The sequence below is a fragment of the Scatophagus argus genome, chromosome 13 (assembly GCF_020382885.2).
Source record: "Scatophagus argus isolate fScaArg1 chromosome 13, fScaArg1.pri, whole genome shotgun sequence".
Lineage (NCBI taxonomy): Eukaryota > Metazoa > Chordata > Actinopteri > Scatophagidae > Scatophagus > Scatophagus argus.
In genome coordinates, this window is record NC_058505.1 from 15,375,525 (window position 1) to 15,497,579 (window position 122,055).

Consider the following 122,055-nt stretch of genomic DNA (forward strand, 5'->3'; position numbering starts at 1 on the left):
TTCATTTCTGCATGTTGATAGCCTACATTTATTTTTTTTTTTAGCTGTGAGCAGTGAGACAACACTGGTGCCAGACTGGTGAGTCTTATCAAACAGGATGTGACATGGAGGCCAAATGGCTGGCTGCCGGAGCTCCATTGTGCCACACACTGACAGCTGACTGATGCACATCCTCAGTGACAATACAACCGCCCCAAAATGGATTAGACTCTCATAATCAGAAGCTTATCATCATTATGAGAATGATGCTAGTTCACTGAGCCAAATGAAGAGGAAGCATTCCCACACTTAAACAGTCAGGATGTCAGAGTAAAACTTAAATGACCAAACAAGCTGTTGTGTTTCAGTTTCTCTGCTACAGTCCAGTGTGTTTGTACGCTTACAACAAAATTAAGGGAATACTTCAACATTTTGAGAAATATGCACACTCACTTTCATCCTAATGGTTAGATGAGAAGATGCTCTTATATGTCTGCTCCATGTGCAACAGGAGCTAGCAGAAAGCTAACATCTAGCTTAGCATAAAGACTGGACACAGGAGGATACAGCTAACCTGACTCTGTCCAGACTCATAAGATGAAAAGACTCAATGAAGCTACTCAAACCATAAATAACCATAAAAAGTCATTTTGGAAAAAAAAAAAAAAAAAACCCAAAAAACCCAAATTGTATTATATGCTGATTAGAGATCTTAAGAGGTGCTCATACAGAATTTGTTATCTTTGGACAGAGCCAGGCTAGCTGTTTCCTCCTATTTACAGACTTAGTGATAAATTAACTAACCATCTGCTGGCTGTAGTTTATTGAATGAGCTCCTCATTAATTCTAAGCAAGAACACTAAAATATGTTACACCCAAATATTTCAGATCTATCAGATTTTTAAGTTGGAGCAGGAAAATGAATGATGAGTTTCAGTTTTCCATAAATTTGTCAGTGAAAATCTAGCATAGAAAGCAGTCAAGTACCAAAATACTACCTGGTTAGATTTGAAATTTGGTTTACTTATTTTTAAAGTTCTTGATTTAAAATGAAAATCTTGTAAATTTTAAACTAAACTTTATTTAAACAAAGAGGGTGGGATGAGATGAGGGCTCGTTTTTAGATGATACATGAGATTTTCCTTTTTAAATGCAAAGCAGCTTGGTATGAGTATTCAAATTCAGGTGTACTGGCAATATTATCACAGCTCTTCAAACCATAACCAGCACTATTAGAAACCACACTGCTGTCAGACAGAAACATGACTGCAGGAGGTTTGTCCACCCTCACTGTTATCTCGCTACTTGTTACAGAAACGTTCCACAGTTAAGACACCATAACTGGTTTGGACACGGAGGGACAACAAAGGCACACATGATACTGAGAGGCAACTGTGGGGGTCAGCTAACCATCAAACCCAAGCATCCATAAAACCAGACCAGGTTCTCCAAGGACAGACACAAATGTCTCTAACCTTATGTTGTCATATAAACGGTAACTAGGATACCGACTCCCACGCCTTTACTATGAAGGTTCAGTTTAATAAGGGAAAGGTCAAAACCACGGAGCTGCAGTTTGGTGATTGTGGAGTGCTGTGGGAGGAGATAACAATGACCTTTCATCAATGTCAGCCATAAATGGCTGTTTTGTGCTCAGTCAAACTGTACAGCCCCTCCTGGTGAAACAGCACTGAGACAACTCCTCTGCTCCGTGAAGTCCATACAAACTCCACTGAAAGAGTGGAGTCTTTGCTTTGGATGATATACCACAGATCTCTGCTTAACCGTTGCGGAGGAGTTGGCCTCTTGACTGCAGGGCATTGTGAAATTTTCATCTGATTTTCAAGTCAAACAAAAGATACAATCTGAGAGCTGTGTGCCCCCAGTATCAGTACCAGTATCATGAAAAGACAAGCAGACTTATGGATTCTTTTCCATGGAGCCTAAGTCAGACTAGCCCTTTTGGGGATTTGGGTTGTCAGATAATGATTGCACAGCTGGTACAGAAATATATTTGTCTCTTTAAGTGCTATAAAGGAAGCTGTGAGCACAGATAACCTGTATTGTCCACCACCTTGATCCCCAGGACAAAAACATCTGAGACAGTTAAATGTTACTTTCAAACTAAATTAGATGACATATTGTAGGAATTATGGCAGTAGATGGAGCATGAGGAGTCTAGATGGTGAGCAATAAGGCATGTAAACAGGAAATCAAACAATCGTGCTTGAACCTGATGCGATTCTGCTCTGTTGCATTAATTCAGCGGCTCAACCCAGTGAACCAACATCCTGATGTTACAGTAAGCAAACAAGGATCTTGCTGCTTTAATCATAGCAGTCCCATCACTGTACAGTGCATCACCCATGTGGTACACTTGACAAACACTCCTTGCAAATGCATTGCCAGCTGTGGTTACGCTGCGTGCCAGGCAGCCTTTTTACCCCCCACAGTACACCAATGTGGTTTTCACGAATGCAGCTGTTCTGAGTGGTTTGCCCAAACCACGCAAATAATTTTTGCTATCAAATCCTCACATTAAACTGGCAGTTTTTCCAAATTAACTGGAAGAGTCAGGATTCTGTGGTGTTGCAACACGTATGCAGATCCATTTCAAGTAAAAGTCCTGCAGTTGAAATTGCATTTAAACGAATAATTTGACAACTTTTGACAAGCTGTAGACTGTACATATTTTTTTTACACTTTTATGCATATTGAACACATATTTGAACACTGCCAAGTTTCTGTATTTTTGTACCTTTATTTCAAGTTATCTGTGCACTATTTTCTAAAAAGCAGTGCAAAGTCCCAAACATTATGCTTTAAAACGGGCTTAAAGAGCTTTGAGAGCATCTTCTAGGGGTGCCTGTTGGACAGACCCAATATAAAAAAATGATCTGTCTGAACTGATCATCTGATCATCAACTGCTTCCTTTTGCACAAAAATACATGTGTGTGTGTGTGTGTATGATGCAGGTTGCTGTGGAGACACACGCACTGAGGAAGTTCCACGGAGGAAGTAAAGCACAGCTAAATGGCACACAGTTTACTGCTGACTGAACCACATTCTCAAAGTGAAAAGTTTAATATTCCAAACCCAGCAAAAGGAGCCTAAAAAGGCTTAAAAACAAAGATGATTAGCCACAGCAGCTTGGATAGTGTTCATTTTAGACATCCCACCTCTGCTACATGAGAGCGTAGGACATGCAAGTTGGTTTGCTGACAGAAATGACTGCAATCACCAGTGTCAACACGCACACACAAACAGCTGTTAACCCTCTATTGCTAGGAAACGCACACACGCAAACGAGAAGCCAATAGCTATTGAGGCCTGTATCGAGAAAATACAAATAGTAACAGCCCCCCTCGTATGTAGGCAGGAAAGCGTTCGCTGTGACATTTACAGCATTCAGCCCGTCTAGTGATGATCTGCCTTCCAACCCAAACACCTTACATGATCTGCAAGAAGTGATTAAAGGTCTGGGCCGGACTTGATGATGATGATGATGACTGGTGAATAAGTAAAAATTGTTTTTGTTGTGCAATAGTCAAATGTGATGTAAGAAATATTTTAAGCACTAATCTTGAGAGATTTCAAATGTTCAAACTGGGTTATTTCATTACGTTGAAAGACCTTTGTTAGAAGGATCACAGAAAAACTCATCCTAAAACATTTCTTATGCTCTGGTTATGTAAACCACATGAGTGTGCCAAATCCAATTTAACAGCTTGAGTCTGTATCGGATTCAGCATGACCCCCCTTCTATGGTCCTGAGCCAAAAATTCTTGGTTTCTTGCACAGGAAGCTGCCAGTTGTTCTGGTAACACGACCCCACAGTCACCAGCAGCATGGGAACATCTGAACAGATGTTAGTGAAAGCAGGACTTCATATTTCTCTGAAGAGCAACTAAGACTCACAGTAACAGACATACAAAGCATATCATATGCAAGGAAAGGTCTTATATCACAATATATATAAAAAAAACATCTTTTATTCACTTAGCTTATTTAAACTTGTGTAAAAAATATAAATATAAATATCAGTTAAGAAAGGGTACAACATGAAATGCTACATGCTACAAACACAGTGGATCACTTACAGGTTTAAGGTGGTGGTGATCTAAAACTGATCATTTTTCTTTTTCCTGAAAGACAATGTTTCAGTTTGATTTCAATAACACACACCAAACGGACTTAGAGGCGTGCGAAGGAACGGAGGACTTGATTACACGTACACCGGCACACGAGGACGGCACCATGGCAAACAACTCTTCTCCTCTCTGTGATCTTCTTGGCATCGCTGCTTCATGTCTCCTTAATGTTCCTCTAAAAATGGAAAAAGAAATATAGATTGGTGTCACAGAAATGCTAGAATCCCTACTGATTTCTACATTAAAGGCAATGAAATCTATTTTCTCTGTCAGCTGGGGTCCAACATGAACTCAACATCCACTCAAGTCAGAAGTCCGTCTGACACTGGTTTCATCTGAGTGGGTCTAATTTCTGAGTGGCTCTATTACTTTAATCTTTATTACTTTTAGTCATGAATATTTAATGTTACAAGGAATACTTGGGAACAAAATGTTTTTATGAGCTTAAAATTTATCTGATAAAACAATATCTAGTGAGTGATCTTTTTCCTGAAATCAGACAGCTCAGGACAAGGACTGAAACTTGGATCTGAAGTCCATTTAATGCTAAAAGTTGACAGAATGGAAACAAATCAGAGGCTGAACAAATATTGGAGTGATTCAGTCAAAGGTAAAAAATAAATATTCTTTAAATCATGCATCAGATTAAGTAAACTGGCTAACTGATTAACTTACTAATCATTACATATATTACAAAGGTGGGATTGTTACCTGGAGTGGGAATCTGCATGTAGTCTCAGACAGCCCGGAGCTCCACAAAGAAGGATCCTCCTGCATGGCTAACGTCTGGTTAACAAACTTCAGCATCCCTGTGAGCGAACTCATATCCACCTCCTCCTCCTGACCCACCAGAGTGCACACTGACTCCCTCCGAGAGTCACTCGTCTGCTCATCGTCTCCCTCCTGCATCACGGCAGCTTTCTTGCTGAGGTTTCTGTCATCTTGTTCGTCCACCATGTAAGTAAGGGGGTTGAAGGAGAGGTCAGAGGTGGCTGTGGTCTCCATGGCACTGAGGCCCTGCCAGCTGTGGTCCACTGTGTCTGGGAAAGAGGAGATGGAGATGGAGGGGGAGGTGGACTCCCAAGCCTGTTTGCTCAAGGCTTCCCTAAGTGTGGCCTTTAGGGTCAGAGGGAGAGCCAAGGAAGAATCAATGCTGCTGCTCTGCAGCCAGTCGTACATCGGGTGGCTCTCGGTTTGGTTAGACAGATGAGAGGCAGAGGGTGGCTGAAGGTATGTGTGAGCAGGAGGGGATGAACAACTTAGTGTGCGTGTTGGGGATACGAGACCAGTCAAGGGAGCGTGCTTAGAAGAGGGGACAGCTGTCTGAAGATTTTGGGGGGATGCAGGAGGGGGGTGAGTGGAGGAGGGTCGCTCAGGGGAATGTGTGAGTTGGTGCAGAGCAGGGAGAGAGAGCGCGTGATTGTATAGATTCTGGCGGTCAGCAGCTCGCTCAAGACTCGAGATCCTGGCTTGGAGACGGGTCACCTCAGACTCCTGCGAGAAGAAAGGAACGCTTTGGTAAAATGAAATGAAATGAAACTCACTGACACACCTCCGTAATGCAACCTTCCTGACATTTACGCCCATAAAAAAAAATTCTACCTTGATGAGCAGAGACTCGTTGGAGGTCTCCATGGACTTCTCAGAGGCCTGGACCTGAGCCTGGAGTCGGGAAGCCTGGACTCTGGCTTGATTTAACTGGGCACTGAGCTGCTCCATCTGCAAAAGGAGGTGACTGTTCTGGGCTTTGGTCTGCTCATACAGAATCCTGCTTTGCTCCAGCTGGGCTTTACTCTCAAGGAGCAGGGTCTGAGCCTGGTCCCTCTGTGTTTGGAGGTGAACAACCTGGTTCTGAGTGCAGTCCAGCTCCGTCTTAGTCTGGTCCAGCTGGGTTTTGGTCTGATCGCAGTGGGCCTTGGCCTGCTCGAGTTGGGCCTGGCACTGCTGAAGTTTAACGGTGAGCTGCTCTTGGGAGGAGCGCATAGTGGAGGAGATCTGCTCAGAGACTTTGAGGAGCTGGCCCCGAGTCTGCTGCAGGGACTCTAGCTGAAGAGGGAGGGGAAAACAGACAACAGATTGGGCTGGTGTGGATTTTACAAACTGATATGCATCAAAATATCTTTTGATGTAATCAGCTAAGCTCAAAGGTAAGTAGGAGGACAAACAACTAAACAAATAGCATAACTATCAGCAGGAATTATGACAAGACCAGACTTGTGAGAGTTAGATAAGGTAAAAAGAAGAGAAACTCGTGAAAACTGATGGGAAAAATAAGGAACTCACATACTGATGTTGATGTGTAAAGGAGAAAAAAAGGGAAAAGAAATCAGACACAAATGTGCACAAAGAGGGAACTATGAACCGTGGGACCGTGAAGGCCGGTCCAAACCGCACACCCACACAACCTTTTTGACATAGATGCTGAGACACAAACAGAAATCATGCTGATCATACTCATCAAAGGGTGCTATTGCAATAATAGTATGATCTTATCAAATTACAAGCTTATCACAAACATCATAAATTGTATCTAAGGCTGAGCTGAGGCCTTTCATAATGACTGAAACCTGCACTATAGCACCACAGTACCCCTCTCACCAGTCACTTTGATAAGATTTTCCAGTTAAAAATCTACTTTAATGACTAAAGTAAACTTTAAACTTGGCTTGTTTAGCTGTGCTTATCCTAACAGAGTGGTTTAATGCATAAGAAGGAGGAAGATAACAGCAGTCACAGCCTCAGTAACTGCTGTACCTCCTTGCTGTGCTGTTCCCTCTCCAGCTCCAGCTCCTGCTCTAAGGAGGCAACGGTGCTCTGCAGCCCAGCCTCCAACTGCAGCCAGCATGCCTCCTTCAGTGCCAGCTGCTCCTCCACGCCACACAGCCGGACCTCCTGCAAAGACAAACACACAGAAACTCAGCGGAAAGAGATGTGTTTCAAACAAAGTCAACATATTTCTACAGAATAAAATGCCATTATCTCCAAACAAGTCGTATTACATTACATCAGATAGATTTTGGAGTTTAAGGTAAAAAAACTGACTTTACCTTCTCTTTGGCTTGCATCTTGGTGGCGTCCAGCTCTCTGGTCAAAGCTTCACGCTGACGCTGAGTTTCTTCAAGGTCTTGCAGCAAAGTCTGAAGTTTCTGCTGAGATGAACGCAGCTGCTTGCCAAGCTCCTGGGAATCCTAATAACCCAAACACAAATACACGCACATAAATTTATGATCTACATCATAACATGTCTTTTCAATTTCAGAATTCATTTATTTATTGTATGAATTTGAATCATCTCTTGATAGCCACAGTTTGATGTGATGAATTGAAGTGGATTCTCAGGAGTGCTTACGACACCAGAGTGATAATAATTTTATAATAAACAAGTGAAAATAAACTCAAGTATTAATGATATTACATGAGATTACTTAAAGTTATATTATTTATAGTTGTATTAAGTTACAACACAAAATACATGCAAAAATGTATACACAGTTTGTTTAATCAGAGCTTATCTGTGCCGCTGACAGTGTCTGACTAACAATTCATGTTACGTGTTCCTCAGATCTCATATTACAGATGAGAGTAATCACAGGCCATATTTACAAAAGACCAAACAAATACTCCAAAATAAAGCACTGTAATTTATAATTATCATATGTTTGAAAACTGTGCATGTTCATTTAGGGATGGTTGTGTCATGAAAGATATTTACCTTGTCATTTATTTTAATTTGATAACTTCATAGATTTTTTTTTATTTTATTTTTTATTCATGAACAGAAATCAATATAAGCCATTTTTCAAAACGACAAACTGTGCAATGATAATGCAAAGGATGTAAACATTTAAGACTAAACTTTATCCTGCTGTTTTTTCCCATCAGTGGATCATTTCCTCACATGTTTTGACCTCTCACTCTGTGGCTGATCCTAACCTTCACGTTTCTGTCCGTGAGCTCCTTCTGTGCGTCTCTCAGCTCTCGCTCTCTGGCATCCAGGCTCTGCTGCAGAGACTCCACCTTCCTCGCCATCTCCTGCTTGTGCTCTCTGATGGCCACTTCCAGCTGGCCCAGCTGAGGACGTCGGGGACAGACGGAGGAAAGGAAAAAAAGAGAATTAAAAACATTTTTAAAAAAAGGAGTGACAGCAACAAACCGCAAATTGAATGAAATACACAGAAAAATATGTGTGTTTGTGTTGTACCAGAGTTGCTCTCTGTTGGAGCTCCCCCTGTCTTTCCTTCAGTGCATTGTCCATGTCTAAGACCTCATGAGTTCTCTCCTCCAATTCCCTTTGAGTTTCACTGTGAACACACAAGCACACGCACGCACACACACACACACACACACACACACACAGACTTTTATTGACTTGTTTAATCAAATGAAAAAAGGAAGCAAGAGTAACTTGAGGAAATAAATCTTCTAGTGTCACCTGATAGGCAGACATAATTGCGTGTGATTCTTGCAGGGCCAAATACAGGGAACTTTTATTGTATTACAGGGGTTTATTGGTGAATATTTTTAGGATGACCTTAAGTTTGAGTACATAAAACAGGCTTTAGGGTGTATGACTCCTTTCAGTGCTTTTTTGTGTGTAAAGGGTCCCATGACTGTACCCTAGATCATGACAACTATTAATAAAACAGTTACGTTCTTTCGGGTGTTTTCTGTGCCAAGCATGTGCACGTCCCTGCCACTGCTGGGATCATTGTGCTCTGAAAGACAGCAATGCCAAGAAAGGAAATCTAACAGGGACTGCAGGAGTGACTAATAGCTAACAAACTTACTACTAACAAAATTATGTGGATGAGTGTATGTCCAGCTAAGTGCTGGATGGACAATAGCTGCACACGGTGAGCGACACAACGCATGTGATTTTACTGTGTCAGCAGTCTGCTTTAAATATAAAAATATGACATCACAAAGCAGAGCATGTGTGTAAATAAGTCACAACAAATCACACGACTTCCACCTTGATTGATAAGGAAAATAACTAAAAAACAACCATCCATAACATCACAGCAGCAAAGAATTCAGTAAAAATTTACACCATCTCATGAAAGAAACACAACATTATGTAGAGGGCATACAGTTGAAGTGGGAGACACTGAGTGAGACCCTGGAACAATAACAGGCCCCATGACTGTGTGTGTGTGTGTGTGTGTGTGTGATACACATATACAATGTGGATATTGTTTCAAACACGGATGAGTCCGATTCAGCAGAGGACCTTATTTGAGCCACAGCAAATGGACGTGGTCTCCGTCTGGGGCTTGTCCCTCGTCCCTGCGTGCAGAAGGATATTTCACATGAGGGTGTATCCTCACCTCAGCCGGACAGTCAGTTTTTCCACCGAGGCCTGTCGCTCATCTGAGATTGTTTGGGTTCTTTGCAGAACATCCCTGAGTTCCTGCAGTTGCTCCAGAGTGTCAGCCAACTCTTCCCGCACCAGCTGAAGCTGTCCCTCCAGGACCTGGACCCGCTGATCACAATTGTGCTTGTCGGCCTCACAGCGATGGAGTTTCTCCTCCAGATCCACCACTGGGAGGGGCAATATGGAAAAGGAAGCAAAAAGTTAAAAGAATGAGAGCGAGTAAAGGAGTACAAAGAGAGACTGAATAAGCAAAACATGAATAAATGAATAAGTAAAAGAACAGAGATTGGGTAACATACCCTGGTCGGTCTTGCTGTTGAGCTGGCTCTTTGTGTACTGCAAGCTTTCCTCCATGCGGCTGATCTGAGAAGTCTTGACGGTGACATCCCTCCTTAGACGCTGCAGCTCTGACTCTTTGGACATCAGCTCCCCTCGACACTTTGTCATCTCTGATGTTAGATGGCTGCATTAAGACACAAGGAGAAAAACACAAAGAACAATGATAAGTACGTTGCTGTACATATGTATATGTACAGGTCACTGCAGAAAAAATATCATGGAAAAACACACTGTGTTTGCATTATTCTTCACCAAGTGTCTGGGTACATCTGGGGACATGCAATGTGTCCATTTCCTCACCTCAAAGTGAGCACGGCTCCCATTGCAGACCAAGAGAGAAGGAAATCCCTCCGGAGCTGTTAGCGTGGCCAAACTAAGCTAGACAACGGTGCCTTTTGCACATTTAAACAAGCAAGTAAGCTTTTGCTTTGGAGCTTTTAAAATGTCGCAAAAATAAAACTAACCAGCATCCCTGTGGAAAGAAATGACTCCAAACACATCTGGCATCCATCACCCATCCTCAAACAAGTATGATCTCCATTTATATGCACAAAATCAGGAGTCATGGGAGGAGGGGATGGGAGGTAAGGGGAGGGCTGCATCACGCCTACAGACAAATGGGATGCGGTGGAATCATAAGACTGTGTTACAAAGTGCTGAGGCATTTGATTGCTTTTGCTGCAGGCTCAGAAGGACCGCATACCTCTGGGCCTGTCTGTCAGAAAACAGACACTATCAAAAGCCCCACATAATGTGGATTAAATAGTTGCAACAGTGAACTACAGAGAACTACACTTATTACTACAAGTTTGGGGAAAATATTGCATTATTATCAACAAAAGAACTACTGGGAAAGTTTGAACAATTACAATTTCAAAATATTCCGCACTGAATGTAGTATTATAAATCATTCTGCTGTCAGCCTGATGAAACGGTTACTAATCATTTAATCAATTTTGGAAAAACTGCCACACTCACAAGTAACTCTGTCTGAAAATATTCTGTGTCTTGTCTAATGTGAGTGTCCCTGTGAGAACAGGTGTTCTTACCTGACAGACTCAGAAAGTCGTGTGTTCTGCCGGTTCATCTCCTGCAGGTCCTTGTCTTTCTGCTGAGCATCTTGCTCTCTATTCCTGATCTCATCCTGCAGAGAGGCTCGGGCTCGCTCCAGCTGCTGCTCCAGACCGGACACCTACGGTCAGACACAACATCATCATCTTTATTTTCCTCACAAACGAAAATAAACAAGACATCCATTTCATGTGTATTTTTCTGACCTGTCGGGAAAAATCATTAAAAAGAACATCTTGACAGTCTACCCCACCGGCAATCTGATCAGACCTTTCTTTACAGAGAGGCTCCATTACGTTACTTTTCCTGCTTGCTGAATGAGACCATTGTCCTCTGTTTGTTGTGAAGGGCAGAAAGTACAACCAACTCCTAAAATACTGAACTATCACAAGCTCAGTCTGCTCTTTCCCTCAAGCAGTGATACAATAACTTTGTGTTGGGTGTATCAGTAAGCTTGCATACCTGCATGTTATGTGCTTAGTTTAGCTAATAAGAAGCTAATCGAGCCTTTTCCCCTCCATTTTAGTTTCTGAAAGTGAGACACTTACTAATCTTGGAAGAATAAAATGTGGTAATGGTTACACAGATGCTGCAATGTAACATTAGGAAGGACTAAACTCCATCACTGAGTAGATGGACTGTGACCTGGACAAGGAAATGAGAACAATCCTCATATGGTTCTCCTGTCACCCTCTAAAATAGTGAACAGGGTAACTAAACTGACCAAACATTAATTATCTTAAATCAGTGTGACAGCAAATATTTAAAAAAAACTTTTTATTGCCAAATAAAACCTAGTAAAACTGACTTCAATGCCAGGTAAACATCTTTGACAAAGCTTGTCCCAAAGCTTCTGGAAATGCATCAGACTAATCAAATAATTACAAAACAAGAGAGACATGTCTGTTGAAAGGAAACAAAAAATGATAATGCAAACACTGGGATTGAGCCAAAAACTCTTTGGGTTATGTTTGACATGATAGAGACTCGGTGAGACCTACTGTAGCTGTAGATAATGCTGAATGATAGGTGTTTTCTAAACAATTCATGATAAAGCTAACCACATACCCTCTAATACATAACTCACTGTCAAAGGGAGTGTGTTTCACTGCTGGTCAACATGTAGCATAGTGTGAACAATATCAACACAGAGAACAATTGGTGCCATTAACAAACTCACCAGCTCTCCAAATCAAGTGGAGCCGGCAACAGGGCCCCAGGTTCAGCGTGAAGGAATTTAGTCTGTGGTAACCAATCACCAATCACCGATGTACAATGTAGACAGAAATTATGGTGTCCTTAAGGTGACACTGTTACCATGCCAAGGCCTTGTGGTGTATATCATTTCTTTAGTGATAAATACAGTTATATTTGTATGCGGATGTACAGTTTAACCTGGGGTCTGACTCACCTGTGTCTGCAGCTGACTCTGACTCTCCTCCAGCTCAGAGATGTGAGCAGTGCCCTCAGTCAGCATGGTCTGCTGCTGCTGGAGGGAAAGCTGCAGCTGCAGGTTTTGCTCGTTGGAGCTCTGACAAGCCAGACTGGCGCCACGGAGCTTCTCCTGCAGAGAGGACACCTGAGGAGGGAGGAGCAGGGAAGAAGATAAGCCTGAATAGAAAAGAAGGAGGAAATCAAAAACAGAAGTGTGTCCAAATTCTCTTCCAAACTGAGATGGCAGCGTTGCACGATAACGCTGTACCTTGTCATTCTTCATCTGCAGCTCACTCTCATAGTTCTTCTTCACCTCCTCCATCTGCTGCAGATATAAGTTCAGCTCCTCTCTGCACGCTAACAGAGACGACTGCAGTTCACACACCTGATGCATAAACAGAAGTCATGACAGTAATTAGAGGATATGGTGGAATTTGGCCAGATGTTTTTGTACCGTTAAAGCATCTGTATTTAATGATGGCAACAGGTCTTTGTACAAACCTTGTTGGCAGACTGAGCTGCCTGCTCCTTAAAACTCTGCAACAACTCCTCACTGTGTCTTAGTTCAACCTGCTTCTGCTGAAATCAAATCAAAACCATCAGTCTGTACCTGGGTTGAACATATCTGCTGTACTTTTAACTTAAGTCTGAAATGGTTCCTGTGAAAGTGAAAAGAAGCATAATGATAGTAGAGTCCTACATGTGCTGACCTGTGTGAGTTGGTCTACAGAGCTCTGCAGCAGGAGAGCCTCTTTCTGAGCCTCGTCCCGCTCCCTCTGGAGCGAACTCAACTCCTGCTCCATCTCCAACACCCGAGACTGAGCCTGCTCCACAGACAACTGCAACTGGAGAGGAGAGAAAATGGTATTAATTATGACAAGTATTACCACTTTTGCCGTTTTAAACATATTAAATTAAAAAAAGTTCATAATAATTTATTTTTATAACATCCTGGAGCACAAATTCTTTCCAGCTCCTTGTAAGACAATTTTTAAGTTCAAGTTAACTTGACATGACTTAGTTTGTAGCACAGAACAGGCAGGTGTGGCAGGAGAGTGGAGAGAAAGTGAGCAAAATAAAGATCTAGTTGGACATCACCATTTCTATTCTGTGCTGTTGTTCCGTGAATTGTTGAGACTGAGACTTTTTACACTTCTCCAAAGACTGCTGGTACTCTCTTTGCTTTTTTGTAATCATTGACTGATAATGCTGAACGGCGCCAGTTTTCTCCTGTTATTCAAAAAGAAAAACAAAAAAATAAAGTAAGTTTTTATAAGTAGTGTAAATTTGTGATACTGCAAGCAACAGCTAACAAACAGAGAATACATTCAGAATGTACAATTTGGGAGCTTTGTCAGAAAGATTGTGACTCATAACCAAAACTCAAAGCTCCTCATGTCTGGCAGTAGCTTGATGATGTCATCAGTGTAAAAATAAGAAACACAACTAAAACTTGACAGTGTGTGTGTGTGTGTGTGTGTGTGTATGTGTGCTGTACCAGCAGCTGATTCTCTAGCTCAGTGTTCGTCAGTGCAGCCTGACTGTAGGCTGAGGTTTTCTCCTGTAACTGTTTCTCCAGCGATGCCACACGTGCACTTTTCCTTTTCAACTGAAGTGCAACAGAGACATATAGATAAAAAAGCATACTGTAAGTGTAATCTGTATCTGTAAATTAATAATTATCTCTAGAGCTTGGAAAAACTGAACGGATTGCATTTTATAAAAATCCAAGTATGTGTCATCAATTTAGCTGAAAAAACACACCTATGACCATAAAACTAATATATAAAATATTAATACTCTGCCCAAAAAATCTGATTTTCATTTGAGTTAAACACAAAGGCTTAATCTACACTATATAGACAAAAGTATCCAGACACACTTCTCTATGAGGCTGTTGTTCAGGGGTTGGTCTCAGCCCTTCACATCCAGTGAAGGGAAATCTTAATGTTTCAGCACACCAAGACCAATGTGAACAATGCTATACTTCCAACTTTGTGGCAACAGTTTGGGGAAGGTCCTTTACTATTCCAGCATGACTGTGTCCCAGGGCACAAATCAAAGTCCATAAAGACATGTTGGATGAGTTTGGTGTGGAAGAACTTGACTGGTCCACATAGAGTCCTGACCTCAATCCCATCCAACACCTTTGGGATGAACTGGAACAGAGATTGTGAGCCAGGCCTTTTGGTCCAACATCAGTGCCTGAACTCACAAATGCTCTACTGCATGAATGGACAAAAAAGCTGTCTGTGTATTCAGAACGTGATGTCATTAAAGTCCCTATTGGCGTGATGGTCAGGTGTCCCAGTACTTTTGTCTATATAGTGTATTTTAACCAGAAAATGTGCAAAAATCAGGAGAGAAGACCAGAGAAGATCAGAAGAGTGACCTCTTTCTCTGTCTCTGTGGTTTGGCTGACTTTGTCCAGCAGCTCTGTGTGGAGGCTCTGGTAGTGAGAGGCTCTCTGGGCCATGGAGCTCTGCAGGGAGGAGATCTCCTCCTGGGCTCTGCTCAGACGCTCCTGAAGCCGCTCAACCAGACTGCTTTGTTTGGTCCGCTCAGCCTCCACTAACTGCAGCACACGCAGTAGTTGCTGGTAGCCTTCGCCTGCAAACATTAAGTGACAGGGGGGGAAAAAGGACAGAAATGCCTCTTTTCACAAATTATTCATATATAATAGCCTATTGGACTGAGACAGCTATGCACATATCTGAAGCGCAAATCTCATTCCAACTACAGGATGTTTTAGTAATCCAACAATGGAAAGGAAATTATAGGAAACTCCTCCAATGTATAAAATCAAATTAAACTTAAATGTTAAAAAGACACAAGTTTACACCTCTGTTACTAGGCATACATAACACAGGATGTAATCAAGTATCCAGTTTACCTGGTTTTGGCTTTCGTAGGTGTGCAGTTCCTGAGTAGTCCACAGGGGGCAACATGCAGGGCCTGACACACAGTGGCCCCACAGCACCCTGAGATTAAAAAATAACATATGACAACAGTAAACATGTGATTCCTTTTATAAGATTAGTGATAAAGATGGCACAATGTTTTAGTTAAAGTCGTACCAAAACCATGTTTGGGTAAATAAACAGAAGTGTGATGATGTAACAATCCCTCAGGTCGAACATTGTGGGAGATTGAAAAAAAGCATGTGACATGGGAGCACAAATGACAGTGTGACAACGTGTATATATATTCCTCTCCACCTCTCGTAGATGTAGCAGGGACAGTATGGCCTCCATGCTGGCCAGCTCCCCCTGGCTCTGCTGAGCCTCTCTGTGGCTCTGGGCCAACCTCTGCTCCTGACTTTGGGCCAGAATCCGCAGGTCTTCCAGCTCCTTGCGCAGAAGGGCCAGCTCCCTGCACTCTGCTCCCTGTTCTTTAAGCTGCTGTTCCAGTTGTAAGACCTTTTGTTCACTCTGTTCCAAATGAGCTTTGAGGCCAGCAGCCGCAGACATGGCCTGCTTTGCCTCCTCCTTCAGCTGGCTGTGAGGCAGATGAGAAGGAAGATCGGGCATAAAAATGTGTTAACCAGCAATTTAAAGATATTTCTTTAGAAGGATTTGATTTGTGATGATACATCAGAAACGCTCCAATTTAATTTCTGTTTCTCCATACAAATATTAACAATGAAATGAGACAAATGAGACAAGTGCATACCTGATCGTCTGGCTCTGTTCAGCCTTTTCTCTCTGCAGCACAGTGTACTTCATTTCCAACTCCTCTTTTTCTCTGTCACACTCAATAAGACTCTCTTTTAACTTGCTCTCACTCTCCATCACCTTAAAAACACAATTTTGAGAGCAATTTTAGCATCAACATGCAACTCAGAAGAAGTTGTTAAAAAATAGCTTTATACTAATATAAAGACATAATACAAATGAATTAAATTTACCCTGTTAAGTTTAATGGAAATGGTAGCCTTATAATCTTTGAAGGCGTCTTTGAGTTTCTCTGCATTTTGAAGAGCCTGGTTCCTTTGTTGCTCAGCCCTGTAAAAGATGAAGTAAGTACGACAACAATAACTTCATCATGTCACAAAGATAAATTACACATAGTATAAATGTTTCAACTTGAGGCACAAGTCAGTTTCTTAATTTAGTTCAGTCAAAACTATGATACGTAACAAATGCAATTATAAGACTGAAGACACTGTAGCAGACCAATTTCACATGGAGTTCATGCGGTTACCCAAAATGCTAGATGAACTCCAATGAACTGTAAAGGGTACTCTGAAATAGTGTGTGGAAGCCAAGCCCAGATAAAGGCATCACCGTTTGCCCAGTGCTGACTTGGTGTCCAGCTCTTCTTTGAGCGCGCTCAGTTCCTCAGTGAGAGTCGTCACCACAATGTCACTGTGAGCTGCTGCTTCCTGGCTGCACTCTGCCCTCAGCTGTGCAGCCCTGGAAGACACAAACCGGTACACTTTGTTGGAATATTAATGCTGTGTTCAACTAAAGTTTAGTGTAACAATTTCACAAAAAGGGCAAAAGGCAAATCAGGGGAAGCCACAATGAAGCCTGCCTCAGTAAGTCTACTGACAACGGGAGCAAGAGTTCGTAATTAAAGTTAATTGCATAATCTTCACACCAATCCAAGAGCCAATCTATAAATAGGCATGCAATTAGAGTTATATAAATATTGACATCTGTATGTTACTTGCTTTAGTTCATCTGCTTGAGCCTCCAGCTCTGCTTGAAGCTGGCGAATCTGCTCTCTCGTGACCGCCACATTGTTTCTAACACCAAGTCTGGGACCCCTGGGGTCAACCTAGGAGAAGAAAAGACAGCATATGCATTCAAATACAGTTTTATTAGTTTATATCCCAGAATTTATATATTTATTATTATCTTACTGTTAGTGGCTTGAACACAGAAACAAAGATTACTGCCTTCACATTATACCCATTTGCAGCACACAAAGATGAAGCACCTTTATTTACACAAATTATCTGCGTTGGGGTGACTGTCATACCTGTGAGTTGATGGCGTGCAATTCATACTGCATAGCATCAAGGTCACTGATGAGCTGCTCATCTTGCACGGTCAGACGAGCGTTCTCCTGACGCACACAGCCTGCCTTCTTCCGTGAACAAACAGACTGCATCTCTACCGACCTGGCCTTGACTGAGGCTGACTGAACAGGAGGGCAGAACACACATGCGGATGAGAGGTGTGTTTATGGTGTTCTATTGTTTACCTTTTAGTCATGATGTTAACCTGGTTCTGTTTAAGACCAAACATTTGGATTAAATGTTATCTATAATACATTTACAGCTTACTGTAAAATGGAACAGCTTTGGAAGCCTGACAATGTGATTTACCTTCCTCTAACAAACACACTGTAAACCACTTTTACATCCTTTAAAGCTGACTTCAACAATAACACCTCATCTATTGCTGCTGATGTAATTAGCCTATGTAGATACATTATGTGATTAATTACCTGTGGAGGTGCTTTGTGTCAACACAAAGTGATAATTAATTTCTCCACTGATGTTTTTGGGAGATGAAACGGGTATCTTTTCTCTACACATGCACAAATAACAGTATGCAGCATGGAACAAGGTGTTGCAAAGTATATCGGACTGGTTGTCTCTGGACTTTTTTCATGCAAGACAGACAGAGAGACACACACACACACACAATCTTGACTCTCACCCTAGAGATGGAGGAGGGAGGGCTAAAACTACCCGCGACAGCCTGTCTCTCAGAGGTCCTACCGAGAGGCCTCTCCTGACAACAGCCTGACTGGGAGTAACATCAGGTATCTGCAGGTCTTGTACACTCATGCGATCAGGTCTCTTCTGCTCATACACGACCTTGTCATCATGTCTGTCTGTCTGTCTGACTGTACAGAGTGTCCATTACAAAATCAGTGAAGAAGAAATCAAGGGAAGGGGCACGAAGGTTCACATAGAGCATTTTACTAATAATATCCTCAATGCTTTACGCTGCATTAACTGTTACAAGAAGCGATGTCTCAGCTATCAACAGCTTCAACAGTTCAGACTGCGTGTTAATGTCATGCAGTTAGCTCACCTAAGCTTCTGTGAGACACTTTGCAGGCTGAGATCCTTCAGTCGGAGCAGATTCCTCAAATTGACCACATCTTCGGTTAAACTCGTTCGTTCTCAAAGATTAGACTAATGATGAGTTAGTTAACGTTACATGTTAACTTCAGCTGGTCAATATTTTGACCTGCTGAACAAACATTAACTCGCCAACATACCGTTCAGTTTTAAAGACGCGACTATAGCAGGGCATCACAATCTAGCTAACTCACCAAACGTAAACAAAGATGCTCGTTTTAACAACAGGTGGCTAGCTAGTTAACGTTAACATTATCGTTGTTTTAGAGGACAGGATACCAAACGACTGGACAGACAACGTATACGTTTTGAATTAAATATTCCTTAAGTCTTCCTGGCGCAACGAAAGAATAAAAATGTAGCTTTGGGTCTTGTATTTATACAAAACTTTCCGGGTTACCCAATGCAGATGAAGAAGGCAATGTTGGCAAGAAAAATTTGTAACTTTAGTCTCCGCCCACAGCCTAATAACGCGTTCTGTGATTGGACAAGTCGAAGCCGTCTGTGAAGTGATTGGTGTTGAGCGGTATCAGTGACAGTAACCGCGGAGAGTGGCGCGTGCATTGGAACTGCCAAACATACAGCGTGGCTGTGACTGAGGCTCCAGAACAGACACTATAGGCAGCAGTTTAACATGGAAAACGCAAGACAGCATTTCAAAATATCAGCTTTTATTTATCCTTTAACTAAACAAGTTCAGAAGTAACACGTCAACCTATATAATGATGTATAAAAAATGTAATAAAAAAAGAATCTCAAGCAGACGTTATGTGTATGTTCTTTGGCTAGAGAAGCCTGCTGGAAGCCAGTGGCAGCAATATGTGGGCTGACACACTGGCTGAACAGAGGAGAAAAGTTTCAGATGCATTGATTACATCTGCAGAATGAAGAGGTATCTGTCAAAAAAGGTCTGTCCACTTGAACGATAACAGAAACATCTCCAAAAAAAAAAAAAAAAAAGACAGCCACACTAACTGAATATCTACCTCTTGCAATGACATACAGCATTCGTTTTCCAGTGACTGTTTTCCAATTCAGTTCAGACAAGCAAGTGTAGCAGTACAAACAAGCTGCAATAGTTTTCCTTCTTTAAAAAAATATACATGCATACAACGTAATGTTCCAAATGGAGCACCTGATATAACAATACTGACCAACACAACTGAGTGAATAACTTATATCAAGACCTCCTGACAAGCTGCAAATGGCCTATACAATGCAGTGATGTTTTTGGGCACATCCTGAGTGCGTAAACTACAATGCGATCTTGACTGTAAAAGCAAAAATCTAAGTCTTTTTTTTTTTTTCTCCACCCGTCACAAAAAAATTTGACAACTGAGTCAAATCATCACAATAATAATGCTGAAGCTCCACTTTGTCAAGCCACACAGTCCAATTATATGGCTGAAAAACATCTTTAACCAGGACTAACTTGCATAGGCAGCACAGAAATTGGAACAATTCTGAACTCTAGGTATGAGAACTTTAATATACAACATTCATCTTATACAGCATTTTATTTTTCTTGAATAACTATTAGACAAAGTAAAAACTAAATAGGTCCTTAAGATTTAAGAGTTAACAGTCATTTAGTCAATTTCAAATCAAAACGTTTTAAAAAGGTTACGAGTAGTCCTCTTGAGTTTGGGTTACAGATCATTTATATGCGGAAATTACTCTTGATTTGGGGATGTAACTTTTCAAAATCTCAATTTAAATTTAAAGAGTTATGACCAACATTAAGTATTTGAAGAAGTTTACCATCGATGAAAATGCTGCCATGTGTGAGGTGAAAAGCTCAAACTATCTGTTGGTAATAAGATGACAGCCTAACAGACATAATTTGATATGTGCAATCAACAATTAACAAGAAGAGAAGAAAATCAGGAAAAATCTGCTCTGTGGAACAGAAAAAGGCATGAGAAAGTACAAGTGGAAAATGTAATAATAAATGTAGTATAATTTTATATAAAATAAACATTTGCAGCAGCACGTCTCTTTTGTTTTGGGTTCCTCCCGAACTGCTCACAAGTGAGCACACTTTCCAAAAAAACGACTGAAGGATATGTTTGCCCAAGGCAACAAGAGGTACTGGGATGAGAGAACCAGGGGCTATTATTTACCAAATATGGTAAGAGAATAAATGGGAACCAAATACATGTAATTATTCACTGCATAATTACGGTAGTGAAATTAATGATTTTTTTTTTTCAAACAAAACCTTCCCTCCTTCTCTTATCCTCCATTCACTGTTTAATGCCTGTCCAACTACAATCTGTCAAAAAACTTACACTTTCATACTCAACTGGTCTGGAAATAAAGAGCATATCACTGGATTAAAAATCAAGCACAATAAAGATTAACTGAAAGCCTACAGGTGCAGTGCACTGACCAATTATTTGCCCCTGAATAAATGGGGAATCTGTAAACATTCAAAGCAGACGCTGAAAGTTAAAAGAAAAAACAGAAATAAGGTGTGATAACATGACCATGCCTGGTCTATTGGTGAAATGTAATCTTTAAAATGCATGAGGAAGAGACATGTTTTATTGTACTACAATCACCCTGGACAGCACCGAACCAGTAGGCTTTACAGTAAGCTTAACAGGAAAAACATGTCCCTGTCTAAACTAAACAAGCATACATCAATTAATGCTCTCAATACAGGTTGTGTACACAATGTCTTCAGGCACAGCCATAAACCTCTTATCGGTGCTGGTATGAAGTTAGAAGGGCTGACCACAACAAGTCTAGGAGGCAGTGACTCCTTCCCACTCCACCAGGTACTGCACCTTGCCGTCGAGGGTGACCCGTCGTGCCAGTACTTTGTACTTTTCCCCACAAGCCAGTCGCCCTGCAGCTCCGAAATAGCTGCTGATGGAGCTCTTGAGGTGGGACAGCTGGCTGTTGGGGTCCATGCCGTGAACGATGTCTGAGGAGTGAAGCCCTGTGAGTGGACTCAGCACCTCTGATACTGAGGGGTTTGGGTCTGCATGGCTGGGAGGTGGGATCTCTGGGTTGGGGGTCTGCAGGGCCCGTCGTGGCCGCCCACGTTTCCTTTTCAAAGGCGGAGAGGAAACAGGCATGACACAGGCTGTGGTGCGTGTCTTGCTGGAGCTACAGAGGCTGTGGAGTGTTTGATAGGAAAACAGAAAGTCAAACAACTGATTCATTCTAACAAAGTAAACGGGGAATAACAGTCGTGCTAGTGGCTTTTGACATTGTACTTTGTACTTAGGTAGAGCAGTGCTTTGAGCAGAAATGCTAACTTCAGCACAACATTTGCTGAAGCTGAGAAGAATGCCAATAGTTCTGCAGGTATGTAATATTTAAGTACCGGCCCAACTGAAATTATAGCTTGATGGAAGCAGCAGCAGTTTCTACAATTCATCTTAAGGGGGATGGGAATGTCTCTACTAGGTTTGATGTCAATCCATCCAATAATTTTAGACATCTCCCTCAAAATCACAAATGTTAACCTCATGGGAGCACCACAAAAAAAAAATTGTCGGGAGATCATGCATCATCTGGAACCATGAATGTCTGTACGATATGCCCAACCAGTGGCTGTTGAGATGTTCCAGTCTGGACCAAAGTGGTGGACCAACATGGCAACACCGCCATCCGCAAAGTCACACGTCTCAAAGTGAAAACAGGATAACTGCTGCAGTTGCATATCGGGCATACCTGGACTGTCTTGAAATGCTAGTTGAGGTAGTTTCTGTGGTGCTCAGGGCTCCTATGGATTCCACATCTGAGGACAGCAGAGACCTGTCACTCCTGGCGTTGTGTGGAAGGAAAAAATGAAAAAGAGATAGGAGGAGTTGAAACAATTAGTCAATTCACTGATCAATCAATGAGAGAAAATGAATGTGAAAAATTTGATAATTAACTAATCACTGGGGATTTTGTGCTTTTCTCTGTTGTATCAAAGGGCATTGAAAATCTTGAGACTGTTTTAGCCTGTACCAAACAAGTACTGAAGAAGTTACCATTGGCTTACAATTTTTTCAACTCAATAGTTGTAGTAGTAGCAGCTCTGACAGTACGGTAGATTCTCCATAGAGGAACAGTCATGGTTGTTCAGGAACAGAAGTTCTGCAAAACAACTGCTCACTTACTTGGTAGAGGTTAAGTGATCCAATGTGTGGGACTCTAGTGGCAGCGGCTTTCTTATTTCCTGTCAAAGATCAGAATAAAATGTTAGCATTTCTCAATGAGTTTCCTTTTAATCGGTTTTGCAATATCCTCAGCAAAAGTTAGCGTGTGTGAGCTCAAGACTGTACAGAATAATGAAAACCTACACACCCCTCTCAACAACTATGTAAACTCCAGCTCCCACCCACTGAGATAGACACATGAATGCATGTACACACCTGGGATAAGAGTTCACTGGAGCGTTGTCGTTTGGCCAGAGTCTCCAGAGAACGTGTTACTTGCTTCCTTTTTTTCTTCTTCTTCTTCTTTTTCTTCTTGTCTGTGCCATTGGTTAATGCACTGCAAGGTCTAGAGCAACAATAAGAACATTTCACAACAATGTTCACAAGTGATGACCACAGCATATTAATAACACTGTAACTGTTAAGCAGGAACACTTTATGAAACTATGACCTGGAATCCAAAGTTAGGATGCTGTGCAAAACATAAAAACAGAATGCAATCACTTGCCGACTTACTGACAGCAGTTTTGCCAAGTGTCACCAAGCACATGTAGTAATCACAGAATTTTAAGTACTGTAGTCATACATCATTTAATTCGATTATATAAAACGATGTTTCACATGAAACGAGTGGTGAACCTCACCCCATACTTGTCTAAATACAAAAATGACAGGATGTTTCAAACTGTAAAATTAGCTCTTTCTGTAGATCCGTTACTTTGACAACATAGCCTGTTTTAGTCAGAGTCCAAAACGTCTTAGAGAAGGCTCTGCTGTAAAAAGTGCAATTTAAATAAAGACAATTCATTCTTGTGCCCTTCCTTCCTTCTGTCCCAACTGTCCAAAATTCAGAATTAATGAGATAAAACATTAAGTATATTGCCTGTTTGATGATGTTTTTACACTCATTGCTGAAAGTGTAAATTGTCTCTGCTCAGCGAAAATCTAATTTTAAAAAGGCAGGCTTGCTGACAATCCTGGTCCAGTATTCAACATACACAATGTGATGTGGAAACTTGAAGCCTCCAGTGCACAATGAAAATGAATTTAGCAATGAAATAGGAGACATCTTATGTCCAGCTAAGAGAACAAATGAGAACTATCTGCAAGTAATATACTCTGTATTTTTAATGAAGGAGAATTAACAGGCATTATTTTAAAGATTTTCGTGTGATAACTATACCGTTTCTCTGAAAAAAAAACATGTCGGACTTAAATTAGAGATTTTATGCCTTAACACAAGTATGGAGGTAATCTTAAATTTCAGAACTTCAAATCTGACTTTCACATCTTACCTCATGCCAGTTAGGGCTTTAGTGGGCTTGCATCCCTTAATGGTGATCTCGTGTGAAGCCCTTTCCATCATTTTGCTGGTTGGTTCATCAGAGTTGGGAGGAGCAGGAGGGAAACGGATCCTCAGCCCAAACAAGTGCTTCTTTTTCTTAACCTCCTTCCCCGACATGAACCTGAAAGAGAAAGGAGCAGAGAGTGTAGAAGTAGTGAGTGCATAAACTGGGACAAATTAGAGGTTCAGGAAAAAACAGTGTTGAACGCAAAGGAATAACTTACATGCTGCTGTTGTTGTTTAAGGCCTCCAGAACACTTTCATATCGCTCCGATCTCGGAGTGTTGGTGAGCTACAGACACGGGGGAGGGGAGCAACCAAACAGAAAAGACGGGGAGAAAGAAAAGAAAGGGGTGCATAATATCAACACCATATGGTTTCAAAAACTTTCAAACAACTTAGCAGCCAGAGATCAATTAAAAATAATTAACCCTCCAGGACAGACTAATGTGGTTTTAAGGTCTCCACTCTACTTGAGATGCATTGGTGCACTGAGCAGCTACACACTAAGGGAACTGCTAATGTGTAACAGGCTGCCAGTTCCTAACATCCTGTGCCAAATCCAAAACACACAAATATTAGACAACATAAATATAATACGGATCCTTATGTTCGGCAGAAACTTTACATAGAACACAAAACAGTGCGTGTCCAGAATTAACCACTGACGTATTACAAATGAAAGTTAGTGCACAGTCAAAAGTAAGCCGGTAAGTAGCGTCCTTACCTCCCCCAGCTGCAGAAGCTCCCAGTTATCATTGATGTAAGTCATCAGGTGCATCTCAGAGTCAAAGTACTTTTTCTTGTGGATCACACTCAGGTTATACAGGCTCAGGTGTGCGACATCCATCCTGAAATATTTTAGAAAAGCTGTGTTCTCTTTACTTAGTCTCGTTATCATAGAATATCATAAAAAGAAAGACAAGTAAGCTCAGAAAAGGCCTGAACTTTCATTATAGGTCTGTAGCACCTTGTATAAATGGGGACATTACTTTGAAAAGAACAGGAAACATTCAGTTTGTACTTTAACATCTTGTTTTAAAAGTAAAGCCATTTGTATCAAAGTACAATTTTCATCTTGAGAATCACTTACCATCTGAGGGGTAGCCGTCTGAGGTACTCTGGTCCACCATTGCAAACAGAACAAATAAACAGGTAAAACCTAAAGTTAAACAAGCACAAAATCACATTAGCTTCTTCTTTTAGTGGCAATAAGACATATCTTAAGTCCTAATGCTTTCTAGTGGTTTCTGTAAGTAAATTAACAGATGTCACAGAAGGATATCTATGTACTGTCGCTCCTGGTAGCTTTGGTTTAACACACTTCGCACACTAAGCTAATAACAGTGGTTTAACTGTTTACTGGATGGTTAAGGTGTCCAAACTAATTTATTAGACCCTTGCCGACTAATGAGATGTCATCTCTAAAGTCATGGCATGATTGTGTACAAGTATGAAGTGTACACATAGTGCTATTTGTACCTATCTCCGTAGAGCAGGGGCATCTGTAAGCAATGGAGACAGGCCTCATGGAACCACTGCTGACATCTGTTACACTGCAGCATCTTCAGGAACCAGCTACAAAGAAAAAGAAAGAGTTGTTTGTTGTATCAGGATATGTGACACGACATTTTTTTTTCATGTAGGAAACTGTTTACCCAGATTATTTAGTGTGCCCTGTAAAGTATGGGTGAATATGTTACTCACTCTCCTGGCCCTCCACAGTAGCAGTAGCACTGCTGGATGTTAGTCTTGTGGCCCTGGTCCCACACCAGTTCATTCAGAGCGTACGGGAAGGACACGTGCAGCTCCATGTGCTGCTGCTGCTGCTCCTGCTGCAGAAAGCCTTTAGCAGAAGCTGCCCTCCTGTGTGCAGCCCCCCTCTGTAAACCACACAGGCAAAAAGCATGTTTATGTTCATGTTCCACGGATTATTTCTTCTTTGCATTTAAAGCAGAGAAAATAGTTCCTTTTGTCATGTAAATATACCCTCATCAAAACAAAAGCTGTACCTTAGGCATAGAAGTGAGCTCACACTCTGAGCAGAGCCACTTGTCATCCGAGTCAATAACAGCGGCATCGATGATGGGAGAGTGACACAGCTGATGGTAGCCTAAAAGACAATGAGCACGTTTACATGCAAAAATAATAATCATTTGAATGTTAATATGATCCTGAAGATAGCTTAGCCCATTCAAATGACAAGGTTATTTGTTTTGGGGAGCTCTGATGTATACCCTAATGGTTAATACTCACAAAAAAAGAGAGAGAATACTCAAATCATTTTCAAGAACATTTGACTTTCTCTTAGTTTCCATGACTAGAAAATTGTTCATCTGTTCTACAGGGTTTCCAGGTCTCCAGTTCCTTCCATTTAAATAAAAGGTACCTTGTCCACACTTATCACAGATAACAATCTCATTGGGCTCCTCTGAGGTTTCATCCTGGCATATGGAGCACACAATGTCATCGTCCTCATCATCCTCATCATCTTCATCTCCTGAAATGGACAAGAGAAGTCAGGGAAATGACAGCTTATTCACCAGCAGCTGTTATTCAGCCAAGTTGTGAAAGAGTAGCGACCAGTCAAGCACTTCAAATTGTGTTTTAAGTCATCTACCAAAAGACAACAATAGGGACTATTTCTTTGTGTGGAAGCAGAAACCATTCACCAGGAGGTCTTTGGATTTCCTGATTAGTTTGGACACATTTTCTTTAAAAAAAAGAAAAAAAAAAGTCTTTCTTAAAATTTTTTAAAGAATATTAAAACAAATTTCCATCAAGTCTCATTGAACTGTGGTAGCAGCAGAAATGAACAGACTGGAGTCAAAGTGTAAAATTCAACCACTAGAGATGAACAGAAAACAAAGCTTCTAACTGCATTTCACTGAAACACTGTGTACATACAGCTGGGGAGCAACACGTGGATCAGCTAAATTTAGAATTAGTCAAGATTAAAAAATAAATATACAAATAAATGGTGGATATTTGTTACATTTTAATCCACCATAAATCATATTTAATTTTATTAAAAAGCAACTCTAGCTCAAACTTGTATTTTGTATCTTCTCTGTCTATCTCCCCTATGCTCATCACATGTAGGCTGTGCATCGGTGCTGAACTGATGACAGACACGGTGGACAGTTAACTGTTTGCAACATGAGCAGGGAGATAAGTAAGGCAGGCGTTGGTGGAGAACACAATGCAATACACAAATCCAAGCAAAACCACTATTAAAATGTACACAATCTAAAAGGACAGATGCGGCCAGGCAAATAAATAACATATCTTTCGGATGACCCGCAAATGATCAAGGATTGCATTTTTTTATTCCACAGTAAGATCCAAATATTTAACAAAAATGTAAAGCTTGAAACTGAAAGAACTTACCTGTCTGAATATCCTTCCAGAGAACCCAAGACTTTGACCGATCCTCAAAAACAACAAAGCATCGCTGCTTGTCCCGATCTATCTGAAGGAGGAAGCGAAAATACATTTATGTATTCCTAAACACCTCAATAAAATACAAGATACAGGTTGTTGTTGAAGACAACAATTAACGAAAGGGGACAGAAGTCCAATAAGGGATCAGATCAAGTGTCACATCAAACTTGTCTTGTTATAAAAGGTTTACTTTATATCTTTATGCATCCTATAATCAAAACTGTGCAATTTAAGTATAGTTAACATCAAGTGAAATGAGTTTAAAAACATAAAATGTTTAAAACTACATTGGGATTCCACTGGGTCAAATCCTCATGTCAGAAATCCTAACAGGCACTCACAACTCAAAACTCAGTGACAGTGTGGAAAGGAGTGTTTCCCTACACTAACCTTGGTGATTGTCCCCAAATAGAACAAGCCATCTGACCACCGGGCCAAGACGTCCTGTCCCTCTGTAAACCTGTCAGACATACTGTCTTCTCCATACTCTCCCCTAGCAGAAAGGCTCGTGGGGGACAAGGACACAGCCTGCTGCTGCTGAGAGTGAGCTCTGTGGTGGACAGAGATGTGATCCACAACCCCTGAGTCTCTGAGAAACAGAGAGGAGGTAACCAGGAGAAAAGGAAGGGGTGGGAGAGGGAGGGAGATGTGATTACAACAGGGAATTCAGTCATTTATACAAATATTGATGGAGCAATGTATAATAATGATACTGAGAGCCAAGATACAACTGTAGACACATTATTTTTAAAAAATAAGTTTAAACACAGTGGCTTAAAATGGTACTGCTACAGTCAACACAAATTCAGATCATCAATTAAATTCCTTGGAAACAGCCAATCTAAATTATATGCAATAACATACATGAATATTTTGTGTGGTGACCATGGATCTCACCAAAAAAAAATGGCTGATGATGAAATGCATCCCATTTCCTCTCCAGTGGATACAAACAACAGGTGACTTTTGTCATAATTAGTGCTAATTGGTAATTAACCACAACCACACAGTCAGTGACATAGCTGCAGGGCAATGGTGAATATATCTGTATCTGTATCCTGTTCCAAAGCACGAATAAATGCATAAAGGTTATCAATTGTAATTAATTTACATATAAACTAACAAACGAACGTCAGTGATGGTTGTTAGCTGTAATTATACAACTTTAGCACTTGATATCTCTTATATTCTACTGCAAAACTTTATCCGTTAACTTATGTTAGAGTCTAAGTTTAATTCTTCTACTTCCTTTTCTGCTCTGTCCGTCAGTCCGAGAATCCCTTTGTTCGGGTACTGGGAGAACATGGTCAATAGTAGCCACTAGAGAGGATAAAGGGCCAGTTTAAGATAAAGCTGCACACTGAAGTGTTTTGTATATAAAACAACTAACAGTCAGACATGATTGTTCGTATGAACAATCCGCATGCAAAGCCGTAACCCCGGACAGGTCGCTGACCGTCGGACCCACACCCCCCACAGGAGGAAAACATGATGACAACAATACCTCATTCGGTCACCTCCGCTTCTACAAACGACTCGTACTACAAAATATCAGGATGTGAGTGACCGCTTTTATCCCGTTCCTTCTGAAGTTGAAGTTATTTCGAAAGTATACCGTGAAAACGTGCAGGGCTTGTGCCTTCCTCAGAAAATAACAAACGGATCATTTTCCCCCAACACGTTCGCCATTTTGGTTTCCCGCTGATGATCGGGGAGTGCATTATGGGAAGCGCCTTAAACGACTGCTCCTGGTTGTCGCTGCACGTTCACTTTTTTCAAACATTTGAAATTGTAGGCAGGGCATTTACCAATCAGAGCATATCCGCCCCTTAAAGAAGTATAAAACGTACATTTTAGGTCGAGTACAGCACCTTTTCTTCAGAGTTTCTTCTAGTGGTGTGGATAACAATGCGAACTAACGTTATCACCATTATCAGTTACCGATCAGACTTTATCGCAGATGAAACATATCTATTTAACGTGTTCAAAAGTTTGAGTTAACGAGACAGGGTTTGATAAACATGTGCCAACTATGGCCACTCGCTGGCGCTCCAACATAATTTGCCGTCATCTTTATTCTGGATATTAAAACCGGAAGTTATGCTAGGTGTTACCCTGCCATTTAACCAAAATGGCTTTTATTGTGAAAGACATCGCGGAAGTTTAAATTCATTCGTGTTTCGAACTTGACCCGGTAAAAGCTTCATAGATAACCAACCACATAAGATCACTTCGTGATTTAGAGCAGGTTGCGCAGGACCAGTTCATGGACTCTGACACACATTTTGTTCAGTTTAGCTGACCACCTGAAAACCTCAAAACGTTGTATTTGTAGACAAGCACGTCGCGCCTGCGCTGTGAAGCTACATTTTTTCCCAGCTTGAGGTATGTCGCTTTGGTTGAAAATCGGCAGCTGCTGCAAAGAGCAGAGGCGCAGGCAAAGTGCACTATCAGGGTGATCCATACGTACAAGACACACCGACTACCTGGAGTCGCGGATCTCAGCGAGGCTGAAATCTGTTCTTATGGAGTTGTCACTGTCTGCTCGATAAAGGAGGCGAGCCGTTTTTGTGTGTGCAGACGTTTTCTCCCGTGTATTCTGGATGATCTCCCACTGCCAGGTCCACGTATTGAGATGATCTATTTTTGTGATGGCGAAGGGTCTGTTTCCACGGGCCTGGGTGAAAAAGTCTTTCTACTTCCAGGTAAAATCACTGTTCGATACTTGTTTTATAAATAGGATTAGCGTTATTAAACCGCGGGTTGTGTTGAAATTGACTGAGATTCCGTGTGTAATCGGGTCGTCGTGGTGTCACATTAGACTGACAGCTGGAAGTCAACATGTTCCTGATGAGTATAACAGGCTGTTTCAAAATACCTGAGGAATGTGAGTGCTCAGGAAAGATTAAGCTGCCCCTCTTTCTCCTGATCCAGAAGGTATGGTTCAGAGCAGAGTGCAGGCCTACCACCGTGTCTTCATGTATAACATATGAAGAGAAACTGGTAATCCATGCCAGTACTGATTACCCAGGGCCAGTGAGGGATCTCTGTTAAATTTTCTTCTCCTCACATTTATACTCCAACGACGACAATCCTTTGACTCACAGCTGTGCCTCCTTCCCAGTGGCACTAGAGAGGAAGTGATCCTTCTTGGTGCAGTTATAAGGTTGAACCCTGTTATTTGGGTAACAGAAGCCTGTTGCCAAGGAGTTACCTGCAATACATGGAAGAGATGCAGGAGGAAGAGGAAAAAAAGGATTGCATTTGTCTGAAGGAAGAGTAAACTGCATCTCGTCACACTGTGTAGTCAATCTGTCACAACTTAGGACAACAGTCTGACAGCTGAGATGTAGAGGTCCGTTGTGAAACATGTTGGCATCTCATCATGTTACTTGTTATAATAGTTTCTATCCTATGCTGATACACACCCAGACTTACACAAACAGAAGTGCAGAAGTATTGGCTGGTTTGTGGCAACACACCAGATTGTGTTGGCAAAGAATGATCATGCAGGAATAACTACAGAGAGTGGTGTCTGGTTTGCACCGAGGTACACAGGGTTGTTCCAAGAAGTAAGTTTACGTGGTTATCTGCTCAACAGATTTTTCAGCAATCCAGGTTCCAATCTAGATTTTTTTTTTTTGGGGGGGGGAGGGGGGTTCGAACATCTGTCTGACTAAAGTAGGACAAATTTGAGCTTCCAAGTGTTTTTGAAGCGCTGAGTTTTACAAGCCACATGAAAGCCAGTTTTGGCTTTTGTGAATTTCTGTGTTTTCTGTTGGGTCTCTTTGATACCAACAGTGCAGTTTTTAAGTACCTTAGGCCTGTTTTCGGTCTCACATAATAGGAAGGAATTAGTGTGTTTTGGTAGACATTTTGGTAACGCTATGTGAAGACCTTCACCTGTGTGATGGGGCATCCATACTGTATTATAATGCAGTCATTACTGAGTTCTGATGAACTATGTCAACAATCATAAAATATTTCAGATATGACTGATAATAAATGAAATATACATTCAGATAGCACTTATAATACATTATTACTACCTATACTTACCTCAGTAATTAACTGTAGTAAGGACTCATAGTATGCTGTAGTAGTTCATGCATAGCCCATAGTCACTGTCAAATAAAATGAATTACATGTCGATCCATCGATAATAATATGTGGTTTAATCGAATCTGTACTGGTTCATAAATGGAGACAATTACAAATAAAGTTTGTCTGCTTTAGCAACATGTTAGGGTGTGTTACCAAACCATCAGTAAAAGTATGCGGTCAGTGTAATAGTTATCTGTTACAACTCCCCTTCACACACACAGTTTATGTTTTCATGCCCTATGGGGACATTAGATTAGACTTACATTCATTTCTTGGAGGCTTAGTCTAACCATAACAATAAACATTATTTGCCTAATCCTCACCCTTACCTCAACCTAAACCTTAACCTTAACCTGAACCTAAGCTTAAACCAAGTCTTCAATTTAATCATTTGCGTGATGGGGACTTCCCATAAGGTAGGTGAGTGTTTCGGTCTATGAAAGTGTAGGAAAAGGTGAGTGTAGGAAAGTGTTTTTTTCATCCTCACAAGCTAAGAAAAACAAGCGTGCACACACACCCACACACACTGTAATACAGACTGTCTGACAGCAGCAATGTTTCATGACTGCTGATGTAGTCCTTTAGACAACATGATGTGCGTGTTTGTGAGTGCAGTCATAAAGTATTATTAATGCATTATAATTCAGCATGAAGGCCCCCGTAATACACTAATGATGTGGTCTTCATAGAAAGTGTTACAGATATTTTTCTGAGGGACAGCACCATCCATCTACGGTGTTTCGGCAGTGACATCGCAACTGCAGACAGGAAGTACCTTGTTCTACCCGCTGCCATCTCATCTGTGTTACACCACTTTACATTTTAAGGACGTGATGTGCTTTTTCACTTACTTTACTCCACTCTTCCTCAAGTGTTATATTTATGTTTTTTGATTTGTTGTTATTAACGTTTCTGGTTCTATTCTCAAATTTTCCCTTTTGGGGATCAATAAAGGATTATCTTAGTTTAGCTCAACTTGAGGATCACTTTACATTTGTTTTACAGTAGACTTGCTTCTATACGTACCTCCATATCACGTTTTGTATTGTGCATAGCACTCAACTCCTTTTTTCACTGCTTTCTCTGTGTTGGATCAGTTACGTTTATCTAATGTTATCTTAGCTCAGACAAGCACTACATATTAGACTCCAAGAGGGAGGAGACATTGCTGAGGACCACAGGGAAGGAGCAGATGATAAAACTCCCACCATACTGTCAGTGGGTGTGTGTTACATGCCCCTACATTGTCTATGTTGTTCACCTACATGCATGCCGAAGGAGTCAGATCTTATCTGATACTGGCGTGTAGCTGTGCCCTCCCAATGACTCCCGTTCCCTCCCTGGAGGCCCACTGTCTCTTTGTACATCTCCTCAGGACACAGAACAGCTCTGCAGCAGAGATGTATCTATAGCTCAATTGTGAGGCTGCTGTTAAAGCTGCTGCCAGAGTACAATTTTTTGAAATGCACCAAAGGGAATGGGAGTTTCCTGTGTCTTCCCTTTGCTTTTCTTTGATGCCTGTAGCTGATAGTGAGGCTCTGTTGCATAGTTTGTCTGAACAAATTCCATGAAAAAAAAAAAATTCCCTGGACCTCATCGGTGTTTTTATCATGTTCAAAACCCACCCTGTAGTTATATCCCTTAATCTTAAAAGAATCAGATTTCATGATACTAATTAGACTGTGTGTGTGTGTACATGTAGATCTTATACTTTACTTTCTGCTGCTGTTTGTGTGGACACAAAACAGAAAAATCTCCTGTCCATATCAGAGCTGTTTACCAAGTACAATAATCACAGCACATCAAAGTTTAAAAGAGAGCCTTGTGTTTGGTCCCTGCCTCACTTGGGTGCATATTTTGTTGGGATTTGGAGCTGAAATGAGAGGAACAGCACGTTGCCAAAACACACACAACATAAGCTGCTCCTGCCATGTGATCAGAGTGAGAATCAAAATCACTTTATCCTCCCCGAGTGCAGTCACAGTCCTTGGAAAGAAACTAACTTCAGAAGTCACAGACTGTGGCTCACAGAGCAAATTGGACCCAAATTCTTCTTCACTGCTCCACAGCGCCTTCCAACAACTTAATTTACTTCATTTTTGTTCTACTTGTGATCATTTGATTAAGTGATTTGTTAGTCAGTTCCAGTGAAAGTAGACATTTGTTGAAGAGTTGCTTGCTTAAACGTTCAGATATTTTTTGCCACTGTAAAAGCCTGTTTTTATAATAAACAGGCGTAAATAAATTATTAGATACAGCTCTTGGATGTATGTATTTATCTTGTTGTCTATGCTGTCTATTGTCTATGCTATGCTATGCTATCTGTGTTGTCTGTTGTCTATGCTGTCTTGCCTTTCCAGTCCGGTGTCCAGAACATCATGTAAACAGATGGGGTTTTTTTTTAAAACAGTGAAGGCTCATACTGTGTTTATATAAGAGTATTTCTGTGTTTTATCTCTATGGAAAATAAGTTACTGACTGCACTACCTTGCACAGTGTCACAGAAACAACAGGGCCTCTGTCTAAGGGTGCATTGTGAAACATGTGATGTGTACGTCCTGTGACACAGGCATGGCATGCTGGAACAACTGGATCTGCATCCCTAAATCATTATCCAGCTTACTAAGCTGTTCTTGGCAACTACTCAGCCAGCCAGTACACTGTTATGGGACACTCCCATGTTATCGCTATGGTAACCAGTTATGATGACCAGTTTGATTAGTGGGTGCAAAGGTTTTGCTTGAATCCACACCTTTTTATGCACCGTGCCTGTGTGATATATTAATGTAGGCAGTATATGTCACTGTGCACTACAGAGAATAATAATTTCTTAACAGCATGAATGGATATTGAAAAAGGAATTAACATTTACCAACATATACAGTAAACCGGGTCTATTTTCAGGATCTGGACCAGTCTTACGTGTTTCTGTTTGCGCTCACCCTTCGTAGGCTCGGATCTCCTTCGTGCGGGTGAAGTACCTGTTCCTTACATGGCTGACGGTGCTGGTGGGGAGCTGGGTGCTCTATGTGCAATACTCTGCCTACACAGAGCTGTGCAGAGGACACGAGTGCAAGAATGCCATTGTGAGTGTAGGATTTGCTCATTCGTCTTATCTGTTTGTTTTGATGTGTTGTTTTTTTTTATCTTGAGTTGTTTTGATGATTTTCATAGGGGACTTGTGTAAAATGAATGCTTTAATAAAAACTAATGCAACACTCTTCTGTGGATTTGCCTGTATATTAATCTAACTTCTGTGTTTAAAACATAGAATAGAAATATACCTGCAGGAGCTTATGTAATAGATGAATAAAGAGAAGAAGAAGAAGAAGAAGAGGTTTGATATTAAATCTCACTTGTCTGTGTTTTCTCCAAGTGTGATAAATACAGGAGGGGGATCATCGACGGCTCTGCCTGCAGCAGTCTGTGTGACAAAGGAACACTCTATATGAGCAGGTGTCTCTCAACCTTTCCAAATAACCAGGTAGGAAACAATGTTAACTGTATGGTAAACTTGTAACTCCCCACAGTGTTTAGCTTGTTACATGTTTGTTTGGCTGTTGTGTCGGCCAGGTCTACACCGGCAGCTGGGGAGACCACGATGGGATCATCCGCTGTAAGCTGGGGGAGGTTGTGCACTACGAGCTGGGTGAGGAGCCGGAGCCGCGGAGAGAAGCCCCTGTGTTCGACAAGCCCACCAGGGGAACATCGGTGGAGAAGTTCCGAGAGATGGTTTTCAATCATCTCAAGGTAAAGAGTCAGAAAGGCTCACACAGAACCAAATATTTTAGTCTTTGACATGATGGATGAAACCCTGATACAATGCAGTATGAGTCACTGTCCCTCTCTTTCCCCCAGTCCAAGCTTGGGGAGCAGGCTAACCTCGCCAGCCTTGTCAGCCAGATCCTCTCTGTCGCTGACGGAAACAAAGACAGACGGGTGTCCTTGCCAGAAGCCCGTTCTACATGGGCACTTCTGCAGATGGATGAGGTACAATAAGAAAACACCGAATAAGAAAATTAACAAGAGTTCTGATCAGTTGCATTTATCACAAGAAAAGGTTGTTTTGTATGTGATGTCTACAAACATGAAACGATCAGAATCTTTAGTGAGATATACTCATGCTTTGTTTTTTGAGGTGCTGCTAGGCCTGCTGCTACAGGACCGTGGACACACTCCTCGCCTCCTCGGCTACTGCGGGGACCTGTACATGACAGAGCGAGTCCCCTACGGGCCCCTGTATGGTTTGTCTCTACCATGGCCCCTGGTATCCTGGGTGCCCAGCAGCTTGCAGCGAACTATGGACCAGTGGTTCACCCCCTCATGGCCTCGCAAAGCTAAGATCTCTATGGGCCTACTGGAGCTGGTGGAGGACATCTTCCATGGCACTTACGGCAGCTTTCTGATCTGCGACCTCGCTGCGGCGCACTTTGGTTACACCGAGCGCCATGAGCTCCGTCTGACTAACACCCGAGCTGTGGTCCCTGAGGATGAGTTCAGGCGCACCATGCGGGGGCTGAAGTGTGAGACGGATGCCGACTGTGTGTACAGGGCGGACTGCCAGACGTCATGCGACGTGTCAGAGAAACGGTGCAGGGAGGAGCCAGTTCAGCCAAACTTGGCAAAGGCATGCAGTGCACTGAAGGACTACCTCCTGCGTGGGGCGCCATCGGGACTGAGAGAGGAGCTGGAGAGGCAGCTGTACGCCTGTATGGCTCTCAAAGGTAATGCTGGACAGATGAACATGGAGCACTCTCTTATCCTCAACAACCTGAAGGCTCTGCTGTGGAGACAGATCTCACACACCAAGGACTCGTGACGAGGGCAGGAGGTCCTCCTGAAATCTTGCCAGTCAGTTCCTCACTAGGAGCTGAGTATGCTGATGATTAAAGATGCTGTGATTTAGGAATAGCAAATTTTATGAAGTAATTTTTTATCAACTCAAATGTATGAATGATAACGATCAGACTGAGGGGGACTATGCCTCCTCTTTTCTCAGTTTCAGAAGTCTGGGGAGCAGACGTCCAAGTACTTTGAAATGTAAGACTAAAATAAACTGAATGATCTCATGCCGCCATCAGTCGGACTGAAAACAGTTCATGCAGCCACATTATGTTGTACTGAATGTTGCTGGAGCAGACAGAGCATATGCAGATTTTACTGTTGGTCTGAAGAGCTGAGAGTCCAAATAGCTGTTTTTTTTGTTTTTTTTTTTAACCACAAAATCATGCTGATATGTTCAAGCGGACAAGGTCCATCAAAGAAGAGATTATTTGTGACTTTTGTACAGTGTTCCAGTTTAAAGTGTGACAAAACTGCACTGTTTTGAGGTCAGCGCCTTAATTTTGGTATGTTAAGGTTGTGACTGAGCACCTCAGAGTAATCGTGGATCGTGCTTTTGAAGGATTAGGCTGGTGATTGTCTTCTCGAGTAAACCCAATGAAAAAACCAACAGTGCTTCAGTTTCTCTCGGTACTTACCAATATGACTACAGTATCTGTGGCCTCGGCACATTAATGCAAACTGAAAGTGTAAATCTGTATGAACAGATCTCAAAAGTTATGCTTTCCTTTAAACAGCTGAAACTAGTTTTTAGTTCACTCAAACAGGAGTAAATGGTGCATTTGTTGGAGACTACTTTCAGCTGTGGATGAATAGTCACAGTCAGCACTAGTTTGTATTTGTGATCAAAAAGAAACTAGTGTCCATGTTCATCGTGATGAACGTGTTACCCAGTGCAACAGCTCTTACACAAACTTGAACTATTTTAAGCTTTGGCTCTACAGTCGTAGCAATAAAATGAATTCATTATCAGTGAGTCTTTGGATGACATTAAGGAAAAAAGAGAATCATAGAGAATGTGACTCCAAACTAACAGATTAATGACAAACCTAAGCAGTGAAGCTGTTGTGGTGGCTCTTCCTTTAATTGTCACTCACCTGCATGCTAAATCGAGGCAATTCATCAGCTTCAGGGCGGATAATGTGATGATAATTGCTTGTCAGTATTCCACAGAGGTCATGTACTGTATGTCAGCGTACTTCACTCTGCTGTACTCTCTCCACGCGTAACGCTAGTGACATCAGCAATGCTGCATCAACAACACGACCTGAAACATTAAGGCAATTCATTTGGTTTGTGAATGTTATTGTATTTCTCACTGAAAAGAACTTTTGTGGCAATGTGCTGTGTTCACATTAGTTTTGGATTTTATCTCAGTGCCATAGAGCTCATGCTGAAATCATTTGAATGTTTACCACCTGTGACAGTTGACATCTTTTTAAGAATCTTGTGGTCGCATTTGAATGCTGTCACTTCTCAACATTGCTGTGAATTTCCTGTGACCAGTTTGACAACCTGACTTGTTAAACCACTTTACATGTTTTAAAACAGACGTGACCCATAAAAAGCCTGTCAAGCTTGTGGTCAATGCTGCTGTTGGACTTTTGAAAAATGTAAAAAAAAAAAAAAAAAAAAAACACCACTTATTGAGACCAGCATGATTTTGCACAATTAAAACTACATACCACTTCACTGTAATTTGTCAGCTGCTGTGTTCATGTCTTTCTCTACACCAAAACCATAATCATACTTAGAATCATTTATGTGGCTTTAGTACAAATCACCGTAAATATTGGTCATAGGTGTAATACAATCAAAAGTTGACACATCGCATATGATTCACTGACAAGGGGACAAAAGCTTGAGTTTGTAATAAATTTATTTGTCTGTGATGTGTGTTGTGTTGTCGCAGCAAAGCGCAGCACCGAGCCGCTAACCGTCCCCTGCTTCTTGTTCTTGGGCTCGTAAGAAACTGGCCTTTTTCTGGGCGACTCGGTCCTTCCTCTGTGCCAGAGATAACTTGGCGCGATTCCACCTGCCCGGAAAAGAGGCAACACCAGCAGCACCATTAACATTCAGCACAATGTCCGCTCGGCACTGGGATCTTCCCAGTACAGCTATTTCATTCTTGGACAGGGACTTTGTGTTAAATAAGGACAATTATTTCTCCTGCACATTAATAATGTGACATAAGTATTTTTGAGGGTTAGTCACAATTTTGCTGCCAACAAGCAGAAAATGCACCTTTCAGTTTTGCCCCATTCCAACATCACTTATACTGACTTAGACAAAGAAAGAGAGGGGAAAAAAATCAAGATATGGAAATGAGGAACCCACCTCTTCTTCTTGACGTCTTTTTTGGGTTTCTTTTCGTGTGCGGGGTTTGCTCTGATGTTGGCGTGTGCTTTCTTGTACATTTCTTCTACCTGAGATTAAAAAAAAAAAAAAAAATGTTAGTGCCCCACTTCTGTTAGGCATTTCACTCTTGCACGCTCGTTGGTTCATCTTGCTTCTCTCAGCCCCGTCTTGAAAAGGACAATAAACATCAGCCGATGCAAATGAAGGACCAACTACATTTTGCTCAGCGTGCTTTGCATCATCATCAAGAAGCAGAGAACCAAACAAAACTATTCTGGAACATTTGCTGTTTCTTTGTAGGTCTATAAAAATGTGCCTTACAGCCACAGTGGACACATGACATTCACTTGAGCTATGGGCTTCAGAGGGTTTAGTGTTCGGCGCACTGCGAGTTCACAGGTTTAACCTTTAGTGTAGCAACTGTATACTACATACAGATATTCCAGAGTCCAAACAAATCCAGTCTATTTGTTTTTAACAAAAGCCTGTGGCAAACATTTAAAGTTTCCCAAAACGGGCTGTTGTGCTCTGAGCAGAACAAGTTACCGGTAGTTTCAAAATGAACTTGACAGTGCCCTCTAATGGACAGAATATGTAATGGAGATATCGTTTCAAAATTACCTCAGACAAAGTGGGCATTTCTGAACTGTAATTTGTTATTGGGCAAATTACACTAAAAGATATATCTGAAATAAAATACTACTACGGCTACTTTACTGGCTACTTAACATGAATTAGGGAGAACTTTACATTAAGTGAACATGGCCAACAGATTGGATGCTGAAGCTGCAGGTTCAACTATGGCCAGAGACGCTCCAATGTAGTCCCAGACAGTCGTGTGTTTGTCACAGCCGTTATCTTACCGTGTCTGGCGTGACTCCATTCTTGATGAAGCGAGAGAACTGTTTCTTGTAGGCCTCCTCATCCTCCTCCATCAGGTAAGACATGTAGTCTGCCACATTCATGCCCATGATGTGTTTCCGATGCACCTCAGCATTGAACTCTTTACTCTCAGAGTCATAACCGGGGAAGCGTTTCAGACTGGATACAAGAGCAGAGATCAGGTTTTGTGAGACCAATAATCCAGCACTTCAGCTATCAGATGACAAAACTTTTACTATTTCTTATAACATTTTTTTCTTTCTTGTCTTTTTACAGAGAACTGCTGAACAATCACACTGTAACACAGTGGTTTATGTTTAGCTTTGGTTCATCTTGCTTCTCTCAGCCCCGTCTTGAAAAGGACAGTAAACATCAGCTAATGCAAATGAAGGACCAACTACATGTTGCTCAGCGTGCTTTGTATCATCATCAAGAAGCAAAGAAGAACCAAAGAAAAGTCATGTTAGGCTTCATGTCAAAGTTCTTCTTCTTCTCCCCTGTGAGATGTGTAAGCTTGAGTAGTGTCATCGCTATGAGGAATGGTTGAGTAACTAAACCCCAAAGTCGTGACTTGACTTCTGCTATCCATGAAATTAAAAAAAATGCGTCTAGAACGTGAAAGTATCAACTTGGGCTGGGAGAAGGCGGCACGTGCGGCAGCAACCCGATTGTGTTGTTGCAGCTGAGAAAGCAACAGCGTCGACATGTCTTGCCACAAGATAATGAAAACTAACTGACGTTAAATCACACAACTGTCTAAAACACTCAAAATTAAACTACGAGCTGAAGCCAGCCTGCTACCTAACAACTGTCTAAAATTGCTAACTAACCTACTGAATACTATAAACACAGGGCTAACTATAAAATTAACACCAAAGCATCTATGCATTCTCCCATCATAATGAAACAAGTTAGTCACAATATTAAATCCACGTAATCCACTCAAACCACTCCTAACTCAACGGTCAGCAAAGTGCCAAGACGTTGGTTTTATAAGAGGAGGGACGGGTGGGGTGGTTGGTGACGCAAGTTGCCTCCAGCTCAGCCACTCACAGAATTCAGTTGTAATAGCTGGGTTTCAACCTGTAGAGGGCAGTCACTATGCACATTCATAACACAAAACGGAAAACTCAAATATTTTCCACTAAAATATCAAGATTTGGACGTGAATCAATCAGTAACACTACTAAATATCTATTTAGATTGATTTTCAACAGAAAAAAAGGGGTTTAGGGGTTTAGTTACCCTTTAAGGGCCACAAGGGAAAACCTAAAAAAACTGCAATCTGAGGGACTCCATCTTGAAATCATACCCACCTTTGTGTGTAAGTAAACTTGAGCGTACATTTTGACCTTTTTTTCTTTTTTATTTAATGCAGTTTGTGCACTTCCCTTGAAACTAAGCATCTAGTGCAGAGGGAAAGTTGCAAACAAGGACAAAAAAAAACCCTCTAAAACTGCTATTCCCTTACTCTTATAATACTGACCTGTGAGGAATAGCCAGCCCTCCATCGACTGCCCCCTTCAGTGCTCCGAACACCTTGTTCCCTGTAGTGGTTCTGGCCAGACCTGCATCAAGGTAACATGTGAAAGCACCTGGCTGTCCATCAACGCTCTCTACATTGAACTCGTCTCCTGTCACCTCCACCTGGCCCTCGTAAACCTGGTCCATCCCAAACTTGTGCAGCAGCTAAGAGGAGAAGGAAGGCACAAAAGGGGATGTGAGAAAACATGTGTCACAATTGTCTTTAAGCAGCAAAGACAGTGACACAATTTACTTCTGAAATATGGTGACGTAATAAGTTTTACCTCTGAAATTACAATTTCAGCACAAATGTCACTGTCCTATTCATGTGTGGTCAGCTGATTGCTGCAACTTTCAGTGTATGTGTATGAACGTGTGCTCTCACCCTGCGAGCCAACAGGAGCCCGGTGCAGTAGGCTGCAGCATAGTTAGTAAGGCCAACAGTGATACCATATTTGGGCAGCTCGTGAGAATAGGCAGCACACACAATTTGGTCTCCTTCAATCTTTGCATAGGCAATCTGTCAACAGATATGAGAATGGTGAGCCTGATCATTTTCAACATGCTGCCACAGGATTTTCAATCAGTCTCTCTGTCACAGACCTGGCAGCAGATATCCCTGTTGGAGAACCTGACGATCATTCGGTACTTGGGGGTGTTGTACTTGTTCTTGTCCTGCACCACCAGGCGCTTCCGGGCAAAGTAGTCAGTTTTGCCCTCTGTAAGGTTAACAAGAGCCAATAATTCAACTGAAACACGGTTTTAAAACGCACATTTAAAAGGAATTTTGCTTAATGACACATGCTCAGTATCAAACATGTAAATCTGGTGTTTGGAAATAATGTCTCACCTCTTCTTCTCCTGAATTTGACTTCATACCTCTTGAAGTAGGCCTTGTTCTTCACCACTTTGACGAAACCCTGAAAGGCAGAGTCAAGGTATTACCATGCTAGCAATAGCCAAAAAATGTAGCATACCAGTCCCACAGATAGATGTCAGCGGTGTTTCCTTGCTTCCCTGTGTTGAATGTGTAATATAACGGAGATTTACTACGTTACTAAAGGCTAATGCAGGCAAGTGTCCTGCAATGCAGGTCAGCTGAGGTTTCATCAGCTACAGAAGGGCCACGCTGGAACTCCGTAGCTTGCCGGCTCAGCACGGCCGAGTAGATACAAACATCCACCAACATCTGACACTAAGCTCGCTAGAAATACTTTCCTGCCATTAATTACATCTCTACACATCCAGATCACATACACAGGATGGATATCAAAACATTTTACTCACCATTTTTGGGTAATTTTCTTCCCCTAACTTTTGGATTTACGAGCTCTCTCGCTGAAGGATGACTTTGGGACTTTTCCTAAGCAGAGTGTCTTATGAGCAGCGGCGCCCCCTGCTGCACAGGAGGACGATATGACACGTGAGCCAAAAGGGGGCAGCAATGACACAGACACGACAGGGCTTCACTCACCATGCAACAGTGATTTATTGCTCAAATGGAGAAAATGTTACCAATAAAGATGTGTGTTGTCCTTAAGTGTTTCTGTACTTCTAGTGCTAAATTCTCTATTAATATTAATAGTGCCCTCTATTAATATTCATAATTATGTGTTTATATAAGAAAAGAGAAACAGTTAGAATAGAATAGAATAATAAACAAAAATTAAACAAAATAAAATAACAAAAATAACAACAAATTATTAGTACAATAACCACTTATACAACTGCCATAATAAAAAGTAGAATCACATATTTTAAGAAAGTATAATAAGTACATGAGGAATCTTAAATACTCAGTGTTTATCTTAAAACTAACTGTTGTATGGACATCATATAATTTAGCAGTAGTCAGTGAAATTAGAATAAATGCCTTGATGAAGATTTTCTACATTGAAACATGATGACCTTTCTGATAGTTTGTGAGGTCAGTTCTGTTGATGCATCAGCCATACATGTTGGGAAATCAATGCTTAACAAAATAACAATTATCTGAGATGGAAAAATCTAAATGATGAAATTCCTGAGACCTGGGTGGATTTTAAATCCAAAGAGAGGTCACAATGTTTGTGGACTGAATCAGAATCTCAGACAGTGTGAGCTGCCCACCTACGCACAGAAGTCCTGGAGTCATATGTGTACCTTGCTTAACATTGTGACTTAGTCAGCCATGAAAAGATCACTCAGGACCTTTACAGTTCACTTGTTGAAACCACATGTGTTTTTTAAGATTTACAGTCATACAATCCACCAAAGAGCTTAAACTACTCAGAAAATTACCTTTCAGTTTTGAAAATCATGTACATTATGACCAACACCATGATGACACCTTTGCCACAGCTATAACTACTTCTTCTTCTTCTTCTTCTTCTTCTTCTTCTTCTTCTTCTTTGTCTTGTTTTTTTCTTTGGTCACATGTGTACCTGAAGTGATTTTGGAACTAAGCTCCCTGTACACAGATAGAAAATCTCATTATCACCAGCACAGAGATCCAAATTGTTTGTGTCGTATTCTGCTCTATTTGTACTCCCACTGCCCTAACTTGTACTGTTCTTGTTGATATGACTGTGATACAATCAGTCTTTTACAAGAATATATGGACAGGAAACCCTCATTTTACTAAGAAAAATGAAAATTGTTACAACCTTGTAACAACAGGGCAAAGTCCATCATTATAATAAATATTTTTTTTTTCGTCCTAATAACATAGCATAGGGAATATGCTCAACATTCACAGTAATATAAAAAATCTAAATTTACGCTTAATTTATAATTATAAATTTAAATGGGATGATAAAATGTATCATTTCCACATTAATTCAACATCTCTATTTATACACAACCATGGTACAAGCACAACCTGGAAAATACTGTGATCAAGCATGACTACTACACTAACATGAACTGAATTCATTAGCAGAGTGACATGAGTAACAACAACAACAAAAAAAAAACAGTTAAAAAGATGCTATTCACACTGTGGATCCACCTATTTCCAAACACCGGACTGGTCCTGCTTCTGAGCCGTGCATGAAGCTCTGCTGTGATTAATAAGGGTGGTGAGCGTTACACCGTGGTGTCATTCAGAAGGCCCGTTGTTACGTCACTGGTCCCAGAGTTCACAGACGTGGACGGGACTTGCATTCAGTCACAGGATTGCAGAGATAACGGGAACCCAAGAACAGACAAATTTCCAAGAAAATTAACACCAAAAGCATCATGAAACATGTCTGAATCAAAGCAGCTGATTTTTTTTTTTTTGGTCATCTGTGCTGTGAGAGAAAAAAAAACAGAATTATCTCATTAAATATATCATTATTTTTATCCAATGATCAAAGCTGATTTGAACAAGGCCCTGCTTTTTTTTCTCTGGTCTTGTGTCCTTATCATATTAGCATATTTTACTGTCATTGTCAAACAACTTGCAATTCTGTCAATAAAAATTGTAATATAAATATTGTTAACATGATCTTCATATTTCCAGTACGTAAACTATAGACTACTGTACATTCATACAGCAGTCAGTAGATGTTGTCTCAGTGTTAGCAGTGGAGGAAGAAATACTGAGGACATTTTTGGAAGTATGCTTAATTGCTCGAGACTCAGGTGAGAGGACTGATGCTTCTTATTGTCAGGATACCATTAGCTTAGCTTAACATAAAGCCTGGATACAGGGGAAAACAGCTAGCTCCAACACCTCCAAAGCTCATTAATTAACATGTTATATCTTGTTCTAGTTAACTTAACTTAAATGTAATAGTGTGTAAGTTTAATAGCAAGAAGTTCTGGTGTAACAGGAGGTCATGCGTAATTTCTTGGCCAGATATCGTGTGTCAATTAGAGAGCTTGGGAGGTGTTGGTAGGCAAATGTATGCTGCACTTGATTTGCACTCGTTGTAACATGAGTTACATCACATCCGTTAAAATCATCAACCGGTTACACAAATAAGACAAAGCGCTTAAAACATGCAAAGCTACAGCTTTTATTTACAGTTGATGCTTTGGGCAGCCATCTTGGTTTGCAAACTCGGTGTCCTCAGAGGTCGACCGAGTTGACGAATTAGGATTCCGACTTTGGATGGCATTCAATTTATCACTTCTGGCTTCGGAAGTCAGAAAACGACTAGGAAAACTACTTACGAGTACAAATTTCATGCAACATTAGCTTACAAACAACAGAATGGTATCACCATTCTCAAGAAATCGAATAAACGTCTTTCCCAAAATTCTTTATCATGAAGCTGAATTACTCTATTAAGGAGTATAAATGTACTTGGGTACAATATTAGAATATTATTAATATTACAATAATAGATAAACGCCATCTACTCTTTACATTCTAGCACTGATTTTAAAGCTGTTTCTTTTTTTTTTTGGAATGAGAGGAATGTAGTCAGAAGTTTAGCCTTGTGTCAACTTCCGTGTTATTAATTATTAAGCAGTAGCCTGTGTTTCACTGACACGTTAATGGTCAACTGTCCATTTGACACATTTGACACACAAGTTCAACGTTAGTCTATCTATTATCTCCATCGCACTGAAAAAAGGGAACCAGGATCTTCTGCTTTTCTGTTTGCATGAGATAGATAATATCCTTCTTGGTGCAGATGCTCTCTGTGTCAGATAAGAAAAGTCAGAGTCACTCCTGTGGACAGCTTTTTTTTTGTTTTGTTTTTCTTGCAGACGTTCAAGCCCTCTTTCTGCAGAACTGATTTCACAATGAAGAGGCGCAACTGCACAGTCCAGTCATCACTCAGCAGCAGTGGTCAGCAGTTAACAGCGGTTCATACTGGGGTCGGAGGTTGTGGTGGGCAGATGAAGGGGCAGTACTGGTGGCGCATTTGTCCTCTCTAGATGGTGATCTAAATTTCAGTTTACATTTTCCCACCGGGTATTATACCACTGATGTAATATCCAGAAAGAGGTTCATCAGTAATCATTTTGTGTGCAACTGCAGATAAAGAGAGTGATATCAACTGGGGCTGACGCATCCCCCCACTTAAATACGCACAAAACGTCTCTATAGTGCAGGCTACTGCAGTTACGTGTTGTTTGTCCAAGTGGTGTTGCCGTACCCCAGCAGAAGCTGAAGCTCGACTGCTGTGCAAAGTTAGTCAGTGTCAAACACTGCTCTGTCTCTGTATTAATTGTGTAATAAATGTGTAAAAAGTCTAATATGAGTATTTTATATCCTTGATTGTGATATCTTTGGTAACAAGTTTTGAAAATGATCATTTTATGAACATTAGGAGAGGAGAGCCAAGGAAAGGAGGAGAAGAGACGACTGGAGAGGACGAGAGGAGAAAACACCCCTGCAGATGCACAAGTGTACTTTTAAATAAAAAATTAAAAAACTATTTTTTAAACCTCGGCCACGGTATCCGGACTTGGCTTTATACAGCAAGACATACACTTCTGTTCATATGATTATTCTTACATAAAATACATACAAGAAATAAAATGAAACAAGATAGGTAAAAAAGAGAAAAAACTGCTAACATAATTCACTAAACTATTAGATATTACTGTAAAAGAAATAACTAAAAAGTGAATTTTGAAATGTTTTAGAATGGTAGGGAAAGAGTTTTCAAACTCATCTATTTTGGTGGATGTGTCAGATTTGTTCCCCCGTAATGTTGAATCCATGCTGCCAACTCACATTTTTAATTCAAAAAGTCACAAAACAGAACTGAAAGTACATGACTTTGAGATTACATTGGACTCGAAATGACTTGCAAAAAGTCACACATCAACAAACGTTTTCACAGGCGTACCACAGATAAGAAAACTGCACCCTGTTGTGACAAGCAACACACTCTTGTCTTTCCTGCCTTCTTTTCTCACTGCTGATAGCATTTATTTTAATTTGCATACTGAGACATTTTGAATATGAAGAAATGTTACATCTGCAACATGCACATACCAACACACAGACACACACATCAGTACTAGAATAACATGGATATACAGTATAGCTTGATGTTCTTTGTCTCAGATTACATACAGTGACACACATTTAGCAAAGCCAAATCAGTTCTGCAGAAACTGAACCGAGTTCTGCTAACTTTAACACAAGACAGAATATTTTAGGAACAGCAATGATGGTGTTAAGATGAAGTTTCTGTGTGAAAGCCCAGCCTGCATTTTTCTCCCTCTGACATGTGACCAGCAGTTTGCACTTCACATGGAAACAGACTGGTATTTTCTGTATGAAAATATGTCCAACAGACATAGCACATCAATTTAAAGAAACCAGGACTGGTTCATTCAGAAGTGACATTTCTAAAAGTAATGGTGAAAGCAGTGGAAAAGCTAGGAAAAGTGGTTAGAACCATGCGACACAGGAAATAAAACAAATGCACAGACCCACACATGAATTAAGCTTTTTAAGACCATGCCTGTTGAACTCTGACCTTTCAAATGGCCGCTTCACCCCCCTAGAGGTGCACAGAGACACAATGACCAGGAAGCACTGAGCAGGTTTCTTCACATCCATGCTCCAACATCCCCTATGAGATTCTCAGTATGTGGGACGCAAATTTACAACCAGAAACAGGCTGGTTGCAAACAAGGGTGGCTGCTGATCACAGTGATGGATGAGGGAGGTGATTTGTGGAGTGTTTATAGCATAAATCCAAGCATCTGTTTAGTGTAACGTGGGAGTTTCGTTTTAGTTCTTCCGTTTTTTCCATTCTTTCAAGGTTTTTTTTTTCTTACAAATGATTCTGGGCCAAGGTTTTGAGAATTTATTTAGACTGCATTATCCTACGACATTAGTCAGAGTTAAATCAGAATAACAGGTGAACGATTAGCATCAATTAAATCAACATGCAGTAACACAGAGACAAACTCCCCTACTGCTGCTGCTGCTGCTGCTGCAGGACGACCAGAGGAGACAAGTCTGTGGCCCCTTGTGTGAAAGACGAACTGTCTTGTGGTCAGCAGTGTCCAGTAAATCATTGATTGTGTTCGCACTCTGTTCCTATCTGCCGGCTGCAGTTGGGGCCAGCGGAGAGTTCGACATTCGGACAGCTGCATGCAGTTGAATCTGAGGAGAGGGTCTGAAATCACATTGAAGCTGGAGGGAAAGGGACAAAGATGGTTTAAAAGAGAGAGAGGGGGGTTGTCACACTGTGGTTAGTGTTCGGTGCCAAAGGAACCTGTGAGGGGATGAGATAGCATGATGTGGTTTTCAGTGAGATGCCACGACAGAGTGGAGGTGCAGAGGTGAACGCTCAGACTGAGAGCCTGGGACTAAACAGAGACATGAACCAGTGAAAGTCAGTTTGGCCACAATAGGCTATTATTGCATGGATCCATTCATACATGCATTGCATTTAAAAAGTCGGAATTTCTGGAACTATAACACTTCAGAGAAGAGATGTGTCGATACATTTTTATTTTTGTCTGCGAGAAGAAAATCCGCTTTAGTTACAACAGTCTGACTTAAAGTGAGACTATGTACATTCTAAAAGAAGAAATAGCGCACTATTTTTAATACACATCAAAAGCTGACTTCGTGAGAAATGTAATGCACTTTTAATTAGTTCAATATACTCAGGGCTTTTTCTGCTGCATCCTCATGTGATCTGCTTTGACCAGTCACACATGTTAGCAAACTTAAGCTTGACATTGCTACGAAATAAACGCTAGAGGCTAATTCACTGACTTAACGGCTTGCAATACAATTTGCGTTTACAGTACTATCCTCTCAAGTGTTGCTTTAATCTAAACTGTAGTGACTCAAAATCAAGGTAACATACTGACCAGCTGCTGTGCCCTGTTCTCCCCTTATCGACATTCACACACATGTGGTATGAAAGCATCGGCCTCAGGTATATATAAAACTACGAGGAGATCCCACAATCTCACGATGGGTCAAAAAAGAGCCCCTTTTGGCTTGAGAAAATAACCTCATGGTTTACCAGCACAAGTCTTTATTTAACCCCATGGCTGCGATCTGCACCTTTGACAAGGTAGACATCTGCAAGAACCCCCCCCACCCACACCCCCACCCACCAACCCACCCAAAGGACTGTGATCACTGAGAATGGGCTTCTATTTCAATCACATACTCTCTGTAAAACATAAAGAGTGAGAATCAAGGCCTGTGGGGGAAGCAGTGGCAGTGTGGGGTGGGGCGGAGGGGGAGTAAAGGGAGACAAAAGAAGAGGCTGTGGCAACACTGATAGCGTCTTCTCGACTCTGCTTCTGGTTTCCTGTTCTGAGTCAGTGTGTAACCCTGAGTTTGAACGTTGTCACATCGACTCTATCCTCCCTGCATCTCACTTTAGTTGTTTCTGATGAGAATAATCAGAAAGATGTCAGTGTCAATCAGCAGCTCAAATTTGATGATAATCTAATAAAAAGCATTTATTCAAATGTTTGGTTAAACATATTTCATGATGTGATTGAGCAGCCAGGCTCTATGGGGAAATGTTGAATTGGGACAGATTACAGCATGCTTTCATATGTCAGTTCTGACAAAAAAAAAGCACAAATCTTTAAGGTTTTGTTTTAAGTCTGAAAGTCAATTAATTTTAACAACTGGTGCTTGATGTGTTGCCTTTGCTCACACTGTATGAGAAAGCATTGCCATCTGGTCATTGGTGACAGGAGAGGTGAGAATTAGTGCTTAGAAATTCCAGTGTTCATGTGGATTTATGTTTCTTTTTGACCCTTTTCAGAGAGTGAAACAATACAAAAATCAGGATGTAAAGAAATGGAAGTTAAGTGCATGACAGGAGAAGAGTGCCAAGCCCAGATATGAACTGCGGTCTAAAGTTACAGGAGACACAGAAACAGAACATTTCTTATTTCTGGTTCCACAAAATCTGGCTCACGTGGGAATAAAATCCTGTAACAGCGAAGGTAAATCAACTCTAAAAGACAACTTGAATCATCTACTTCTGTATAATGCAAAACATTAGAAACTTCTATCAAAACTTGAATCAATGTTTTTGTTTAACTGCATGACTGACTAACATTTCTGAGTGAAGGAGGGAGAGGAAGAGAGGAAGAGAGAGAGAGAGAGAGAAAGAGTCTGAGACACTCTCATATGAGACACTCAGTGCTGTGTGGTGTTTCTCTCTGCAGCTTGTGGCTGATATTCTGATATTGAGAATAATTGTGGACAGAGTTCAGGACAGTGTGTGTTCTCAGAGCTGGGGTCGAGCGCTGCTGTGTGAGTATGGGACATGTGTTTCAGCTTTATGTCTCGGCTATCTGCGCTTTGCTTGCAGGTCGCCTAACTTACTGCAGCTGCAACAAACAAACTCGGTTCCCACATCGTGCAGAAATCGATAAGCGCTTTGCTTTGGTCCGACCTTGAACAGGACCCAAATGTTCGCTATGATTTGAGCCTGACAGATTTCTACCAACAACTTTTCACCCCCCTCCCCAAAAAAATGAGCTGATTTATTTTATGATATGTTTATTATTCCACTCGGCACCTAATGTGTCCGATCCTGCGTTTATTTCAGCCCACAGCCTAATTTGGCCTGCCTGGGCCGGGAGGGGGGCTTTAATGATGTAAAACAATAAGGCTGAAGTCAGTGCGGGTAAGCTGAAGCAGTGTAACTGTAAAGGGATACATCGGCTCCCCATCAGCAGGCTGTTGTGCAGAGCGCGTCTCATTAACAGGATCACTTTACAACCAGTCAAATAAATGGGTCATTATCCATCACAGGCTGCTCTGCCTGCACGGGACCATCCACGAACACACACATTTTACGTCGCGTTGCTCTCTAAGTGTGTCGTGACAGGCCTGTTTTGGATTCATCTGGCTTGATGAGACTCAAAATCAGCTATTTTTATTCGAGTATTTTCAATTTATTCGGAGTTTAGGCTCGTAATGTAAATCTCAACCATTGTTACAGAATTCAATCTCGGTTTAAATTTACTGCGTGGTTTAAGCAGCTTTTGCAAATCTGTGTTTTACAATCTAATAGACAATTCTTTATCTATACACACACACATACATTTTCAGAAATCATTTTGGAAGTAAAAACGTTTTTAAGCGTGTTTAAAAAACATTTTGATAATATTATCAGATTAATAATAGCGCTATCAATTTATGAATTATCGATTTAAGACAACATAAGCTTACAGTAAACTTTACAGGTGATAAAACATTCCTATGAACTTCCTCTAACGCGTTTCGGCCTTCATCGCATCTACGGCTATGGCACTGAGGACATAAAGTATGTCCTCTCCAATCCCATATCTGCCGGGATCCTTCGAGGGGGACGGTGGACTAGTTTTTGGCCACCTGCCCCGCGACACCTGGTAAACGATACGGTCTCTCTGCGCATGCGTAATAGCCTGCCAAAAATCCCAACGCCGTCTCGCCTGTCAACCAATAGTGTTCCAATCTGTCCAGAGATAAAGTCAGAGCAGAGTGGCGAATAGTGAAGTGGACGATTTCAGACCTGAGCAGCACAGAAGAAAGAAAACATGCCGAGATCTTTCCTGGTGAAGAGTAAAAGGGCCCACAGCTACCATCAACCCCGGTACCTGGACGATGACTACATTAGACTGGACACTATGCTGACTCACGTGTGCGCAGGTAGGTTAATTTGAGCGCAATTACGCACGAGAATAGAAGAGTTCCCATAGAAATTATTCACATCCTGTTTTCCTGATTAGAATAAAGTCCCCCCCCCCTCTCTATGAGCATAACACAAGCATTGCACAGTTCAGTCAGTTTCACTCTTCTGTCGTCATCAGAGAGCAAATCTCAGGCGGAGTTTGAGTCGAGCTTGGAGCCACAGGAGGATGTGGGCGCCGGCGCTGACAGACTGTCCCCCGGGTCCAGACTGCTGTCCCCGGGGTCGCTGTCCTCCCCGCTGACCTGCGGAGACAGCGTGTGTGACCGATCCTCAGACTGTGATTTCTGGCGTCCCCCGTCTCCCTCCTCCTCACCAGGTCTGTTCATCCTGCCTTTTTCTGCAGTTGTTTGTAGAAGTGTCACCGCGCAGTTTGTTGGTGTGAACTGCGAGCGTGTGGTTATTGTTAGACCAGTTCACCAGAGCTGTTAACACTGATGTTATGAGGGAGAACCAAGATGAGGGACAGTGAAGTGTTGCCATGTGTTTTTAAATTGATTTAATAAAGTGGAAAATAAACTGAAATCAAACATCTTGTCAGTCACCAGTCTTTGTAATTTGATTTTGGTGTGGTGACTTTATTGAGGCCAAATGCAGTTTCCAAAATGAGCGAATTTTACCACACGTCGTGAACTACATATCGCAATCATATCCAGTCTCACCAAATCCAAAATAACTTCCAGATTCAGAGAAATGCTCCACTCCAGCAGCAGAGGACGGTCACCACTTCAACATCCCGCTCTTCCCTTACTCCTGGGCAGCGTACTCTGGATCTGAGCTCAGGCATCTGGTACAGGGATCGTATCATCACCACCTCATCCAGGGCCACAGGGAGCCTCACTCACCCTCTGGTATCTACGGCGCAGAGGAATGCGGCACCGAGCCGCTTTATGCACAGCGGGGCCCGGTGTCCGGATGCTACCAGGACTGTTCTTCAGCGGCCCACCAGCTCTGCAGGATGCGGGGCGGAGAAGAGCTCTATGTGGATGTAAAACAGAAGCCCAGCAATGCGGATATCAAATCTGAAAGGGACTTCATTTGCTCTAACCTCGAGTCAAGTGGATCATATAAATGCATTAAATGTTGCAAGGTAGGCTGTGAAGGGTTAACTGACCAAAACCGCAACACAGCAGCTATACGGTGGAGTTTGCAGAGACATGTCTCTGTTTGTAATGCATTACAAGCGATCTGAGATATGTTTCATTGGTGATCAGGGGAACAACGACAAGTTTAATTGAAGTGTGACTTCAATCATAAAATTAGTGAATCGCAGTCGGATATTTGTTGATGATTGTTCCCAAATTATGACATGATTGCATATATATTTCTTTTCTAATTTTAAGTTTGATTTCGAAATAAAAATGTCATCCGTCTTTTTTCCCAAAAGGTGTTCTCTACCCCGCACGGATTGGAGGTCCATGTGCGGAGGTCGCACAGCGGGACTCGACCGTTTGAGTGCGGGATCTGCGGGAAAACCTTCGGACACGCAGTGAGTCTGGACCAGCACAGAGCGGTTCACTCGCAGGTAGGCCTCAGGATATTGCACATGTTGCTCTAAAAAGGCCTCACCGGGTGCGCATCCCGGACGCAAAGGCCCCAGATAGGGATTTGACACCACAAAGTCCCAAGCCAGTCTAACATTTCAGTCGTTCTGTGTTTCTGTTGTTAATTAGTGTTTTTCTTCTTCTTCTTTTTTCTTAAGGAGAGGAGCTTCAACTGTAAAATCTGCGGCAAAAGCTTTAAGCGCTCCTCCACGCTGTCCACGCACTTGCTCATTCACTCGGACACGCGGCCTTATCCGTGCCAGTACTGCGGGAAGAGGTTCCACCAAAAGTCAGACATGAAAAAACACACTTTCATCCACACAGGTGAGACAATATTCCACAAACTGAAAGTTATCAGTAGTTTAAAACAAACAAACAAACAAAAAAACGAGTCAGGCCTAATGCGTAAAAGTGGCGCTGTACTGACATTTCCAACTGCGTGGTGTCGTTGCTGCTGCAGGTGAGAAACCGCACAAGTGCCAGGTGTGCGGAAAGGCCTTCAGTCAGAGCTCTAACCTCATCACACACAGCAGGAAACACACAGGCTTCAAACCTTTCGGCTGTGACCTCTGCGGGAAAGGTTTCCAGAGGAAGGTGGACCTGCGGAGACACAAGGAGACGCAGCACGGACTCAAATGAGCAGACGTGGCGTGAAATCCTGCACTTTTAATGCTACTGTACATATGGATGGTCGTGTTTTATTTCGTTCTATTGTTTGTTGTATCGGTCTTTTTTCCTACCGTTGAATATCAGTTATTTAACCTAAGGTATTCGGGTTGATTTAATTGAAATAAAAAAAACATATTTATCGAATGTGTTTTATATTTTATTAAAATGTAAAAATATATGATATAGGTTGTAAACACTGGCTGTCAATAATTTGTGAAATCCATCACTTTTTCCAGTTACGATTAAGACTGTGATTTCAGTCTTTGTACACTTAACCTAATTATTCTCTGAGCAATAAGAAATGTTCAGATTGAATGTGGACTCTTCATTTTTTACGCTCGACCCACTGCTTGTTGGTACGTTGTGAAAAACGAGAAGCTGCGTCGAGCAATGCAGGCCATCAATCACGTCGCCAATCTGCCTGACAGGTCAAAGTTATATCTCAACTATCAAATAGAAAAACGTTTTGTTGCGTGCGCCACCTGGTCAAAACCAAATATTTTCACACACGCTTTGTTAACATACCCATATAACAAATGACATTATGGTGCCATAAACATCCATGTGAAGGAAGTCAGGAGAAATGGCGTCATGTTTATTGCAGCAGAAATGCAGCGATAACCAGCGTGTCCACATGGCGTTTTCACTGGGAAAAGCTGGGTGTGATTTATTTGGCTCTGCAGAGGTTAAACATCCACGACTCTAAAACTTCAAGGATCTGATTTGCACATATCTCATCACAGATTGTGTACATGCAGCAATGCTGCTACAACAGAGAGCCTACAGACTCATATAAACACAAAGCACATGAGCTTTAGTTTTAAGTTATTCCATACAACTTTATTTGTGGGGGGAAAAAACCCATACACATATTTATTTAATTCAGTCCAACATGTACATGACTGGCCCTTTGTGTCAGTGTGCAGGGTTTTTAAACAGCTGGACTAAGTGCAGAAGGTCCTGCTCCTGCAGGCCGAGCTCCTCCATCAGTGTGTTCAGATACTCCGTTGATGCTGGCATCTCCAAGGCTTCTCGCACCACCGGAGTCACCTCTGACAACCTGAAACATAAAATCATACACAACAGATCACACACACACACACTCTCACCAGGCTATTGTTGTTACAGATCCCTAGAAACATATCAGACAGGAGAACAAAAATGGAACATTATTGTGATAGATGTAAAAAAACCCAATCCATTACAAGTAAAAGTCCTGTAATCAAAACTCTACTCAAATAAAAATACATAAGTATTATCAGCTCAATAATAATGAAAGTATTATTCCAGTAAATAATACTGAAAATATTATATAACTAAGAAAATTACTCATTGCCTGGAAACATGTTCCCTTTGACAGATATATTATTAAATATGGCATTATTAGATTGCAGCATGCAGCAATTTACTGTTGTAGCTTGAGGAAGGTCACAGGAGTAAACCGAAGGGTCATTTGAGGAGATTAATGCGACACATTTCAATTCCTTTTTTTTTTTTAAACAAAGTTTTTTTTGTGCTTTCGTAAAACATTGAAATCTTTACTTCTTTGTGCGTCAATCAGTTACCGAAATGAAACCATGCGAGAGGTTTAGCAGGAAATATCTCTTTGGAAGAACTAACACATAACCCCTGGGTTGGCTGGGAACCACAATTCATTAAGAAGTCATTTTATTTTATAGGATTATGTTTTCTTTAATGTAAAAATATAATCTGAAAACTAACAGGAAGGTCACAGGTGTACAATACTGGCTTTCAAAATGCAGTGAAGTAAAAGCCCTGTAACTTGTAAATATTCAATACAGTAAAGTACAGCAATTCAGTTAATTTTGTACTTTCCAACACTGGACACAGTGACGAAAAGACTGCCTTGAAATAGAAAGGCCACATCTTGATAAACAATGTTATTATATGAAAGTCTTATTCAAGTAGCATGAATACTAAGAATTTCCCTTCAGGGATAAATAAAGGAATTCTGATTCTGATTCTGATGCTGAACTGGGGTCATGTTGCTGTTAAAGACTACAACTTCACTGAGTCATATAGATAACTCTGTTGAGTAAAACACAGAATGAAGGGGATTTTAGTTTTCTCCCTCTTTTGATCATACACACATTAGTAGTCATGAGAAACCTGGTAATTCATCTTCCTGTATATGTGATCATAACAGTATCCAGGGTTTCTGATCGTCCATGTGCAGCTGCATCTCGATCCTTGAACATGGAAGTCACTTACTTTGTCTATGAACACAGGATGTTGAGAAACTAGCATCAGGTATTTATGAGATTGTTTATGTGTGTGTGTGTTTGAGCTCTGAGTGTATTTGCACATGCACACAAAGTAATAAAGTGCAGAGTACAATCAGTTGCCAGGTTATTAGCTACACCAAGCTAAAATTAATGCTACAATCTTGTAATAAATCCTGCTTTCATGGCAGTTATAATGTATAACAGAAGTGCAGAATGAGTGTGTGGTGCTGCTGGTAAAACAACCCAACAAAAGATGAACAGCATATGTAGGGTTGTTGTTTAGGCTGCATTAGTTTTCGCTAGTTGTACCAAATGAACTGGCACCTGAGTGTCTGTTCTTAGTCGTTACACATGAAATTTCACATCTTTACAGCGTCATCATCTATTAAATCAGCACAGACAACCTCCCCTACATGACGGTGTTTATCTCCTGTGTCCAACCTTCTAGCTTCTCTCACCTCTGTAAGCCTTGTCCCCCTTCTCCCTCCCCCATCCCTCCACCCTCTACCTGTGTGGAGGTGCACTGCTGGTTAATCTCAGGTTCACCCTAGGGTCTAGTGTTGCAGGGGGGGCATCCATTATTCAGCTGGACTGAACAATAGAGGCCAGACTAGCTCCACAGCTGCCATGCAGCAGATAGATAAGACAGCACACCAAATTATTCATGATGGAGGAATGGAAGGATGGAGAAGCTTGAAGGTAAATGGGAACTAATGAAATCATAGAGTACCAGCTGGACATGTGATGACGAGAACATAAACTCCCAAAAGGGCTGATTATCAAAGACGGATCAAATGAAAACCATCACAAATATGTTGGTCAGAAACCATCATGTAATAAATAAAAGATTATTAAGTTGTTCATCAGTTAAATGAAATCAAATCTTTACAGCAGCAGATTTAAACATGTATCACTCAACATCACCTGTCAACATTACAAGACAGCTATAATCAGGTCAAAGCCTGTTGCAGGTAATAAATTGAGATTTTTCCACATAATGGTGAAAAAAAAAGACCAAAAACTTTTACTGATCATTTGTGTAGGATAATTATGTAAAATCTATTTTATTTTAACCACAGGAGTTTCACACGACCCAAAGACTTCCTCGTATATTTATGTTTTACAGTTTACACCCAGAGGGCTTCCTTGCTTTAAGAGCCATATATTTTTTCACAGACTTTACCCTCAAGCTGCACAACACTCACTGTATTATTTTGTTAAGCTCACAATGGAAGTTATGATATTGACGCAAACCTGAGGTCACTTTGGGCGGGGTTATACATCAGAGTCGGTTGGGCATCAGGTGAGAGCTTTCCCAACGAGGGGCAATTTAAAGTGCTCATTTTGCTGAGATGTATACAGAGGAACTATTGTGCATGTGTGTATTTAACTTGAAAGTGCTGGAGCTGCTTATTCGTGCAAATTGCCCTACATCACGGATCTGGAGAGGGGTAATCAGGAGGAGATAAGACCATGAGGCGTCCAGTGTGTACTTAGACGGGAGCAGCACGGAACTGTCCACGAACTGCCAGCAACACACACACACACACACACACACACACACACAGACCATATGGCATGGGCTTCACACAGCGTCTTGTCAAATGCACCACATTTGAAGCTGAAAGTGAATCAAAGTCACAGGTGTGAAAGTTTACTAGTTGTCCTCTTTGACAGAGGAAGAAAACTGCTTTTTTCGCTTAAGTTTAGCTTATCCATTTTAACATCATTATGTTTTCTTTACAGTTGATGTTAAAAACAAAACATAATACTGTTTCTTCATGTACTCACACACAAACAGTTGCACTTATTCAGGCAGTGAAGAACAGTGTTTTTTGAGTTTGCTGATAGGGTGTATTTGCTGGGAAATTTATTCTTCCTTGTCAAAGACCGTGCTGCTGTCATGGTGATTCCTATAAACCCATAAACTTTCACACACAGAAACGCACTATAAACTTACAGATGGAGGAGCACGACGGCTATGAGGGTCCACTCTGGAGTTTTGTGGATGATGTTTGTGTTGGTGAACCTGTGATGGTAAGAGAAAAAAAAACTGAGCAACAGGTCAGTTACAGCTTTAAAGATTTCTGTCATTCAAGGCGTTTGTCTGTGTTGCAGATAAATCTAACCACAGAACATATGTGAACATATACATAAATCTAGGTAGGAGTAAACTTCTCTGGACAAGTGTCAAAAATAACCTGATTCTCAAGATAAGCAAACTAGGAAAATAAACTGTGCACAAGGCCGGATGTACTACCACAAACACTGCATGCAATAGTGCAGTGATGTATGTTTCTGAGACAGCGCTGTGTATATTCTTTGGTTTAGGCCTCTCGTCAACAAGGCCTCTGACAGCAGAAAGAGAATTCCTGGAAGCAGGACTCTGGAGGTGTTGCTCACCACACAGTGATTTAATAGCGCTCCTATCGAAAACATCCCAAGCAGCCAATGAGAAAGCAGAGCATGTCTATGGCAGGAAATGTTCAATTCTGCTACAAAGATTGTTTTTTAATCAGCTACTATAATGACCACTACAAGGAAAATATTTATGACATTTCTGTTATGTAACAAAAGTTGCATTAAAATGTTAAATCCAATAAAAACACATACACATGCCCTTTGTTAAAAGAGTAGCTTATAGTTTTTTGTCCAGTTGCCACTTAAGTAAATTAATTTGAAAATGCACTACTTTATCTGTCTGTGTCACCACCTAGCGCTCTGACTTAATACGCTGCCCACAACACTTTCTGATTGGTTACCTCTCAACGGTACATAGCCTACCAACACTGATTAATCTGAATTTGAAAAGTAACTAGTAACCAAAAGTTCTGTACTTGAGTAAACTGCATTTGGTTACATTCCATCACTGGTTATTCTAAATTGTGGCACTATAATGACATTTCCTTTCATTTTATTTTGGTCTCCATGATTAATCAGAATCAGAATCTGCCCTTAAAAGAGCAAATTGGTCAATTGTTTGAAGATGAAAATAACACAAGACCCTCTAACCACACACACATTTGTTTTCATTTGTTTCGGCTAATTAAACTCTTTCTCAGGGCCTTGTGAGCTGGACTGATATCTCACTTTGTTGCACCTGATTTGATGCGAGAAGGGAGATCTTTATTATTTCTGTAGGCTTTTGGCGTGTCAAAATAGGAAATTAATAGGTGTAAAATAAATAAAACTAATGACGGCTGAATTCCATTTAGCCGGATTAGCTTCATAATCCTGTTATTGTGCACGATGGCTCACTGTCATTGCTTACTGGGAGATTTAATTAGATTGGAGCCATTGTTCATTAACGAACGAATTCAGCAAACACATGTGCAACGACACGTCAAAGATGAGTATGAGCGATGAATGTAGTGAGTCTGTTAGTTTCTTTCACTGATCAAGATAATGATGGCTCCATTACATTCGTGAACACACATTTGTAGAACTAAAGCACGGAGAGAGAATACAGGCATAATTAATGTTATTCACTTCACATGTGTCCTGCAGTGACGTGTCAAAACGTCTGCTGTGAAAAAGGACAAGACAGTCCACAAAACTCCTGCTGTTATTATGCTACATTCCAACCTATAGGGGGCACCAAAGTTCTCCATCACGTCATAACACAAAGTTCTGGAATTTTAAATAAAAGTCCACTTGCTTTTTTGTTATTTTTACAAGTTTAAACACTCTTATTTCTCTTCTTTTATTTTTTAATACTGTAGTGATCTCAGATTGGCTTTTTTCCTTTTTTAGAGGAATATAACAGAATTCCCTAACAGCTGTCAACAAAGTGCAACAAATGTGATGTAGGGGGCTTACCTTATTAATTTGGAATTTAATTTATGCAGCTGGGGTACATCCCCATCCCATGAATACAGCAGGAGGTCTCTACATAATGACATACTGCAGACCTGTTGTAGCAGTGAAGCGGTACAGAAACACTGCTGCCAGCACAAAGTCATTCACAGCTCTTGGCTCTTGGGCTGTACCTTTAAACGCACTGATGTGACCCATAATGCTTTCCAACACAGTGTTTCATGCCTCCTGGAGACTTTAAAAATTAAAGTTCAAACGCCAACTTTTGTGACACATTTTAGGTCTTGTCAGCATGCTAAAATGATCAGACAAAAAAAGGGAAAGCTGTGTGTGTCTGCGTAACTGTAGCTGTCCTTATGAAAGCAGACCTGCAGACAGAAAAGAGTGCATTTGTGCGTGCTGCTCTAACCTGAATGTCCTGACCAAGTTGTTCAGGTCAGTGGAGATGTCACCGATGGTGAGATGAAGAGGACCGACAATATTTCTGAGGCTTCACAACACATGAAGACAAACAGACAGACAAAAAGATGAGGGACAGAGAAAATACAACACAAACATGCAATTATTACTGTCAATAGATTTGTGCTATCAAAGGGAGCTAAAAGGGTTTCAACAGATATAATGAGTACTGAACATGATAGTGTTACAAATATGACCTATGTTCACAGCATATTAGCACATAAATAAACTGATAAAAAAAAAACAACACACCAACTAGTGAGCTTCTCCACAGTGATCCGTTTCTGGATGAGGTGCTGAGCCTGAGAGTCGACGAGTGGCAGAACTGGATCCTTCATGCTCTGCTCCTGGACTGTCACCTGGTGGACAACAAACTAGATGTGTGAGAACACAGAACATAAACACACTTACTACTGTCCCAAAAAATATTTTTCCACAACAATGTCTTCTTTAAATTCATAACACCAAGCCTCTCCTCTCTTTTCTCTTTTTTAGCTACTCCCTCCCTCCTTCACTCACCTTGTCTCCATCCGGCTCCTCCACCTTCTCAGGCAGAATCCAGGTACCTTTATAAAACTCCATGACCCTTAGTTCCAGTTGCTGGGTCTCCTTCCGCAGTGTCTTGTAGTCTGGAACTGCGGCAGACACTCTCTTCGGTGCCCCAGCAACTTCTGCATCGTCATCGGTGACCTCGTCATCGAAGTCGTCTTCATCCAGTTCTTCCTCTTTGTTTCCTCCGACATCAGTGAAAGGAGAGCCCAGTGGGTGGGCGGCGCCGTACAGGAACTTCAGGGTTGCATCAGTGCTCCAGTCCTTTAATGTTCTCCTCAGATGCTCAAGGAGATTCAGCTGGATGGAACTGTGTTTGGCTCCAGCAGTGTGGTTGTTAAGAAGATCTCGTAGGCCCGCTGCCCCTCTCTTGCTCATGCTCACCTGGGTGATGTCAAGGCCTGTCAGTGCTGTGCCGTGGTTGTCCCGATTGTTGTTGATCAGAGCCGAAGAAGGGAGATTTTTGCTTTTTATTGGGGGAGATGAGTCTTTACATGGTGGAGAGGTGAATACCTCGGCTTGTGTGGTTGTTGAGTCACCAGGCAGGGGAGCAGTGTGAGTGACTGTCTCAGATAAACTGCACAAATTCAGCTGAGATGTGGCCTCTTCCACATTGGGTTTCTCGAGCAACCCTTTTTCCTCTGACACCTGCTCCCCATTAGGTTTGTCTGTGTTTCCTGATAGCTGCTGTTTGGGTTTTTCAGCATCCATTTCCACTCCTGTTTTACATGAAAGTGACTCCCGTCTGTTCTCGTCTTCTCTCATTTTTCTCTCCCTCTCTGTCTGCCAACTGCTATGACTCTCAACATCCTTTTCACCTCCCTCTCTCATCTGTGTCTTTCTCCTCCCCATCTCCCTTTGTTCACCTTCAACTGTACGTTTAGGAAGGTCACCCCAGTGCACCCTGGGTCCCTGCCGCTGGGAGACCACGCTGGAGACAAAGTCCTGCTCCTGTTCAATGTCGCTGCTTTCACTGTGGCTGAGTTCAGCTGCAGCATGACACTGCTGAGAGCTCTGGGAGTCCTCGAGTTGAGGAGCCAGTGGGTTTTCAATGTCTTTTTCTTGGAGACGGCTCTCCAACAGCACCACCTCCTCACCTGAACTCCCACTGGACACAAATGGGTAACAACAGAATTAGTCCATTTATTATAAAGCATATACTATATTTACATCAAACATCTAAAATATACAAGTTGCACCCATTTCTTAGTTGAATAAGTTCTAAAAAATATATCTGATATGTTGCTATTATTCACTTTGAATAGAACATAGACACTTAAGCTAATACATACCCATCTCCTTTCTTCATCAATTTCATTTCTGGAGGACTGCCAATGAGAAAGAAAGCAAACACACAGTCTGAATATATAGAAAACGGTCATATTCAATTATCATTTCATAGCTGTGACCAAGGACAGAGACAGGAACAGCACACCTACCTCTCGTGCTGCCTGAGCCAAAGAGGTGTATTTGATATTTGGAGTTCAAACTCTTTGGAGGCTTTGTAGCAGAAGTTGCTACAAAAACACTAATCACAAAAGAGAGATGCCAAAATAATCTTTATTTGTACACACCGGCACACAGACACATAAATGTACGTATTTCAGTTCACACAGAGCAGCACTTACCTTGCGCTCTGTGATGTCATAAACTTTGTTGGTCTTTGTGGAAATTTTATACTTTTGAGCCAAGACCTGAAAAATGAACGGTGGCACTGAGCCTCGGAAAACAACTCAGAAACATAAGATATGTGACACAAAGAAGTTCATTAGTTTCTTGCATAGGACTGAAAAGACTTATCTAAAGGGTCTTACCTTGCCCAGCTTATTTGGACATATGGGATAACCACACAGTTTAGCAATGGATCTCTCCTCTACAGCATCTTTGTAATTAGCAGGAGTAATAAACCGCGCCTGCAAAGAGAGAAGACCAAAAACATATTGCCCACCACAGCAACCGAGTCATTTTGACAAACACGTCAAAGGTGGACTTCAACAGTATTTCTTTCAATGCTTTTCAGATATTTGGTAAATTAAAAAACAGAAAATGTGATAACTGACATATGTCTCGGAATGCCTGCAAGCAAAAACCTCAAAATATCAGTATTCGACAGGGAGAATGTCTGGCCAACAAATTAATGAGCCTGAAGTTGGTTCCGTTGATAACTAATCAGAAAAAAAACAATTTCAGTGTCATGAAAAGAGAAGAGGTGAAAGAGGATAGTCCTGACCCTAACTTAAATGTTAATTTAAAATGTCATCATGTCATCTCACTAATAAAATCATAACTTTTATTAACATTTAAAGATGAAGAGTAACCCATGTTCTCTGAGTAGAAACACTGGAACAGTGAAAATGGGAAACAGCTGAACAAAGAGCAAACTAAACTGACTGACTGAACTGGCTCTGGATTAGAGTGACTAGCCAGAGATACAGAAGCAGTAGGACCTGAGTATGACAGGAAGCAGCAAAATGGGACCAGACAGACCAATCACCCTCTAGAGTCTAGACTCTCATTTATGTCAGACAATTTAGAGATGGGCTGTGACTGCTTTAAAAGAGAACTCAGATGATACGTACACAGTCAACCAGGAAGTCTTCAGCCACGCTGTCTACCAGGAGACGCTCCACTACCTTCAGGGCTTTCTTCTCCAACTCCAACTTCTCCCTTAGCTTCTCTTTCACTAACTCTCTCCTGCAAAATTTTGAAGCACACACATTTGAAGACTGTTACTTGTTGACATAAATCACTTCTTAATTATCTCTAACAAGATTAAGGTCGAGTTAAGGACATATGCTACAGACAAATAACAATATTTGTTAAGTATAGCGTATGAAATGATGCCTCATTAGTATGTGTATCCGGCAGACGGTATCCTGTGAAAAGATTCACACCTTTTTGCTTCTTCCTCAGCGCTCAGTGCTTTGACGCGTTTTCCACCTGTCACACAAATAATAACATGATTAACATGCTAACAGGACTGTTAAACGTTTGCCAATTAAGGCATGTTACTGTACTGAGACCAGTGAACTAGTCAATGAGAAACTAGCTAGACAAAGTTCCTTTATGACACTGAAGCATATCTGAAATCCTCTCTGAGCTCTGGTAGGGCGTAAACAAGTTCGAAAAGCCTAATACTGACATGAAATAAGAAATTCAAATAATGGAAACTAACCTTTTTTAGAGGTTTTACCGCTCCTTCCTCTGTCCTGTGTCTCCATGCTGTTTCTGTTTTCTAATTGTTCAACTCTGACCCATGACGCATTTCTACGGCGAGCCCAAGCAGACAATCCAGTCGTTAGCTCTCACCAGGTTAGCGTGGTCCTTTTCACCGGGTAGTTAGGAACATGTAGTTATCATCATCTGAGGTTCCTGTCTACATTGCTACTGTCTTGTTTATCACCTTTATATTCGGTTACAGTGTTTACTGGTGGCGAATGTGTTATGCTAGCTAAGATAGCACAGGGAAACTCAGAAGCTAATTCAGAATTATCCACTAGCCTTCATTGTACTGTTCTCCGTTATAACAACAGACTGAGCACTTTTTTTTACTGCCCACACAGGGTGATCTTACCTTAACTGTAACGCAATTCGGATGTCCAAACTTATTAACGATGTGCAGCCGCTCTTGAATCATGAACTACTTGACTATCAGGTAGTGTGGTGTGCATTATACTGTCCTGTTTGTTTTGGAAGACTACTGTGTGAAGATTAACTCCACCTGAAAGGCAGCAGGGATGGCTCTGGAGCAGTTCAGTGATGTGGTCCAGAGATGTGTGAGTAGTTCAGGGCCCTGGGGTGCTTCATAAAACTTTACATGCATTGGCTACCTTCTGCATATCACCACACACGTCTGGGTTCTCCACAGACATTATATCCAGAGGAATGATTTATTTTGTCCAAGTAATCTGAATACAGTGAGCAGCAGTACTCTTACTAGATATTAAAATGTTTAAACTCGATAATAATTCAAAACCCCTAAGTCTTTTCGATTTACAGTGAAAGCATCAAATTCTCACATTGAGACACTGAAAATTCTCTTTTATATTAAAAATGTTGATTAATTGTCCAATTTCTAACATTCCAATTCAATTGAAATGATTCAACATCAATTTACTGCAGTAAAATGTATTTTCTTCTCTTTTAATCCCCTTATTTGTCTGTGTTTCACACAGCAAGCCCTCCCCGATGACAGCTACACGACCGAGGATCATGACGTCTTCACGATTTCTGGGCGAACCTGCATTGAGGAGGGAAACAGTGCGCAGGTTCTCAGTATTGTCCTGGATGAAAAGAATCAAGTAAGTTTCTTAAGGTTGGCCATTGTTTCAGCATGTAGTCCTGTTTGTTAGGGTGCTGCATAACGCCCCTCTGTTCCGTCTTTCTGTAGGACATAGTGAGGTGTATGGGTTGGAATCTGCTGCCTCCTCTGATTAAGGTTCTGCTGAAGAAGGAAGACAAAAACCTTTCTCAATGCCTGGCCATTTTCAACCACCTGCTACAGGTCTTTTTATCTGCTCGAGGGTTAATGTATTGATCTCATTCACAGTGTTGATGACAGGATTTTATTAGCGATAAGTAAATGATCCATCGATAAATCTGGGAGTATGATGAGAAGAAGTTGTTAATTAAAGACTCAGTTATTGTCTTCCAGACCTGCAGACCCAAAGAGCTGCTGATTGGCCTGTTGGAACAGCTGGAGCAGGATGACCCCGACGCCATAGCAGAGAGCCTTCATCTGCTGTTGAGCCCTCTACAGAAAGGTAAATAACATATCTTTAAATATGAGCTCTGGCTACATGCCAGCTGAAAGAGATCCAGTGCCATTGTTCCACCTCTTCCTTTGTCTGTGTTTTCTCGCAGTGCTGCTGTGTCTGGGCAGCCGTAAGGCGTCGTCTTTGGGCATGACCCTGTCCTCTGTGCTGGACCAGGTGGCCAAACTGCCTCTACCTCACACCAAGGAGCAAGAGGAGGATGACATCTTCTTCTTTTGTCGCTGCTTCACCAATCTGACAGACTTTGTTAGACCCTTTGTCCATGAGGCCAAGCAAAATATCCTGAACTGTAAGGCACAAAATGAAAGCCCAAACAAGAAGGAGGGTGAACATGATGGGGGTAAAGAGGATGAGCTGCGGACAGAATTGCTGAAGTTGTGAGTGAGAAATTTGTCTTGTTTCACAACTCATACTTCCCTGTAAAATATCTGCCCATATGAGGTTCAATACTGATGCATTGTTGACTCCTCGTGTTTTCCTGTTCTACAGCTGTATGAAGACTCTGAGTCACCCTTTGTTGGAGGTACAACTCAAGGATCCGGACACCCTGGCTGTGTCTCCCCTCAGGAATTTTGCCACAGAGATTTTGGTATTCATTCACCATGATATTCTGCAAAGAGCTGATGCTGTCCTGTAACTTTAAATGTTGTGATGGGTGATGTAATGTTGACTGCTTTCTACAGATGTATGTTGATATTGTGTCAACATCGAGTTTGTTTTGTGTTTCATACAGACCACCCTCAATGCTATCGGAGAGGTCCTCCCAAGTCTTGTGTTCCAGCCTCTGTTGAAGAGAAAACAGGTTCCAGGCTTTCTGGAGGAGGAGGTGCGTTATCCTAAAGAGTCTTTGGCCAGCCTGGCTCACCTAGTGTTTGTTCATCATCTGGCTACAGATACATTCCCCAGTGTTTTCAGGTAAGTTAGAAAAAACTATTACCTATAGTTTAGTACCAGGACACTGATATGCTGTGTGAGTTTCTTCAAATGTGGCTCCAAATTAGCAGTGTACAGTACAAATGATGATTCACTCATGAAGGTCATTATTAAAATGATAAATAATAAAATTGAAATGCATTGTTAACTATCTGTGTTTCCAGTCCGGTGTTCTGTCTGCGGAGTAATATGGAGCATGTTAGCCTGCTGCTGTCCAGGTGAATACATGACACAGTATTAACATATCTGTTCTGTGCTGCTGTGCCATTGGTAGTCCAGAGGCCTGTGCTATGAAGCAAGTTCAGTACACTCAGGATGTCTTTCCTTAAGCCTAACAACTTAAGTGACAAGTCTGCTGTCAACAGAACAGCGTATTTTACAAACTCTAGTATTACATAGATATGAAGTTAAACACATAATCCAGGGTAAAAGCAACACATTTGCAACTGCCAAACACAGGCACCACAGCGGGCAGAACAAGGCTGTGTGAATGTGTAAAGCTTCTAATTTCACCCCCTCCAACATTACAGCATGAGTAGATCTGACTGTGATTATGTTTTGTGTATTCCATTAAATTAATGTGTGGTTATATGCATTCTTACGGCGGAGTTTTAGCCTAACACTCTCAACTCCAAACGGAGCAAATAAAAAATAAATGTGTTTCACTTTCATATAAGTAAGAAGAAGAAGAAGTACTAGACTTCTGTGCTTTAATCAGTCTCTGTTTTATGATGATATAGAAAAGCACAATGAAATGATCTGACAGGAAAAAAAAATGAAATGAAGAAGAGAACCACCGTTGTAACGCTGATGAGGTAATCCTGAAGTTCCCTCGCTGAAGACTGATCCTGCTCCACAGTACAGGCCTCTGGTCTCAGTTGACTTTGATGACACAGTACATAAAACAACTTATGTAATGGCACAGTTTAGCAAACCCTGCTCCTGTTTGGTAGTTCATCATTCAAATTGTTTAAGCAGCTGCTGATGTGACTGTTGGATCAAATTTATTAAAACTCAACCCTTATAAATGGAAAACAAAATGACACACTAGCAGTTGAAACTGGGCTGTGCAGACTTGGATCTACCAGCTGATGTGTGGTGTGTACTGTATGTTTGAGCTGATTTATATTTCTTTTATATTTTATTGACAGAACGGAGGAGTGCAGGATTCAGAAAGGACTGGTGAGTCAAAGTGGAACATTGAGTTCAAGATGAGGGTTTTTCCTGTTTTTGCAACATTCTGGAGATTCATATAACACTTTCCAAATATTTCTCAGGAGATAAAGACACAAATAGAACATTGTTTATTGTGACCTGCAAGATTTTTCAGTTGTTATGAAGAACTGTCTGCTGTACTGGTCAGTATACCACGTACATGTTTTTTTTTAGAGCTGATGCGCTTTTAGCTTAACGCTAACTGACAGACTGACAGACTTTGTCATCCCCTCAGATCCACACATGCAAAGTCCTCAAGTGCAATTTTGTCCATTTGATTGGTAGACAAGTGATGGAACATTTTCTGTAAGGTGTGTATGTTTACTGTCACGCAGGAGCTGTATGAGAAGAGTCTGGTGCGGGTGGAGAACGGCAGTCTTCCTTTAGATCTGCTGGGGATCAAAACCTTCCTCACAGTCCCTCAGGTGAACACGGTTGTTCATCCAAACCCCAGCTTTTACTCTTACGTGTTTCTCACAGTGTGCTGCTTTACTGATGTGCATTTAATGACATGCTTAGTCACTGATTTGACTGATTTGTTTGTTTTCAGAACTTGGTGAAGGTCATGACAATATGTCCCAGGCATGATTTGGTAAGACTTCACAGTGTTAGATCAGTATTGTGTAAAATGTAATATTACTTGGGTTTAAGGTGTGTATTTACACTATGGAGGTGTAATTGTAATGCTGTAAATAAAGGACTGAACATTGATTTTTTTTCTGTTTTATTGTAAATTTAAAATTAATTCACATGCATCGTTTTTTGTTAGAGCAAAACATTTTGAAATTAGTTATGTTTGCACATTTGCTTCTTTGTCAACAGAGAACCAGAGGTCTGAAGGTGTTCCAGATCAGTATTGATAAGTTCAACACTGAAGCAAAGTACAGTTTTTTCCAGTAAGCCCCAACTTTACTCCTTGAAAGCTATCAGAAAGTCTCTTTGAGTTCTACCCATCTGCATACTGACTTTGGTCATCTTGTTTCAGGTGCATGCTAAAAACCAGTAACCACTCAGGAGTTGAAGGCTACATCATTAAAAACATCAAGAATCAGATCGACTTTGCCCTGCAGGTGAGGTGGCTTTTTGAATTTGGCTCTTACTGTTAGCCGGGTTGCTATTTTTGGTGCAGTAACTACGTGGTAAATAGCAGCGTCTGCACAGAGTGCAGATCCTAATGTAAAATATCTCACAGTAAACCCGGTGAAAATGTGTCTCTTTCTGTGCTCAGCCAGGGAACAGCAACGTCTGGTTCGAGGGAGTTCACCTGCTTCCTTTGCTGCGTAAAGTTTTCAGTCTGCCAGACGGCCCAGAGACCGACCTGCTGCAGTACCTGGACAGGTCGGCACGCTCCTAACTCACCATCCAGTTATTTTCTGTATCCCTTATCTTGCTCATGCGTACCAATCCCAGCATGCATTTGGTGAGAAGCATTATGTGAACAAGTCTATATTATATATAATATAACAAGTCTATATATGTTTTATTATTGTTGTATGTTGCATTGTTTTTCATAATTATTTTAAAATAAACATTCATTTAAAAAAAAGTAGGAAACCTTCATCTTATAAAGCCACATGAAGGAGGAGGAGGAGGAGGAGGCGAAAGTGAAACACAAAAGAGAGTTGCCTTTTTAACTCTTTGTGTTTGATAAAATGATCCCAACTCAGAGTCTTTATAATTACTTTTTCTCTGCATAATCTTAATCAGAAAAGCAACTAAGTGGACCTTGAGTCAAGACTGCTTTGTCAAAGTACTATTTCTAACATCTTTCCATGTTGTTCTAAACAGAATCATGGAGTCTCTGAACCTGCTGCGTTACCTCGTCATCAGAGACAAAGTGACAGAGAACCAGGTGAGTTTCACTGCACGAGTGCTGATCCAGTCTGTAAAAATCAGGACGTCCTTCCAGCCAAAACACCAAAATCAGTGACAGTAAATGATGGTTTGGTCGATTGTTTTCAAACCATCCAGACATCACCCCATGTCTCTGACTTGTACAGTGCGTCTCTTAACTCCACTCATCATGTTTGATCTCGCAGACCGGGATCTGGACAGAGCTGTACAAAATAGAAGACACGTTCATAAAGCCGCTACGTGTTGGAGTGAACATGTCGAGGGCTCACTATGAGAGGGAGCTCCACAACACCATGGAGGCCAAGAAGAGCAAGGCCAAAGGTCAGACTGGTGCTCGCTCATTAGCACTGACACTTAGGTCCATTTCAGGTTCACGTTTCTCAAACCACTCATTGACATTTGCAGCAAAGATAGAAAAACTTTGTCTAAATAGCAACAATACTAACTGCTAATGCTGTCTACTGTTATAGGCAGAATTAATGTGTATTGTTACAGTGATGTCTTACAGGTACGATTGTGCTCTGACAGTATGAATGCGTGTTTTCCACAGAGGAGTTGGTGCTCTCTGTGTCTGTTGGTGATGAGAAGCTGCCAAACATGTCGTCAGAGTCTCAGATTCAGGTCAGCGTCTGTTTCATATTCATGCTACAGTCAGATCGTACTCGATAATTGTGTTTGTGCAGCACTGACGAGGAGCAGCGATGACCTGGTTGAATCTTAATGTGTCCTTTCAGGCTCTGCACTCAGCTCTGCACACGTTTGACATGATTGAGAGCGTGTTGGTGCGAATAGAGGAGCTCACCGAGGTGAAGGAGAAGCCTTAGACTGAGCCCATACGAGCTCTGCCACCAGCCGTCCTCATCGTCTCAGGGCCGAGCAAGCCAAACCAAAAGAGACGCAGTTTTCATCTGATCTGATCAGCTCGTGCACTTTGTGTCATGAATGAGCAGTATCAGTTGTGGATGCATTATTTTAAAGAGTCAACATGTCGTACATTGTTTTTGTTACAATTTTCAGGTTTCAAATTTGTATCCTTTCTGTACTAAATAAATTCTGGATGCATGTTAAAGCCCCCTCTTGTCAAAAATGTGTTTATCTTGTTCATAAAGAATTTCCCCTCGGGGATAAATAAAGGAATTCTGATTCTGATTCATACAGCTGCATGTTTGAGCTGCTCTGTGCAGAATGTGCACAGTGTATGTGCAGGGTCTCGCACTGTGAGGCCATTTTCACATTCGCTGCTGAAATATATATATGTATATATATATGTGAATTACAATGAGCAGGGCATGCAAAACTTCAGTACACACTTTTTTTGTCCCTTTATTTGAAAATCTGAAGCAGAGTGAGGCAGACTACATTTTTTGGTGTAATAAATTAACAGAACAGATTCTCATACAGCAACATTCATAAAATACATATGGAATTCATATGCATCTTCAAATTAAAAATTCTTTCAAATTTAATACGCTGGTCATGTGGTGTTATGGCAGTGGAGTCTCTTAAATACAAGGTGTTTTGAAACAAGAGAGGATAGACTTGTTGGCAGCCTACAATAACAACAAGACTCCTCATGTTTTCTATTTTTTGTCTTTAAAGATAAAAAAAAGAAAGAAAAAAGGTAGAAAGGAATACAGGCACACAGTGAACAGCTGTAAGTAGCTCATTCTTCACAGAGGTCATCAGGAACCTTCGGGTTAAAAATTTATTTCACCAGACAGCTTGTACATTAAATATAAACTGTAAGACTGTAAGACTCTTGAACCACTGAGAGAGCAGCCAACAGTCTGCCAGTATAATGCCTTCAGTCAATATTATTCCTGTCCTGGTTATAAGCTGACAGTACACATCCAAAGCTCTTTAAATGCCCATTTTCAAAATACTCTGTACCATAGCTGCCATTAAAAAAAAGCAAAAAAAAAAACCAAAGTTTAGTGCAGGCTTGTGAGCCAGCAAGTAAACACTATCTCAAATGAATGCTAATATTACAATACATGAAGCATTTCATCAGGTTGGTGAGAGACAACAGAGAGAGAACTAGTTTCCTCTCACACAGAAACGCACCACATCGAGTCTCTTGTTCAGGTCATTTCATCACATGAAAACTTTTTCCCACTTGGCTAAAAAGATTCTGTGCACAGCAGGTTTGTTTCTTGTAAAGGGCTTAGTCAGACTCAGTCCTTAGTCCTCTGCTACATTACGATTTGTGGGTAAACCATCTATCTTAATATGTAAACATCCTTTTGTCTTTGCAGCATCCAGTTTCTTTAGTGCGAACCAAAGCGTAGGGAGCCAGTAGCTGCGGTCGTGCTGCTGTGAGAGTCCTGCTCCGGCGGCAGTCTGTCGTTGCACAGGTCTGTGAACAGTGGGTGCTGCAGAGCCTGTGCAGCTGTGATCCTGGTGGCAGGGTTCAGGTCCAGCAGCTGATCTAGCAGGTCATAAGCCTCATCGGGAACTCTGTCCCAGCCCTGTTCATCTTCCTTCACTTTGCGCTCTTTCTTTAAGCTCTGTTTAGTGAGGTCAGTGTTTTCTGGGTTCCTTAAATATTCCTGGTGATTTTGGAGAGTTTGAGCTGATCCGTCATTGTCCTGCTTGAATGTTTCTTCAGTGGGACGATGTGTTGGCGTATCATCTTGGATGTTGTGACGATGAGGCGTGGTGGAGTCTTTACTGGCTTCAGGAAGTGGTGTGACTTCATCTTCTGGTGACGGCCTCCGCCCTCTCAGCGTCTCACACAACGTCCTGAGGTCCTGCCGAGGCAACTCCCGGCTGCAAACCACTGCCTTACCTGAACAAAGATCAGCCCAAAAGCAGGTTCAGTATCTGCACAGGGCCTTCCATTTGTCACAGAAGCATATGAATTGGTGTTTGGAGTAAAAAAAAAAAAAAAAAATTCAAATACACACCAAATTTTTTGGCAGCCTGGATGGTCTCTCTGGAGCCTCGTATGGTCATGATCTGTGTGAGGGCAATCAGGTCATCGCTGGCTTTAAAGAAGGGGTAACGACCACTGAGCAGTGACAGCAGGATCACACCAGCTGACCACACGTCGATGGCTGCAATACAGGAAGAAAAGTCAGAGGAGCATCCAACAATAAGAGAGAGAGAGAAAAAAAACATTTTGGACTGAGTTTTAAGCTTGTGCCAGAATTTGCACAGCTCCTTATATTGGTGTGGTTACCATTTAACATGCAAAGTTACTGTTTGAGAGACCAACCTGTTCCTTGGTTGGGACACTTTGTGAGGACTTCTGGTGCTCTGAAGCCGGGGGTTCCTGCCCTGGGAGCCACCTGTTGCTTCCTTTATTAATAAGAACAACATGAATCGTGAGTTTGGAAAGACAAACATCATTAAGAGAAGAGCAAAAAAAAAACCTGACATTAAACAAATGTGCAGCCGTGATTTTAAATGACTGGTTAAAAAGAAAGAAAGAGTGGTTTTATTCTTCTCTCTTTCTGTTACCTGGACATGCAGATGTTGCAGATCCGGTCAGTCAGGTAACAGTTACATGTGAGGCCCTGCTGTATGGCCCTCTGAGGTTTCTGACTGCTGCTGTGGGTCCGGGCAGGCAGCAGCCCCCTGCTGGCTGAAGAGTACCTTCGGCTGACTGGGTCCTCTGTTCTTCCAGGCTTTACCACCTGAACAAAAGATTTTATGGAGAACAAGCATAACCATTAAATGTCTCTTTTTCTAAGCAAATGCAAAACAACTATGCCAATAAGTGAAAATCTTTCCTGTATTTATAATTTTAATAGATTTGATATACATTCAGTCAGTTACACAGCTCACTCTATCACTATTAGAGATAAAATTCTTGAAAAAGCTGACAAATCAATATTATGCTAAATGCATATGAAGTTGATATCTTTGCATTGCAAGTCAGATAAATAAGTATTAAATAATAGTAATTACTGCCATCTTCAGTGCGGTTCCTGTGTGTTTCAATACTTAACATCATTATCATTTCCACCTTGCTTACCTCTGTCTTAATGCCAGCTTGTTTGGTGGCAGATGGAGCTGGAGTGCAGCTGTTCAGGTTCCTCTCTCCAAACACAGGCCGTGACACTTTGCGTAGGCTTGTCAAATCCTGGACAAAACAAACACAAATAGCAGAATTTAGCCAAGACTAACACACTTGGAGCAGCAAGGACAAGACGCACACGGATACTTTAACCCAACTTTAGGTTTGTGATACCCAATAAACCCTAATTACACCGATTTATAATTCTGCTTTGACTGAACAAACAAAACACTCAGCAACACCAGTGAAAAATATTGACACCTTTGTGTGTTTTGTGCGAGAGGTGGCGGCAGTGGTGACAGAACGTGCTTTTTTAACTGGTGCTTTCCGACAGGCTGAGGAGGATGTAGCGGTGGTGGTGCAGGAAGAAGAGGAGGAAGGTGGTAAGGTTGCGGACTGCTGTGGAGGTGGAGGCAGTGAGGTCGAAGCTGTGGTGGTTTTGGGAGAAAGTCTAGGTGGTGCTTTGCTCCTCTGTGTGGTGTCTTGTTTATCTGTGGACCCTCCACCTTTTTGTGACGGCTTCTGTCTCACCACCTTCAGCAGCTCAATCTGGGTGTCTGCTGTGCCTTGTGCCAGGCCGAAGTCCACCAGCGCATACCTACACACATATTTTAAATTGGGAAATTAATAGATGCTGTTTCACAGCCACCATCACATGGACCGACATCTCACCAAAACTTCACATGAAGGTTTGAATGTATTATTTACAGCAAGTATGCCAAAAGACCACAACCACAATACTTTTGCTCACCGAATCATTAGCACTCAGAATTACGTTTTTAAAAAATAATAATCAAAAGAATCAGATGAAATTTCTTACAGGAGGGCACGATTACTCACATTTTGTTGTGCCTGTTGTACAGGAAATTGTTTGGCTTGATGTCTCTGTGAATGATACCAAACTGGTGAATGTGTCTCAGGGCCTTCAACAGGTGATAGATGTACAGACGGACCTCTTCAAAGCTCAATGAGCCAATGATGTCCTGAAAAATAATTTCGATTGATTCCCGAGTTTGTAATAACATTTCAGCAACCACAGAAACATAAATTTAATCAAGAGAGATATCAAATGTTTTACATTTAAGGGACTGCATTACAGATTGTGTCCATGTTAAAATCGGTATGCCACGGTAGGCACATGCTACAATGTACATACCACAATAGCTTGATGCTCCATATAGGGCATAACAATCACCACATGGTCCTCCTTTCTGAAGCAGTATGTCACCCCCATCACATTCTCTCTGCCTCTGCAAAGTAAAAAAGACAAAGTGAAGCATATTTCTTTGCCCAAACGACCGTTTTGCCAGCTGTACTGAACTGCGTAGGTTCAGCTGAATCATTCCACATTAGACAAATGAAGAACCCACGCACCAATTTTCTACAGCACAAAAATAATCTTTACAGCAAGAGACCGAACAGTTAGATAACTGATAAAACAATGAGGAGCTAACATCAGCATTAAGAATACAAGATTCAAGGTCTACAAATGTATTTTAAGATGTGTCAATGGCATTGGACTTACCCAGCAACAGTGAGACACTGAAGCTCAGCAGCAATGCGTGTAGGATGGCTGGTCGGGATGAGATGCTTCAGGGCAAACAGCTCTCTCCTCCCATCCCGCATCCGAGCCTCACCCAGATACACCGAGCTGAATGTACCTGATGGATGGATACACAAGCCATGAACACGTCACCTCTTCTGCTCCAAAATTCAAGAGAGACTAGTGCGCTAATATTCAACAAAAAAAATGTAGCTTTAGCACAGTACATAAACTTGAAAGGTGTGGGAAAAGTCACAGGGAGCATGTACCTTCTCCAATTTTGTCTATGATGCGGAAGACCTTGGCCAGCTGAGGGACAGCTTTGTAGAGAAACTCAATATCTATCTCCACATCCCCTGGAGGAAAACAGAAAAAAGGCTGTCATAGATGCAAAAATGTCATCACTCACTTACTTAGATGGGCAAAACCCCCCACAGTGTTACAGGTTATACTGTGACGAACGCCGTAAAGACATGCATTTGTTACAGGTCTTCATTTGAGACAATTATTTTATTGTCTTCCAAATAAAATTGGTACAAAGTAACATCATTTAGAAAATCCATACACAAACATTGTCAGACCAGCAAATATGGCTTTTTCAACCTAATATTACACTTTAACCATAATATGCTAATGTAATGGTGCATCATACTCAAATGTTGTTTTTAAGTCATGAAGTGTCCAACTTACGTGGGACTTTGTTTCTCCTGTGACCTCTATCAGATTTGACAACACACCCGTCTGTGCTGATGCTTTCAGCGCAGACAGGAGAAAACTCCATCTAAAAGGACAGAAAGACAGAAATGAAGAGGGAAGAGGCTGGAAACGTTAATGGTTGAATCATTTCATTTTTAAACGTTAATATACAGTTAATCAGTCACGTTAACTTCAATAATGGTAATAATAAAACAATAAGTAATGTTGATTTGGGCAAAGTCTGGAGAACCATAGTTACTTTGATAAAGCCATCGGTTATTGGTAAATTATCTGGTAAATTTATCAAATGTCAGCACTGTTTGTCCTGCTCGGTACAAAAAAACTAAAACACTAACTATTGCTAGCCACAGTACCTCAGGCCAGCTAACTACAGCTTGGTGGGTGCAACAGAAAGAAACTTACCGCTCAGGTTGGTCGTAAAGTGCAATAACCTCTTAAGTTAACATTTCATGAACACGCCAGTAGCCAGTAGCTAAAGCTTCATCAGCGAAAAATGAGATATTTAAATCTCGTTTGGTACTTAGCTGAATAAAACAATACGTTCAGACTTTCAGGCTGAAGCTTTTCCGCCAACAACAAACTCCGCGCGAAATGTGACGTCAATCACGTCTCGCGTTACATCGGCTCAAATCACGCGGTATCTAGTGATTCCTGACCTCTCGGCGTCATCTTGTAATATCCGGGGCCTTGTTGCTTGTTCATACATAGCAGCCTTAAGTGGCTGATAAATGGGGCAAAGTTATGCCAAATCTAATCGATGCAAAACACAGGACTCCTTAGTCGCTGCTCTCAGTCAGTCACACACAAATAATGTCTCACTGTGTGTGGGTGTACTGGAAATATAGAACACTGAACCTTTTTTTAAGAAAATCAGTTCATGAACAAATCCAAACCATCGGATAACACCTGAGATAACAGCTTGCACAATTCTCCACTATTTGGACACTGAAAAAATGCACAGGTCCACATTTGTTTTGCAGATCATTATGTGTACGTTGTATGTTAAATAATCACCAAATCAACAAACAACTCATTGTTTTATTTCATATATAAAATTTGTAACAATTTATAAAATATCTAAAACATCCATTTTCTATACCGCTTATCCGTCAGGGTCGCGGGGGAGCTGGAGCCTATCCCAGCTGACTACGGGCAAGAGGCGGGGTACACCCTGGACTGGTTGCCAGTCAATCGCAGGGCCAACACACAAAGACAGACAACCACACACTCTCACACTCACACCTAGGGGCAATTTAGAGTAGCCAATTAACCTAATGTGCATGTTTTTGGTATTGTGGGAGGAAGCCGGAGTACCCGGAGAAAACCCACGCAGGCACAGGGAGAACATGCAAACTCCATATAGAAGGGCCCAGACCGGGATTCGAACCTGGAACCCTCTTGCTATGAGGCGACAGTGCTAACCACTGTCTATATCTAAAACATTCATGGATTAAATCAACTTTATGCTATAAAATCTAATTTCTTAATGAAATTAAATTCAATAATTTAAATTGCTTTAATATTTAATTAAACAATGTAATAATTCAAATTTAAATAAATAGTTCAAATGTAACTTTTAATTTCTGATTACATAAGACACTTTTTATGTTATAGTACAATCTTTTTTTTCAGTATAATCCAGTCCAATCAAGTTGCTTTTTCTTATGTATTGGTGAATGAATAATTATACAATGCTATGCTTCCAACTTTGTGGCAACAGTTTGGGGAAGGCCCTTTTCTATTCCAGCATGACTGTGTCCCAGTGCACAAAGCAAAGTCCATAAAGACATGTTAGATGGGTTTGGAAGAACTTGTGGAAGAACTTGACTGGCCCACACAGAGTCCTGACCTCAACCCCATCCAACACCTTTGGGATGAACTGGAACAGAGAGATTGAGAGCCAGGCCTTTTAGTCCAACATCAGTGCCTGAACTCACAAATGCTCTACTGCATGAATGGGCAAAAATTTACAGAAACTCTCCAAAATCTTACAAGATCTTATGGAAAACCTTCTCAGAAGAGCAGAAGCTGTTGCAGCTGCAGAGCTGTCTGTGTATTTAGAATGTGATGTCATTAAAGTCTCTATTGGTGTAATAGTCATATGTCCCAATACTTTTGTCTATATAGTGTATATAGACAGTAAACACAATAGCTTAAAGGACAGGACTACTCATCTATTTACACATCGAAAATACTTGGTAATTATCATAAGGCTACTTTTGATTTATTCCCCAAGACTACACAGAATCAACTGTTAAACATCAACTTTATTAAATAAATAAATACATAAATTAATGTATAACATTAGAAACAATTAGAACTAACATTAGAAACAATTATCATAGTGTCATTTACAATATGAATAATAACAACTTTTGATTGTTAACCAAATGTGAACACAAACAGAAAGAAAACACTTCATGTCAATGACAGTAGGAGCAGTGCTTCTAAAATATACCATCAAATATCCCAAGGAAGGCCTCTGCTTCTTCGCTGTTGTATATAAATATACAGTGTTCAAAAAAGAGGGGAGGGGTAAAAAAGCAAAAAGGTTTGCTTTAGTCCAAGTGAATAGATAGAATCATTTTCATTGTGCACTGAGGAGAGAATATTGTAATGAATGAAATAAAAGCTTGTAATTATAAATTCCTCTACCGTTTGCTGATAGATGAACTGGTTCTGGCTGGGTCGCTCATGGTCGAGAAGAAATCAAACCTTGGGGTAGGCGGGGCTGTGCAGGTCTCAGTTTGTTTTGGGAGATTTTCTGTTGCGTTTACTGTCATCGCTTTGCTGAAGATACTTGGTCTCTGCAAGGAAGGAAGAGAACATGACCTCCGTTAAGAAGCTCAGCTACAAACCATACACCAGTAAAGATTTTAGAAGGGTTAAGCTGTTTACATGCACCTTTGATTAAGCTTAACCTGGGAATCTGCAAGCTTTTTGCTATAAATAAACAGAATATTTCTGAAAAGAAATATCCCATCAGTAAAAGAGAAACACTAACAGTAAATTTTTCTCTCTGCTATGGTTTTCTTTCTAAATATATCCATATAGCTGAGAGACAATTAAAACTTTATTAGGTGAGTAAGATGTTTGAAATGTTTACATGGCACAACAGATTGTCTAGTACTAAAGTAATATGTATATATATATATATATATATATATATATATATATATATATATGTATATATGTATGTATATATATATATATATATATATATATGTATATATGTATATATATATATATATATATATATATATATATATATATATATATATATATATATATATATATATATATATATATATATATATATATATATATATATATATATATATATATGTATGTATATAAGCCAGACAGCTCCATTATGTCTCTCATTAAGACAGTAGGAGATTTACTGGGTTGAACAAATCAGAAACAATTCTACATGAGTAACCTCATAAACAATAGTGGTCTCAGTGTATGCTAATGTAGCCATGAAAGAGAGGCAGAGCACACACAGAGATCTGTATGCACATGCCTGCATGCACGCACACGCAAACGCACCTTTTTCATCCAGTCCAGTGTGACTCTGTTCTGTGGTCTCACTGCGCCCAGTGAAGGTCCTGGTTTTCTGATTTCAGGACTTAAAGTTGGAGAAATCAACCTTAAACACAAAAGACAAATACTTTTACTATCTTAACTACAAGAAGAAACCTCAGACTATATTTTCTGAAGGGCTATTTTAAAACTACATCTTACTACAGGAGGTAAGAAGTGCATAATTCTGTGGACTTACCTCAGTGGTGTACTAGCAGTGGTTACACAAGGTTTGACTTGTGAGTGACTCAGAAATACTGGTGCTGCTGTGGTGGAAAAGCCTACACACAAAACATACATACAGCTATCAAAAATCCTATCCAAAAAATCATTACAATAACTTTTAACAAGATGTATGAATCTGTATCACCCGGCGTGTGAGCCATTCAAATTTTATTCTACCTGGCATGTTATAGTCTACAGATTGATGGACTTGAGGTTTAGAACTGGTTGTACACAAAGCCAATGGAGTCTCACTGGCATGCACCAAGTTGTCGTCGTCAAAGTCGCCCCAGTCATCCCATTCATGTCCAAGGTCAAAGCTGACAGTTGGTATTTGTGAGGATAATGAATTCTCGCATTGAGCGCTCTGGTCTGAGACAGCAGTGGACCTCTTTGAGTAAGATGAATTGGTTGTATTGATCAGGTTTTGATGCGGTGTATGGTTCTGGCTCTCACCAACATTCATTCCTGGGTTCATCCACACTGGGGAAACTAAACACAGATGAATTAAAGAAAAAAGGACAAATATGACATCAAATGTTACTGTACATTGACCTTTGGCCTCTCCATAGGAACTGCTTTTTTAAAAAAAAGAAAAAAAAACACAACTGGTGGCTTTGTTTTCCAATATTCACTACAATTGAGTAGTGATTCAAAGTAACTGGTATAAACTGATATACAATATTATCAGTATCAGTGATTTCTGCAATTACATGAGCAAACTGTGTTAAATACACACAGACAGCTGAGTGTAAAACGTCACATAAAAAAGTTAGTAGTTATAGTTCAGTTTCTTTTTCATCCCACTTACATGTCAAACATGCATTGTTTCCCTCATACTTTTTACAGTGTCTGTGTGTGCTTGTTCATCTCCTCGATTTGCTCCTCTGAAAACATAGCTTCTGATTGCAATTCCAAGATAGTTTAACAGTGAATAACACCGGAAAAATAACCAGCTGTAATTAAGTAAATGAGGTGTGTAGTTAATGAGCCAAAACATGGAAAACCACCACTATGGTCTGCAATGTAATGAATTTGAGTTAAGTTGTTCAACGATACTTTGATGGTGAGCATGAGATGCAGCAGGTGTTTGGACAGGCTGCTCCGTCATCCTGTGCATTTCCTCCACATTGTTACCATAATCTTAGGAGAGGAGAGAGAATGACAGAGTATGAGAGACAGTTGCTAAACCCTGTAGTGTTGGCGAACGTAATGTGTTCATTTTCCTTGTGCCGCTTGTTTACCATTGTCAGTATCATCCAGATGGACAATGTCTGACAGGTGAGCCCTTTCTTCTCCTGTCAGATCCACAGTCTCACTGTGAGGTCTCACTGAAGCTTCATAGTGACTCTGATAACTTTATCAGATAAAACAGGACGATTCAGCATCAGAACATTAGATCTCATTAATGCCGTAAATTGTCAGTGTAACTGTAAATACCTGGAACCTGTAGGCAACCTCTCTTTGTGTTTGAAAGCAAACTCCTGTTTGTTGACAGACACAGACTCCTCGCTCATTTTCATCTGAGGAAATTAAACAGAACATAATAAACAGTACTGCAGACAGAGAGTATCTTGAAAGATATTTGTACTGTTTGTTCTGGCTACAATTGTCTTTTATCTGCCATTCACATTTGATACAGTGCTATAAAAACACACACATACAAATTGCACATTTTTCACAATATGATGCTCAGTATGATAACCACATGTGGAATTTTAGACAGAATGGGCATACAAACACACATGTTGTGTCATATCCACTGGTCTACATATTTTACACCTGTTAACTACGTATTTCTTCATTTCTTTGACTTTCTAAAGTAATCTCTACATGTTTAGACTCTCTGATATATATGTTATGCACCTATGTAATGTAGATACATTTTAATCATATCTAAATGTTATATGTTTTATATGGTGTCGTTCCCGCAATCTTTGCTTCTGGTGTTTCATATGGTTGGTTTATTTCCCCCCTTCTTGTTCTTTGCAGCATTTAACTTCCCTGCTTGTATCGCTGACTTTTTAAAAAATCCTATCTTAACAGCTGCCTGGTGACTTGGCAGTGACTCATTAGCTTCCTCTGCAGACATTAATGAAATGTATAAAATACAATGTGCAACTTGACTGGTGAGCAGGAGCAAACAACTGCAAGGTGGTAATTTTAGTTAATCTAAAAATCATATCTGTTTTCTTATTCACCTTGAGTCGTTTGGCAGGAGTCTGAACAAGTGTGTCACACCTGCTCCTCAGGTCTTTTAAATAGGTTGAAAAACTGGATTCTTGATTTGCTGTCCTCTTTCGTGTCAGAGTTACACCTACTTTGCCTTTGGTGGAGGAGGGGTACACAGATGCACTCTGATTGAAAGACTGGACAGCTACGTAAATGTTGACAGGCACACAAAGCAGACATACACAGTAAAAGATGTAAATGCACTTACAACAGTCATGGCCACAGAGATCCTTATTCTTGCAGAAGTGGTTGCACTGTCTTTTATTGCCTAAATCTGATTGTAAAGTTGCAGGATTTGAGAGACACACACAAAAAACATCTCAGATACCAATCTGCTGTTAAAAAATAAGGTTATATTTATAATATTTCAGTGCAGTGCTGGAAATGTAGTGCCTTGGTCTGTGGCAGATGTGGCATTTTCCCTCTGAGCTGCAGTCTGATCTGTACACTGCTGTGGTCTCTGTCCAGAACGATCATATGATATGTAGTGTGGGTTATCATTTCCAAACCTCCTGGCTCCAGAGTAGTACATGTTGAACTTCTGCTGGATGTCCAGGCCCACTATAGGAGAGGAAAAACAAAATGTACAGGAAATGCTCTCCATGCACAGCACTGATTGGCAGTTTAGTCCAACAGCTTACAGCCAGAACAAGATGTATATAGGTCTGGTTTTCCTAAAATTCAGCTTTGCGGAAATATGATCATGGACTAATTGTGTCCTTTAGCTTGACAAACCTGACAAAAACAGCACTGCTTTACATTTTTCAGCAAAAGCACAACATATTGTTATTCCCCTCTATAATATGGCTGACACACATTATGTCTGTGCATATTGTGGATACAGTTTTATGTGACATGCAAAAGGTATTTCCAGGGCTTACCATATTCTGAGCTGATGAGATTAACACTGATTTCCTCTCCTTTTGAAGCCTTTGGCACCTCAATCTTCTTCGCCCAGGTACCACACTTCAACAGCACCAAGTCCCTGGAAGGCAAACAGTGGATTGTTTGATGATCTGATTGGCAATATACTGGCGGGAACCTGGAGTTTCTTTTTCCCCTCACGTGAGTTTCTGTAGGAAGATCACATTATTGTCTGAATTTCCGATGACCAAAGAGACATAGTGGTGGTGGGGAGCTGTTCTTCTGCACAGCAGCTGTTCTTGGTTTTTTAGGGTCACCTTCACCACAATCTCAGCTGAAACACAGCTATACCTTGGAAGCTACAAAATACAGAAAATAATGTAAAAAAACCCCAAAAATTATTAAGAACATCAGAGCCATCTAATGAAACCTCATTTGCAGTAACAGCTTAAAAATCTGAGCGACAAAAAAAGAATTATATGACATTACCGTATTTTCCGCACTACAAGGCGCACCGGATTATAAGGCGCACCTTCAATGAATGGCCTATTTTAAAACTGTTTTCATATATAAGGTGCACCGCATTATAAGGCGTACTTAATAAACTTGTTCCCTTAAAAATAAAATTATGAAACAACCTTTACCTGCTCCAAAGTAACTTCATACTTGGGGAGGTGTATGACAGATTCTCTGATTTGGTTGCCAAATGGTGGATGTCTGTTGAGAATCTGAATAAAAACAAATAGTTAGAAAGAGTCGTGTCCAAGTACTTGGCACATTAGTTATCTCCTTTTAAGAAGTTTTTCGGATAGTGATTCACATGCCCAAACTACTTCAAGACAACATAATCAACTGTGAGACGTGGTAATCGGAGATGAAGTACCAGAACCTCTGATGCATCTCTGATCCATCCCAAACAATGTTTAAATTAAATGCTTTGAATGATCAAGGAGTGTTTCCTTTTTAAGTATCACACAGACTGACCAGCTCAAGCTCTCTGGCGTTAGCTTGCTCTATTTTGCTGAAAGTAGTGAGTCCAGCGTTCACCATAGCAGTTGATAATGTCTGCCCTGAAACACACAGTGTATTATTACTAAAAGTTAATATTTAGTTTGACACTACATGTGTACCTAAGCAAAAAATGTTAGCTTTATTAATTCATTTATCGCGTGAGACTGAGATAACTAAATGTACAATGCAGCATAGCGACATAGCAATGTATCCACCTATCTTCTCCAGCTGTTTAGAAACATAGGGCGAGTTTTCCCAAAGCTTGGCTCTGAAGCACTTAGCCAGGATCAGGGAGTTTAGCAGAGCAGAAAAACCAGTCTTGGATGGCTGACTCAGATACTCTGACAGGCCTGATTGGGATCAAAATCGTTAAAGTCAAAAAGAAATACATTCATAGAAGCATTTGGTTTATTTGTTATACCCAACATACATTTGCTGATGCGCATCCCATTCCTGAAGATCCTTGCTGTGTCTTGGCTTAGTCCAAACTCTTGAATTGAGATGGAACCCAACTGAGCCTGAATCAAGCTGTATGTATAGTGGATGGCCCGTGAAATATCCATAATAGAAATACTGCGATAAAATGTATAATCAAGTATTCCTTTGTTATTCAACACTGCTTTCACACTCACTGAATAAACCTACCAGTTCACTTTCATCTCACTGGTTTTGATCTTTCCCTCAATGGGAAACCTGGGAATACATATATACAAAATAATATAATTATCATTATCATAATAATTAAGGCAAAAGATAAAATAAGCTATGAAGCTTTGATAGTGTATCTGCAAATGTCAGTCATATTAACATGTCTGACCGGATGGTGATCCTGTTCTTGTCCCGGTTCAATGTGTTCAAAGGCCTCTTCTCATTCATTCTCAACTGAATGTCGCTAAACTCTCTGCTCTTCGACACCAACACAATCTGTTCACAGAGCCATTTTTGATCTGAATGGTATTTTCTCTACTATATACAGCATCCAAATAATAAAAAATATCTTCTTGTACAGGAACACAGCTTGACAACACAAAATATCACCATATCTGCACTTTGATCAAAAACATTGCTACTGTGAAGTCTTGTCAGCAAACCTACCAGGTCAGGCAGGTTTTCAGTGCCAGCCACATTGCTAAACTGCTTCATGGTGTCGAAGGCAACGCAGTACCTTGCCATCAACCTTCCGATCTCTGCGAGAGAAATAAAAAACCTAACAGTTTAATTTACTGAATGTAAGGCCCAGTTAAAAAAGAGACAATCAAACAAAGGGAAGCAAACTGAGCATTTCAGTAAACATTTCAACCAATTTCCCCTCTACCTGTTGGTTTGATGTTGATATCCTCATCCATTTCGATCAGACCAATGGAAGAGAGAGCATTGAGGTTCCTCAGACACAGTTCTATTAGAGAAAGAGATATAGCAATTACCTTAAACTGCAATAGTGGGGTTGTGTTAGTAATGTGCACCCAGATTGACAAAGGACAGTGGTTTAAATTCAATAACGGAGTACCCTCCTAACAGCAACATGCTACTTATGAGTAAAACCACTTGTGGCCCACCTTGCAATTTTCCTTCAATTCCATGTCTGTCCAAGTCAGCGGAGAAGCCTGAAATTGGAGTACATAGAGTAATGACAAAGAAGCTGGATGCAAATTCTGATCTGTTGTTTGTGTTTTGAGCTCTGACCATAGTGTGTAGGGTTCTTCAGAGCTCTGATGTAGAGGAAGGTAGAGCGTATCCAGTCCAGAGCCATGTTGACATCACTGATGGTTTGGAGAACGATCTCAGCATTCAGATGCTCCACCAGATGACTGTGTAAGCTGGGAAAAGAAGTTTACCGTTTCCTCACACACTGTATAATCTCTCTTCTATGTGAGAGCAAAAGTCAGACAAAGACAGACTCAAGGAGTCAAGAGGAATAAGGAGAAAAAGAAGTGACTGAGCTGTGATACCTGCTCTCAATAATTTCCATCCCATTCATTAGTTTCATGTACTTGTCTTTGGTTTGGATCTTGGTCATGATGACTGCAGTTGCTGATGTGTCAAACTAGAGAAAGACAGGACAAAAGTTATTTAGACTGCGCATCATACTCAAAGTCAGAGAGTATGTGAGGCAACAGCTAGCTGTTGCTTCATTGACTGTATTAAAACAAATGCATAACAGCTTCAGATAGTTAATGGTACACTTGTAGAGTGTTATAATGGCGCACTCAGAGTGAAGGAAAATGCACGAATCAGTTCCTTGTTTTGTGTGGTGCACCAAACTAAGGGAGGTTAAAAAAATCAATAAGGTGATCCATTATATTTCTGCCATTACTTGTGGTCTTCCAGCTCGGCCTATCATCTGCAGCAAGTCGGCCTCGCTGTACTCCTCACAGGAGCCTGCCACATACTGCATGGTGGACTTGATTACCACCAGATGAGCTGGCAGATTCACCCCCATGGCCAGAGTCCTGGTTGTAACTAAGATATTAAAATGAGAACATAAGCACAAATTCAGTCCCTACGAAACATAATAAAATTCCAATTTCAGATTGTAGCCAGCAAGAAGTAAAAGATATTTATTGTTAATTACACTAGAGTTTGGTAAATTTCCCAGTACAAATTCCATTAGAGACACACCAAGTCAGCACATAATGAATCATAGTGGATATCAACTTTAAAAATCAATATTATTCCTGGTTCTCTTTGTTGCTTTATAAAAATGTCCTTCTTGTGTTTTTGTTTCTCTTATTCTTCATTCTTCAAACTAAATACATGCTTCACAGTTTTGTTTTTTACTTGTGATTAATACATTTAAAAATCTTTCTCTGAACATAAGATTCCTATAACTGGTGCATATCAGTTCAGCCAGTACGGGGAGGAAAATGTTGCATATTGCTACTGTCATAAAGATACAACACAATCTGTCATTTAAAGTCATACGTTCTGCCAATTATTGTCCATTAAACATACATTTACATACATTTTTGACACTGTAGTTGCAAAGCTTGAGCTCAGTCCTGGTGACATTTCAGCATGATAAAGGTGAAACATAAAACAGTTCAGTTGTCGTAACCTGTGATTCTTGTCTTTCCTGTTTATGTCTGTAGCTTTACAAAGAAAATAAAAACACAGATCGCGTTGCATGCGTGCATAGTCACATATCCATTTACAGCACAGCATAAAACTGTACAAGTGCCAAAGTCTCACAGAGTACAGGCAGGTCTCCCAGAGTGAAGGCCTTTTCTATCACCTTCCTATCAGACAAGTCAACTCCTGCATGGTGGTAACCAACTCCTAACATCACCAGATCTGGACCACAAAAGCAACACAAAATAGTGTTATACAGTTGATAATTAGAGCCACACCCAAATGAACACGTGCCAGAAGTAGACCCACCTCTCAGTTTTGAATCCAGAATAGAGTTTGCATATTTCATCAACCTAATCAGATTGAAAAAAAAAAGATCTTAGGGAAATTAACTAAACAAAGTAAAAGCTTCTGATGAACAGTTGCATATGTGAAAACATGTAGTGAGAAACATACCTTTGCTTGTGCTCAATGCTCATGATGAACCGAGCATCCTTGGCCAATACTGTAGCTGACTGCTGGGCACCTTTCCTTGTAGAGCAAAACTACATAATAATGTAATTATTATACATAAAAATAATCCAACACCACCATCCTAATTAACAACCTTGCAACCTTATTTAATGACATGAGAAAATGACAACAAAAAACTAACATGCAAGCAGAAAAAAATATATATATAATTTGGCCTAATTTAAGCACCTACCACCAGTGCAGGCTTCTGGTCAGAGTATGTTTGAATGATGTTGGCCATCTTGTAGTTGAGTGACAGGTCAAACTTGAATTCTGTTTGGTTTGAGCTGCAAGGGAATCCCAGCACCACCTTCCGCAGCTTCACTGGACGGTGGCTCTCACCCATCTCCAGATATGTGGCTGGACCACTTTCATTTGACAGCCAGTTTGCTATCTAACAGGCAGACAAAACAATGACAGGACACCCATTATTGATTTAAAATAGAGATACAGTACAAATATAAAATGTCTATGTACGCACTACAGTGTCTTTCTAACTAGGTTTAATCTTTTCGTTTACATAAGCACAAAACAGAGGACTACAATCAATTGATTTAATCATTTATGTATTATATCATCCTGTCTTTTGAGTCCTTGTCTTAAAAATGATTGCAGTGCTCTGTCACTGATTCTCTTCCTCAGCCACTTACATCTGAGATGTTGGGTACGGTGGCCGATACAGCCACAAACCTCATAGAAAGGCCTGTCTCTGGATTCTGTGTTCTCCTGTAGGCTTGTACGGCCTTCATCCTGCTCACCACCACTTCCAGAGTGGCACCACGGGTCGCATCATTCACCACATGCACCTGGGAGAATGACTGTCTTCTTACACATGGCTTTGGAAATAGTTTTGAAGGTAGTTTAGAATGAAGCTGTATTCCACTATTAACACGAGGAATTCCAACTCAGTCAGGAACAACTAGACAGGCTGTATTCACTCTCACAACACCAGGGCATGATGTACCATATTTTTTAATGGATGACCTCAAATGAAATTATGTGTTGACAGCAGGAGCTAACGATGCGCCATGCAATGTGGCATAATTAAACACAATGTACCGTACATTTTCTGGCACAGTGAGTATCCTTCATTACACAGACAGATTATGGGATTCTCAGAAAACTGAAAAATGAGCCTGTCAACAAAATATCTGACAAACACACTGACCTCATCAATAAGGAAGAGCCTGACAAGCTGCAACAAACAGTTGTCTTTCCATTTTCTTGTCATGCTGTCCCACTTTTCCTGAGAAATTAGATAAATACAACATTGTGTATTCAATTAAAATGATTATTTTTGAGCATTATCTTTCCATCCCTTCATTTTTGTTGCATTTGTTTAATTAAGGTGATGCAGTGCAGTGTCACACACAGGTGTGGTCAGGATGATGTGGGAGTCCTGAATTTCAAAGAAGTCATCGACCTCTGTGTCACCTGTCAGCTCCTTACAGCTCAGCCCCAGAGGACCAAACTTTTTGTTCCAGCTCTCAAAGCACTGACTGCAGAGAGCTTTGATAGGGGCCACTGGTAAGAACAAATGGTGAAACTGTTACAAGGTGGTTCTTCATACTTCAGAAATACCCTGGATCTATAACGCAGTCAAAAAAAGAAACACACTGGAAACAGTACACTAAATAAGTCAGAAGGAACATGTTCAAAGCCCTGGTGCATGATTACAGTTCAGCTGTATTGCACTGAATTGCTGCTGCTCTTCTCTGACTTTAAGTTGTATTTCAGGTATTTCAGGACTTCAGGATTTCCTCCTGCCTGAAATTTGATCCACAAGGATATACACCAAATATTGTGAGTGGAAAATAAAACTTTATAGCTTCGTGGCCATATATTTTGTGAAGTACATTAACAATTACTCTTGACCAAATCTAGTCAAGCTGAAGCTATATACATTTAGGGTCTACAAAATATTATGCTCACTATAGACAACTTTGACATCTCTCCAGGGCTCTGAGGTCTCCATTAGCAGACGAATGATGGCCAACTCAAACAGCACTGTTTTACCAGATCCAGTAGGAGCACAAGCCACAAAGTTCTTACCCATGTAAAGAACCTTTGAAAAGAAAAACAAACATAAATGCACTCCAAGAGACACTCAGAGTAACAGTTTATGTCTAACATGTTATAAAAAGACAAAGAAAATGATCATGTTTTTCATAATCCTCAGGGATCTGTTTATAAAGGCTGTCAGATAATGCTTACATCATCCAGTGCTTTGGACTGAACATAGTTGAAAAAGGGGAACTCGTTGAAGACGGATCTGAACTTAGCTGCTGTGTTAACATAGCTCAGGAAGGCAAACCTCATCAGTTGTGAAACTGCACTCCAACCATTCAGTTTAAACACTGCATAAAAAATATAACTGTGTTGACTTACACAACAAAAAGGATACGGATTTCAGAAACTGGTCGCAAAATTCCAGCACCAGAAGACCCTAAAGTGTGGATGATAAAAAAACAAACAACACTCTCAATAATCTCACTCATTCCACCTTGATGTTAATATGAACTGTTATATGAACAAAACTAAGATATTTGATTTTGTAGTGAATGTAAAGTGAAAATCCCTGCAGATTGTGGTTTCTGCTGTTACTGCCTGCTGCTTCCTCTTGTTTACTATTCACCACCTAGTGACCAGCATGTTTCATTACAATGGAGCAGTCAATGGGGGGAGCTCACCTCAATTCACCTCATCACACCCAAACACATTGTGGCAGCTGCTGCCATGGCAAGACATGGGCATGCTCATTAGCTGCAACACTTCACAGAAGCTATATGAGTGTTATTTAGTAAACCAGTTCTAGAGATATGAGCACAACGCCTGACTGTGACTGTGTCAGTACAGTGCAGTACCTTGTATGTGGAGGGGCTGAGGCGACATGGGCGGAACGAAGACTCTCTTTGTGCCCTTGTCCTGCATCTCTGCATGTGCCGCCTGCTGCAGGGGTCGGGCACTCGCTGCAGATGAGCCAAGAGGAGGGGGCAATGGGAAGTGGGACTGGGGGGAGAAAGGAGGAGCTGCCTGGCTAACTGTCACCCGTGGCGGCTGAAGAGGAGGAGGCACTGTCGCCATGGTAACCCGAGTGAGAAAAGTTTCAGGCCTGGATGCCGTCTGGCTGCCGCTGCTACTGAGGTCATCTGTGTTTGACGAGTCACCTCCATTGTTGAACACCTGAACCTTGAACAAGCTTATGTGGGAGTAGGACGAGAGAATATTGAGGGAATAAAGCATTAAAAGAGGAAGAAGGTGGTATGGGAGATGGGGGACTATCAAAGCTGCTGCAAGCTTGGAGGCTTATTTGAAGAAGGCCTGGCATTCTGGCCTCTAGCAACAGGCTAAAATGGGGGATGGGTTAGCATCTTTTCAAGCTCTTAAAAACCGTCCAATCAAGCCTTCTTAGAATATACCGTAGGACCATCTTAACTAGGAGTGTCAGAGATTCAATTTGATGGATTAAAAAGTGAATCAGGACTACATTACAATTCTGGACAGCAGAAAAATGGAAATATCGCTTTTATATGGTGAATAATCTTAATCCTCCTGGTTTAGGCATGTTTTAAATTACGGTATGTTCTGCATTTGCAGCCAAAAAGAGAAAATCTTTGTTAACCTGCTTTTTATGGTACTGAATGTTTACCATCTTTTACTACATGGACAGTGGTGCTACTATATGAAAACAATGTGCACACTCTTGAATTCACAATTACGCAAATATCATGTAGACAAATAACTGACACTTGCCTTCTCCTAAGAGGTTGGCTTTTGCTGCAGTCGAGAGACAACCACCCCTGGCCGATGGCTGCATGACCAGGGTCCTGCGGGGTTTCATCTCCACGTCTGCCACTCTGACAGGCACCCTGAGAGTAATCCCTGAACCATTCACCTCCCCAAAGGCCATCACATCTGCTGGTGCTGTTGCTGACATCCTGAGTTTCAGCCTCTTTCATTTCAGTCTCATTGTTGTTGTAACTGCAAAGACTGTTGATTTTTGATGGAAAGACTTTAAAGCCAGTTGATCCTTTGTAAGGAGGCAGGAACGTCTTGGGTTTCTGTGAGAAAGCTTTGAGTAGTAATATTGAAGAGGGAAAGAAATTCATCAAGGCAAGGTTTTAGGTATAATTTTGTGCCTGTAAAAATTTTGGCTGACTATCTTACTTGCTGATGCAAAGAATTTACAGAGGATGATTTGCCATTCGAGGCATACCAGTGATTATGAGAATATATCAAAAGACCCAGATCCTGGTTTGTTTTGCATTTTCAAAGAAAATTTGGAAAGCTTTCAAGCCTTTTCAAGCTATAGCGTCAGTGAGTCATACGATTAAATTTAGTAGGGCTTCAATAGGCCAGATTCTGAGCAGTTTACTCAAGTCAAGTGAAAAGGAATTCACCCTAATCCAGAGCACAACATACTGTATAGAGAGGAGAGAGACTGTGCCTGCTCCTGCATATCCTGAGTGGCTGGAATCTCAGAAAGACGAGGAGGCACTTCCAGCTGCCATGGACTGGCCTCCTGGTGCAAGGGCTTCCTGTCAAATACAATCCAAATGGGGGAAAGCACTCGTTCAGCTTTCAGGGGAAGATGAGAGTGTGACGAGTGTCATCTCTTTGTACTCACACTTTGTGGACAATTGGTTTCTCAAAAAACAGATTGTCCAAGGATAGGGTGCAGTCATCAGAGTTCAACATCTCATCACATCACGTAGGCACTCACACATTGACGTCAATGAGTCACTATGGACTGATGGGATTTAAGTTATGGTCTATAAAGAAAACACAAACCAGAAATACATTAATTAAAAAAAAGAACCAGTAAATACATTTCTAGCCTTCTAATGATGCATATTTAGTGGGCTACATCATTATTCAAATTCAATTCATTCAAATTATTTGAGGGATTAAAGAGAACATCCCCAAACCTGTGGACAAACAAAAGAAAATTAGGCTTATGTGGCTTTATACATTTGACACATTGGTTACATAGTTGGTACAGTATAGTTCCTGTTCATTTGTCTTTAGCCAGATAACTTATTGATGAGACAGAACTGAAGGCTCTCTTAAGTAGCTCACCTGCGGTTTTAAGAGTAGTGCAGGTAAGTATCTCACAGTGACATGACATCCTAAATGTTTATGTACGTTTCTGGGCTGAAACAGTGCCGGCAGTTAACGTTAGCTAATTGGGCTTTGCTAGCTTTAACGTTAGCTGGAGCGCTAGCTAATGAAAAACTTGCAAGCAACATTCTACCAGATGCATTTTAAATAGCCGGTATCACTTAGTTAGTCAGCATAATTTAACAGGGACTTTTGTAATTTTTAAATATATTTGTTATATTTTTCGTTGTGTACCCACCTGTGATAATAAAGACAGCTCACACACTCTAGCCAAGATAGTAACTAAAACTCGGTTGAGTCAGATCAAAGGTTAACCCTTGACCCCACTACAGTGGACATTTTAGTTAGCGCCTCTTTATCATATTTGCACGAGATTGAACCACCCACCAGTAACTACTTTAATTATAACCATTTTAGCTGAACCTTGAATTAACAAAAAATGGTAACTGTAGTTAAATATTCTCATCAAAAAATTAAGTTGGCCAGCTATAACATACTAAGGGATTAACTGAATACTTTGTAAAATACTCATTCAAACAAAACGCGCTTTCTCTTTTAATCACACGAGAGTAGGAATAACTGAACCGGCTTATCACCGGCTACAAAGCAACAAAGACCTGTGAGAAGATGGGGGATAGTGGTAACATCTCTCCTCTGTTGGCGTACAATTATTGTCTGTGCGTCAATGACAAGTTTAAATAGCTAAATTAAATGTGCTCTTTAAAAAACAAATCCAATAGTGACTGAAGTTTCAATTTTTGTTATTAATTAATATAGTGATCACCGCCATCAACCTAAAAAAATCTTGCTACCCAAAGGAGATGGTCATTAACTCAGGTTTTTTATGCCTCCTATGTGGAATGAACCATTTCAAGTCTTTCAGGGGAACATGGCGCCGACTCGTAACAGTACGTTACGAAATTACACTAGGCGATAAGTAGAGTAATTGTTTAACTACAGTCGTTTTGTCGTATAGTTACAGAGTTGAACGTAATTATTGAAGAATTTCTTTGTTCTGTTACTGTATGACCATATCTATGTACGGTTTCCCTTACAAAAGAAATGATCTGTCCCACACCAGACCACCACGGAAAATGGCGACTGTGAAATAGATGGCAGACGAAAGTAAGAAATTATTCAATGCAGCGTATAAATTGTGTCCTGTCTGCATCCGCGCCGCTCGGAGGTAATGTTCGTTTGTTTTTCATCATTTTATTGATAACTGTATAGTGAGTAGTGTGGGACGATTGTCATTAGCTGTAGTTTAGCCTGAGGAATAGGTTTTGGTATGGAACAGCCTTAATGGAATGGTCTGCAGCTCCTGCAAGCAGCATCCAACAACATAGCGTGATATATAAACGTTAAAGAAATGCAACGATACATTTACGGAACAGATCACTGATAACCCCTTTTGCACTGAATGTAGGTACATTTGTAATCCTATCTCAACTATTGTGGAATGGCATTTAACTGAACTACTGTGCTGAAAGTTTTAGCTCTATACAAAATCCACAACTGCTCATCAAAAGCCATTTACGAGGTCCATCCCTTTGCAGTTTTGGTGCTGCTGTGTAGATGTTATAAGCACCTTTCTCTACCACAAGAGCATTCATTCTGTATGACAGTTTTATTGCCCTTCAAATCCGAGACCACTCACTCCAGCGACCTTGTAGCGTTATAAATGGCCTCAATCTAAGCAGAGTGTCAACTATATGTTATATTTAGCTAAATTTACTTCGTAGTCAGTGGATACTGATTGAGTTAAGAAGCTAACTCTGATGACATTGTAAGCAACTAATCTGTTTACTTTTCACATCAAACAAACACCTAATAAGGAAGAACTACCAATTGTAAACTCCAGCTTGTAAAACACAGCTAACCCTCAAAACTGGACACGCTAAAAACTGCAAGTAATTATCATCTTAACCAGGCTGTTTCACCAACTTAACCATTATTTATTCATATTTCAATATATGCTTACTTTCATTATTAATTTAGTCTGTTTCTTATACTCTTAATTATTCTATTAATCACTTGGTCCATAAAATTGAGTGTTCGGTTACTTTCACGCGAAAAAAACACTTGGCACCCTCTAGTGGCTGCAGTGCTCATCACACCCCATGGGCGAACAATCTACGGACGATTTTGTTGGTCTGAACGAGACAAAATCCAGATTTATTCATCTTTAGTGATGTGTTGTAATCATTTCCAAAATTCGCGACATGTTTTTATCAAGTGAAATAATTTGCTTCAATTCCTATTTCTTGGCACTGTGCCTTTCAAAAACATTTTTACTGTCGTCAAAACTAGTAACTCTTCCTCTTGTGGCATAATGTTAAAGGGAGGCAAGACCCGCAGGTTGTTAATGGGGCGGTCTAGCAGCAATTTAAGAGCAAAACCACAATAACAAAAATTTATTTCAGTTGTAAGTTGCAACAACTTGCCGCTCACTCTCTCCATAGAGGCTTCAAATGTTAAAAAAATGACATTTGGTGCCCATATCAGCAGCAATTTTCACTTGAACACAAAGTAAATTTAAAAAAAAAACAAAAAAAACCCCAATCTTGATTGTATTAGGTTTCTAACGACTATAAAACAATAAAAAAAAATTTTGGCAAGTTTTTTGGCAAAGCTATTTAAAGCACAAATTTTGCTATGAAAGGGGTACTCTGGATGATGAACTCTTCAAAAATCCCTAAATATTAAGTTTTCTGTAATATATGACGAAGGAAAGTAGAAAATTATCACAAATTAAAAGCTGGAATTAGGAAATGTTTGGTATTTCCACTTGAAAGGTTATCAAGGTAATCACAGTTTCAGATCTGTTAAATGGTTAATGGTTTCAGCTCTGCTTACATTTTAAACTTTTAAAAATTGTAAAAATTTTCAGGCCATAGTATCAGCTATCACACCCTGCGGACAAACTATGGACTGTTTTTGCAGTTCATAAGAGTCTTGCAAAGGCTGCATTAAGTCAGCTAGTGCCTATCCATAATTGCAAATTTTGGTAAATGTCGCCTCTACTGGGACATGGAGAGTGCAAGACTGCATTTGGCCGCTGTTGATAGGGAAGATAATATTACAGGATTCCCTTGATTAGATTTCATTGTCTAACTGGTTCTTTAACAACACAACGTGAGCAACGCAGCACCCTGGGCTGTTTAAAGCAGGTTTCTAAATGCTCATAAGAAACTATGCATTTAGATTTTGCATTACAGCCATGCCAATGCGCAAAACCCCACCAGAAAATTCAATAAGATTAAGTTATCAAGGCCCCAAAAATTAGCATTAAATTCATAAGCACAAGGACATTACAAAGTATAAAAACATGTTTACCCTCAGAATATTTGCTTGCTGCAGTTTGATTTTTCCTCCAAAAGCAGCAATCCTATCCATATCGGTTATCTGTTACTCTGGTAATAGACTCTGAAATAGACAGGCCTGTCCCTGTGAGAAGGACTTAACACTTGTGAAGGATGAATACCTAAGAAGGCTTTACTTTTCTTTTTAGGTCATGGCAGCAGAAATGTCATGTCTGACAGGTGTTGATGAAGATGACAAAGATGCAGATCCCAAGATCAATGCCCTTACCCTTCTTCAAGAGCCAGTGAGGATGGCGCAAGAATCAGCCTCTTGCGCAGATTCCTTCAGCAAGCCTTCTCTGAAACAAAACAGTGTCCTAGATGTTCTGTCAAACACAGACCTGCTGTCTCCAGTTGGCCTGGGAAATGGACCTTCTTCGCATCAGGCTACACAAGCCCATGAACTCAATAGCATATCCACTGAGAAAGATGAGGCAAAGAGCATCACCCCACTAAAGACTGTGCAGGAAATTGACACTGCAGGAATTTGGGGTTTTGATGCAGACTCACCTGAGAACTCACTGGATGATTTTGGTAGTGCTAGTGACCTACATTGGGACCCTCACAAAGAGTTTATGCATTTTCTGTGGGAAAACCATGACGATTCCCCTGGTGAAGAAGAGCCAAAGGAGGAAGTCTCTCCTACCAACAGCCAAAGGAGAAGGAAACGGAAAATGGACATGGTTGTCATGGTGGATCCCTCAGAAGACCTTTACCCTGATCTGAGCCACAAGTCATCTGAGGAATTGACTGATGCAGAAGGGCAAGTTGACTCCATTCCTGTCAGAAAAGTCCGGAAGTCAAGAAAGTTCTCCAAGTCAGAGTCGTCACCAAAAGTGAACGTTTCCAAGTATCCCAATGGAACTGTGAAGGCCATCAAAGAAATTCTTTATAATGCACCTGCGAGAAATTCGCATGAGAACAATTTAAGTCATGGGCTTTCATCATTGAAGAGGAGGCTCACAATAAATTCCCATTCAGAGGAGAAGTTGTCACGTTACCCTTGCTCAAAATGTAAGCTCATTTTCAAGAAGGAGCATCATTTGCATCGTCATATGAAGTCTCATGTTGACCTTCCCAATATTTCACCAAAGCCTTTTATATGCAGAGAATGTGGACAGTCTTTCAGACAAAGTGGTTCACTCATTGAGCACATGTCTATCCACCAAGAAAAGAGAGAGAGACTCACTGAAGAGATTAAAGACGTCAACGATAAGAAGAAAGATGATAAAAATGCAAAGCTTTTTTGCCCTCAGTGTCCATTTGGTACAAACTGCCCAAACACGTTTGTTCAACATGCAAAAACACATGAGAAGGACAAGAGAAAGTTCAGATGTGACAAATGTAGCTTCAGGACTCTGAGTGAGAATGATCTTAGGAGACATAATATTATGCAGCATACTGTTATTACAGTTAGTAAGCAAATCCAGAATGATAATTCTGAAACCTTCTCCTGTAATGTTTGTTCTTATAGAGCTTTTAGCAAAACTGTTTTTAAGAATCACCTTTTGCGGCGCCATCAACAAACCTTTGAGGAATACGAAGCTACACAGCATATTGAGAAAAATGCACAGCCATCTAAGGAGCAGCACATTCCTTCTTGCAAAACTCCCATAGAAGATGCAGAGTTTACATCTAAAATCTCAATTAAAAATCAAATCCCTTCTAAAAGGGCTAGTTCACCTGCTGAGTCCAATGACATTTCAGACTTGTTTAAAAATAGCAAAATTAAGAGAAGTCTAAAGTCCCAACTAACAGAATCAAAACTTGACAAATCCATTAATGTTCTCCTGTCTCGACAAAGACATGGAAAGAAAACTGCAGAGCAGAAGAAGGAAAGCAACAACTGCAGCACATCCGTTCAAGATGACAAAGATGGCTCAGAGCAGTCGTCAGGAAAATTGACTGTCAAGGTCGAAGATTCACCTTTATCCCCAAATGGCCATAAGGTGCCATCTAGTGCAGCGAGAAGAGATCTTAATAATAGCACTGTACCCAAGTTGAACGAGGATCAGCCATCTGTGAAAAAGTCGCCATCTAAGAGGAAGATGTCCACTCCATATCGCAACACCTCTGACCAAGACTCTTGCTTCATTTTACCAAAACCTTCTCCAAGTCCTAAAAAAATAAACCAAGAAGAAGACAATGATGAAAACGACATTTTCCCATTTACTGACTCAGATACCAACACTAACCTTTTTGAAAATGGCATCAAGAAAGAAAAACAAAACATCATTTATACCTATAGCAGAAGAATGTCCATGAGAGGTGCTCTTCAGGCATCTAAAAGGCTGTTTGAGAAAATAAAGAATGAAGAGCAACAACAGAATGACCCTGAAATCAAAGAAGAAAGCATAGAATCAGAAGTCTTTCAAGAAACCTTTGACTCCCACCAAATACCGTTGAGGGAATCCTTCTCAGAGGATGTGTCCGAGTTGGAATCAGAACGCAAGAACTGTCCATACTGTCCCGCAGTCTTTGAGTCGGGTGTTGGATTATCCAATCATGTTCGCGGGCATCTTCATAGGGTTGGGCTCAACTACAATGCACGCCATGTAGTGTCTCCTGAACAGGTGGCTTCTCAAGACAGGAGACCACGAATACGACGGAAGATTTCAGCATTCCGGAGATTGAAAAAAGGTACTTGCACACTTGCATGCTCTGTTAAATCTGTAATGCTTTATTACACCTTGGTGGCTCTGGCCATCATTTCTGTTGGTTATTGCTGCAGTGGGTCCACTTGGGTCCAACATATTTGATTATATGTTGCCCCAGTGGACCATTTTCAGTCATGTAGTCTTAGATCTCAGCAATTTAAGTTCATTAAGTTCACATGTTCTCATGACTGAACCAGTGGACAGACCCGTGAAATTAAAACCCAAGTTTCACTCTGAGTTTAAACTGTATTGCTTTTCCTGTGATATGTCCTTTGATGTTGGCATCATTTAGTACTTGTATTACACAATGTTTACGTTTCTGTTTGTTTGTTTGTATGTTTCTTTGTTTGTATTTTCAGCATTACAGCTGGAGTCAGACTCTGAGACTGTGAAGAGCATTCACTCCTGTCCATTATGTGGGGACTCATTTGATAACAGGACTGGGCAGTCCAACCATATACGGGGTCACCTCAAAAAGCTTGGCAAAAGCTTTGCAACAAAGAACAAATCCCCATTAATTTTATTGCGGGAGTTGATGCGCGACAAGAAGGAGTTACAGCGAGCACTTCAAATTTTGGGAAAGAGACGGAACCATTTCCAATATGGTGCTTCACCAAAGCTGCCCAGTGCTGATTGTTTCTCAACACCGCCCATTGGCATTCCAAAAGATAATTCTATTTCAAGTGTTTGCACTGAACCCAGACCACTGATGCCCGTGTTTTCTTTAGCAGAAATTGACTCTGAAAAAGAACAACACGAGACTAAGCTGGATGTTAAAAATTCACTCTCTGGCACAACAGCCTTGATAGGAATTCTGAAAAAGAGGAAGTGTCAGGAAGATGCCAGATTAAAGGGGTACTCCCACATGTCAAGAAACACAGTAGCAGTTTCTTCAAACAGTGAGCAGAGTTCAGGATCAAGAATTGCATCTTCACTGCCAAAGTCGATATCGGGTGAGTATCTTCCTCATAGTAGCAACCAGATAGGTTAGATTAAGTCTGTTTAAGTGGTTTGATTAGTTAAGTACAGTTTGTAAGAATTCCATAATTTATATTTTGTTTTTAATTGAAGTAGGGTTGAACAACATGCCAAAATCTCATAGTGCAATTATTTTAAGAGATAGCAATTGTGATACGAGTAATGATTTTGCATTTTATTTTCACAAAAAAAAACATCCATGTTTGAAAAAATCTAGTGTTTGCTTTAAAATGGTATGTTTTGACACACTTTACCTTTATCAAATAACTGCAGCCTTTGCAGTTGGCACTCTTGAGAATGATTTGATTTATCATTCAACCTTACAAGAAAGTGAAAAATCTAATGAACCTCTCTTTAATAACCAATTTTGACCTCATAAGAACTTATATAATATAAATACATGTATATCAAAAGTAGTGTCACAACCTTGACAGAAACCTAACACTATGTAGAGCCTGACAGACACTGCAATTTTGTATTTTCAACACAGGTGAAAATGAGGTGTCATCAGCGTAAAGGCGTAGAACAACATTGCTAAATTGTTGTGAGATCATCTAACCTGCACAGAGCAACATATTCCACGAGCAGTCAGGCCATTCAATCTGGCACGTTTATACATATGTATACATACATGTACACATATGTGTGTGTGTGTGTATGTATGTATGTATATATATATACATACATACATATATACATTTATTAGTTTGTATAAATATCTTATCATTGCACTGTATCCAATTGAATATAGGTGAAAAAGGAGTTACAAATAAATGGTTTCTCTTTCTATTGACATTTTACACAGCATCCCAGCTTTTTAAAAAAAAAATCAGGGTTTTTGATGTGCTGCTATCCTAATTCATAATTTAGAATTTTAGTCAGTATCAGTATTTAGTGCACTCCACCTTCACTGCAAACACCTAAATTTAAATTTTAACAACATAAATTGCCAATGCAGTATTCATTGCCATCATAAACCATATTTAGCATAATTATTTAATAGGTGTTTCTCAACACCACTAACAAATAAGAATCAATGTATTTATTTTTTTCAACTGTTTTTGTCTTTGTATTCTTTGTCATTTTACAGAAAAAGGTGAATTCAATAGGAAGGTATGCGTCCATTGCAATGCAACTTTCCACAGTGGAGTGAGCTTGTCTAATCACCTCCGTGCATATGCAAAACGAAAAAGGACAGCCTTACTTGAGGGAACCAGTAAGTGTGATCAGCAATAACTCAAATCAAACAGAAAAACAATACCCGTTTCATACAGAAGCAATCACTGGTATACATTTTCTTACAAACAGTGCTTTAAGTGAATATTTTTTAGATTATGTTTACCAAAAAGCAGAAAGACCAAATACACAACACAACAAAACAAAAATATAAAATATATTTGATATGGAGATCATTGGATCACCACTCCTTCTTAAGAGGGCTTCTCTGTACTATGTTCAGGTTTCTACATATTGTACTGGCTTTATGTTTGGAATAGTCAAAATATTTCTTAAACTGCCCTTCTCTGGTGTAATACATGAAACCAGTGATTAAAAAATAGGCCTGTGCTACACTATTTTTATTTTAAAATTGTTGTATTATCACATTTTCAATAAAGGGTGTAAAGGGGATTGAAAGTGTATATTTTAAGTACATCAACTTATAGAAATGTCTACAAGAAATAACCAGGGAATGAAAGCCATATTCATGCTTTACAAACGTGAGTTTTTACAGTTCATTGTGACAGCGAATTATTTTGCACCACTTAAGTTCATACAAGCCTACTATATTAATACACACTTACCTAGACCAATGATTATAGCCTATTAACACACCAGTTAACCGGAGTTCAAACTTGTAAATGTAAACTGTGCTGTTTATCCAGAGAAACAACCCTCCGCTCAATCGTCTTTTGATTACAGACTTGTTCTTTTATAAACCTGATCAGTTTTGCATGTGAGAATTCATCTTTGTTCATCTCATGCACCTTCAACCTCTCTCGCAAACATCTGTGTCCTCTCTCAATTTTGGCTTGCCATTTGTTTGGTTAGCACCTTGAAGGTCAGCAGATCAGTCAGATTGCCATCACACACAGGTAGAGGAAGGCAGTGTGTCCCAGGTTTTGGGGGTGATTAGCTGATCATGGATGAGTTTTTCTAGCGGGAGCTTGTTGTCCAGGGAAGTCTGTGCTTTGAATGAGTGCAACCGTACTTTACTGCAGACCGCCAATGCACATTGGGCAAATTAGTTTATTTTCATTATTGATTTCATCGAAGAGTCGCCCCAGCACTGTAAGGTGTTATATCTATAAAGCTCCTGCAGGACTGAGGCTGCATGTTCCAAAATCATCAGTTGTTTAAAATCCTTTAGCCAGTAATTCAGACAAAAACAATTTGGTGATGTGAGGCAAGGGGCCACAGGTTGGAACTGAACCAGCACTACTGCTGAGGACATGAAGTATGTGCTCTATCAGGTGAGCTACCACGGTGCACCAGTGGTTCATACTTTCCTGCATTAAAATTGATCCACGTACTTAAATGCTCTAACATTGTGGAGTTTTCAGTCTCTGGATTGAAATTCTTCAAGATCTCAAACTGGGAAATCTGTTAATACTAAAACTCTCAGTATACATACACAATACATTGCATCAGCTTTCTTTAGGGTGGCGGAACAAACAGTTATATTTGTATTCACTGCTTCTCATAAAATCACTTTATGTATACCCTGAAGGCCTAAAAGGCATATTGAATAATTTCCTCCAACACAATGATTTTTCTGCAAGTATTTCACAACCTGCATTGTTTACATTCAATTAGCAGTCTTTTTATGTGCAAGTTACTGCTGCCAGCCAGACTGTTTGTGAAAGATCATGAAACCATAAGCAGGAATCACATCACATGAGTGTTTGGGATACAAACAAAATGATTGACCTCGCAAAGCATTGCTCCACAGCACTACTGGTGGTCAGTATCCTTAGAGGTTATTCTTTCACTGAGAGTATAGAGGAAAAAAAGCAATGTTAGTGCCATGAATACTTGGTATAATGTCATTGCTCTGGCAACAAATACAGCATACAAGTCAATTTATTATTTATTTATGAAAAAAGTCAACAAGGCTGTGTCTTTTCAGAAATAATGTCTGAGTTAAACAGATACTACAAGGGGTTTATGTACAAATCTTAGCTATAATTAGTGTACCGGTGGTTATTTGTGTCTTTCCCAAGATGAGGATCTAAAAGGGCATCAGCACATGAGATACCGTGGATATTGTAAAATTTTTGTTTGTGTAAAAAGTTAAATTTTGAAGGCTATATTGTAATCTCAAAGGTAGTGCTGTAAATTCATAAAGTAAATTTTGTCTTTCAGCATTTGACTGTAAAGCAAGGAGACAGCGCTCAAGGCCTGGCTCTAAGAAGAAGACACTGCCCTTACCACAAACTCCAGAGGAAATGTACAGACTCACCTGCAGGTAATGGCTTGATTTCTTTTATAATATGCTTATTATGCTCTTTTGGATAATACTGCATCTGCAGTCCAACAGACTTGGAACAGCAATTGTTAGTAGCAGTGAGCAACTAGATTAGGAGCAGTGTAAGAGGTTGCTTGTGGTGTTTTTGCTTCTGTTGGAAACGATTGTCATTTATTCATTAAACAAAAACTACTCAGTTGTTCATAAACCCAAGTACTGGACAAATCAAAATCTAATCTGGTGTTGACACAAGATAAAATGTTATGGGATCACCAGTCTTTACGTTTCATCCTTAAGGGGACAGGACGGACTGTGCCAAAGGTCTTGGCAATCCATCCAACAGTTTTTGAGACATGGTGGTAATAAAAGATCACCAAAGTCAGTGTGCTGGGGACCATGCAGTTTTTACAAAATTTGATGTCATCTAATTTCAGTCACGTTAATAGCAGTGGAGCCGACAGACAGACAATGCTATTCATAGACAAGTTGTAAGTTTGGCTCCAGACCACTGTGTGTTAGTATGTTATTATCAATCTGTTGTTCTTCTCTTCACAGGTTCTGTGACCTCGTCTTCCAGGGTCCTTTGTCGGTCCAGGAGGACTGGATTAAACATTTACAGAGACACATTATGAACACTAGTGTCCCTCACACCGGGCTAGGCATGGTAGAGGTCACCTCACTGCCCACAACCCTCAAGACTGACGAAGACAGCTCTCCAACAGCCACACATGCTGCCTCATGAAGCCAATGGGGACCTTTTTAGATTTCACTAGACTGTATGTGTATGTACATTGGATGTTCTTTCACTTTTTTTTAATTTAGTCAATGAAATACTGGCCAAAAGTACAATATTGCTCAATCATGGGGTATTGTACATGCTTGGACATTTGGACAGATGAAAAAATTAATTATTTTGGATATTGTTATTTCTGTTTTTACATGGTCCATGGAAGTCAATTCCAAATGGGCAGACTGTTTTTGTTTTATGCAGTAATGTAGTGTGGAATCCATTTCTAATGAAGACAACTTTTACCTCAGATTTCTCATGGTTTGAGTCTGTTTTTTGTCAAAATTTGGGAGCACCTTTCTTCTGTATCAATATTCACATTTACAAGATACATAGAATCATGTTTTTTTGTATTGCAACATGTTTCAAATCCAATCTCACAGTCTCTGTTTTCAGGTCACAGAGTAGGTGAGATTAATTTCTCGACTGAAAGTGATGGTAACTGAAAGATGATGATAAATATCTCAATGAATTACAAGTGGAAGAGTGGGATACGATTCAAGATCAAAAAGAAAAATATCCACAAACTTGTTATGCATAGAAAGTGTTTTATAGTGTTTCAGTAACTGCATTGTTTCTAATACAATTCAAAATTAAAACTGAAGGTGGTTAAGACCTAACATCGACAGCCAGTGCTGACAATGCCTTTCATACATGTCACCTATATTTAATGTTTAAATATACTGTTTTGAAATAATTTAATTTTAAATGTACTATATCACACAGATACAATGCTTAAAACATTTGTGTTGTTCTAAATAAAAAAAAAACAAAAAAAACGTGAAGAAACAAGTTGACTTCTTCAATCATTTTTTTCACAACACAAATATATAAAAACCATTGTGCAAAACTTTGTGCTAAAAGTGACCAAATGGCAACGACCTGGGGCATATTGTAGCTAACATGAATGTGGACAAAATGTGAAATGATAAACCATGTATGACCACAAATACAAGGAAACCCATATTGACTCAAGATGCTTCCATTTATTCAGACAGATCCTGAATGGTACATAACAGCATGCTCTCTAGCAGTATTTTGGATTGAAGTGAGCTGTTTTTAAGTCCATAGTTCTTCATCTGAAGCAAATAACATCTCACTGTAAACAGTGTTTCGGAGAATTTCAGTGATTCCTGTCACTCAAATGGTCTGCCACCCTGGAAGAGAAGAATCATTAAGTACTCGTATGACTGGATCTATAGAGCTCGATGTGGATCAACTGCAGTCCATTTTAAAAATAGTTACTAGCTGTCTTGTAGTATTGCAAGTGCTTATAATCATATCTTGTGCTGAGGATGAAAACAAATGCATCAGTTCGAGTAGTATTTGTAAGGTATATATATATATAATTCATGATCCATGCAAGACTTGAATAACTTTTAGGCTGAATTGGAAATGTTAGGTTTCCTTGTTTGTCCCCAGTATTCAAAGCAATAACCACATAAATGGAGGAAGAAATGCCATTTCACCTTATTTAAAATATACAGTGTTTACGTCACATCATTAGGTCATTTTACAGTTTTACCTCATACAACAGGTTGTTCATCCATGACACAAGAGCATGATGTTAACCCACCCAAAACTGTGTTGAAAATGTCAACCACAACAGCTATATGTTATAGTATTCATCTCATCAGTCAGTTACTTAAAAGAATTTGATTGTTGGATAGCTTTCTACTTTTATATCACACTTGGACTGTACTTGTACTGTAATTGATCCTTGTGTATTAAGGCTATTTACACCTGCCTTTAACATCCCTCTTGGATGATCCAATCACAAGCGGACAACTTGTGAGACCAGTCACAGGCCTCCCCCTTCTGGAATAGCTTTATATTTGCAATAGTAAACTGAGCAAATTGATAACTTTATGATGCCATATGTTGTTTGCAAAATACCTTCAGGAAATGTTCAAATTGAGGTTTCAGCCCTTTCATCATGGTTTCTGCTTTGTCAAGGCAAGCACGTCTCTGCTGCACTTCAAACTCCTGCAGGAAATCAATCAATCGCCATCATTATAATTTGAATTCATTCCTAGGACGAATGTTAAATTTACAAATACTGACAACAGAGATTTGGAAAAAATCTTAAGTTTAATCTTAGGCTACTGTACAACAACATGATTTACCTTTGTGTTGATGAGGTGTTCCTGAGAGGTAATATGAGTATGCACTGAGGATGCAGACGTGGAAAGGAAGATGTTGCAAGCTGCACAGTGGAAAATTTGAATCTTTGTCATGTGGTCATTTTCCTGGAGAGCTGACAAAACAAAGAGCAGACTTTATTTAGGCTTTGTTTTGTTTGTTCTGGCTTTTCTGGAGTAAGAGATTCTGTAATAAAACAGTGCACGTCTTTCAAAGTTATTTACCTTGAAGTACGCTATCCTCTATGGCTCGGCTACACTGATAGCTTTTATACAGCATGAATTCCTATAGAAATAAAATGGTGTATCACCATCCAGCCACACCAATATGAAAACATTTGTATAAGTTTCTATGATATATTCAGGCTAAAAAACAAGGGATTCAACCCTGAAACTGCCAATCACATGTACAGTATTAACCACAATATGTGTTATCTTACCTGTAGGAAGGCTACAGTCAAATCATCATAGTTATTCTTCTGCTGAATGTGCTCCAAGGTGTCCCAGTGAGTCTTGCTCTCCAAGTGATGCTGCAGCTCCTGACTGTTGGCTAATTCAATGTCACAAAGTTCACAGGTGATGGGGCACCTACAAGAAAAATATTAAAGACATTCAGTGTTGAAGCTAAGGTCCTCAATTGTAGTACATTATCAAAATGAATGCGTATTATGTTAATACGCTACATTTGTAAGTTAACAGTTGTAAGTCAGTATCCTTGATTCTTACCTGTCCATTATTAAATTTCTTCTCCTGTTTCCTGTCACCTCAGTGGAAGGTGTGATCTTGTCCAGTCCTGAAAAACATGATCCACAGAATTATTATCATCATCTAATGTGGCAAAAATGAAGTTAACACACTATGCTGTCAATTGTTCAGTTTACAAAACAATACTCTCAAGCCATTCACTTGAAGCCTGCAATCAAGCCAATCTTGTTTCTTCAATATTTAATTTTCCTCTATTTAATTTGAAATTGTGGAATGAAACAGCAAGCAAACGGTCATTACTTTATGAAAACGCTAATAACTCACCTGCTTTCACATATCCCAACCCATCTTGATAGTCTCGTTGTAATCTGGATGGAGATAATCTATCTGTAGTGGTCATCTATAGAGGAAAGAACTGACTCTAATAAGTAACTGACTCTAATTAGAACTAAGTTTCAGAGTGTCACAGCGACCGTTTCATTAGATTCTAACAAAGTACAACAAACAGGTTTTGCATCCTGTTTAAGTCTCCACCTTAAGATTGAATATAATTACAGAACCCAAATTGCATAAACATTTAAATTTAGAAAGCAAACATGACAACTGTTGTACTTTCAGTCTGCTTGGCATTACCTCTCTTCTGTATTCTGGAATCGTTATCCTTTCCTCTCCATTGCTCATCTGTGCTCCATAAGATGCAGAAAAGCTTTGGCCAACCCTGTGGTCCAGGGGTCTACTTACGGAGCCAAAACCCGATGGGACCAGTGGTTCAGTGTCTGGGCTATAAGCTTGCCGTTCACAGAGCCTATGACCTGGACTGAGACCACGATTTACTGTGGGTCTGCTTTCAGGGCTTAAGTTACGCCTGTCAAGGGGACGGCTCACTGGCTCCGAGTAGGGTACGTCCCAACGGCTTTTTTCACGGCCACCTCTTCCTGGAGACAAATGCTGGCGTCCCAGGTTGGTATCCTGATTGGGTAGGGAGTGTCTGCGGTCTTGGCTGTGTGGCCTCTCAGGCTCAGAGTCTGAAGAGGCAGGATCGTAAGGATCATAAAGCACAACCCTGAGGGAGATGGAAGAGAGATTAGTGTGCGTTACATGCAGTTTATGGTCATATCGATCATCTGTAGTTCTGTTCTGTAATACACCGGATACACATGTGTGTCCTAATCTTGACTCACTCTTCTCTCCATGAGGAACATTTTACAAATTGAGACATCCTTTGAGATGCCCTGCTGAGATTGATTTCCAAGTCAGAGACAGGAGAACAGAGGAGAGAAGAGATGAGGAGGCACAAAATAGAGAAATGAAACAAGGCCACAGTACAATGTAAACATCACTGACTGGTTTACCTTTCTGGACAGTTAGTGCTGTTGTCTTGTGAGTTCTCATCTTCTTCTACTGGCTTAAATGATGACTTCCATTTAGGCACAGAAGGTTGTACTGTATAATACAAAAGTTAAATAATGAGTATTCTGACAGACTGGATGCATTCAGATATGTAATGAATAGTAACAACAAACTAATAATGATCTGAAGAAAGCAGTGTTTGGTTTATTTCTGTTGACTTTAGATACCAGGAAGAGAATTCCCACAATAATCCCAAATTATGACTTGATGGAAAAGGTTTATGTTTCCTACAGGTTTAGGCATAGCTGGTTCACAATAGATTTCTGTGCAGAGTAAAAATAACCAACAGTCTCATGAGACTTGCCTTAATTATGAAATCTACCAAAGTGAACAAAGTGAACGCATTTTTGGTTAGTGACATTGCTTGGTGCAGACTGATTTAGAAATGTCTGCATTTAAATAGTGAAATCAATTTAAAGAAAGATAACATAATCCAGTGGACACAGTCTAGAGTCCAGGTGGGGACTTTAGCTGCATGTCATGTCCCATCTCTCTCCCCCCTCACTTCCTGCTATCTGTCTAATTATGACTCAGTATAGAAATGAATCAAATCAAAGCTTGCCAAGAACATGAAATCAAACACAACCTGGTTTGACACATAGTTAATTGTGATGTAAAGCACAAGTGATAAAAAGAAAATTAGCTAAAACATGCAAACGCATTGGCATGGTCTTGTACTGAAATGTTTCAGTGTCCACAGAAGTCACCTGCTCTTTTCGTTGCTGGTGCTGTCCTAGCAGCCATGTCAGATTTCTTGATGTCCGAGTTATCTGGTGGCCTCACTGAGATGTGTATCATGGCTTCTCTGAAACCTTCGGGTACTCTGCTTACGGGACACACGATAATGCAAAGCATGTGAACACGACAATAATATTTACTGAAAGTGAATGTAGCAACGTTGTGCGCCATTACTAACAAAAACAAATCAGACAGGCAAACCTCGCTAGCTTAGCATTCAATGCGACTTGCTTCAGCTAGCATACGCTGCTACACACAGACCGGTTCATCGCTACAGGCTCACGTTTCTGGTCGCGGTTAGTCGAAATACACGTACCCTCAGTATCCACTCAACACAGACACTGTCAGAAACTAATCCCACTTTGCTCGACCTTGATCAACGTTGCTGAAACTCTCGAATGCTTAAACATAACATTAGCTGCATGTTAAGTGCACACAGGGCACTGAATTACCTCCCAGGCTGCTGTTGATTGTATACCGGAGCTGCTGCTTTCGCTACTGTCGCAGGATTGAACGGGACATTATTCTTACGGTTCATTTTCTGGTTGCTTTACAGGAGCAGATAAGTGAGCATGTGTTAGAAGTAAAGACCCCAGAAAGATCTGGTGAACAGATAGTGGCAGATACTTCCGACAGATGGCAGCATACTGCAACTTCTCTCTCTTTTCCGTGCCCTCTCACCTCAGTAATCCATCTAATGTGAATTTATGCATCCCTTTATTTCTCATAATTTCTTCCTGTGTCCTATACCCCTGACATACCTCACACAAGCCCGTATGCTATTTCCCGACCATTTTCATTATTTTGTACAACACACAAGATGAACCTGCCTGTGCACTTTTCAGCTGATCCACTACACCTGCATATATCAGAATCAGAATCAGAATCAGAATCAGAATCAGAATTCTTTATTTGTCACATGTGGATGTGCATCCACAGTGAAATATATGTCTCGTTTCAGAGTTTACAAGTATGTAAGAGTCTCTTAAATGTAATAGGGGTGACAGGTGAATCCTCAAATTGATTTCCTGTTAGCTGCTAGTCCCCTGTTAAACCCAGTTTCCTTCAGCTTTCCTTTGTGCATGATGTACACTTTTTATACTGAACCTGTACTATACACGTAAGCACAAAACTATAGTAGTGAAGTTCTTGAAACTACATTGTTGACACAGGGTCCTTCTGCAAGAAAGAGCCTCAAGTAGTATAGGTAATAAAGCAGGACCCTTGGTGGTGTGTATTCACCGATTTTCAATTAAAATCGCAGACTTTACAGGAGTTCTGGGGCCATGAGGCAATTGCAGGCTTTACTCAGCTGAAGGCCTCGTTCTGTTGTAGGCACCCATTGAAGATGTACATTTTTTGTTAGTTTACATCCCAGTTTACAGTTTATTAATTATAGTTTAGAGCAGAGTTGGTCAGAGGGTTAACCTCGCTACATGTAACAGGAAAGTTAAATTAATCCTGATTTTGCTGATTCTGATACAACTTTGTAATAATGGAGCTAAAACATCCCACATACTGAATACAGTATTTGTAGTGACTTCACAATAAAGACGCAATGCACCCTTATGTTGAAATGAGTGAAAAACAATATGTAAAGTAATTTAGTCTAAACGAAATGAATGAATTTGTGAAGCAGGACAGACTGAGCATGTGTGTGTATGTGCTGACTCCTTTAAAAACAAAATCGGATATCTCAAGGACAGGTACATCATGATATAAAGTTGTTATTTAGAACATTACCACAAGGCCATCAGTTAGACTTACACACATGTATTACATGCATGACCTCTATGACATGGTCAAAATGCACAGAGAGACAGTGAACCCATTGTTCAACCCTTAACGGGACTCACTCATTCACACACACAATGTAGTTGGTTTGCAGAGAATCAAATTCCATGTAAAAATCACCCCATGACCTGGAAAACTGGCAGAAATATCTTCTATAGGATCATATGGATGGATGAACACAAGACAATCATCTTTATCATGTTAACATTAGACACCTGGTCAAAAGGATTATGGTTTATGCAGGTTAAGCCTCATAAACCAGAAAAAAATGTTAAGACTACTGTCTTATCAGTGAACTGGAAAGACATTGTGGAGTGATTTGCTGGAGTTTCTACAACTTTTAACATTTCCATTGTAGAATTAGTAGTTTGGGATCATCATATTCCTTGTGAATCAGTGAGGAAACTGTAACATTGTCCATTATCTGCCTCTTGCTAATACTGACAGAAGAGTGCACTCAGGGGGCAAACTGAAGTCCTTGTGGCTTCCACTGGTTAACTGGAGGTAGTGTTCAGCTGTCAAAGGCTGTATTAAACAGACTAGTCGATAAAATAGGTTTTTCAAAAAGTGTCTATTGCTGCAGCCATGAGAAGTCTGAGAGATTATCTGCAGACAGATATACAAACATCTGATCTGATATTTATGAGTCACTTTCATGTGTTTTTCTAAATCAGATCCATATCTGATTCCTGCTGTGTGAGTGATCAGAATTCATGTGTTTTTTCTCCCACTAAGCAGGCTCACATCACTGTTAAATCCTTAGTCAACAATTATCAGAAGTGGTGGGCAAAGCCAAACATGGAGTGTTGTAGCAACTATCCATCCAGTGGGAAACAGGAGGTTGGATATACTTTAAGATTCTTCTTCTTACAGATGCACTATGCTCAATGGAGTGCACTTGTATGAATGAGCAATCGACAATGATTAGACATTCATCTAAAATCTTGTTTTATTGTGCCATAAAGTTGTGAACTTTGAGCATAGGATCAACAAAGTGGTAACAACAGCTCAGAAGAGCACACAGATATATGTATATACACAAACGCAGTATAGGCCTACAGAGGAATACATTGACAAGAATGAAGGCAGACATATTTGGTGTTATTCATGGTTTTGTCAGATCATGTCAATCATTCCTACCTGTGACCAGTTTTATTACATCTTTCAAAACATGATTTTTTTAAAAAAAAAAAGTCAACAGATTTCCCTTTTATTATCTCACGTTGGTCTTCTGACATGTTATCACTACCTTTATATCACTGCGTTCTGTGCATGTGCAAATGAATTACTATAGGCATTCGTATACAATCTCTACAACAATAAGGTAAAGGTTAATTTCTGGTGCTCAAAGGCTCCACCTGAGTTTTAAAACTCTGGGCTCATTCTGTTAACTACAAAACATCAAGGAAAGTAAAGGTTAAATAATTTCAACAAAGGTCTTAAAGTACCAAGAAAGAAATGTTGCATTGTGTCCTCTTTCATAACATACAGAAATTTCTGTGTGGATAGTTTTTGGATGAAAACTTACATGAACGCATGAAATATTAATTTTTGGCTGTTTCTTTGAGAAAGCCCTCACTGTTAAAAAAAAGAAAAAAAAAACAAAAAAAACAGCAGCAGTTAAGGCAAAAAGATTGTTCCCCATGGTTACAATTATATACCTGAGAGCCTAAAACAGTAATGACATATCTATATAATGTGTCACTGGAGGAAACAGTTTTGGTCTAGAGAGTATTACACAAAGAAAAAAAATTTCTAAATGTTTTATTACTCAAAGCTATGAAAAAGCTAAATCCAAAAATGCTACCGAATTCAATATATATATACACCAAGCAACAGGAAAATCAATCTGTACCATTTTTAATACATAAGCAACTAAGACAATCTATTAAAAGTAATCAAGAGAATGCATTCATTTTATGGATGTTGTAATAATAAAAAGTCTACTCTTACATCCATTACACAGGCTTGTCATGAACCACCAGAGTTGTTGGTCTGTCTGAATCGTGGTTTTTGTGCTATAAGCCACTTGTAAAGTTGCTCTCTTGGCTGATATTCTCCTTGACATCCACCGGCAGCGCATCAAAGAGATGGTCCTCCACAACCAGGCCGTTTTTGCGCAGCAGACGACAGTTTCCTAGCGTGATGGGCAGTCTGTCCAGACAGTTTCCTTTCAGCTCCAGCTGAGTGAGCTGGACCAGTTGACCCAGAGCCTCTGGCAGCACAGTGAGTGCGTTGTTCCCCAGACACAGCACCTTGAGCTTGATGCATCTGAACAGGGTCTTGGGCAGAGCCTCCAGCTTGTTGGAGTTGATGGCTAAGTGTTGAAGGTTGTGGAGGAGGCCCACATCTGGAGGGAGCACCATGATGGAGTTATGGCCCACATCCAAGTGCCGCAGTTTAGGCAAAGTGAACAAGGCTGGCGGCAGGGACTCGAGTTTATTGTGAGAGAGGTACAGAGCCTCCAGAGACTTGACATGGCCGATGGAGGATGGGATGGTGATAATTTTGTTGTGCCACAGTTTCAGGCAAGTTAGCCTCTTCAGGTGCTGGAAGCTGATGATTTCCTCTATTGTGCGGATGTTGTTAGATTTCAGGTCAAGTTCCTGTAAGTTGGTCAAACTGAAAATAGCATGGGGAATCCTTTCCAGTTCACAGCTGTGCAGCTCCAGATCAATTAGATTTATCATTTTCTTCAGACTATTTAGTACCAGCAGTTTTGTACCATCATTGTGCACCACCAACCTAATCAGATGTGGTGATAGCTCTGTGATGTTTGTGGGCATTTTTGTGAGGTTGCTCTTCAAGCATAATGTCTTTAAATGCCTCAAATCACGCATGGACTCTAGACCGATCATTTTGTTATTTTCTGAGCTCAAGTTGCCGATAAGGTTAAGCTCCCTCAAACTCCTCAGCAAATAAACCCATGTTGGGATTTCAGCAACATCAGTGAACTTGACATGAAGGCAGCGAAGATGGTCCCGGAGAAAAGCAAAACCTGTCTGCTCTACTTTGGCTGGGCAGTGGCAGAGATGCAGCTCCTGCAGGCTGGTCATTTGGGAGACCTTTGCTGAGAATCTCACCTCAGGAATCAGCTCAAGTTTCAGCACTTCCAAGTCTGTAAGGTCAAACACTGCATTTGGCAGACCAGACAGCATAAAAAGGTGCAGCTCCTGCTGGTCCTGTGCGTTACGGGTCACCAGCTGCCTCAGTTTTTCAAAAGTCCACTCGTGATTGAGGCTGATCTCCCTCAGCTTATTTTCACTGACCTCAGACAAGAAGACACCAAAGCGTTTAGAGTAGAGTTGGTCATATTGGTCAACCATGTGCAAGAGGAATGCAAAGTCATTTTTGACATCAGGAATGTCACTAAAGCTGCTCTCTTCCCGGACCTTCTCGAATGAGTACTCTTTGAGAGGTCGTCGAAACACCCAGAAGAGAGAATACAAGCACGCCATCCCGTAGATCAAAATCAAAGCCATGTAACTAATAAGCAGCTTGTTAAGCATGAACGCCATGTTGTGCGTACAGAAGAACTTTCTGTATCCTGTCAACTGTTTAATATCAGGTTCACAATCATGTTTAAAATTAATTTTAGCCAAAAAGGTTGAAGTGTAGGACAATATCAAAATAAACTTCACAGTTTTGACAATTGTCTGCGCTACATAAAGCTTGTAGATGAAATCACTGTCCTCCACATGAGCTCTGAATTTTCTTACTTTCTCAAACAGGGCTTTAGCCTGCTCCCCGTCCTTTTTGTCCAGGATTGTCATACTGCTTGGGACCTCTGCAATGGGCTTATCTGCAGAGAACTTTACCCCAAGCATGGGTGTGGAGGAGTCATTTGTGCCTTCATCCTTTCCCTCTAAAGATACCTGTTTTGGCACTGAGGAAGTGCCAGTCAACCTCTGTTTGTTCTCCTCTGAGTCCTCACAAGCCGTTTCAGACAAAGCCTTTGTTGTCCAGGGAGACTCAAAGCATCTGCCCAGAATAGAAACAAAATGCTCAATCTTCGAACTCGTTTTGGGATACTTGAACCAGAAATTGCTACTGACCATGAGAACAAGGGTGTGGATGAGAGTGAGGTATGGAAAGTACTTGGAATACCAGGGCAAGGCAACATGGTAACATATTTGGTTGATGAAGACATATTGTTGAAAGTCCAGGTTGGTCCTAACCCCTGTTGGCTGAGACTGACCGGGGGACTTCTCTGCCACCACAGACGTGTGTTGGTGAGTGACATGGATCTCATGAACAACTTCATCCGGTAAGTCCTTAGTCACTAGGGGGGTAGAGGTTACCACTGGGGTCCCAGGGGCTGCTGCCTGTGTGGTCTGCTCTGGGAATGAGTTAGTTTTGGGTCCAGGGGCCTCCTCTGGGTCCTCCAGACATGGAAGGCAAGCCACTTGGTCTTTGGTGATCTGCATGGTCATGGCAAATATGGCCAGCATAAGCATGACCAGCCCCAGGTAGTCCATGAAGACATCCCACCATGGCTTTAGGATGCGGTACGTCGGCTGGATGTCGTTCAAGGACGCAACCTCAGTGAGTGTGAACATCACTGCAACAAATGGAGGAGAGTCAAGTCATCTACTCAGCTTGTTTTAGAGTTAACTATTAGAACAAATTAGAAAGAACAGAGCTGATTAATCGATTAGTTGATCAGCAGAGTCATTTTTTAAACAAAAATTCAAAACATTGTCTGTTTGAGTTTCACCAGTGTGAGGAGTTGCTGTTTTTCTCTGTTTTATAAAGCAGTGTGAAACAAATATCTCTATGTTTGGACTGAAAGCTGAAATGACACATGAAGACATAAATATTTTCTACAATAAACAACTGAGAAAATAATCACATCAAAATAACCTTTACATTGTTCTGAAACTCCTCTGTTTAGTTGACCAAAATCTCATTATAAACAGTCCTTTATGTCTGCTTGACTACGACTCCTTTCATCTTAGGTAATATTTAAGGAAAGAAAAGAATTTCAGGAGTACAAAGCCACAGCAGGAAGTTAAAGCTTTCTGGGTCAAATCCATATCAGACTGGCAAACGTGGAGAGCCATGTCATATTCCTTGCTAAAGCTGAAAGAGTAACACACTTAAACCCCCGCAGTACAAGGTGTGAATAATGTAATTGTGAAGATAGATAGATAAATCAATCGAGAGAGTGAGAGTGCTCCATCACTTTATCCTGATGTGTTAAATTTAAATCTCACTTCTCAGTCTAGTTATGTTCAGTAAAGTTTCAATGATGCTTAAGCACAGAGCAAAGACTGTGCTAAATCTGGACACATTACAACGTGTTGTTACTGGAACAGTGCAGCCCTTTGATGTACGTCTACCAACTGTTCTGACTCACTAAGATGTCTGACACACGTGTGTTTCATTTAGTAAAGCACTGGGTTTTCCTTTTTAGTAGATGTGCGACTTTCTGTAGCGTGTGGAGTTTTTTTGTCTCATCTTTCATCCATTTCCTGCTTCTAACGAAAACAAGACACATCCGAAAGATACATCTCAAAAAGATGAATGTGTCTATGAGTAAATAAATGATTATCTGTCCATCTTGATAACACACTGTTTATTCAAGCTCTGGGAGCTGAACTGAAAAGCAATAGCTGTGTGACACATTTTGAATATTTCATACTGTACTGTGCACTGAAGCCAAGGACATCCTGTATCTCACTGAACTGCACTCCAGGAAGAAAGCATTTTTTTTTTTTTGCAGGTAAAAAGATACAAGTGGAGCATTTCTGAGAAAAAAACTAGAAAAAACACTTCGCAGTTGTACACCTGACCAGTTAAGTTGTAGTTTACATCCATGTCTGTCCAGAGTCACTTACGCTGTGAAGAAGGAATTTATTAAAAATGTAATAAGTACAGTTCTTTGTTCATCTTTGAGCACACTCTTGTGCCAAATATAATGATTATAATAATAATAGGAGTAATAATAATAATCCCTAAAGGCATTACTGAGATATCATGTTCAGAATTGGGCCAACGGACATACAGCATAAAAACACCTCTGGCCACAGCTGCCGTTACTGCTGAATCAAGAGTTTACCGTCTCCATTTTCCTTTTATTAGAATTTTCCTGATACTTAATGGTGGTATAATGATAAAACAACAGTGCATTTTGGAGTATGGGCCTATTTTATAGCAGGAGTGTCATTTATATGTAGTCTGTTTTTATTTTTATATAACAATATGCAGAAATGACGTTGACAGTTGTTGACACACAGTGGCGTTATCTCCAAAAGACAGCAGTGAAAAAAAAAAAAAAAAAAGTCAAATTGTACAGCTATTAGGACGTCTGTGTCAGTCATATCTCGACCCTTTCTCACAGCTAGAAACAACTTAATTTCAGATCACTAAAATTCTTGTCAATCACTAAAGCCATCAGCCTCCAACCAAGCAAATAAGTGTGTGCATGCAGCTACTGCACAATTAATATAAAATGTCTGAAGCATCGACAGCCATGTCAGAGATCTTACAATGCAATTTTTTATCCTTCATATTTAGATTTATTTTTGTATTTTGGACTTCACACTAAGAATGTGCCCTTACAAATCAACAAAGTACCTTTGCTAATGTGCAAATTTCTTGCCAAGGAGCTATGGATGTAAAATAATGATGAGACAAAAGAATTTTCCATGCAAGCGGGCCTCACTAGAGTCTGACAAATAAATCAGAGGAGCAATGACATCAGCTGATATACAAATATTTTTTATACAAATAAACCTCGTTGTTCAACTGTTAATGGTCGTGCTAAGTCATTTTTGTTCAAAACAAAATTTACCAAACAAACTGATCAAAACTAATAACAATAAAAATAAAAAATCTACTGCATATTAATGTAAAAATTTGAAATCTCAAATATCAACGAGCTTAAAAAAATACAGGATCTGTCAGGCTTTAGTTGGTACTACTTCAAGGATACACCAAGTTGTCTTCTTGTTTAGAGGAACATGAAAGTCAAGTCTTCTCTACACCTACACAGTAAAACCTTTGGTGGTTACCGTACAGCTGGTGTTAATATTGGTATTTTTTCACACTCCTATAATATCCAACAATGGGATTTTTTAAATTTGAATTATTATTTTTACATGTTAAGGGGTGTCAACAATTAAATTAACAATGCTTCACTTCCAGGGTCCTCGCACTGTGCACGCTGGCTCACAGTCATGGCTCCTTATAGGACACCTGCACAGAACACAGCCATCTTTAATGTTACCTGTGCTTTTCCAACTGTGGCAAGTGAAAATGTGTTCTGTGAGAAAGCCTCACGCTCCCAGCATTGTGAAACCAGTGAGCTGAACCTGATTTAGTCTGGACTTGTAGACAGTGTTGAATGTATTGCTCCACCTTGCTGGAGTTTCACTTGTTTTAGCTTCTTTTTGTTTTGACTTTGCCCAACTCCCCACCCCGAGTACTGTAACCATCCAATCATATCTCCAGTTTATTTATTGTTCTTTCATGATTCTTGTGATGCTGATAAGTATGTCAAATTAAATTAAAAGTTCAGGCAGTTACTGATCATAAATTATAGCTATGTTAGAATGAGTGTCTTGGCAACAACGATATGAAACCATGTAAGTGATGTTTATGTTATGAATGATAGGGTTGATCTGGGCTCCGGGGCGGTTTATAATTATCAACCCTCCCACAGTCTCTTCACACATTACGGGAAGAAACACATAGAAAAAAGGCAATGGGAAAAAAAATGCTTTGTGTGTGGGGGCTCCCAAGAAAGGGTGCGGCCCTGTGCCACAGGCGGGCCCTGGCAGCAGCCCTGCTCCCTTGCACCGTCTGGGTTAAACCTGTAGAGGAACATGCTGCCCTGTGCACGTAAAACTAAGCCCACAATGTGACACCAGTCGTCGCACTACATATAAACTGTAAATTACTTATAATAAATTCCAAGTTCAACAAACAGCCACCAGGCAATTTTGTGTGAACTAACTTAAAGTAAGGTTTGAGGGTCAGACATGGTTCCACACAGAAAAATAGGAAATAGGTCGCAGACGACCACGAGGAAAACGGGTTATATGCAATTTTGTTTTTAGGCTGACTATTCCACCACAGGAGGAAATAAGATGTTTTCCCTTCACGTGAGGAGTTCTTGCGCAGTATACTAAGTTATCTGTCGGCGTACCGGGTCAGGTGACTTGTTGAAACGTGAAATTGAGAAGCACCATGTGTTTCGGCGTTAAACATTTACACCAGGTGACCAGTCTCTTATCCGTAAAACATTATCTCCCTTACCACGCGTTAAAAAGAGTATCAGTAAAGTTTCAGATTATTAGCAGGCTTTTGACACATTTCTTTAAAGTATACATTTGAAACACAGTAACGGGAAAAAATATACTTACTCCCTGTGTGGCGTTAACTCAATCCAATTATTTCTTCCTCAGCCTGCATGCCACTTTTCGCTCCGTTCCTCAGGTGCGCCTCTAACCTAATTTCTCACCCCCGTTGAAAACTGTGACTCTGACGCTGCTCTGTAAAACAAAGGTCTGAACAACATTTGTTCGTGACAGCGCGGTTTGTCGACTGCATCCCTCATATCTGAGCAGAGCAGAGCCGGCTGCCTTGCCGTCTGTACGACAATATGCACAAACAGACCTCCGCTGTAATGTATTTCTAAGTAAAGGCAGATCCAACATGGAGCCACACAGACCGCTGTTGTGGGCGTTATGGGCGCCTCTGATTGGATGATGACATTACGGACACTTCCCCAAGACACCGCCTGCTAGCTTATCTACTGCTGTATTCAAAGGGTATAGGACAAAATTTACGGACAGAGCCACAGTGGACGGCTGTGTACATAGTCTACAGGAAAAATCAAAACTTGATTTCTGTAGGCTCCACGTATTTGCGCGGTCTCACTGATGCACTGTGTCAGCTAAAGTGTTTGTCTACACTGAAAACATTTAAATCCCATATTTTTTGCAGTCTGCTAACTAACTTCGTAACGCCACAGACTAGCAAACAAAAGAAAGAAAGCAGAACGAGACAGTTTGGAGAAATGTTGGCTTTAAACTTTGGTTTTGACATGGCAAAATATATTGTCATTTCAGCAAAAAGTAGATAGACTATCCGTGAGAGCACTAAAATGTCCTTAAAGATATTGAAAGGTTTGAGTAGGGAACTGCATGGCTCAATAATAACGAGTATAGACCGGATAGTGAAATACGGAGTAGTGTTGTCACACATAGGGTTACATTAGGCAAACTTGTGTATATAGCTAACAAAGAGTTTTAGCTAGTATTTAGCACTATAATGTTCGGTTTAAAACAAAGTTAGTAAATACTCAGTATGATGAACAACTGTGATGTATTACCTGGAATTATGCTTGCAAACTAAACGAAAATTGTGATCTCATATACCTTCTTCCTAACTGATTTGAACGTAGCACCACCTTCCCCTTCTTTGTTTCAGTCACAGACACCACTAAGTGCTTCATGGTGTTGGCAGAAATAACTTAGCTGAGTAATACAGACTTTTCATCTGCACCCTTTGTGTACGTGTACATGGCACGTGTTTAACCTATCTATCTATCTATCTATCTATCTATCTATCTATCTATCATATTGGACAAACTCAACAGTCAATAGGACCCTGTGTGCTGAACTTGTGCATCATTTCCAGCTCTTTCTGGATTTGGTTGATGATGCACCCAGTGGAGGAAGTGTCTCCTCAGTTGCAACCCATACAGGTTTCAACCGGTCCAGGGCTGCTGGCTGCTGGCACTCTGTTCTCACTCACGCATGCTTCCCTTGTACTTTGAGAGGAAGAAGAAAAAAAAACAGAAGAAGGAGAAAAAAGAATGAAAGAAAAGCAGCCACTGGGGTGTGTAGTTTGATAGCCTGCCATTTTACAAGATTCAGTGTAGAGGTGGTGCGTGCTCACATACAAGCACATGCAGACTGATAACTGATTTTTTTTCTGCGTTCTTTGTAGGCTCTACAGAAACCAAACAAAATGCAAAAGGCCCGATGTATGCTTAGAGCTAAGTGAGACAGTCGTGTGATAGCAAGTTTTGGTGGACTCCAAAACTTAACACTGTGATTTAGGTCTAATGAATTCTTCTTTCTTTAACTTTTCATATGACATAAATTTAAATTTTATTAAAGTTGCTGATGGCACTGACAGTGTCCTTACTGCAAACATACAGATGTTTATCTGACGTACAGTTGGCGTAGTGATGTGTGTAAATATGTTGGACTGGTTTGGTTTGTTATCACATTGGGCTGCAGTGGGAACTGTGGTTGAATAGCATAGGGGCTTCTGTTGGGGTGATGGGGCCAACAGCAGAGGACCCTTAGCAACCAGTTCAGTGTGTTGAAAACTGATTCAGTGAGGTATAAATTATTCAGCATGGACCTCCCTCTCTTGGTTTGTAAAGGATATACTGGGATGTATCCAACACACAAACAGCTGGCTAGTGATTTAACCACACATGAGACATACACCTGAGAAATAAAAAGGTGCTAAAATTTCAGCCAAAGCCACAAACCAATGACAAACCCAAACTAACCTGTTTCTATAATAATTCATTTCCTGCAAGCACAATACACACTGGGTTCTCTCACCCACCCATACACACACACACACACACAGTGGGGTAGGAAAAGGATTAGGTTAGAGTAGGTGTTGGATATGTAGTGGAGGGTTAGAGGTTTGGAAATGAATGAGTCAAAGACACCTGGATATATTTAGACAAGAAAGAGTGTGTGTCAGATTACGTACGTATGTACTCATAGGCTGTTTACTTGGGTGCTGATTCTTTGATATGTTAATGTGATGTGATGTGACGCTGCAGTTGGGAAATAATAAGTTAAAAGCTTCTAAGAACATAATCTCTTGCAACAGCATAGTAAAACGTTTGAATATTTTAAGTAATTGTGTGTACATTTTCCTAATATTGTTTCTGCAGCAGTAAACAAACACATTTCAGTGCTGCTCATTTGCATTGCAGAAGAGATTGCCTCATACAGAGTGTTTTTCACCAGGTTTGAACCAGTCATCCACATGACTACAGGCTGCCAAAACCTCCCAGATGTCAGATTAGATTGCTCAGCCCAGATCATGCGTGCTCAGCACTCCTTGGTTGTTGTTTTTTCAGATCTCAAAGGTTGGAATCCCAATATGTGTGACTTCTGAATGGGAGATCACTGTTAATGACCAGTTGATGAAAAACAGTTCACTTTAATCATCATCCTGAAGCGATGAGTATCACTGGTGCTCCACCTGCTATTGTCTTGATGCACAATGGCACTCTTGACTTGTACGTTTCAGGTAATGATAAGCAGAGCTGGAAGAAGTACTGAAAGCTCGTACC

At 40.5% G+C, this 122,055-nt stretch overlaps 12 protein-coding genes across 26 annotated transcripts; 4 read left to right on the forward strand and 8 right to left on the reverse strand.

Annotated features, from left to right (window-relative positions):
- Positions 1-3,944: 3,944 nt before the first annotated feature.
- ccdc18 (coiled-coil domain containing 18) lies at positions 3,945-18,320 on the reverse strand. Its single transcript, XM_046408587.1, is given in 27 exon segments — positions 3,945-4,306; positions 4,843-5,625; positions 5,734-6,177; positions 6,886-7,023; positions 7,179-7,319; positions 8,065-8,202; positions 8,333-8,432; positions 9,459-9,672; positions 9,805-9,968; positions 10,894-11,036; positions 12,327-12,494; positions 12,618-12,734; positions 12,851-12,928; positions 13,060-13,194; positions 13,448-13,579; positions 13,848-13,958; positions 14,742-14,959; positions 15,243-15,330; positions 15,568-15,847; positions 16,022-16,143; positions 16,257-16,353; positions 16,636-16,764; positions 17,025-17,131; positions 17,336-17,497; positions 18,022-18,122; positions 18,125-18,211; positions 18,314-18,320. Coding segments are annotated over 27 exon segments (4,425 nt in total). The 3' UTR covers positions 3,945-4,285.
- Positions 18,321-19,110: 790 nt separating this feature from the next.
- mtf2 (metal response element binding transcription factor 2) lies at positions 19,111-29,377 on the reverse strand. 2 transcript variants are annotated; one of them, XM_046407402.1, is made up of 15 exons: positions 29,252-29,377; positions 27,792-27,990; positions 27,348-27,429; positions 26,347-26,457; positions 25,970-26,070; positions 25,665-25,840; positions 25,440-25,535; positions 25,051-25,119; positions 24,685-24,808; positions 24,182-24,249; positions 23,908-24,078; positions 22,829-22,958; positions 22,574-22,632; positions 22,140-22,232; positions 19,111-21,578 (listed from the first exon to the last, which is right to left on the reverse strand). In XM_046407402.1, exons 2-15 carry the CDS (start codon positions 27,870-27,872, stop codon positions 21,203-21,205), a joined length of 1,737 nt encoding a protein of 578 aa, XP_046263358.1. In that variant the 5' UTR covers positions 27,873-27,990; positions 29,252-29,377; the 3' UTR covers positions 19,111-21,202. The 2 variants fall into 2 exon arrangements, with proteins under 2 accessions (XP_046263358.1, XP_046263357.1); XM_046407401.1 differs by lacking the exon at positions 29,252-29,377 and adding an exon at positions 28,906-29,125.
- A 138-nt stretch (positions 29,378-29,515) lies between these two features.
- dipk1aa (divergent protein kinase domain 1Aa) lies at positions 29,516-38,155 on the forward strand. Its single transcript, XM_046407403.1, has 6 exons — positions 29,516-30,106; positions 34,457-34,591; positions 34,882-34,989; positions 35,079-35,255; positions 35,364-35,495; positions 35,644-38,155. Exons 1-6 carry the CDS (start codon positions 30,053-30,055, stop codon positions 36,322-36,324), a joined length of 1,287 nt encoding a protein of 428 aa, XP_046263359.1. The 5' UTR covers positions 29,516-30,052; the 3' UTR covers positions 36,325-38,155.
- Positions 38,156-38,208: 53 nt separating this feature from the next.
- On the reverse strand, positions 38,209-42,555 carry rpl5a (ribosomal protein L5a). The gene is made up of 8 exons (XM_046407404.1): positions 42,399-42,555; positions 41,962-42,031; positions 41,715-41,830; positions 41,497-41,631; positions 41,074-41,276; positions 39,569-39,746; positions 38,685-38,773; positions 38,209-38,382 (listed from the first exon to the last, which is right to left on the reverse strand). The coding sequence occupies exons 1-8, from the start codon at positions 42,399-42,401 to the stop codon at positions 38,280-38,282; spliced, it is 897 nt and encodes a 298-aa protein (XP_046263360.1). The 5' UTR covers positions 42,402-42,555; the 3' UTR covers positions 38,209-38,279.
- Positions 42,556-50,142: 7,587 nt separating this feature from the next.
- Positions 50,143-54,075, forward strand: gfi1aa (growth factor independent 1A transcription repressor a). Its single transcript, XM_046408370.1, has 7 exons — positions 50,143-50,295; positions 51,493-51,678; positions 51,840-52,037; positions 52,402-52,808; positions 53,106-53,243; positions 53,421-53,586; positions 53,723-54,075. The coding sequence occupies exons 2-7, from the start codon at positions 51,567-51,569 to the stop codon at positions 53,899-53,901; spliced, it is 1,200 nt and encodes a 399-aa protein (XP_046264326.1). The 5' UTR covers positions 50,143-50,295; positions 51,493-51,566; the 3' UTR covers positions 53,902-54,075.
- Positions 54,076-54,561: 486 nt separating this feature from the next.
- rpap2 (RNA polymerase II associated protein 2) lies at positions 54,562-64,736 on the reverse strand. 2 transcript variants are annotated; one of them, XM_046408361.1, is made up of 13 exons: positions 64,576-64,736; positions 64,177-64,268; positions 63,896-63,941; positions 63,581-63,695; positions 62,816-62,914; positions 62,630-62,695; positions 62,441-62,529; positions 62,294-62,329; positions 60,972-62,109; positions 60,705-60,811; positions 60,403-60,483; positions 58,138-58,206; positions 54,562-54,991 (listed from the first exon to the last, which is right to left on the reverse strand). In XM_046408361.1, exons 2-13 carry the CDS (start codon positions 64,220-64,222, stop codon positions 54,847-54,849), a joined length of 2,037 nt encoding a protein of 678 aa, XP_046264317.1. In that variant the 5' UTR covers positions 64,223-64,268; positions 64,576-64,736; the 3' UTR covers positions 54,562-54,846. The 2 variants fall into 2 exon arrangements, with proteins under 2 accessions (XP_046264317.1, XP_046264318.1); XM_046408362.1 differs by having other exon boundaries at positions 54,563-54,991; positions 64,177-64,325; positions 64,576-64,735.
- glmna (glomulin, FKBP associated protein a) lies at positions 64,190-71,235 on the forward strand. Of its 2 annotated transcripts, none has more exons than XM_046408368.1 (19): positions 64,190-64,313; positions 64,698-64,777; positions 65,177-65,302; positions 65,392-65,505; positions 65,656-65,764; positions 65,865-66,153; positions 66,266-66,365; positions 66,510-66,691; positions 66,874-66,927; positions 67,861-67,891; positions 68,260-68,349; positions 68,475-68,516; positions 68,747-68,820; positions 68,910-68,994; positions 69,153-69,262; positions 69,713-69,776; positions 69,964-70,099; positions 70,329-70,399; positions 70,513-71,235. In XM_046408368.1, exons 2-19 carry the CDS (start codon positions 64,739-64,741, stop codon positions 70,600-70,602), a joined length of 1,806 nt encoding a protein of 601 aa, XP_046264324.1. In that variant the 5' UTR covers positions 64,190-64,313; positions 64,698-64,738; the 3' UTR covers positions 70,603-71,235. The 2 variants fall into 2 exon arrangements, with proteins under 2 accessions (XP_046264324.1, XP_046264325.1); XM_046408369.1 differs by having other exon boundaries at positions 64,294-64,369.
- cdc7 (cell division cycle 7 homolog (S. cerevisiae)) lies at positions 71,077-76,681 on the reverse strand. Of its 4 annotated transcripts, none has more exons than XM_046408365.1 (12): positions 76,462-76,681; positions 76,033-76,123; positions 75,612-75,698; positions 75,325-75,460; positions 74,956-75,049; positions 74,640-74,782; positions 74,109-74,397; positions 73,758-73,865; positions 73,241-73,416; positions 72,996-73,078; positions 72,685-72,834; positions 71,077-72,566 (listed from the first exon to the last, which is right to left on the reverse strand). In XM_046408365.1, the coding sequence occupies exons 2-12, from the start codon at positions 76,121-76,123 to the stop codon at positions 72,046-72,048; spliced, it is 1,878 nt and encodes a 625-aa protein (XP_046264321.1). In that variant the 5' UTR covers positions 76,462-76,681; the 3' UTR covers positions 71,077-72,045. The 4 variants fall into 4 exon arrangements, with proteins under 4 accessions (XP_046264321.1, XP_046264322.1, XP_046264320.1 ...); XM_046408366.1 differs by having other exon boundaries at positions 74,331-74,397; positions 76,462-76,680; XM_046408364.1 differs by having other exon boundaries at positions 74,061-74,397; positions 76,462-76,680.
- A 1,609-nt stretch (positions 76,682-78,290) lies between these two features.
- On the reverse strand, positions 78,291-92,283 carry hfm1 (helicase for meiosis 1). Of its 6 annotated transcripts, XM_046409729.1 has the most exons (39): positions 92,183-92,283; positions 91,978-92,093; positions 91,309-91,627; positions 90,420-90,754; positions 89,960-90,001; positions 89,770-89,840; positions 89,488-89,620; positions 88,928-89,079; positions 88,724-88,801; positions 88,206-88,361; positions 87,749-87,949; positions 87,499-87,587; positions 87,352-87,395; positions 87,163-87,264; positions 86,288-86,433; positions 85,923-86,017; positions 85,657-85,790; positions 85,530-85,577; positions 85,289-85,369; positions 85,069-85,160; positions 84,791-84,897; positions 84,619-84,666; positions 84,404-84,501; positions 84,189-84,323; positions 83,947-84,032; positions 83,607-83,690; positions 83,164-83,321; positions 82,980-83,083; positions 82,492-82,659; positions 82,307-82,372; positions 82,068-82,192; positions 81,307-81,389; positions 81,111-81,223; positions 80,926-81,009; positions 80,047-80,358; positions 79,844-79,925; positions 79,612-79,711; positions 78,715-78,866; positions 78,291-78,552 (listed from the first exon to the last, which is right to left on the reverse strand). In XM_046409729.1, exons 1-39 carry the CDS (start codon positions 92,251-92,253, stop codon positions 78,507-78,509), a joined length of 4,656 nt encoding a protein of 1,551 aa, XP_046265685.1. In that variant the 5' UTR covers positions 92,254-92,283; the 3' UTR covers positions 78,291-78,506. The 6 variants fall into 6 exon arrangements, with proteins under 6 accessions (XP_046265685.1, XP_046265686.1, XP_046265687.1 ...); XM_046409730.1 differs by lacking the exon at positions 80,926-81,009 and having other exon boundaries at positions 92,183-92,277; XM_046409731.1 differs by lacking the exons at positions 89,488-89,620; positions 89,770-89,840; positions 89,960-90,001 and having other exon boundaries at positions 92,183-92,277.
- A 1,270-nt stretch (positions 92,284-93,553) lies between these two features.
- Positions 93,554-104,178, forward strand: znf644a (zinc finger protein 644a). 3 transcript variants are annotated; one of them, XM_046409736.1, is made up of 7 exons: positions 93,554-93,584; positions 93,758-93,862; positions 96,188-98,678; positions 99,055-99,648; positions 100,764-100,889; positions 103,037-103,139; positions 103,695-104,178. In XM_046409736.1, the coding sequence occupies exons 3-7, from the start codon at positions 96,191-96,193 to the stop codon at positions 103,879-103,881; spliced, it is 3,498 nt and encodes a 1,165-aa protein (XP_046265692.1). In that variant the 5' UTR covers positions 93,554-93,584; positions 93,758-93,862; positions 96,188-96,190; the 3' UTR covers positions 103,882-104,178. The 3 variants fall into 3 exon arrangements, with proteins under 3 accessions (XP_046265692.1, XP_046265693.1, XP_046265691.1); XM_046409737.1 differs by lacking the exon at positions 93,554-93,584 and having other exon boundaries at positions 93,652-93,801; XM_046409735.1 differs by lacking the exon at positions 93,554-93,584 and having other exon boundaries at positions 93,732-93,862.
- A 715-nt stretch (positions 104,179-104,893) lies between these two features.
- On the reverse strand, positions 104,894-109,596 carry LOC124070092. 2 transcript variants are annotated; one of them, XM_046409739.1, is made up of 11 exons: positions 109,373-109,596; positions 108,890-109,005; positions 108,125-108,215; positions 107,406-107,835; positions 107,097-107,172; positions 106,794-106,860; positions 106,508-106,655; positions 106,293-106,353; positions 106,053-106,183; positions 105,823-105,912; positions 104,894-105,083 (listed from the first exon to the last, which is right to left on the reverse strand). In XM_046409739.1, the coding sequence occupies exons 1-11, from the start codon at positions 109,456-109,458 to the stop codon at positions 105,063-105,065; spliced, it is 1,317 nt and encodes a 438-aa protein (XP_046265695.1). In that variant the 5' UTR covers positions 109,459-109,596; the 3' UTR covers positions 104,894-105,062. The 2 variants fall into 2 exon arrangements, with proteins under 2 accessions (XP_046265695.1, XP_046265696.1); XM_046409740.1 differs by having other exon boundaries at positions 109,237-109,375.
- Positions 109,597-111,638: 2,042 nt separating this feature from the next.
- lrrc8da (leucine rich repeat containing 8 VRAC subunit Da) lies at positions 111,639-119,374 on the reverse strand. The gene is made up of 2 exons (XM_046409738.1): positions 119,084-119,374; positions 111,639-115,275 (listed from the first exon to the last, which is right to left on the reverse strand). Coding segments are annotated over exons 1-2 (2,544 nt in total). The 5' UTR covers positions 119,085-119,374; the 3' UTR covers positions 111,639-112,732.
- Positions 119,375-122,055: the final 2,681 nt, after the last annotated feature.

What these genes read in the sequence shown, in the direction of transcription:
- mtf2 (XM_046407401.1), bottom strand. An exon ending in TACTGTGGAGGGCCAGGAGA is followed by an intron (nt 25,536 to 25,664) that starts GTGAGTAACATA and finishes TTTTCTTTGTAG; the next exon opens with CTGGTTCCTGAAGATGCTGC. An exon ending in AAAGCCCTAACTGGCATGAG is followed by an intron (nt 22,959 to 23,907) that starts GTAAGATGTGAA and finishes TTGTTGCTCTAG; the next exon opens with ACCTTGCAGTGCATTAACCA.
- dipk1aa (XM_046407403.1), top strand. Translation starts at nt 30,053, where the DNA reads ATGGCGAAGGGTCTGTTTCCACGGGCCTGGGTGAAAAAGTCTTTCTAC. An exon ending in CAACCTTTCCAAATAACCAG is followed by an intron (nt 34,990 to 35,078) that starts GTAGGAAACAAT and finishes TGTGTCGGCCAG; the next exon opens with GTCTACACCGGCAGCTGGGG. An exon ending in TGGTTTTCAATCATCTCAAG is followed by an intron (nt 35,256 to 35,363) that starts GTAAAGAGTCAG and finishes TCTTTCCCCCAG; the next exon opens with TCCAAGCTTGGGGAGCAGGC.
- rpl5a (XM_046407404.1), bottom strand. An exon ending in ACAGGGATATCTGCTGCCAG is followed by an intron (nt 41,632 to 41,714) that starts GTCTGTGACAGA and finishes ATCTGTTGACAG; the next exon opens with ATTGCCTATGCAAAGATTGA. An exon ending in GGCTCCTGTTGGCTCGCAGG is followed by an intron (nt 41,277 to 41,496) that starts GTGAGAGCACAC and finishes TTCTCCTCTTAG; the next exon opens with CTGCTGCACAAGTTTGGGAT.
- gfi1aa (XM_046408370.1), top strand. Translation starts at nt 51,567, where the DNA reads ATGCCGAGATCTTTCCTGGTGAAGAGTAAAAGGGCCCACAGCTACCAT. An exon ending in AATGCATTAAATGTTGCAAG is followed by an intron (nt 52,809 to 53,105) that starts GTAGGCTGTGAA and finishes TTTTCCCAAAAG; the next exon opens with GTGTTCTCTACCCCGCACGG. An exon ending in ACACACTTTCATCCACACAG is followed by an intron (nt 53,587 to 53,722) that starts GTGAGACAATAT and finishes TTGCTGCTGCAG; the next exon opens with GTGAGAAACCGCACAAGTGC.
- rpap2 (XM_046408361.1), bottom strand. Translation starts at nt 64,222, where the DNA reads ATGGAGACACAGGACAGAGGAAGGAGCGGTAAAACCTCTAAAAAAG. An exon ending in AAGACTTCCTGGTTGACTGT is followed by an intron (nt 62,915 to 63,580) that starts GTACGTATCATC and finishes CTCTCTTTGCAG; the next exon opens with GCGCGGTTTATTACTCCTGC. An exon ending in TTGATGAAGAAAGGAGATGG is followed by an intron (nt 62,110 to 62,293) that starts GTATGTATTAGC and finishes ATTTGTGTCCAG; the next exon opens with TGGGAGTTCAGGTGAGGAGG.
- glmna (XM_046408368.1), top strand. Translation starts at nt 64,739, where the DNA reads ATGGCTCTGGAGCAGTTCAGTGATGTGGTCCAGAGATGT. An exon ending in GTTAGCCTGCTGCTGTCCAG is followed by an intron (nt 66,928 to 67,860) that starts GTGAATACATGA and finishes TTTTATTGACAG; the next exon opens with AACGGAGGAGTGCAGGATTC. An exon ending in AGATCGACTTTGCCCTGCAG is followed by an intron (nt 68,995 to 69,152) that starts GTGAGGTGGCTT and finishes TTCTGTGCTCAG; the next exon opens with CCAGGGAACAGCAACGTCTG.
- cdc7 (XM_046408364.1), bottom strand. Translation starts at nt 76,123, where the DNA reads ATGGAGTTTTCTCCTGTCTGCGCTGAAAGCATCAGCACAGACGGGTGT. An exon ending in CATAGACAAAATTGGAGAAG is followed by an intron (nt 75,461 to 75,611) that starts GTACATGCTCCC and finishes TCCATCCATCAG; the next exon opens with GTACATTCAGCTCGGTGTAT. An exon ending in AAGCTGGCATTAAGACAGAG is followed by an intron (nt 73,417 to 73,757) that starts GTAAGCAAGGTG and finishes TCTTTTGTTCAG; the next exon opens with GTGGTAAAGCCTGGAAGAAC.
- hfm1 (XM_046409729.1), bottom strand. Translation starts at nt 92,253, where the DNA reads ATGTTGAACTCTGATGACTGCACCCTATCCTTGGACAATCTGTTTTTT. An exon ending in TCTCTGTGGCCATGACTGTT is followed by an intron (nt 82,193 to 82,306) that starts GTAAGTGCATTT and finishes CCTCCACCAAAG; the next exon opens with GCAAAGTAGGTGTAACTCTG. An exon ending in CACTGGACTGGATGAAAAAG is followed by an intron (nt 78,867 to 79,611) that starts GTGCGTTTGCGT and finishes CCTTCCTTGCAG; the next exon opens with AGACCAAGTATCTTCAGCAA.
- znf644a (XM_046409736.1), top strand. Translation starts at nt 96,191, where the DNA reads ATGGCAGCAGAAATGTCATGTCTGACAGGTGTTGATGAAGATGACAAA. An exon ending in ATTCCGGAGATTGAAAAAAG is followed by an intron (nt 98,679 to 99,054) that starts GTACTTGCACAC and finishes TTGTATTTTCAG; the next exon opens with CATTACAGCTGGAGTCAGAC. An exon ending in AGCCTTACTTGAGGGAACCA is followed by an intron (nt 100,890 to 103,036) that starts GTAAGTGTGATC and finishes TTTGTCTTTCAG; the next exon opens with CATTTGACTGTAAAGCAAGG.
- LOC124070092 (XM_046409739.1), bottom strand. Translation starts at nt 109,458, where the DNA reads ATGAACCGTAAGAATAATGTCCCGTTCAATCCTGCGACAGTAGCGAAA. An exon ending in AATCAACAGCAGCCTGGGAG is followed by an intron (nt 109,006 to 109,372) that starts GTAATTCAGTGC and finishes TCCCGTAAGCAG; the next exon opens with AGTACCCGAAGGTTTCAGAG. An exon ending in AATTTGAACATTTCCTGAAG is followed by an intron (nt 105,084 to 105,822) that starts GTATTTTGCAAA and finishes CTTCTCTTCCAG; the next exon opens with GGTGGCAGACCATTTGAGTG.